The 125828-nt window shown below is 44.4% G+C and overlaps 2 protein-coding genes across 2 annotated transcripts; one reads left to right on the top strand and one right to left on the bottom strand.

The window, feature by feature from the left end:
* Positions 1 to 35296: 35296 nt before the first annotated feature.
* tceanc2 (transcription elongation factor A (SII) N-terminal and central domain containing 2) lies at positions 35297 to 43406 on the bottom strand. Its single transcript, XM_070886161.1, has 4 exons — positions 43235 to 43406; positions 41428 to 41569; positions 37003 to 37196; positions 35297 to 36053 (listed from the first exon to the last, which is right to left on the bottom strand). Exons 1-4 carry the CDS (start codon positions 43322 to 43324, stop codon positions 35865 to 35867), a joined length of 615 nt encoding a protein of 204 aa, XP_070742262.1. The 5' UTR covers positions 43325 to 43406; the 3' UTR covers positions 35297 to 35864.
* A 20569-nt stretch (positions 43407 to 63975) lies between these two features.
* Positions 63976 to 119806, top strand: tmem59 (transmembrane protein 59). The gene is made up of 8 exons (XM_070887227.1): positions 63976 to 64203; positions 90470 to 90575; positions 98549 to 98643; positions 100447 to 100596; positions 104587 to 104668; positions 108074 to 108197; positions 109956 to 110073; positions 118852 to 119806. Exons 1-8 carry the CDS (start codon positions 64015 to 64017, stop codon positions 119002 to 119004), a joined length of 1017 nt encoding a protein of 338 aa, XP_070743328.1. The 5' UTR covers positions 63976 to 64014; the 3' UTR covers positions 119005 to 119806.
* Positions 119807 to 125828: the final 6022 nt, after the last annotated feature.

Genomic DNA, 125828 nt, shown 5'->3' with positions numbered 1-125828 from the left:
AAATGTGCCCTTGGATTGGAAAGATGTTTATAGGAGCAGGAGTAGGCCATTCGGCTCCTCGAGCTGAATTCAGTAAGATCATGGCTGATCTTCTACCTCAACTCCAATTTCCTGCACTATCTCCCCCCCCGCGCCCCCCCCCCCCCCCACATCCCTTGATTCCCTTAATATCCAAAAATCTCTATTGATCTCTGTCTTGAATATACTCAACAACTGAGTCTTCACAGCCCTCCGGGGTAGAGAATTCCAAAGATTCACCACCCTCTGAATGAAGAAGTTTCTCCTCATCTCTGTCCTAAATGGCCGACCCCTTATTCTGAGACTGTGACCCCATGGTTCCAGGCTCCCCAGCCAGGGACAGCATCCTCCCTGCATGTACTCTGTCAAGCCCTGTAAGAACTTTATATGTTTCTATGAGATCACTTCTCATTCTTCTAAACTGTAGAGAATATAGGCTTGGCTATTCAATCTCCCCATAGGACAATTCCCCCCATCCCAAGAATCAGTCTGTGAACCTTTGTTGCACTCCCTCCATGGCAAGTATATCCTTCCTTAGGTAAGGAGACCAAAACTGTACACAATACTCCAGGTGCAGTATATAAATGAGTATTCTTATACTCAAATCCTCTTGTAATAAAGACCAACATACCATTTGCTTTCTTAATTGCTTGCTGTATCTGCATGTTAAATTTCATTGATTCATGTACAAGGACACGCAGGTCCCTCTGAACACCAACATTTCCCAATCTCTCACCATTTTACTAATACTAATTTCTTTCAGTTCCTCATTCTCACTAGATCCCTGGTTCTCCACTTTTTCCGGAAGGTTTATTGTGTCTTCTTCTGTGAAGAAAGACACAAAGGGGCCAAACTTCAGTTCCGCTGGAAAGCTGGAGCACCTACTTTTTAATAAAAGAGTTTTTACCGCCGTTTCAGAAGAGGTCCCCTCTTTCACGAAATTCACCTCTTTGTCTGTTTTTTTGAATTGGCCAGCAAGTCGGTCATAAAGGGGATGGAAGTGCGGCGGTAAATGCTGGTGAGGGGCGGAAGTGGAGGCAGGACAGATTGCTCACTCACAGTGGAGCGGTGGTGACATCATTGCGTGTCTGCGTCACCACGTACCTTGCCTCCGTTAAAGGGGAGAGAATCGGCCATCAGTCGCGATCGGACACTGGACCACCAGGGAGGGTTTCGGCTGGGCCAGCGGCCTGGCACCCAAGAGGCTGAACCCGGGGGCACAATAGTCCGGCCAAAATGGAAGTCGGCCGGCGAAAAAAATGAAATGCCGGCCACGGCATTGGGCCCTCGCCTTTAACGGCCGCCGCATAGCCAGGGCAGAGAGAGCATACAAGGTGCACTGACAGAAAAAGCTGTCGGAGGCACCGCTCGGTGACAATGAGATTTTGCGAGAGGTGGGGGGTCCCGACGGTGCGCACACTGGTGCACACAGGGCCGGTTAGGGACCACCAGAAAAACCTCTGAGCTGAATTTAGCTTGTAGCGGCCATTCAACCAGAAACCGGTGACCGCTTGACTCTGCCGCATGGCCGCCACAAACAGGCGGTAACAGGCCTTATTGGAGAGCTGAATTTCGGCCCCAAAGTATTTGTTTAATTTCTCTGCCGTTTCCTTATTCCCCATTATAATTTCTCCAGTCTCAGCTAATATTTTCCTTTATACACACCCATATAAACTTTTAGAGTCTGTTTTTATGCCTCTCACTAGTTTACTGTCATTCTATTTTCCCTTTCTTTATCAATTTCTTGGTCTTCCTTTGCTGAATTCTAAAATCCTCCCAATCCTCAGGCTTACTGCTCTTTTTGGCAACATTATAAGCCTCTTCCTTTGATCTAATATTATCTTTAACTTCTCTTGTTAGCCATGTTTGGACCACATTTCATGTGGAGTTTTTGTGCCTTAGAGGAATATATGTTTGTTGTAAATTACGTATTAATTCTTTAAATGCTAGTCATTGCGTGTCTACCGTCATACCTTTTAATGTAGTTTCCCAATCTACCTTAGCCAACTCACTCCTCACACCTATGTAGTTTGCTTTATTTAGATTTAAGACCCCAGTTTTGGATTTAACTAAATCATTTTCAAAAATGTTAGCATATTATGGTCATTCTTCCCCAAAGGCCTTTTTACTAAAAGGTTATTAATGAACCCTTTCTCATTGCACAATACTAGATCTAAAATAGTCTGTTCCCTAGTTGGTTCCTCAACATACTGATCTGGAAAAACATCTTGTATACATTCCATGAATTCGTCCTCCACACTATTACTGCAAATTTGGTTTGCCCAGTCCAAATGCAGATTAAAGTTCCCCATGATTACTGTATTGCCCTTGTTACATGCGCCTCTAATTTCCTGATTTATATTGTGCTCTACATTACCACTACTGTTTGGGGGCCTATCATCATCATAGGCAGTCCCTCGAAATCAAGGAACACTTCCTTCCACTCTAAAAGTGAGTTCTCAGATGACTGTACAGTCCAATTTGAAAATTACAGTCTCTGTCACAGGTGGTACAGTCGTTGAAGGAAAGGGTGGGTTGGGAATCTGGTTTGCCACATGCTCCTTCCACTGCCTGCGCTTGCTTTCTGCATGCTCTCAGCGACGAGACTCGAGTGCTCGAGGGGCCTATAAGAGAGAGAGAAGCGAGGCAGCGGGGAGAGAGAGAAGCGGGGCAGCCAGGAGCAGTTTGTTTCTCATTCAGTGCCAGTTTGAGTAAAGAGTCAAGCAGCACTGTAAAGTGCTCCGTGAGGAGACAGTCACGGGGTGGAGAATGAGAGAGCCTGGGGGTGGGCGGGGGGGGTGGGGGGAAAGAGAGAGAGAGAGAGAGAGAGCCTGGGGGAAGGGGGAGAAAGAGAGAGCCTAGGGGTGGGCGGCGGGGGGGGGGAAAGAGAGAGAGAGAGCCTGGGGGAAGGGGGAGAAAGAGAGAGCCTTTGGTGAGGGGGAGGTGGCGGGGAGAGAGAAAAAAAACATGGGGCGGGAGAGAAAAGAGAGACACAGGTGGGGGGGATCAGAGGGGAGAGAGGGAACTCAGGGAAGACGGATCACGTTCTTCCAACTCCCTGGTGCGTGCAAGCTCGGTGCGTGTGTTACAAGGGTTATCGTTGGGGTGGATGAAATCCAGAAGTCACGACACTATCACTATTCACTTCATATCCAATAAATCTGTTAACAATCCGCACACAACACCCCATCTATGGTGGGCGGTGGGGGGGGTAAGATCATGCACTTACGCTGGTGTAAGGGACGTCGGCTGGGGGAGGTATGCACTTACATTGGGATAAGAGTCTTTAGCTGGCGGAGGCAGCACTTGTGCTGTTATAAGGGTCTTCAGCTGGGGGAGGGATGCACATGTGCTGGGGTAAGGGACTTTAGTTGGAAATTGGTGGCTTTTGGGGAGATCTATCCTCTGTGGCTTCTGAAGTCAAAATGGATCGAATTACAAATTGGAAAGTCAGTCAAAACTTGAGCTGGGCGGTTCCAGTTACACATTCCAGAGGAACTTCAGGGTGTGGCTTAACCTCCAAGGGGACCAATCAGCAGTAGGTCATGTGATAATGGAGAGCCAATCAGAGAAATGGCTGCCATTCAGTTAGTACAAATAAACACATCCATAAAACACTGGTTCGGCCCCAACTAGAGTACAGTGTCCAATACTGGGCATCACACTTTAGGAAGGATGTGAAGGCCTTGGATTAGATGCAGAAAAGATTTACAAGGGTGGTTCCAGGGACGAGGGACTTTAGTTACGTTGATAGACTAAGAAGCTGGGGTTGTTCTCCTTGGAGCAGAAAAGATTGAGAGGAGATTTGATAGAGGTGTTCAAAATCATGAGGGGTCTGGACAGAATAGATAGAGAGAAACTGTTCCCATTGGCAGAAGATTTGAGAACCAGAGGACACAGATTTAAGGTGATTGGCAAAAGAACCAAAGACGACATAAGAAGAAACGTTTTTACGCAGCAAGTGGTTAAGATCTGGAATGCACTGCCTGAAAGGATGGCGGAGATAGACTCAATTGTATCTTTCAAAAGGGAGTTGGATAAGTATCCGAAGGAAAACAATTTGCAGGGCTATGGGGAACGGGCAGGGGAGTAGGATGAGCTGAGAGTTGGCATGGGCTCGACGGACCAAATGGCCTTCATTGCTGTAACCATTCTATGATTCTACTCTACATTGTACCGAATTGAATGAGTTGCCGATCATGGCATTATTGTTCAAAACACTCTAAAGGTTCATAACCAATATTGAGAAGCTGTAGCCAAAGCAAACAGGGTATTATGCTGCATAGAATGAACTATTAAATATAAAACAAACTATCTTGACTTTGTACAAGACCCCCCTGGTTAGATTGTATTGTGTTCCTAACACAGATGAGACTGCACACAAGGAGGTTAAAGTAACAGTGACCTCAGTCTTTACTAAGACACTCCAGAGTGAGGAACAGGCCTTAGGGGCCGGCTTATATACAGTGGTGCATGCTTTACAGATACACAACATAACTCCCCCCTACCAAAGTCAAAGTGAAAACTATTTACAAGGTGAGGCGGTCGGGAGCCTTTCTTTCCCTTGTGGACCGCCTCGGTACAAATGTCTGTTCTGGTGTGTTGGCTGTGCCCTCGCTGGGCTGGCATCTTGTTGGCCCTGCAGGGCTGCTGGGTGAGTCTGGCCTTGCTGGGCTGTTGGGCGTGATGGGTTCGATTTCCTGGTCCGGCGTGGTGTCGTTGATCCTTTGGGTGTGTGTTGTGGGCTCGAAAAAGGTGGTGTCTGCTGTGGGTTGTTCAGGGCAGTCTGTGAACCGCAGCCTTGTTTCATCCAGGTGCTTTCTGAAAATTTGTCCATTGTCTACTTTGACTTACTCCCTTCTTTAGCTATCACCGTGCCCGCGATCCACTTGGGACCATGTCCATAGTTTAGCACATGCACAGGGTCATTCAGATCAATTTCCCGTGACACGGTGGCACGACCATCGTTTACATTTTGTTGCTGCCGCCTGCTCTCTACCTGATCATGCAGGTTGGGGTGAACCAACGAGAGTCTGGTTTGAAGTGTTCTTTTCATGAGTAGCTCAGCCGGGGGCCCCCCTGTGAGCGAGTGGGGTCTCGTGCGGTAGCTGAGCAGTACTCGGGACAGGCGGGTTTGGAGTGAGCCTTCTGTGACTCGTTTGAGGCTCTGTTTGATTGTTTGTACTGCCCGCTCTGCCTGCCCATTGGAGGCTGGTTTAAACGGGGCCGAGGTGACATGTTTGATCCCATTGCGGGTCATGAATTCTTTAAATTCGGCACTGGTGAAACATGGCCCGTTGTCACTGACCAGTATGTCAGGCAGGCCGTGGGTGGCAAACATGGCCCTCAGGCTTTCAATGGTGGCGGTGATGGTGCTTCCCGACATTATTTCACATTCAATCCATTTTGAAAAAGCATCCACCACCACCAGGAACATTTTACCGAGAAACGGGCCCGCATAGCCGACATGGATCCTTGACCATGCTCTGGAGGGCCAGGACCACAAACTTAATGGTGCCTTTCTGGGCACGTTGCTCAACTGAGCACACACGCTGCATTGCCATACACATGACTCTAAGTCTGAGTCGATACCGGGCCACCACACGTGTGATCTGGCTATCGCTTTCATCATTACTATACCCGGGTGTGTGCTGTGGAGATCCGAGATGAACGTCTCCCGGCCCTTTTTGGGTAACACTACGCTGTTACCCCACAACAGGCAGTCTGCCTGAATGAACAGCTCATCCTTTCGCCACTGGAACAGCTTGACTGGCTCTTGCATTTCAATGGGAATGCTGGCCCAGCTCCCATGCAGTACAGTTTTTTACTAGGGACAGCAGAGGATCTTGGCTGGTCCAAGTCCTAATCTGGCGGGCCGTGACAGGTGATTTATCATTTTTAAACGCTTCCATGACCATCAACAAGTCTGCAGGCTGCGCCACCATCAACAAGTTTGCAGTACTTATTGGTCCCTTAGAAGATGAGAAGGGGGATTTAGTAATGGGAAATGTGGAAATGGCTGAGACCTTAAACAATTATTTTGCTTCCGTCTTCATAGTGGAAGACACAAAAACCATGCCAAAAATTGCTGGTCACAGGAATGTGGGAAGGGAGGACCTTGAGACAATCACTATCACTAGGGGGGGTAGTGCTGGACAGGCTAATGGGACTCAAGGTAGACAAGTCCCCTGGTCCTGATGAAATGCATCCCAGGGTATTAAAAGAGATGGCGGAAGTTATAGCAAATGCATTCGTTATAATCTACCAAAATTCTCTGGACTCTGGGGAGTTACCAGCGGATTGGAAAGTAGCTAATGTAGCGCCTCTGTTTAAAAAAGGGGGCAGACAAAAGGCAGGTAACTATAGGCCAGTTAGTTTAACATCTGTAGTGGGGAAAATGCTTGAAGCTATCATTAAGGAAGAAATAGCGGGACATCGAGATAGGAATAGTGCAATCAAGCAGGCGCAACATGGATTCATGAAGGGGAAATCATGTTTAACTAATTTACTAGAATTCTTTGAGGATATAACGAGCATGGTGATAGAGGTGTACCGATGGATGTGGTGTATTTAGATTTCCAAAAGGCATTCGATAAGGTGCCACACAAAAGGTTACTGCAGAAGATAAAGGTATGCGAAGTCAGGGGAAATGTATTAGCATGGATAGATAGATGGATAGAGGGGCTAGATGGCCTACTCCTGTTCCTAATTCTTATGTTCTTCTGTTCTTATGTTCTTATTAATGTTGTGGAGGTCCAGAACCAGGGGTCACAGTCTGGGAATGGGGGGGTGGGCCATTTGGGACCAAGATGAGGAGAAGCTTCTTCACCCAGAGAGTGGTGAACCTGTGGAATTCTCTGCCGCAGAAAGTTGTTGAGACCAATTCACTGGATGTGTTCATCTGGGGGTAGAGGGGGGGGGGGGGCCTGGGAGTTAGATGTGGTCCTTGCTACTGGGGGGATCGAGGGGTATGGCGAGAAAGCAGGAATGGGGTACTGAGGTTGCATGTTCAGCCATGAACTCATTGAATAGCGGTGCAGGCTCGAAGGGCCGAATGGCCTACTCCTGCACCTATTTTCTATGTTTCTATGTTTCTCGAGAATTGGCTGGCTAACAGAAAGCAGAGAGTCGGGATAAATGGGTCCTTTTCGGGTTGGAAATCGGTGGTTAGTGGTGTGCCACAGGGATCGGTGCTGGGAACACAACTGTTTACAATATACATAGATGACCTGGAGGAGAGGACAGAGTATAGTGTAACAAAATTTGCAGATGACACAAAGATTAGTGGGAAAGCGGGTTGTGTAGAGGACACAGAAAGGCTGCAAAGAGATTGAGATAGGTTAAGCGAATGGGCTAAGGTTTGGCAGATGGAATACAATGTCGGAAAGTGTGAGGTCATCCACCTTGGGGGGAAAAAAACAGTAAAAGGGAATATTATTTGAATGGGGAGAAATTACAACATGCTGCGGTGCAGAGGGACCTGGGGGTCCTTGTGCATGAATCCCAAAAAGTTAGTTTGCAGGTGCAGCAGGTAATCAGGAAGGCGAATGGAATGTTGGCCTTCATTGCCAGAGGGATGGAGTACAAAAGCAGGGAGGTCCTTCTGCAACTGTATAGGGTATTGGTGAGGCCGCACCTGGAGTACTGCGTGCAGTTTTGGTCACCTTACTTAAGGAAGGATATACTAGCTTTGGAGGGGGTACAGAGACGATTCACTTGGCTGATTCCGGAGATGAGGGCGTTACCTTATGATTATAGATTGAGTAGACTGGGTCTTTACTCGTTGGAGTTCAGAAGGATGAGGGGTGATCTTATAGAAACATTTAAAATAATGAAAGGGATAGACAAGATAGAGGCAGAGAGGTTGTTTCCATTGGTCGGGGAGACTAGAACTAGGGGGCACAGCCTCAAAATACTGGGGAGCCAATTTAAAACCGAGTTGAGAAGGAATTTCTTCTCCCAGAGGGTTGTGAATCTGTGGAATTCTCTGCCCAAGGAAGCAGTTGAGGCTAGCTCATTGAATGTATTCAAGTCACAGATAGATAGATTTTTAAGCAATAAGGGAATTGAGGGTTACGGGGAGCGGGCGGGTAAGTGGAGCTGAGTCCACGGCCAGATCAGCCATGATCTTGTTAAATGGCGGAGCAGGCTCGAGGGGCTAGATGGTCTACTCCTGTTCCTAATTCTTATGTTCTTATGTTCTTATGTAGGCTGCGCCATTTCCACCCCCGTGGTGGGCAATGGTAGCCGACTGAGAGCATCCGCACAGTTCTCGGTGCCTGGTCTGTGGCGGATGGTATAGTTATACGCTGATAGCGCGAGTGCTCACCTTTGTATGCGGGCTGAGGCATTAGTATTTATCCCCTTGTTTTCAGCGAACAGGGATATGAAGGGCTTGTGATCAGTTTCCAGCTCAAATTTGAGGCCAAACAGGTACTGATGCATTTTCTTTACCCCGAACACACACGCTAATGCCTCTTTCTCAATCATGCTGTAGGCCCTCTCGGCCTTGGACAAGCTCCTGGAGGCATAGGCGACAAGTTGCAACTTCCCCGCAACGTTAGCTTGTTGTAATACACACCCGACTCCGTACAACGACGCATCACATGCTAGCACAAGTCTTTTACACGCGTTATACAATACAAGCAGCTTGTTGGAGCAATTACTTGTTTTTTTCCCCATACCCAGTTCTCACCTTTACGCAATAACACATGTAGGGGCTCTAAGAGGGTGCTTAACCCCGGTAGAAAGTTACCAAAATAGTTGAGGAGTCCCAGGAATGACCGCAGCTCCGTGACGTTCTGTGGCCTGGGTGCGTTCCTGATCGCCTCTGTCTTGGTATCTGTGGACCTGCTGTCCGCCGCGATCTTTCTCCCCAAAAACTCCACTTCTGTTGCCATGAAGACGCATTTCGACCTCTTCAGCCGCAGCCCTACGCGATCAGGTTGATGGTGGGCCTCCTCCAGGTTTTGTAGGTGCTCGACGGTGTCCCGACCCGCGACTAATATGTCGTCCTGAAAAACCACTGTGCGTTGTACCGACTTGAGTAGGCTCTCCATGTTTCTCTGGAAGATTGCTGCAGTCGACCGAATTCCAAACGGGTATCTGTTGTAGATGAACAGTCCCTTGTGCGTGTTGATGCAGGTGAGGCTCCTCCAGCTCCTGCGTCATGTAGGTCGAAGTCAGGTCGAGCTTGGTGAACATCTTGCCTCCTGCCAGCGTCGCAAATAGGTCGTCTGCCTTAGGTAGCGGGTATTGGTCCTGTAGCGAGAAACGATTAATAGTTACTTTATAATCGCCGCAAATCCTGACCATGCCATCACTTTTGAGTACTGGAACAATCGGGCTGGCCCACTCATTGAATTCCACTGGGGAGATGATGCCCTCGCGTTGCAGCCTGTCCAGCTCGATTTCCACTCTCTCCCTCAAAGTGTGAGGTACCGCTCGCGCCTTGTGATGAATGGGTCGTGCCTCTGGGACCAAATGGATCCGCACCTTTGCTCCGGAAAAGTTTCCAATGCCTGGCTCAAAAAGGGAAGGAAGTTGTTTAAGAACCTCGGTACATGAGGCCTCATCAACATGTGATAGCGCTCGGATGTCATCCCAGTTCCAGCGGATTTTGCCCAGCCAGCTCCTTCCAAGCAGTGTGGGACCATCGCCCGGGACAATCCAGAGTGGCAGTTCATGCACCGTGCCCTCGTAGGTGACCTTGACCATGGCGCTGCCCAGGACAGTGATAAGCTCGTTGGTGTACATTCTCAGTTTCGTGTGGATGGGGTTCAGGGCTGGTCTGAGTGCCTTGTTGCACCACAGTCTCTCAAACATCTTTTTACTCATGGTGGATTGGCTAGCGCCAGTGTCCAGTTCCATGGCTATGGGTAAGCCATTCAATTTTACATTTAGCATTTTGTCAAAAATGTATGCACCCCGTGTACTTCAGCATCTGCCTCCTCTCTCTGAGGCTCGAAATTGCTTTGATCCACTATGGACCAATCTTCCTCTGCCAACAAGGTGTGAATTGCCTTGCATTCATCCTTTGTTGCGGACTCTGAGTCATCTGGGTCACCTGAGGCCTGTTGGCAGTCGCAGACTCGTGGTTTCTGCCCTGTACATTTCTACTCGCAAACACAGTTCCAGTTAATTTATGAACATTGCTAGCACTTGTGTGCTGAGAGATTTGTTTGGTGTTATCACTGGTGGACATAAACGCCTGTGCTATCGCAATGGCCTTACTGAGGGTCGGTGTCTCTACAGTCAAAGGTTTTCGTAGGATGGTCTTGTGGCCAATGCCCAGTACAAAAAAGTCTCTGAGCATTTTCTCCAGGTAGCCATCAAACTCACATTGTCCTGCAAGTCGCCTTAGCTCGGCGACGTAGCTCACCACTTCCTGACCTTCAGATCGCTGGCACGTGTAGAACCGATACCTCGCCATCAGCACGCTCTCCCTCGGATTAAGATGCTCCTGAACCAGTGTACACAGCTCCTCATATGACTTATCTGTGGGTTTCACCGGAGCCAGAAGATTCTTCGTGAGGCTGTAGGTCGGTGCCCCACAGACTGTGAGGAGGACCGCTCTCCTTTTTGCAGCGCTTCCTTCTCCGTCCAGCTCGTTGGTTACAAAGTACTGGTCTAGCCGTTCGACATAGGCTTCCCAGTCCTCACCCTCCGTGAACTTCTCCAGGATGCCCACAGTTTGCTGCATCTTTGCGTTGGATTCGTATCCTCGTAGCCAGTTATTGTGTTCCTAACACAGATGAGACTGCACACAGGGAGGTTAAAGTAAGAGTGACCTCAGTCTTTATTAAGACACTCCAGAGTCAGGAACAGGCCTTAGGGGCCGGCTTATATACAGTGCTCCCAAGGGATGCTGGGATCCCTTGGGACTTCAGGGGATGCACTTCCTGGTGGCGGAACATGGGAGTGCATGCTTTACAGATACACAACAGATTGCATTTGTAATGCTGCATCCAATTTTGGTCCCCTCTTTGGTGGGCGATATAGAAGCTTTGGAAAAAGTCCAAAGGAGGGTGAAGAGGATTATCACTAGTTTAAAAGATCATAGTTATTCAGAAAAGCTTAAAAGACAGGGGGGCTGAAATTCAGGATCCGTATAAGGCCCATTACCGCCGTTTTGCAGTGATCATGCAGCGGAATCGAGTGGCTGCTGCGTTGCAGCCTATTAGCCACCCTGACCCAAATTTAGCTTGTGGATTTTTCAACCTGTCCCCACTTCCACCCCGCTGCTGCTGACTGCGGTAAGCGCTATTTCGCATCTCCATTTCAATCCACCCAAATTTACTGTAAAACATCCACGCGCCACTGCACGGTGCCCCCGACAGCTTTTTCTGTCAGTGTACCTTGTTTGCTCTCTCTGCCCTGGCGGTGCGGCGGCCATTAAAGGCGAGGGCCGAATGTCACGGCCGCCATCTTTTTTTTTTGCCGGCTGATTTCTATGTCGGCCGGACTTTTGTTCCCCCAAGTTAGGCCGGGCCACCAACAGGTGGGGTGCCCGATTGAAACCCTCCCTGGTGGCCCAGTGGCCAAAGTTTACAAATCCCCGATTCGCTCACCATTAATGGAGGGGAGAGAGCATGGTGATGCACACGTGCAGTGACGTCACCACCGCAGCAGCGGAGACTCGATCCCACCCCAACTTCTGCCCCTCAGCATAACTTACCGCCGCACTTCCAACCCCATTATGACAGACTTCCGGTCCAATGTTAAAAACATTTCTAAGTCCTGAAAATCGATCAGAAGGCCGCCTCATTGCTCCCGGTGGAAAAACCAGGTAAAAAATCATAGTTGCACCAGCTATCTGGCATGCCTGAATTTTGGCCCCTGGGTCTATTCCCTTTAGAAATGCATAGACTTCTGGATGATTTGAAAGTGGTAAACAAAATTATTAAAGAGCTTGATCGTATTCCTCTTGAGGGACTATTTCAACTAGATAGGTTGGGGAAGACCAGAGGTCATGCGCATAAGTTATGTACGGGTAGGGCTAGTTTAGATGTTAGATGGTTCTTTCCCCAGAGAATAATAGACCTATGGAACAAGTTATCAGCTCGCATGATGAGTGCAGATTCTCCTGCGTGCCTTCAAGAAAGCGTTTCTACAGTTCCTGATTGGGAAGAAGGTCTCATCATAAAAGGTAGGTAAAATGCCAAGCAGTATAAGCATGGTCTATATGGTCTCCTGAACTTGTTTCGATCGCCTAAGGGAGTTGGAGTGGAACTTCCCACATTTTCTTTTTCTCTGATTGGCACTGGCTTTTTTTTTTAACCTCTCCCAGAAGATTACATGATTGGTGAGCAGGTGGGTATGTGTGCTGGTGAGTATCATAATCATAGAATCATAGAAATTTACAGCACGGAAGAAGGCCATTTCAGCCCATCGTGTCCGCGCCGGCCGACCAGGAGCAATGCAGCCAAACCAGCTCTTGGTCCGTAGCCCTGTAGGTTACAGCGCTTTAAGTGCACATCCAAGTATTTTTAAATGTTGTGAGGCTTTCTGCCTCTACCACCCTTTCAGGCAGTGAGTTCCACACCCCACCGCCCTCTGGGTAAATAAATTTCCCCTCTTACCTCCCCCCAATTACTTTAAATCTATGCCCCCTGGTTGTTGACTCCTCTGCCAAGGGAAACAAGTCCTTCCTATCCACTCTATCCAGACCCCTCATAATTTTATACACCTCAATCAGGTCTCCCCTCAGTCTCCTCTGCTCCAAATAAAACAGACCCAGCATCTCCAATCTTTCCTCATAGCCAAAATTCTCCAGTCCAGGCAACATTCTTGTCAATCACTTCTGCACCCTTTCCAGTGCAAACACATCTTTCTTGTTAAATCATGATGCACCAGGCATTGTGGTTGTGTGGGATGGGTTCCATGGACCAGCTGGTCTTTTCCAGCATGTCGATTTTCGTACATTTGTTTGTTCGCTTTTGTCTGCAGTGTCCAGCCTCAGTGAAGTGCCAGGTGACAGTGTGACTGTTACTGTTACTGCAGCTGTGCAAAGTAGATGTGGGCTGCAGGAAATCAATAACAATGTGGAATGAAGGAGTCCGCGATCAGCGGTACATAGAATTACATAGGATATACGGCACGGAAACAGGCCATTTACATTTGTTTTACGGTTTTTATGTAAAACTATTTTGTTTAATATTTCATTGAATATCACGCAGAGATTACATATACAAGATCTACAGGTTCCCCAGGGACTCAGTTGGTAAGTGTTCTGCCCTGTGTGGTACTGAGCTATACAGATCAGGTTTGATCCCTGCTGAGCTGTGTGATCTCAGTCAGGGCGATGCCGTCAGAAGATGGTGGTATAACTCATACAGAGACCAGGTCTTGGTTATAGAGTAAAATGTGTTCAATAATAGAGACACGAATAGCAGCAGTGGCAACAAAAATAAATGCCTCAGTGCTTTAACTGAACTCAGTATATTTATTTGGCATCATCATGTTGTCTTCTGACACATCAAAACAAGTCTAACTCTGTCTGTTAGACTTCAACTCCATTACATGCCTTTTTACCATGTCTACTATCTATGACATTATACTTCAGTCATTATAAATCAGCATATCCTTCAACTTACCAGAAGCAATGTGATAGGACATCCAAAACAATGCGAATTAACTTAAAATTCATTCTATAATGAAGCATTTTAATTTGACTCTCCATTTATTTCCTTTTTTTCCTGAAGCCACTGACTTATGTTGGGGTACGCCTGCACAGACACTGGCAGCCTTCTGGTACATTGCCCATGTAGCTATTCTTCCTGTGTGTACCTGGACTGTGGTTGTTATCCAGTGCCCCCTGCTGGAGAATGTATGTGTGTGGATAGGCTGGCAACAAATATCTATTTCCAAGGAAATACCAAGAGGACTCCCAATCCACCCCCTCCCCCCCCCCACCCCCCCCCCCCCGCCCCCCTCCCCTCTCCACTCTCTCCCCCAAAAATTGAAAATGACATGCCTGACATGTAGATACAGTTCACAGGCATCAGCAGTTCTCCAATACCTCACTTAAGTGGCCATTCTTCATGTATAAATCAAAGTATTAGCAAGCTATTTGACCGTGTGGAGCATTACACTCCAAAATTAAACCTGCCGTGACCTGATGTTCACACACGTGCACTTTCCAGCAAGAGTCACTGGATAGTGATCAGGAACAAGAATCTCGGCCAATTTTGGTTTAAATAGCCGATGGATGTTGACCAATTCAGCATGGAACAGAAACCCCCTTGGTCTATATAGCTCAGTTTCACACCAAGCAGTCCATGTAGCCATTAACTGAGGAAAAGGAGATGTTTTAAAATTACCATCTGGAAAAATGCTCTGTATTACAAGTACTTCTCTGGGTAGCTACCGTTTCCTCAAATTGGTGATCCTTGTTTTTTTTCAGTCTTACTAGTGCGATCTTTTGAGCTCCCAAACATTATTGCAAGATCTATGGTAGTACACTCCAGTTATTATAAAACAGAATAATGTAATTGCTTTTCTCTCCAAGACAGGAGAACAGATCAGTGTCGGATGAGGGCATGGTTTTCTAGCAGGGATCACTGTGGAAGTCCTAATTTTCCCGTTCTCTGGGCCAGGCCACAGGGATCCAGTTGTAGAACAAGTAACAACCACTGCCCTGGCTGAGGGGAGTACTTCAAATTCAGGTCTCCGTGGAGAAGGTAAGTACATTACAGTGAAAACAGTCCACTCTGCAAGATACTTTTTTAATCAATTATTTGTGCAATGCATAGCTGAATCTATGTTCCACTACTCAATGGCACAGCTTACTGGAGAGCCAGTGCACTGCACCAGCATCACTTGCTCTATCAGACATCGCATTATTGTCATCAGTACTGCACTGTCCTACCAATGCCTGAAGCTCAGTTAATATTGATTAGTTAAAAATTATGATAAGCCAAAAGTAAAGATTCTTGGCACTGCAAATCAGACCCAGCATCTCCAATCTCTCCTCATAGCCAAAATTCTCCAGTCCAGGCAACATTCCTGTAAATCTCCTCTGCACCCTTTCCAGTGCAATCATGTCTTTCCTGTAATATGGTGACCAGAACTGCACACAGTACAACTGCGGCCTAACCAGTCTTTTATACAATTCAAGCATAATGTCCTTGCTCTCGTATTCCATGCCTCGACTAATAAAAGCAAGTATTCCATATGCCTTCTTAACCACCTTATCTACCTGGCCTGCTACCTTCAGGGATTTGTGGACCTGCACTCCAAGGTCCCTTTGTTCCTCTACGTTTTTCAGTGTCGTACCATTTAATATGTACTTCCTTGCCTTGTTAGACCTCCCCAAATGCCAGATCCCATGGTACTATTTCGAGGAAGAGCAGGGGAGTTATCCCTGGTGTTCTGGACAATTTTTATTCCTCATCAACATCACTAAAAAACAGATTATCTGGCCATCATCACATTGTTGTTTGTGGGAGCTTGCTGTGCACAAATTAGCTACTGCGTTTCCTACATTACAAAAGTGACTACGCTTCAAAAGTACTTCATTGGCTATAAATTGCTTTGGGATGTCCTGAGATCATGAAAGGTGATATAAATGCAAGTATTTATTTTTATTATTTACCATTCCATCAACCAATATTAAATGTCCCTGTATGTTTTACCAATCCCTCCACTAATCTAGAGAAACACACATTTATGAGTCCAACATTGCGATGAGTCTTGCGGCAATTGCTTGCAATATTTATATTATAACAATAACCATTTTGGAGACATTTTGCATTTAGCTTTAAGAAATGTATTTATTCTAATAAACATTGAATGTTGACATACATTCAGCTGAGTTCAGGCAGTCAGTCTTCATGGATTTAAAGTTGGTAGCAAAAGATTGTTGCTGGGACAATGTTGGATTTATAGCAAGAAACAAAAAAAAAGACTTGCATTTATATCATGCCATTCATGATCTTAGGCTGTCCCAAAGTGCTTTATATCCTATTGGGAGACAACATTTCCAATGAGCAAGATTGAAAGTTATACTAAAAAAATGCAAAGAATGCCATTCATATTCAAGGAGTGGATTTTCTGTTTATAGAACACTGCAGAAACCTATGTTGTATTATTTTAGTCAGTGTTTCACTTTGACCTAGCGAATTACAGGAAAGTGAGTTATCAGAAGAAAATTGTTGCAGCAGCTGAACCATGTGGCAATCTGCTGGGATTGGGCTGTCAGTGTAGGTGAAACATTTGGATATTTCTGCTAAATACCACTAATGTACCTACAGGCAAAATAAAGCATGCTAGCCCTTTTGTTCACAGTGAAAGTTTGTGTTTCAGTTGTGGTCAAATTGTACACAAAACTGTTGAGATCTATTAAAACCTGGGTTCAGCCCCGTATATTCTATTCTATTCTATTGTGGTTCTGTTCACACTTTGAAGTTTACCTACACAACAATCATGGTCTTTCCAAGTAATTTATTGTATGTGATGTCCTTTGGAACATTTCTGAGAGATGTGATAAGGTAGGCTGATCAGACTCCCAGATTAGGTACTGTGTCCCTGGACAAATGTGGCTCAGTAGCACCCTTGCCCCTGAGTCAGAAGGAAGTGGGTTTAAGTCCCACTCCAGAGACTTGAACACAAAAATCTAGGCTGACACGCCAGTGCAGTTCTGAGGGAGTGCTGCACTGTCGGAGGTGCTGTCGTTTGGATGAGATGTTAAACCGAGTCTGCGTCAGCTCTCTCAGGTGGATGGAAAAGATCCCACAGCACTATTTTGAAGAAGAGTAGGGGAGTTATCCCATACCCTGGCCAATATTTATCCCACAATCAACATCACTAAAACAGATTATCTGGTCATTATCACATTGCTGTTTGTGGACGTTTGCTGTGCGTAAATAGGCTGCTACATTTCGTACATTACAACAGTGACTACACTTCAAGTGCTTTGGGATGTCCGATGGTCGTGAAAGGTGCTATATAAATGCAAGTATTTCTTTTTTTCTTCTTTCAATGTCCCCGGTTTAGAAAACTTGTCCTGTAGAGAGTCATTTTTTAAAACGCAAATGTACAGAAACCCCAGTGGGAGTTTCTCAGCTCATTCCCGCCCGGTTTGAGCTCAGAAATGGATTCCAGGAGCTGGTTGAATAGAGACGACGATGGCGGTCCTGCCTTCCCACAATGCAGCATGGCAGAAAAAAGGCTCTATCGATACCTCGGGTGGGGAGGGGGGTATTGAGCCACCTGACCCTGTGTTTCAGCCAATAGTGATTGACCAGAGGGTGGAACCTTTAAAATGCGCAGGAGAAGCCAAAGACTCAATGAGAGTTGGTGGGTGAGTGGATTTACTTTACCTTAGATTAGTATGATTCATCGTGTTTTTTTAACTGAATAACGCAAGCTCTAAATTCTCCCACTTGAAAGAGGTTTCTGAAACTTCTGAGACATAGGATATTTCATACCTTATATGGAAAATCTCAGTCTGTTTGGAACAGATTTTAAATTGAGAAATTAAAAGTTAGGGTATTCGGGAACGAGTACAGATGGTACAGCACTATTGCCAGAACACATGCAAGATTCGAGATGTGGTGTAAAGTGAAATTGCTGTTGTGTCTACATATATTCCACTAGCAGAAGCAACAAAGTTATCATGCCGGTTTTCTTAACCATGCCCTGGCTACTTTGCTGTGTGTCCCCGGATTCAGTTTAGAAAATATGGTCACCCTATGATAAGATGGCGTACAAATGCAAATTCCATTCTTTGATTTTTGGACCTTGGCTCCTGACCAGCCAAGTTACATTCTATCCTGCATCATATAAATTTATTCTTAGTAGATTAAATGAAAGTGATCTGACAAAGCAAGAAGGTTGACATTAACGTCTAGTGAAAACCTGCATTTATAAAATAAATTACGAATTAATAATGGTAATAATGAATTTGGGGCAGGAATTCAGAGATGGGTTTGGGATTTTAAAGAAATACATTTTCCACACAGAAACTGTACATGAGGAAGAGCTCACAGCCAAAGAACTTTATGTGTGGAGAATATTTATTTCATTGCATGTTATTCAAGATATAACCATTTGACTGCGTTTGATACCTCATTCATTTAGAATGTATTTACAGAGACTTTTAAAACCAATTTTCACCAATGAGTTCTGGGATTTTTCTGATCTAAAGGAATTCTCTCTGGGCTTAGTAGATCCTGAGATATGGCAGTTGAGTCTGTGATGTCATCATGCGCGCTGTATGATGATATACATATGCAACGTGCGCACATGACATCACTCATGTGCTTTATAGGACCTTCAGTGCCAAAGGCTGGAAGGGAGGTAACTTGAGGTAAGTTCTTTAAGCACTTATGTAGAAGAGTTTGAAAGAGAGTTTAAGTGTCGTCACATGCCTATCACACCTGACCTGTGGTCTCAAAAGGAAAATGAAGATGTTAACCAAGGAGGCATTGTGACAAAATTTAATAGGTTTGCACACTTAATGGGCATTCTGATAATTGGCCACCCAAGCATCAACCTGAAGTACACCACAGACCAGCATCCAAGACTGAATTAAGCAAAGTAAGAGTATTTATGGTTTATAATGGATGTGGAACAAGAAAAAAATGGAAATGGATATCAAGATGTATGGCCATTAAAAGCTATTATAATGTGAAATAATGAAGCAGAATTTACAAACTGAAATCTATGTGAAGAGTGTTGATAACGACCAAATACTATGTTACTAGCAAAATAATTGTAATTTACCATTCATAGTTCATAGTTCAAATGATTGCATTCAACGATTACAATTTACCATTGTACATATTTCAAAATTAAATTTCAGTATCAACTATTTTATATTGGCCAAACTTTGAAAATGATTGTGCTACACGATGATACAGTGGTGATTTGCTACTTTAAACATACATTTTAGCAGTAAGCTATGCAGCTCACAGTCTATTCACAAGTATTATAAATGTATTTTACTGCTAAAATAACTTGAAATATTTTGTGATCATGGAAATAGATATTACGTTGGAGCACATATACCTCTATTATACTGCCTTTCAGTGATGTTCAAAATAAAAACTCATTTTTACAGGTTTTCTCTGACTTTATCCTGGTTTTAGAGCTCTAACATTTCTCTCCATATTCTCCATTTTTGATAACAAAAATAAAAACAACACAGCCAAAAAAACGAGGTTTTTAAAATGGCAATAGAAAATGTTTTTAAAGGTCCTTACATATTTAATGCTCCTTTGTTAAATTCTTTTCTACCTCACCAACAATTAAAATGAACAAAATAGACATTTATCTTTTAACTTACCCTTATTCTCTGCATACTTCTGTCACCACGACAGCCAAACACTGTACATGCATGATATGTTGTTTTATACTGATGCAACAATTGCCAGATCGGTCAAAGATGCTCAAAGTAAAGCAAGCTTGCGTGACAGATTGGTAGGTAATGCATCATCCGTTGCTGAGCCACGACCAAGTAGGACCCAAGTCTGAAATAAATTTACTGATCTCAGCTCGGGCTACATTTAGGGGCACAACAAAACTGGCCACACCTGTTTCATGGAGGGAAGTGGGAGGGAGAGGACAGAGGGAATATAATCATCCAAAGCTCTTGGGCTGGATTTTCGGCTTTGCTGTTTTCGGGGTGAAAACGGAGGTAGGGCGGGAAAATTACCGCCCAGGTAACGTTTGCGCTGTGTGGAGAAATCTTTACCCTCTGAGCCCTGTGCCAAAGGGAGGCGTTGTATGATTTTCGTGGCGCAAAAATGGGAACCTCGCCAACTAAAGTGCGGGGCCGGGAGTGTTCTGAGAGATGCCTTGGGAGGGGAAAAAACTCCCCCCCCAAATTTCACAGAAACATTGCCCACAACTCAAATCGTTACAAAAAAATAAAAGAATAAACACTGGAGCTGACCTTTTTTGCAGTTTATCTACCTCACCGCTGCCGCCAGGGCTGGACCGCTGTGTTTTCCCTGGTGGTCACTGCGGGGCACGTTTCGGGGTGTATGGGTCGGGTGCGAGTCAAAATGACTGCTGGTGCCGCAAGGAGAGCCGTTGCACACCCAGTGCAGCTCTTCCCGCCGGTGCTTCTCAGCTCTGCCGCGAAACCCAACCGGAGGATCGGACCGGACGCAAAAGACCTTATCGTCCCATTTTTTGCCACGGAGGGTCAAAACCCGGCAAAAGCCAGAGCGCAAACGACCCAAAAATCCAGCCCTATGTTCCTGATTTCTATCCAGTGATTCTTGCTGGAAAATGTATGTATGTGGACAGACACAGACTGAGAATGCCCATAGCCTACCAATACTTACTGGTCTTAGATATGAAGAACAGCCACTTGAATGAAACACCAGAAGTGTAAATAAAAGCATATCAAACTAAAGAGGACAAAAATATTAGCAGTAGTAGTGTATCTGTTTGGAGAAGGTCAGGGAGGAGGAAATTTTGTCTCATAAGAAATAGGAGCAGGAGGGGGCCATTTGGCCCCTTGAGCTTGCTCCGCCATTCAGTAAGATCATGGCTGATCTGATCATGGACTCAATTCCACTTCCCTACCCGTTCCCTATAACCTTTTACTCCCTTATCATTCAAAAATCTGTCTATCTCCACCTTAAAATCATTCAATGACCCAGCCTCCACCGCTCTCTAGGGTAGATATTCCAAAGATTCACGACCCTCTGAGAGAAGAAATTCCTCCCCATTTCCATTTCCCTTATTCTGAAACTATAGTCCCTAGTTCTAGATTCCCCACGAGGGGAGACATCCTCTCTGCATCTACCCTGTCAAGCCCCTTTAGAATCTAATAAGTTTCAATAAGATCACCTCTCAGTCTTCTAAACTCCAATGAGTATAGGCCCAACCTGCTTAACCTTTCTTCACAAGACAACCCCTTCATCTCAGGAATCAACCTTGTGAAGCTTCTCTCAACTGCCTCCAATGCAAATATATCCTTCCTTAAATAAGGAGACCAAAACTGTACGTAGTACTCCAGGTGTGGTATTAGTTGTAGCAGGACTTTCCTATTTTTATACTCCATCCCTCTTGCAACAAAGGCCAAGATTCCATTTGCCTTCCTAATTACTTGCTGTACCTGCATGCTAACCTTTTGTGTTTCATGTAAAGGACCCCTCTGTACCTCAGCATTTTGTAATCTCTCCCCATTTAAATAATAATTTGCTTTTTTACTTTTCCTACCCAAGTGTATAACCTCACATTTTTCCACATTATACTCCATCTGCCAAATTTTTATCCATTCACTTAGCCTACCTATATCCCTTTGCAGATTATTTACGTCCTTCTCACAACTTGCTTTCCCACCTATCATTGTATCATCAGCAAATTTAGCTACATTACACTTAGTTCCCCCTCATCTAAGTCATTAATATAGATTGTGAATAGTTAAGGTCCCAGCACTGATCCCTATGGCACCCCACTAGTTAATTTGCCAACCTGAAAATGACTCATTTATCCCGACTCTGTTTTCTGTTAGCCAATCCTCTATCCATGCTAATATATTACCCCCAACCCCGTAAGCTATTATCTTGTGCAGTAACCTTTTATGTGGCACCTTATCGAATGTCTTCTGGAAATCCAAATACACGACATCTACTGGTTCCTCTTTATCCACCTTGCTCGTTACATCCTAAAATAACTTCAGCAAATTTGTCAAACATGATTTCCCTTTCATAAAACCATACTGACTCTGCTTCACTGTATTATGATTTCTGCTACTACTTCCTTAATAATTGACGTCAACATTTTCTCAATGATGTTAGGCTAACTGGCCTATAGTTTCCTGCTTTCTGTGTCCCTCTTTTCTTAAATAGGGGCATTACATTTGCGGTTTTCCAATCCATACATTATGGAACCACATCAACCTCAACAAAATCATGTGGAATCACACCTGACATACTGTCCGGATTTTTTTGCAGGTAGGCGAGTTGGGGGCAGGAGGCTTCCGAGGCAGATGGGAAACCCGGGAGGCCAGGTTTCCCACAGGCCCTGTCGGGTTTAACGGCGGGGCCTGATTTGCATGCGAGGCCTTGGATTCCCATCCGCAGCCAGCCAGATTGAGAGGTTGGCTTGCTGCGACGGGTAGGCTTGCAGCTGCAGAGAGGGAGCGAGGGGTCAGTCCAGGGGAGGGATCGTGGGGCCGGCCAGAAATCGGGGATCGACCGAGGGGTGCGGGGTCAACCGGAGTATCGGTCTTGTGGGGAGGTCTCCGATTGTGAAGGGTGGGTTAGGTAGGGGCCTTGGACCCAGGAGATAGGCATAAAGTCACTTGCTTCCTGGATGCAGCAGTCCCCACCTCAGTTTAACTGCCGGGTTTCACGAGGAAATTAATGCAATAGTAAGGAAGGACATTAGCTTGGATGATGTGGAATCGATATGGGTGGAGTTATGGAATACCAGGGGGCAGAAAACGCTAGTGGGAGTTGTGTACAGACCACTAAACAGTAGTAGTAAGGTTGGGGACAGCATCAAACAAGAAATTAGGGATGCATGCAATAAAGGTACAGCAGTTATCATGGGTGACTTTAATCTACATATTGATTGGGCTAACCAAACTGGTAGCAATGCAGTGGAGGAGGATTTCCTGGAGTGTATTAGGGATGGTTTTCCAGACCAATATGTCGAGGAACCAACTAAGGAGCTGGCCATCCTAGACTGGGTGATGTGTAATGAGAAAGGACTAATTAACAATCTTGTTGTGCGAGGCCCCTTGGGGAAGAGTGGCCATAACATGGTAGAATTCTTTATTAGGATGGAGAGTGACACAGTTAATTCAGGAACTAGGGCCCTGAACTTAAGGAAAGGTAACTTCAATGGTTTGACTTGGCTAGAATGGACTGGCAAATGATACTTAAAGGGTTGACAGTGGATAGGCAATGACAAACAGTTAAAGATCATATGGATGAACTTCAACAATTGTACATCCCTGTCTGGAGTAAAAATAAAACGGGGAAGGTGGCTCAACCGTGGCTAACAAGGGAAATTAAGGATAGTGCTAAATCCAAGGAAGAGGCATATAAATTGGCCAGAAAAAGCAGCAAACCTGAGGACTGGGAGAAATTTAGAATTCAGCAGAGGAGGACAAAGGGTTTAATTAAGAGGGGGAAAATAGAGTACCAGAAGAAGCTTGCCGGGAACATAAAAACTGACTGCAAAAGCTTCTATAGATATGTGAAGAGAAAAAGATTAGTGAAGACAAACGTAGGTCCCTTGCAGTCAGACTCAGGTAAATCTATAATGGGGAACAAAGAAATGGCAGACCAACTGAACAAATACTTTGGTTCTGTCTTCACGAAGGAAGACACAAATAACCTTCCGGAAGTACTAGGGGACCGAGGGTCTAGTGAGAAGGAGGAACTGAAGTAAATCCTGATTAGGCGGGAAATTGTGTTAGGGAAATTGATGGGATTGAAGGCCGATAAATCCCCGGGGCCTGATAGTCTGCATCCCAGAGTACTTAAAGAAGTGGCCCAAGAAATAGTGGATGCATTGGTGATCATTTTCCAACAGTCTATCGACTCTGGATCAGTTCCTATGGTAGCTAATGTAACACTACTCTTTAAAAAGGGAGGGAGAAAGAAAGTGGGTAATTATAGACCAGTTAGCCTGACATCAATAGTGGGGAAAATGTTGGAATCAATTATTAAGGATGAAATAGCAGCGCATTTGGAAAGCAGTGACACGATCGGTCTAAGTCAGCATGGATTTATGAAAAGGAAATCATGCTTGACAAATCTTCTAGAATTTTTTGAGGATGTAACTAGTAGAGTGGACAAGGGAGAACCAGTGGATTTGGACTTTCAAAAGGCTTTTGATAAGGTCCCACACAAGAGATTGGTGTGAAAATAAAAGCACATGGTTTTGGGGGTAATATACTGACGTGGATAGAGAACTGGTTGGCAGACAGAAAGCAGAGAGTCGGGATAAACGGGTCCTTTTCAGAATGGCAGGCAGTGACTAGTGGAGTGCCACAGGGCTCAGTGCTGGGACCCCAGCTCTTTACAATATACATCAATGATTTGGATGAAGGAATTGAGTGTAATATCTCCAAGTTTGCAGATGACACTAAACTGGGTGGCGGTGTGAACTGTGAGAGGGATGCTAAGAGGCTGAAGGGTGACTTGGACAGGTTAGGTGAGTGGGCAAATGCAGGGCAGATGCAGTATAATGTGGATAAATTTGAGGTTATCCACTTTGGGGGCAAAAAGGCGAAGACAGAATATTATCTGAATGGTGGCAGATTAGGAAAAGGAGAGGTACAACGAGACCTGGGTGGCATGGTTCATCAGTCATTGAAAGTTGGCATACAGGTACAGCATGCAGTAAAGAAGGCAAATAGTAGGTTGGCCTTCATAACTAGGGGATTTGAGTATAGGAGCAGGGAGGTCTTACTGCAGTTGTACAGGGCCTTGGTGAGGCCTCACTTGGAATATTGTGTTCAGTTTAGGTCTCCTAATCTGAGGAAGGACATTCTTGCTATTGAGGGAGTGCAGCGAAGGTTCACCAGACTGATTCCCAGGATGGCTGGACTGATATATGAGGAGAGAATGGATCAACTTGGCATTTATACATTGGAGTTTAGAAGGATGAGAGGGGATCTCATAGAAACATACAAGATTCTGACGGGACAGGACAGGTTAAATGCGGTGATAAGATTGTTCCCGATGTTGGGGAAGTCCAGAACCAGGGGACATAGTCTTAGGATAAGGGGTAGGCCATTTAGGACTGAGATGAGGAGAAACTTCTTCACTCAGAGAGTTGTTAACCTGTGGAATTCCCTGCCGCAGAGAGTTGTTGATGCCAGTTCATTGGATATATTCAAGAGGGAGTTAGATATGGCCCTTACGGTTAAGGGGATCAAGGGGTATGGAGAGAAAGCAGGAAAGGGGTACTGAGGGAATGATCAGCCATGAACTTATTGAACGGTGGTGCAGCTCGAAGGGCCAAATGGCCTACTCCTGCACTATTTTCTATGTTTCTATGAATTGTGTGAAATCTGTCCATGTGCAGTTAAATTAAAAATGGAGGTCAAAAAAGAGGCTTCCAGCCTCATTATAACATTTATATTGATGGTGTTGTGTATAGAAGAACTCCACGAGGCTGAGTACTGTGAGCTAAACTTATTGTGACCTTAGTCTTCTTTATTACAACTCCAGAGTGCCTAAACAACATGGCAGCCAACCTTTTATACTTGTCCTGCATGTGTGTGCAGGTGACCATTAGGACTCCAACAGTCGCGCCCTCTGGTGGCAAGTATTACATAGTTACATACATAACATCCCGCCCCCCGCAAAGTCTTCGGTACAAGTTATTTATAAGTTGAGGCGATCCAGAGCCCTTCGCTCCTTGGTTGATCGTCTAAGTTCAAACCCTGGCGTGTGTGAGTTGGCCGGACTATTGCTGCACTGCACCACGGCTGGTCTGACCAGACTGTCAGGAATGGTGGGTTCATCCTCGTGATTGACAGCGAGGTTGATTGCTGGTTGGGTGTGTGTTGGTGAATTGTTGATGGTGATGTCCTCTTCAAGTCGTTTCTGGTTGTCAGTAAATCGCAAATTGGTCTGATCTAAATGCTTTCTGCATGTTTGGCCATTTAACTGTTTGATTATAAACACCCTATTCCCTTCCTTGGCCAAAACAGTGCCAGCAACCCACTTGGGACCGACCGTAATTCAGGACAAACAGAGGGTCGTTAACATCAATGTCATGTGAAACAGCCACGCGATCATGGTACATGTTCTGCCGGTGTTGCCGGGTTTCCAGTTGAGCACACAAGGTGTAATTCACTGAAGATAGTGCTTTGATGTCGTTCCAATTCCATCTAATCTTTTCTAGCCAGCTTCTGCCGAACAGCGTTGGGCCAATGCCAGGAACAATCCACAATGATAGGTCATGCACAGCTCCATCATACGATACCTTCACTGCCACGCTTCCAATGACTGGTATGAGCTCTTTGGTGTAGGTACGCAGTGTTGCATTAATCAGGCTCAGTTTGGCCTTTGTGCTTTATTGCCCCAGTTTCTCAAAAGCCTTTTGGCTCATTATTGACTGACTCACACCCGTGTCCAACTCCATGGATACTGGAACTCCATTCAATTTGACTTTCAGCATTATAGGAGGGCTTTTGGTGGTGAAGGTATGTACCCCATACACTTCTTCCTTGGGTTGAGTTGCCTGTGCTGTGTGATCTGCACCGGATCGATCATCCTCTGCTACGTGGTATGTCGCAGCACGTTTGCACATTCGCTGGAGGTGCCCCATCGTTGTGCAGCCTTTGCACACGTAGTGCTTGAATCGACATTGATGGGCTCGATGATTACCCCCGCAGCGCCAACACAGTGCTAATGGATTCACATTCACCCCCGATGGCGGGCTCTGAGTCATCACAGGTCTTGCAGCCGCAGATGTATAGGCCCTACCATATGCAGTTCAGCCTGCTAGCCACGTCATTTTATGCACAGTACTTGTCGGTGAGCTTCGATGTTGAGAAGATATCTGTTTGGTTTTATCGTCCGTGGCCATGCATGCCTGGGCGATCGCGATGGCCCCGCTCAGGTCTACGGTTTCGGCAGCCAGCAGCTTTCGAAGAATGACCTCGTGGCTGATGCCCAGCATGAAAAAGTCCTGCAGCATTTGCCCCAACACAGCTCCAAAATCGCAAGGTCCCGCGAGGCATCTCAGGTCAGCGACATAATCCGCCACATCCTGGCCCCCGGAGCGATGGTGCGTGTAAAAACAATATCTGGCCATGAGGATACTCTCCTTCGGCTTGAGGTGGTCCCGAAACCAGCATGCACAACTCTATATATTCCTTCTCCGTTGGTTTTGTCAGTGCGAACAGAGTCTGGCTGTATATTTTAGACCCACAGACGGTGAGGAGAACCGCCCTGCGCTTGGCCGTGTTGGTGTCTCCTTCCAGCTCGTTGGCCACGAAGTACTGGTCGAGACGCTCGACGAAGGCTTCCCAATCATCATCCTTTACAAATCTCTCTAATATTCCAACAGCACTCATGATTGTGAGAAGGTTCGTATTCTGTTACTCGTCACCAATTGTTGTGTATAGAAGAACACTACGAGGCTGTGTACTGTGAGCTAAACTTAGTGTGACCTTAGTCTTCTTTATTACAACTCCAGAGTGCCTAAACAACATGGCAGCAACCTTTTATACTGGCCCTGCACGTGTGTGCAGGTGACCATTAGGACTCCAACAGTCGAACCCTCTGGTGGCAAGTATTACATAGTTACATACATAACAGATGGTCCGCCCACCCCCCCCCCCCCACCCATCCCGTCTCCGTTAAAACCAGAAGTGGGTGGGTTGGAGGTGGGATCAGGTTGGGAATCTCATTTTTAACAATTTAACTGTCCACGCTCCAAACCCACCTTTTTTTTAGGGAAAAATTCCAGCCACTGTTAGAATATTTTAAAGTAGTTTAAATGGTCAAATATCCCAGCGAGCTTTGCATTAACATTTTAGCCAGAGAGCAATATGAAGGAAGTGGGTGGAGATTGAATCTTGTTCTTGTTGCTTGCGAACAATGGAAGTTTAGAGATCGAGAATGCTGATGTTTGCTTAGCTGTAACTCCTAAGTTGATGGGCAATGGCAGACATTTAGAGACCGCATGGATGAACTACAACAATTGTACATTCCTGTCTGGCATAGAAATAAAAAAGGGAAGGTGGCTCAACCGTGGCTATCAAGGGAAATCAGGGATAGTATTAAAGCCAAGGAAGTGGCATACAAATTGGCCAGAAATAGCAGCGAACCTGGGGACTGGGAGAAATTTAGAACTCAGCAGAGGAGGACAAAGGGTTTGATTAGGGCAGGGAAAATGGAGTATGAGAAGAAGCTTGCAGGGAACATTAAGACGGATTGCAAAAGTTTCTATAGATATGTAAAGAGAAAAAGGTTAGTAAAGACAAATGTAGGTCCCCTGCAGTCAGAATCAGGAGAAGTCATAACGGGGAACAAAGAAATGGCGGACCAATTGAACAAGTACTTTGGTTCGGTATTCACGAAGGAGGACACGAACAACCTTCCGGTTATAAAAGGGGTCGGGGGGTCTAGTAAGGAGGAGGAACTGAGGGAAATCCTTATTAGCCGGGAAATTGTGTTGGGGAAATTGATGGGATTGAAGGCCGATAAATCCCCAGGGCCTGATGGACTGCATCCCAGAGTACTTAAGGAGGTGGCCTTGGAAATAGTGGATGCGTTGACAGTCATTTTCCAACATTCCATTGACTCTGGATCAGTTCCTATGGAGTGGAGGGTAGCCAATGTAACCCCACTTTTTAAAAAAGGAGGGAGAGAGAAAACAGGGAATTATAGACCGGTCAGCCTGACATCGGTAGTGGGTAAAATGATGGAATCAATTATTAAGGATGTCATAGCAGTGCATTTGGAAAGAGGTGACATGATAGGTCCAAGTCAGCATGGATTTGTGAAAGGGAAATCATGCTTGACAAATCTTCTGGAATTTTTTGAGGATGTTTCCAGTAGAGTGGATAAGGGAGAACCAGTTGATGTGGTATATTTGGACTTTCAGAAGGCGTTCGACAAGGTCCCACACAAGAGATTGATGTGCAAAGTTAGAGCACATGGGATTGGGGGTAGTGTACTGACATGGATTGAGAACTGGTTGTCAGACAGGAAGCAAAGAGTAGGAGTAAATGGGTACTTTTCAGAATGGCAGGCAGTGACTAGTGGGGTACCGCAAGGTTCTGTGCTGGGGCCCCAGCTGTTTACACTGTACATTAATGATTTAGATGAGGGGATTAAATGTAGTATCTCCAAATTTGCGGATGACACTAAGTTGGGTGGCAGTGTGAGCTGCGAGGAGGATGCTGTGAGGCTGCAGAGCGACTTGGATAGGTTAGGTGAGTGGGCAAATGCATGGCAGATGAAGTATAATGTGGATAAATGTGAGGTTATCCACTTTGGTGGTAAAAACAGAGAGACAGACTATTATCTGAATGGTGACAGATTAGGAAAAGGGGAGGTGCAAAGAGACCTGGGTGTCATGGTACATCAGTCATTGAAGGTTGGCATGCAGGTGCAGCAGGCGGTTAAGAAAGCAAATGGCATGTTGGCCTTCATAGCAAGGGGATTTGAGTACAGGGGCAGGGAGGTGTTGCTACAGTTGTACAGGGCATTGGTGAGGCCACACCTGGAGTATTGTGTACAGTTTTGGTCTCCTAACCTGAGGAAGGACATTCTTGCTATTGAGGGAGTGCAGCGAAGGTTCACCAGACTGATTCCCGGGATGGCGGGACTGACCTATCAAGAAAGACTGGATCAACTGGGCTTGTATTCACTGGAGTTCAGAAGAATGAGAGGGGACCTCATAGAAACATATAAAATTCTGACGGGGTTAGACAGGTTAGATGCAGGAAGAATGTTCCCAATGTTGGGGAAGTCCAGAACCAGGGGTCACAGTCTAAGGATAAGGGGTAAGCCATTTAGGACCGAGATGCGGAGGAACTTCTTCACCCAGAGAGTGGTGAACCTGTGGAATTCTCTACCAGAGAAAGTTGTTGAGGCCAATTCACTAAATATATTCAAAAAGGAGTTAGATGAGGTCCTTACTGCTAGGGGGATCAAGGGGTATGGCGAGAAAGCAGGAATGGGGTACTGAAGTTGAATGTTCAGCCATGAACTCATTGAATGGCGGTGCAGGCTAGAAGGGCCGAATGGCCTACTCCTGCACCAATTTCTATGTTTCTATGTTTCTAAGTCAAGAGGTGACCCTTCTCTCAATAAGAAAGTAGGTTGCTTAGAGATCCACATACCCAACATGGGAAACTGCTCTTGCTTGTAGGACTTGATGGCCATAAAATAACTCTTGCTTTGATAACATAGTCGTGCATGCATTCCTGATTAAGAGTTGGGGCTATGACATCAGCAGTCAGCTGAAACAGAGCTAGAATAATGGGATAATTTATGATTAGAAGATAAGGACAGGGATGTGTACATGCGGCCTAAGGCAGCTCAGGCTTCCCTCCTTTGAAAGTTAGAATTCTCAGGACAGTCGGAAGTCCACAGCCACGCAAGCAGCCTAGAAAGCCATAACCGATCACTTCAGGCCTAGGAACCAGATTGTATTACTTGCTTGTCATTTAATAGAATACTGTAGAACAGTTGTATAAGAATATTAGTTATTAGTCAATATATATTAAAGCTTCTTGTTTCAAACCACTCGAGCCAGAATCATGCAAAACTTATTGTTGCAAGACTAAGAATCCTTTGGTGCGACAGGAACCATGGGAGAATTTAATGGTCTTAAACATACTATGGGAATAGTGTAGTTAGTTTGCAGTCTATATAAGTTTTACAACATCTAAGAATATATTAAAAATCCTGTGTATGGTGTGCTCTTCCTATCCATGTTACCCTTACTTCCTGTTGTCATGATTTCTGTGTCATATCTTTTATTGATAATGGAAGAAATATGACCCTGAAATCCTTTGGTTCGGAAGGGATGTTAAGTCCCATTTCTATTGGGGGGGGGGGGGGTGGCGGCGGGGAGATTGCAGAATATGGCCTCCGCTGGGTTCCATCCCATTTATCCATAGCCTTTACATTGAATAATATACAAGGAATAATTCAGCAGGTGATGAACAACAAATGGATCCTGCAAAAAAAGAACATGCAAAATGATGCAAACGCATGGATGTACTGGGAAGCTGAAGTGGTGCAAGAGTAACATTTAGCATCACCTGGTGTACAGGTTAATTCCACAGAATAGACTTTAATTTTAATAAGTCGGGAAGGTAAAAATGAGTTCCAGTTACACAGCTATCAAAATGTGCAATAAATTGGACTCTCACTGGAGACAAGGGGGTCATTTGAAACGTTAGTGTCTGAACGGTAACCTGGCATGGCACATCACCCGCCCATTGTAGAACCCGCCCAATGAAAGTCAGGTGGATTCTTGAACGGGTGGTGATCTGCTCTATCAATGACAGCAACCTTTGGAATCCTTCACTTTTGTACAATAATGTTTGCTGATTGAATAACACAAGATTTTTAGTGCCCCACAATATATACAGCATTCAGGCCTTCATCCAAACTGAATTAACATATGGCAATAGCGCAGCACGCTTGTTAGTGTTCCCAAAATGAAGCTGGAAAAAAAACAATCATGTTACTGCACTCAACATGTGGCACACAGGAGAGGGCAGGAGTTGTCACCTTACTTTTTTTTTTAAAAACAGCATCAGGTCATTCATCAGATATCACTCATTTTCTGGTAAACCAGTGTGCTTCAGTGTTTCCTTTATGTACTCCTCTTTCCTCATCCAATCCATCCTGGAACAGAATTTATCCCTGGTATGGTAGGCAATAACAGGCACTGTAAAGCATCACTAGTTAATTTGTAATGAATAAAAAAAGGTTGAAAATTTTAAATAAGTTCAAAGTCAAAAAGAAACATTTTTTAAAACGTAGTCTTCTTACATTTTTAGCATCCAAAATGTAAAGTAAGTTCCATCGAAGTAGGAAAACCATTGCCTTCAAGTTCCTATGAGGAAAGATTGGATAGGCAGGGTTTATTTTCTTTGGAACAGAGGAGGCTGAGGGGAAACATAAGAGAAGTAGCGGCAGGGATTGTGGCTGCATTGGTTGTAATTTTCCAAAATTCCCTAGATTTTGGGGAGGTCCCAGCAGATTGGAAAACTGCAAATGTAACACCCCTATTTAAAGAAGAGCAGACAAAAAGCAGGAAACTATAAACCAGTTGGCCTAACATTTGTGGTTGGGAAAATGTTGGAGTCCATTATTAAAGAAGCAGTAGCAGGATATTTGGAAAAGCAAAATTCAGTCAGGCAGAGTCAGCATGGATTTATAAAGGGGAAGTCATGTTTGACAAATTTGCTGGAATTCTTTGAGAATGTAGTGAACAGGGGGGATAAAGGGGAACCAGTGGATGTGGTGTATTTGGACTTCCAGAAGGCATTTGACAAGGTGCCACATAAAGGCTCCAAGTTTCCACACGATAAAAAACAGGCGCCCCTCCGAGCAGGGCGCCCGTTTTTCGCGCCGAAAAAAAACCGCGCGATTCTGGAGCACCCTGCAGCTCCATGTCTGCTTGGCGCGGCGCCCAGGGGGCGGAGCCTACCACTCGCGCCGATTTTGTAAGTGGGAGGGGGTGGGTACCATTTAAATTAGTTTTTTTCCTGCCGGCAACCCTGCGCGTGCGCGTTGGAGCGTTCGCGCACGCGCAGTGTGAAGGAAACATTGGCACTCGGCCATTTTTGTAGTTCTTTGTAGCTGTTTAATTTTTGAACATTTTTTAATAAAAGCACATTGCCATCAGCACATCAGCACTGAGGCTTCTTGCAGCAGTGAGAAGGCTGCAGAAAGCCTCAGAAAGTTGAGGTAGTCATTTCCCGACAGCCTCCCCCCCTGCCATCGGGAAATGGCTGCTGAACTTGTGAGGCTTCCTGCAGCCTTCTCACTGTCTCCTCCCCCCCCCGACCGTCGTCGGGAACGGCTTCCTCCTCCCCCCCGCGGGAACGAACGGCTGCCTCCTTCCACCCCCCCCCCCGCGGGAACAAACGGCTGCCTCCTTCCACCCCCCCCCCCGCGGGAACAAACGGCTGCCTCCCTCCCCCCCCCCCCCGCGGGAACGAACGGCTGCCTCAACTTGTGAGGCTTCCTGCAGCATGCTCCCTGGCTGAAGCACTTTCACACGGGTAGGAAGATGGTTTATTTAATCTTTTCTTCGCTTTTAAATTTTTATTCAGGTTGGATTTATTTATATAATATTTGTAGAAGTATAAATAAGGATTTATTATAGAATTTAATGGCTTCCCTCCCCCCCCCCCCCCACCTCGTTCTGGACGCCTAATTTGTAACCTGCGCCTGATTTTTTAATGTGTAGACAAGGTTTTTTCAGTTCTACAAAAATCTTCACTTGCTCCATTCTAAGTTAGTTTGGAGTACGTTTTCACTGTGGAAACTTTGAAATCAGGCGTCAGTGGCCGGACACGCCCCCTTTTGAAGAAAAAATTCTGTTCCAAAGTGAAACTGTTCTAACTGACTAGAACTGCAGAAAAAAAAATGTGGAGAATTGCGATTTCTAAGATAGTCTGTTCTCCACCAGTTGCTCCTAAAAATCAGGCGCAAATCATGTGGAAACTTGGGCCCCATAGGTTACTGCACAAGATAAAAGTTCACAGGGTTGGGGGTAATATATTAGCATGGATAGATGATTGGCTAACAGAAAGCATCGAGTCGGGATAAATGGTTCATTCTGGTTAGCAACCAGTATTTAGTGGGGTGCCACAGGGATCAGTGCTGGGACCCCAACTATTTACAATCTATATTAATGACTTGGAAGAAAGGACTGAGTGTAACGTAGCCAAGTTTGCTGATGATACAAAGATGGGAGGAAAAGCAATGTGTGAGGACACAAAAAATCTACAAAAGGACATAAACAGGCTAAGTGAGTGGCCAAAAATTTGGCAGATGGAGTATAATCTTGAAAAGTGTGAGGTCATGCACTTTGACAGAAAAAATCAAAGAGCAAGTTATTATTTAAATGGAGAAAGATTGCAAAGTGCTGCAGTGCAGCAGGACCTGAGGGGTACTTGTGCATGAAACACAGAAGGATAGTATGCAGGTACAGCAAGTGATCAGGAAGGCTAATGGAATCTTAGCCTTTATTGCAAAGGGTATGGAATATAAAAGCAGGGAAATCTTGCTACAGCTATATAGAGTATTGGTGAGGCCACACCTGGAATACTACGTGCAGTTTTGGTTTCCATATTGACGAAAGGATATACTTGCTTTGGAGGCAGTTCAGAGAAGGTTCACTAGGTTAATCCTGAAGATGAGGGGGTTGACATGAGAAAAGGTCGAGTAGGTTGGGCTTCTACTCATTGGAATTCAGAAGAATGAGAGGTGATCTTATCGAAATGTATTAAGATTATGATGGGGCTTGACAAGGTGGATGAAGAGAGGATGTCTCCACTGATGGGGGAGACTAGAACTAGAGGGCATGATCTTAGAATAAGGGGCCGCCCATTAAAACAGAGATGAGGAGAAATTTCTTCCCTCAGAGGGTTGTAAATCTGTGGAATTCACTGCCTCAGAGAGCTGTGGAAGCTGGGACATTGAATTAAATTTAAGACAGAAATAGACAGTTTCTTAAACAGGATAAGGGGTTATAGGTAGCGGGCAGGGAAGTGGAGCTGAGTCCATGATCAGATCAGCCATGATCTTATTGAATGGCGGAGCAGGCTCGAGGGGCCGTATGGCCTACTCCTGGATCTATTTCCCTTAGCAGAGGGGTCAACAACCAGGGGGCATAGATTTAAAGCAATTGGTAGGAGGTTTAGAGGGAATTTGAGGAGAAAACTAGAGGGTGTTGGGGGTCTGGAATTCACCGCCTGAAAGGGTGGTAGAGGCAGAAACCCTCACATTTAAAAAGTACTTGGATGTGCTGTAACCTACAGGGCTACGGATCAAGAGCTGGGAAGTGGGATTAGGCTGGATAGCTCTTTGTCGGTCAGCGCGGAAACGATGGGCCAAAATAGCCTCCTACCTTGCTGAAAATTTCTATGATTCCCCACTAGCCTGACTTGGATATATAATTGTCACTGCTACTTTGTCACTGGGTCAAAACCCTGGAATTCCTTACCCAACATCATTGTGGGAACACAAGGACTGCAGCGATTCAGGAAGGTCCATCATCACCTTCTCAGGGCAACTAGGGATGGCAATAAATATGGCCTTGCAAGCATTGCCCAAAAATCAACGAGTTCAAGAGCCAATTACTGTACATATGTTTTGGAGGAGAGAATGGATTTAGGGATACAGTAAGATAGGTAGATGGGATTATTCTGTGAAAAGATGAGCTTGATGGAACAAATTACCTTTTCTTGCTCTCCCTTTCCCTAAAAGTATTTGGGTGTGATGCCACAGGTAGTTGTCAGCCTCCTGTATACCCACGCAGTGGTCATTCGTAATGTGTGGAGGACGTTGCAGCTCAGTCCAATCCTGTGCTCATCCAGTGTTGCACATATGCACACTTTCCAGTCGAGGCGGGCGCGGGAGGTCAGTATATGGCAATCAAGCTGGATTCTTGGCTAAAGCTTTCCTTCCTTAACCTAGGGGTCCCGTGGCTAATTGTACAGCTTTTACCAGAGGCCCAGCAAACTCAGGACAGACTGGTGATCAAAACTGAAACCTGATTAGTCTGTATGCCTTGATTACACCTCTGTACCATCAGGGGGAGCCTGATTCTTATGTTCTCAAAGATGTGACAGAACAAATTACAGTCAAATGCACCAAACTGCTTTATAAGCAATTTAAAAAATACATTCATTTGTATCAAACCAATCAATCAGTTTCTTCTCCCCAACTAATTACCACTGACCCAAAAAGATTCCCTCAGGAGATCCCAGAAGAATAAGTTTTACATTTGTTGCCAACCTTACGTCATAATCCAATTATGGACAATGCTGCTTGATTATATATGTTTCCCATTTCTTAAAAACATTTTTGGAATTCTTGGATACACTGCTATTCTCATTTCCCTCCCATCATCAGTTGCATGGATTCATTTGCATTTTATAGATAGAACATATACATTTTACTTTGCTGCATAGACTATATATCAATACCATGCTGTTTTTATAGTCGTCACAAAGCAGACCAAAAGAATTCCCCGGTAGCTCTGTACAAACACCAGGAATTTATTAATAAAGTTCACACATTTGATTCATTGACATTCCTCCAAAAATAAAGAAAAATTAGTTTACAGTTTAAAAAAAAAAGACTACTGCAGTTCTAGAAGATCACATTCTATATGTAAATACAGAATTTTTAAAAACCCACTATGAGTCATCATTTCTTGTGGTTTTCAACAAGCTGCTTCACTGGGAGTCTGTAGGTTTTAACTTGCTCTTGGACTTCAGGCTTATGTTTTAAAGTAAAGACCAGCGCTCTCACTGTCCTTCGGTAGGAGATGTTGATCAGACGAGAACACTGATGAAAAACCTCTCGCTCTATATTTTCAATTAGAGGGTGATCATGCTGTAAAAAAGATTAAATAATTAAACATTGTATTTATTTATAGTAGGTAGTTGTAAAAATATGCCAGACCTGTACAAACTAATATTCTGACATTAAATGCTGAATGCAGCATATCCACACAAAGTATCCTGCAATAGTGGTTACAAACTTGGAAGGTTATGCAGCACAGTAGATGATGAGAAGTAATGCAACAAAACAAGTCTATTCATACAAGTCAAAAGTGACTGCCTTTTAAAAAAAAATAAAAGCAGCGATGTGGAAGACATGCTCATTCTGATTAGGGTTTTCCTCCCTCCCTCATGGGGTGCTTCAGTGACCTCAATTATGAGGATGCCTATTGCAAATAGAAAGGACGTGACTTCGGAATGGCCCAAGTCATGCTCCAGAATCATCCAGCCCAGGCTACAAGCTGGGAAATGACCATGAAATCTACTGGATTATTGTAAAAACCAAACTGGTTCACTACTGTCCTTCAGTGAAGGGAACCGGCTGTCCTTACTCAATCTGGCCTACATGCAACTCCAGTATGACACTATATGACTGACTCTTAATGTCTTCAGGGCAACTAGGGACGCTCAATAAATACTGGCTTGCTCAGAGCCCAAGAATAAAATAAATCCCAGCTTGTCGTTTCCCTAAAGTCTCGTGCTGCCGTTGGGCTATTGTGAAGTAGCCCTAAGCTTAGCGCAACTGAACAACTCCACACCCCACAATTGATAAGTGGGTTAGCATGGAGTGAGACCCTACTATACATTTTTCATTTTGGCAATAATTTGTTTTTTATAAAGTCAAAAGTTTTCATTTTCTTCTACAAATATAAAAACAATGGGACCACATTGGGGAAAATGTATTTCTTCCCCTTTAAGCCTCCAATTTAAAATTTACATATAAAAATCCTGTTCTAATCTCTTTCTAGAACTCAGTGCAGAGGGCTTTTTATTTAAATTACCTCTAGTTCCAAGGCTTCAGTTAACAGTTTTCGAGCATTCCTCCTAAGGCTCTCCGTTTTAGAATCACATCGCACCTCTATGGATTGTTTATTTCTATTTTCTTTTATGAAGGTTTTCCATGTTGTGAAAATGACTTGAGCAAGCTCGGCCACTTCGGGGTCTGAGTTTTTACGCATCTTGTTCACAGTGTGCCCTAAGAAATGAGAGGAGGTAGATTCAAATCAACACAAGTTAAAACAGGATGCTATTGATAAGAAGCATGGCTGATGTTACATCAGTAATTAAAAATGAGCTATTTATTGCTCACTCCAGACAATCTCAACCACAGGACCTTCCATAGAATTAGAATCACATTTTGTCATCAATATGTAAACCTTCAGGACAGAAGCATATTTTTGCTTTGGCAATAGGCTCTGAGGCCAAAAGAAATCTACAGAAGCAGCAACCAGGGCTTTATTTTCAAAATCTCAGAGCTCTAACTTTGCTACAATCTAATTGAAAGGACAGAATGTAGAAATTTTATAACTGGAAATAGGACGGATTTCCATTACAGGAACTTCTATTCAGCAGAGAGACCCCAATATCAAATGCAGCATCTCAGTACTACCCAGATTCAAATAATCCAACTCAGCACAGACCAAAGATCAAACCTGGGATCTTGCTGACCTGTATGTTTCAGCCCCCATAATATGCAATGCAGTCACTCTTTCATTGAGCCATTGAGGAACCCAACAATCTTATTCTGCATTGGTCACAACATATCCATCACCTTTTCATAGTCACGCAAGATGCTGTGGCTTGAAGATTTTGAGAGTTCATACTGTGCTTCAAACCTGGACACACAAGTACCTCGATCTGTTCATTTATTTTCATCCTTTTGCTCGTTTTTTTAAAAAAAGACTTTAGTTGTACTGTCTTGGGGCCCTTATGCTTCCTCCTGAATCTTATCACTTTCGCTCAGTGGAAGTTCATCTTCTCCAACCGACGCGGACTCAATGGCTGCACCCTCTACTGAGAACAGGATCTAATTATGCAAATTACAAACATCATTTTCAGTCCAACCATGCAATGTCATAGCATGTTACTAGACCAGTCAGCTGATTAGTTCCACTTTATAGGACTACTTATTGATGGAACTGTGATGGTGTGTGAAATTTTAGAAATGGGAGGGTTACAAGTAAAGGTGTGTTAACCACAAAATTCTGCTTCAATGCCTCTCCACCGTTGTCCAGCTGGATGGGACTGCACGTGCCTGGTTTCATTCCTATCTTTTCAGCTGTAACTATAGAATCACCTGCAATGGCTTCTCTTCCTGATCCCACACTGTGACCTCTGGTGTCCCCCAAAGATCTAGCCTTGGGCTCCTCTTATTTCTCATCTACAAGCTGCCGCTCGGTGACATCAACCGACAACATAACATGAGTTTTCACAAGTACTTGGATGATATCCAGCTCTATCTCTCCACTACCTCTCGAACCCTCCACCTTCTCCATAATATCAGACTGCTTGTCTGACATCCAGCACTGAATGAGTAGAAATTTCCTCCAATTAATTATCGGGAAGACCGAAGCCAATGTCTTTGGTTCATGCCACAAACTTCATTCCCTTTCCACAAATTCGATCTCGCTATCTGGCAACTATCTGAGGCTGACCAAGTCTGTTCGCAACCTTGGTGCCATATTTGTCACAAATTGAGCTTCCTACCTCGTATCCATTCTATCGTTAAGATTGCCCATTTTCATCTTCATATCATAGGTCCCCTGCAGTCAGAATCAGGGGAAGTCATAACGGGGAACAAAGAAATGGCGGATCAATTGAACAAGTACTTTGGTTCGGTATTCACTAAGGAGGATACAAACAACCTTCCGGATATAAAAGGGGTCAGAGGGTCTAGTAAGGAAGAGGAACTGAGGGAAATCTTTATTAGTCGGGAAATTGTGTTGGGGAAATTGATGGGATTGAAGGCAGATAAATCCCCAGGGCCTGATGGCCTGCATCCTAGAGTACTTAAGGAGGTGGCCTTGGAAATAGCGGATGCATTGACAATCATTTTCCAACATTCCATTGACTCTGGATCAGTTCCTATGGAGTGGAGGGTAGCCAATGTAACCCCACTTTTTAAAAAAGGAGGGAGAGAGAAAACAGGGAATTATAGACCGGTCAGCCTGACCTCAGTAGTGGGTAAAATGATGGAATCAATTATTAAGGATGTCATAGCAGTGCATCTGGAAAATGGTGACATGATAGGTCCAAGTCAGCATGGATTTGTGAAAGGGAAATCATGCTTGACAAATCTTCTGGAATTTTTTGAGGATGTTTCCAGTAAAGTGGACAAAGGAGAACCAGTTGATGTGGTATATTTGGACTTTCAGAAGGCTTTCGACAAGGTCCCACACAAGAGATTAATGTGCAAAGTTAAAGCACATGGGATTGGGGGTAGTGTGCTGACGTGGATTGAGAACTGGTTGTCAGACAGGAAGCAAAGAGTAGGAGTAAACGGGTACTTTTCAGAATGGCAGGCAGTGACTAGTGGAGTGCCGCAAGGTTCTGTGCTGGGGCCCCAGCTGTTTACATTGTACATTAATGATTTAGACGAGGGGATTAAATGCAGTATCTCCAAATTTGCAGATGATACTAAGTTGGGTGGCAGTGTGAGCTGCGAGGAGGATGCTATTAGGCTGCAGAGTGACTTGGATAGGTTAGGTGAGTGGGCAAATGCATGGCAGATGAAGTATAATGTGGATAAATGTGAGGTTATCCACTTTGGTGGTAAAAACAGAGAGACAGACTATTATCTGAATGGTGACAGATTAGGAAAAGGGAAGGTGCAACGAGACCTGGGTGTCATGGTACATCAGTCATTGAAGGTTGGCATGCAGGTACAGCAGGCGGTTAAGAAAGCAAATGGCATGTTGGCCTTCATAGCGAGGGGATTTGAATACAGGGGCAGGGAGGTGTTGCTACAGTTGTACAGGGCCTTGGTGAGGCCACACCTGGAGTATTGTGTACAGTTTTGGTCTCCTAACTTGAGGAAGGACATTCTTGCTATTGAGGGAGTGCAGCGAAGGTTCACCAGACTGATTCCCGGGATGGCGGGACTGACCTATCAAGAAAGATTGGATCAATTGGGCTTGTATTCACTGGAGTTCAGAAGAATGAGAGGGGACCTCATAGAAACGTTTAAAATTCTGACGGGTTTAGACAGGTTAGATGCAGAAAGAATGTTCCCAATGTTGGGGAAGTCCAGAACCAGGGGTCACAGTCTGAGGATAAGGGGTAAGCCATTTAGGACCGAGATGAGGAGAAACTTCTTCACCCAGAGAGTGGTGAACCTGTGGAATTCTCTACCACAGAAAGTAGTTGAGGCCAATTCACTAAATATATTCAAAAGGGAGTTAGATGAAGTCCTTACTACTCGGGGGATCAAGGGTTATGGCGAGAAAGCAGGAAGGGGGTACTGAAGTTTCATGTTCAGCCATGAACTCATTGAATGGCGGTGCAGGCTAGAAGGGCTGAATGGCCTGCTCCTGCACCTATTTTCTATGTTTCTATGTTTCTATGTTTCACCCGGCTCTGCCCTTACCTCAACTAATCCGCTGCTGAAACCCACATCCATGCCTTTATCACCTCTAGACTTGACTATTTAAATGCACTCCTGGCTGGCCTCCCTAGTTGTGCTCTCCATAAATATGAGATCATCTGAAACTCTGCCACCTATGTCCTAACTCGCATCAAGTCCTGCTCACCCATCTCCCCTGTGCTCGCTGACCTACATTGGCTCCCAGTTAAGCAACGCCTCGTTTTTAAAATTCTCATCCTTATTTTCAAATCCCTCCATGGCCTCGCCCCTCCTTATATCTGTAATCTCCTCCAACCCTATAATCCCCCTAGACCTCTGCGCTCCGCCTATTCTGAACTTTTGAACATCCCCAATCTTAAATGCTCCACCATTGGCAGTTGTGCCTTCAGCTGCCTAGATCTTAAGCTCTGGAGTTCCCTTCCTAAATCTCTCTGCCTCTCTACTTCTCTTTCCTTTAAGACGCTTCTTAAAACCTACATCTTCGACCAAACTTTTGGTCATCTGCCCTAACACCACCTTATGTGGCTCAGTATCAAATGTTGTTGTTTTTATAACACTCCTGCGAAGCGCCTTGGGATGCTTTATTACATTAAAGGCACTATATAAATATAAGCAGTGATAGAAAATCCACTAATCTAGTTTTGATCCCCCTACTGGTACTGTGGAATGATCCACATTTCAAAATATTGGATTCTAAAGTCATGAGCAGCCCAAGCACAATTTTAATAAGGCAAATTAAAAGTTACAAAAACATAATTTAATCCAATGTCAACATTTTAAAGATTTTAGCAAAAGAAAAATTACAATCTTGAAAACAAAAAAACTGTACAATTATAATCTTTACCTATTTTAGTTGAGCGTAATACTTCTTGAGATGGTATTTTCTTCTTTAGTTCTAGTAATGCTTCCATTAAATTTTCCTTTGTTTGACTAGGCAGTTCCAATATAGATTTAAATCTCTTAATATCTTCAATCACCACAACTCTCTGTTTTGATAAAAACACATCATTTTGCACTTAAATACTACTTCACTGTAAATGTAAAAGCCACACCATGAATCAGTGATGTTTAAGATTTTGGAGAGGAATCAATAGGGAGTATTTTACATCTTATGAGCATGGGCATTCTTGATTAAAATTACAGAAATGTGAGCACTTTAACAAAAATGCAGATCATCCAAAATTGTGTAAGTATCTAGTACCAACAGAGTAATATGTATGTCTCCCGTGTTTTCAAACTATTGTCATGTAATTAGTTGTATATGTATACAACATTTTATATCTGGCAGTAGAGGGAATGAATTGGAAATGATGTTTTACTTCCATAAAGATAATAGTAATCTTATTGGTTTTCATAAGACCATATTTTGGTCTAGTCTTTGCCCCAAACTTCATTCACATTTTAATTCTACTCTTGGAAGCTTTTATTTGTCATGTAATTAGTTTTTATTTTCTCTATTTTAATTATCATCTTTTCAGGCATTTTCAAACAAATCATAATTGTTTTACCTTTCAGGCAACTCAAGGTGACAACAGAAATGTTGAGAAACAACCAACTGGCACTCCATAACAAAGACTTTATTCATTTTCCATTTCCAATTCAACATCTGTTCCCAAGAAAGATCTTGTTTCGAGGGACCTTTTCATGCAATGTCTTTTGCCTGCAGAAAGGTCTTCTGAAACACTGAATGTTCCTGCTGCCAATACCTGTGCTTAGAGCCTCCTTCATACCAATAGTGCAGATCCTCATCTGTGCCATCCCAAACTATTTCCCATTCTCTAAGTCACTTACCCATCATTCTGTGTACTGTCATCATCATCATCATAGGCAGTCCCTCAGAATTGAGGAAGACTTCCTTGCACTCTTAAAATGAGTCCTTAGGTGGCTGAACAATCCAATATGAGAACCACAGTCCCCGTCACATGAGGGAAAGGGTGGGTGGGACTGGCTTGCCGCACGCTCTTTCCGCTGCCTGCGCTTGATTTCTGCATGCTCTCAGCGATGAGACTCGAGGTGCTCAGCGCCCGCCCGGATGCACTTCCTCCACTTATGGCGGTCTTTGGCCAGAGACTCCTGTCAGTGTCAGTGGGGATGTTGCACTTTATCAGAGAGGATTTGAGGGTGTCCTTGGAGCGTTTCCGGTGCCCATCTTTGGCTCGTTTGCCGTGAAGGAGTTCCGAGTAGAGCACTTGCTTTGAGAGTCTAATGTCTGGCATGCGAACTATGTGGCCTGCCCAGCGGAGCTGATCAAGTGTGGTCAGTGCTTCAATGCTGGGGATGTTGGCCTGGTCGAGGACGCTAATGTTGGTGCGTGTGTCCTCCCAGGGGATTTGTAGGATCTTGCAATGTATAAAATGTCTGCAACTACAACTCATAACTCTAGTCTCTCCTGGATCTTCAAAACGATTAAGGCTTACAAATATACCCACACAGAGGAATCTTTTGGCTGACCACGAATAGTTTATCTTCTTCCTTCAGCAAAGGATTACTGGGAAATGTGAACAGGACAAGCTCACACAGAGACTTCAGTGAAAGTCTGCAAGGATATCGAGGAACCTGCAAACGGCCTGTGATTCACGGCTTTACAAACACCAGATTTTAAGCTTAGACCTTCTATAACCCACCGCGCAATTCAGAAGCCTGGACTTTACCTTTAAAGACTCGAGAGTGACCTGGCGGTAAATCTTGGCCGGCCGCTGCGCTGGGCCGGCGGCGCTGCCCCTCAGCACGAACCGCTCCATGAGCGACAGGGGATCTGCGGGCCAACGAGCGGGAGTGGGGGAGGGGGCTGGGCTCCACGCCTCGGAACTCGCGCCTGCGCATTCCACTCACTCTCATTGTGACCAATAATCGGAAAGTGTCTGCATCAACAACTTTGCGGCCTTCTGCGCGTGCGCACTACACACGGCCGCATCTGTCACTCAGAACTTTGCGTCTGACGGAGTGATAGCGACATTGTGTGTACCGTCTGGTTTACAATCCACCGATGATGTCATCCTGCTCATGAGCCGGGCCCCTCGATGATGTCATTCTCAGCACATGCCAAAAACCTACGGCTCTGCCAGTGATGTCACTTGCAATGACGTCATTCTCACCTGCTCCCGTTGAATGAAATGCGCCTCACTAAACAAACCTTGCAGCTCAAATCATGTAAAATTATCAATGCTGTGGATTTGTCAAGTTCAGCCTCAGAGAAATGACTACAGCACCCCAACGATTTGCATCACCCGTTCATGGGATCACATTTTTGAATGGATCCATAAGTCAACTCGAACTGAGCATTGGTAAACAGATCAGTGGCGTACAGATCAGTGGTGTGCAGGTGTTGCCTAATGGCACCAATACTGATTCCTACTATCTGCTGATTCAAAAATAAAATACTGCAGATGCTGGAAATCTGATATGAAATGCTGGAAACAGGCAGCAAATCAGGAAGCATGTATGGAAAGAGAAACAAGAGTAAAAGTTTCACATTCTGATGAAAGGTCATCGACCTGAAATGTTAACTCTGCTTCTCTCTCCACAGATGCTGCCTGACTTGCTGAGCATTTTATGTGATATTACTCAACTGATTGGGAGGAGGTCGACAGGGCAGGCCGTACGTGGCCATGTTACACTTACCTTGCTTTTTAAGGTGACTCCACATTAACAGGTACATGCCATGGTCATTAGGAAGCAATTGGGAAAGCAAATGGCATTTTGACCATTATTGCAAGGGGGTTGGAGTACAAGAGTAGGGAAGTCTTGCTACAATTGTATAGGGCTTTGATGAGACCACACCTGGAGTACTGTGCACAGTTTTGGTCTTATCGGAGGAAGGATATACTTACCTAGGGAGGCAGTGCAATGAAGGTTTATTAGATTGATTTCTGAGATGAGAGGGTTGTCCTTTGAGGAGAGATTGAGCCTATACTCTCTGGAGTTTAGAAGAATGAGAGGTGATCTCATTGAAACACATAAGATTATAGAAACATAGAAAATAGGTGCAGGAGTAGCCATTCGGCCCTTCGAGCCTGCACCACCATTCAATAAGATCATGGCTGATCATTGACCTCAGTACCCCTTTCCTGCTTTCTCTCCATACTCCTTGATCCCTTTAGCCATAAGGGCCATATCTAAGTCCCTCTTGAATATATCTTAACGAACTGGCATTCAACAACTCTCTGCGGTAGAGAATTCCACAGGTTCACAACTATCTGAGTGAAGAAGTTTCTCCTCATCTCGGTCCGAAATAGCTTACCCCTTATCCTTAGACTGCGACCCCTGGTTCTGGATTTCCCCAACATCGGGAACATTCTTCCTGCATCTAACCTGTCCAGTCCCGTCAGAATTTTATATGTTTCTATGAGATCCCCTCTCATTTTTCTAAACTCCAGTGAATACAGGCCCAGTCGATCCAGTTTCTCCTCATATGTCAGTCCTGCCATCCGGGAATCAATCTGGTGAACCTTCGCTGCACTCCCTCAATAGCAAGAACGTCCTTCCTCAGATTAGGAGACCAAAACTGAACACAATATTCCAGGTGAGACCACTGTACAACTGCAGCAAGACCTCCCTGCTCCTATACTCAAATCCCCTAGCTATGAAGGACAACATGCCATTTGCCTTCTTCACCGCCTGCTGTAGCTGCATGCCAACTTTCAATGACTGATGTACCATGACACCCAGGTCTCGTTGCACCTCCCCTTTTCCTAATCTGCCGCCATTCAGATAATATTCTGCTTTCACGTTTTTGCCACCAAAGTGGATAATCTCACATTTATCCACATTATACTGCATCTGCCATGCATTTGTCCACTCACCTAACCTGTCCAAGTCACCCTGCAGCCTCTTAGCATCCTCCTCGCAGCTCACACCGCCAAACTTGGAGATATTACACTCAATTCCTTCATCTAAATCATTGATGTATATTGTAAATAGCTAGGGTCCCAGCACTGAGCCCTGCGGCACCCCACTAGTCACTGCCTGCCATTCTGAATAGGACTCGTTTATCACGATTCTCTGCTTCCTGTCTGCCAACCAGTTCTCTATCCACGTCAAAAGATTACCCCCAATACCATATGCTTTAATTTTGCACACTAATCTCTTGTGTGGGACCTTGTCAAAAGCTTTTTAAAAGTCCAAATACACCACATCCACTGGTGCTCCCTTGTCCATTCTACTAGTTACATCCTCAAAAAATTCTAGAAGATTTGTTAAGCATGATTTCCCTTTCATAAATCCATGCTGACTTGGACCGATCCTGTCACTGCATTCCAAATGCGCTGCTATTTTATCTTTAATAATTGATTCCAACATTTTCCCCCACTACCAATGTCAGGCTAACCGATCTATAATTCCCCCTTTTCTCTTTCTCTTCTTTTTTAAAAAGTGGTGTTACATTAGCTACACTCCAGTCCATTATGAGGGAGACTGAAGGATTGTTTCACTTGGCTGGAGAGTCTAGAACTCGGGGGCATATTCTCTGGATAAGGGTCAGCCATTTAAGACTGAGATGAGGAGGAATTTCTTCACTCAGAGGGTTGCGAATAGTTGGAATCCTCCACCTCAAAGGGTTGTGGATGCTGAGTCATTGAGTATATTTAAGGTTGAGATAGAGTTTTAGACTCTAGGGGAATCAAGGGATATGGTGATCGGGCAGAAAATTAAGTTGAGGTCAAAGATAAACCATGATTTTATTGGATAGAGCAGGCGCGAGGGGCCATATGGCCTATTCCTGCTCCTAATTATTATGTTCTTATGTCATGATTGCACTGGAACAGCTTGGCTCAGGGAGCGGCAAGCTCTGATGCATGAACATAGGTCTTGAATCTTCTCATGAACATAAGCATGGGTTTTCTGCACCTAACTTGGGATATTTGCTATGTCCAGTGCACTGGGTCACATCCCTGTTGCATGTGGGGTGAACCAGTGGAAATAATCTTTTACTATTTTTAAAAAGAGGGAGGGATAAACCCACCAACTACAGTCCAGTCAGCTTAATGTCAGTGGTGTGGAAACTTTTATAGCTAATAATCCAGGACAAAATTAATTGGCATTTGGAAAAATATTAGCTAATAACTGAAAGTCAGCATTGATTTGTGAAAGGCAAAATATGTTTGACTGCAACAACAACTTCTATTTATAGTGCCTTTAATGTAGTAAAACGTCCCAACTTGCTTCATAGGACTATTATAAGACAGAAAATTTGACACCAAGCCACATAAGGAGAAATTAGCACAGGTGACCAAAAGCTTTGTCAAAGAGGTAGGTTTTACGGAGAGTTTTAAAGAAGGAAAGAGAGGCGGAGAGATTTAGGCAGGGAGTTCCAGAGCTTAGGGCCTAGGCAACAGAAGACACAGCCACTAATGGTTGAGCGATTATGATCAGGGATGCTCAAGAGGACAGAATTAGAGGAGCACAGATATTTCGGGGGACTGAATAAGATTAAAGATATAGGGAGGGACAAGGCCATGGAGGATTTGAAAACAAGGATGAGAATTTGAAATCGAGGCGTTGCTTAACTGGGAGCCAATTTAGGTCAGCAAGCACAGGGGTGATGGGTGAATGGGACTTGGTGTGAGTTAGGACACGGGCAGCTAAGTTTTGGATGACCTCAAGTTTATGTAGGGTAGAATGTGGGAGACCAACCAGGATGTCATTTGTGACTTTGATGAAAGTTGTTTCGGTACTGTGCACTAACTTCATCGAGTTCTTTGATGAAGTAATGGAGAGGGTGGATCAGGATAGAGCAGTTGATGTTGTTTCAAAAGCTGTTTAATAAAATACCACATAATAGACTTGTTAGCAAAATTAAAGCCCATGGGATTGAAGAGCTGCATGGTTACAAAATTAGCTAAGGAACAGAAAGCAGAGTAGTGGTGACCAGTTTTTCGTCCCCCAGTGTTGGAACCGCTGCTATTTTTGATATTAATGACCTGGACTTGGGTATAAAAGGCAGAATTTCAAAGTTTGTCGACGACATGAAACTCGGAAATGTAGTAAATGGTAAGAAGGATAGTAACAGACTTCAGGAGGACACAGATGGACTGGTGAAATGGACAGACTCATAACAGATTAAATTTAACATAGAGAAGTGTGAAGTGATTAGTTTTGGTCAGAAGAATGAGGAGAGGAAATATAAACAAATGGTCCAATTTTAAAGTGGTGCAGGACAGAGAGACCTGGGGGTATACATACACATGTCTTTAAAGTTGGCAGAACAAGTAGAGAAGGCTGTTAAAAAGGCTTGCAGAATCTTTGGCTTTATAAATTGAGGCATACAGTACAAAAACAAGGATGTTATGCTAAACCTTTATAAAACAATGGCTCCAGCTGGAGTATTGTGGCCAATTCTGGGCATCACACTTTACAAGGATGCCTTGCAGAGGATGCAGAAGAAATTTACTAGAATGGTATCAGGGATGAAAGACTAGGGAAACTGGGGTTGTTCTCCTTAGAGCAGAGAAGATTAAGGGAAGAATTGATTGAGGTGTTCAAAATCATGAATGGTTTTGATAGAGTAAATAAGAAGAAACTGTTTCCTGTGGCAAAGGAGTCAGTAACCAGAGGACACAGATTTAAGGCAATTGGCAAAAGAACCAGAGGTGACATGAGGAAAGAAAAGCTATGTAGTGAGTTGTTATGATCTGGAATGCACTGCCTGAAAGGGTGGTGGAAGCAAATTCAATAATGTTTCAGCCAGTGGTTCAGTTGGTAGTACCCTCGCCTGAAGGTTGTGGGTTCAAGTCCCAGTCCAGAAACTTGAGCACAAAAATCTAGGTTGACACTCCAGTACAGTACTGAGGGAGTGCTGCACTGTCAGAAATTTCATCTTTCAGATGGGATGTTAAACTGAGTTCCCATCTGCCCTCTCGGCTGGACTGAAAAGATCCCACTGCACTATTTCAAAGAAGAGCAAGTGAGTTATCCCTGGTGGTCTGGACAATGTTTATCCCTCCACCAACATCACTAAAACAGATTATCTATTCATTACCATTGCTGTTAGTGGGAGCTTGCTGTGCCCAAATTGGCTGCCGCATTTCCTACTTTACAACAATGACTACACTCCAAAAAGTGCTTCTTTGGCTGTAAAGCGCTTTGGGACGTTTGGTGGTGCTGAAACGCGCTATATAAATGTGTCTTTTTAATACGCATGCGCAGAAGCGAGAGTTAGGACAAATAGTCACCGATCACTCCCCCCCAGGGCAATTTACACTAACCCTTTTCTGCGCATGCATACTCCTCTTCTTCCACCCTTCCCCACCCGAAACCGGAACCAGCCCCGAACACCACGTTGCAGCCTTGAGAAAGAAGCGGGTCGGCGGGGACTGAGAGAAGCGAGTCGGCGGGGACTGAGAGAAGTGGCCAGCAGCAGTTCGTTTCTCATTCAGCGCCAGTTAAGCGGCACCATAAAGTGCTTCGTGAGGAGAGAGAGAGTTTGGGGGCAGTGGGGGGAAGAGAGAGAGAGCCTGGGGGAAGAGACAGAGCAAGACACAGGTGGGGGGGAAATTGGAGGGGAGAGAGGGAACTCAGGGAAGACGGATCACATTCTTCCAACCCCCTGGTGCGTGCAAGCTCGGTGCGTGTGTTACAAGGAACATCGTTGGGGTGGATGAAATGCATAAGTCATGACCCTGTCACTATTCACTTCATACCCAATAAATCTGTTAACAATCCGCACACAATGCCCCATCTATGGCTGGGGGGGTGGGGGGTAAGGTGCTTGGGTAAGGGACTTTGGCTGGGGGAGTAATGCACTTGCGCTGGTGTAAGGGATTTTGTCTGGAACTTGGTGGCTTTTGGAGAGGCCTATCCTCTGTGGCTTCTGAAGCCAAAATAGATCAAATTAGAAACTGGAAAGTCAGTCAGAACTTGGGCTGGGCGGTTCCAGTTACACATTCCAGAGGAACTTCAGGGTGTGGCTTATCTTCCAAGGGGACTAATCAGCAATAGGTCATGTGATAATGGTGAGCCAATCAGAGAAATGGCTGCCTTTCAGTTAGTACAAATAAATGCATTCTTTTAATAACTTAAAAAAGGGAATTGGATAAATACTTGAAGATGAAACATTTGTTGGGCTATGAGGAAAGAGCAGGGGAGTGGGTCTAATTGTATAACTCTCGCAAAGAGCTGACACAGGCACAATGGGCCGAATGGTCCCCTTCTGTGCTGTATTGTTGTACAAATGGCAATTTCGCTAGTCGTGTGACTAGTAGTTGCCTGCAACGGTTCCTGAGTTAAATATCAAATTACACATTGGACAATGACAATACTGTTAATGTTTGTTTAATACAGAAGAAGTACAAGACTCACCCCTTATATTCTATAGTTCCCCAATACAGAAGAAGTACAGGACTCACTACTTATATTCTATTTAACTCTGCTTAACTCTGCAGAAAGGCGTTCCAAAGGGTGTTCGTTTCCGCTCAAAATACTATCATAGTTACCCAATACGTCTCCGGGTGATCAATCCGGTCCTCACACTGTTCCTTCAAAAGTCTCTCCCCTGGTCCTTGCTTCTGTCGAGTGTTGGTCCTAGGTTCTCGCTCTGGACTGTCCGAGCTTGTCTATCTTTATACCCTTTTTTCTCTCAGTTAACCATGTGTGTTGCTATTAATTGCCTGCTTGTTTTTATAACATTCTGCTGTTATCGCAACCTGTCTCTTACCTCCAAGAGTTATTACCAAGTCGGAGTTTTCCTTACCGTGTGTGAACCTTATCTTGATTAATTAAGTCGTTTCTTACCACCCCCTGCTGGTACCACAGCTGATCCTGTTATGGTAACTCCCTCCTGTCCGTTGACCTTCAGTTTGTTATTTCTACACCTGCCATTTTGTTTGGTCATTAGCAATTGCCGGAATTTTGTTGGCATTCAGTATTTACACACTATCTCTTACCCAGGGCGATTCCTTTGAATTTGGCTTTATTATCCTGCTGCTTTCCCTGCAGTTTTACAACTTTACCTCATTCCTTATCTCATTCACCCTAAGGTTAATGCCTGCTTGTTTTTTGAGCAAGAGAGTTTATTAGTTTTTTAGACCCCAGGTCTGAACTAACTTCTTAATCCTTTCTGATATTTCCACATTACTCCCTTTGATCAATTACATATATATATATATATTTATATATAATTTGATCACAGTAGGGTTTTGGCTTCATGACGAGGTCCCTTTAGTCTATTTTGTAATGCTGTTCCTACTTGTACACATCCCAGCTGTAGCTCCACTCTACGTACCAACTTTATCACATTAGCTACCATTATTATCAATGCTAGGAAAATTATTGCCATCAAGATGACCGTAAGATTAGAGAAAAGTCTGTTCCAGGGGTGGATATTCATATTCTCTCCCCAGTTCCAAATCTCGTCCCACCAAATGTCGATCTTAATTCGGGTAATTTTGGCTTTAATGTCTCTGGTATTTATTTCTACTTTTTCGTAAATTCTGTAGACCAAATCTAATTTATGTCTGATTTCCGTTAAGTGTTCCTTTTGTAACTGGATGTTGATGTTGATGTAAGTTTCCAACTGAGTTTTCAAGGTTTCCTGTACTGTGATATTAACTTGTCCTCTTCTTTCGATATTAATAACTTCTTCGTTCCCGATTCTCATAGGTATCAACGGGTGAGTGCAGAAGCTTGGTTTGGGTATTGGGCAAATTAGTGTTCCGTAATGGTATGTCTTTTCGGTGGTGGTGAAACAGTAAATCCCATTTCCCAAATCAGTACTCCTGACGAATGTTTGGGCCTTTAAATTCTGCATGGTCAGAGTACAGTTCTTAGCAGTGCTGTTCTTGAAACCGCACTGGGCCTCGTTGGTAGGATAGATCTTGTATGGGCAGAGCACAGTCTGGGTAGTTCGGCTGCATTGGTCATTCCCGTAGGTAGATTTACCGCATATGGTTTAATATTGGTCAGGCCTATCCATACTCCGTCTTGTATGGTTCTGACATTCCTTACGTCAGAGTCATGCCGGTCTGGTTATTGAATACTGGTATCCCCAATATTATTCCAATCGCTGGCGTTCCTGTTGGCCCGGCGCATTCCTCGTTGAACCACACCTTGCAGTGTTCTCGCAGTTGGCATCCATCTAGAGGATGGTGTTCCTTGTTCGAGGTCAGAGTCTGAATTTGGGTACTATTAATCCAGGTGAGGACTTTACCCTCATTGGCATCCTGCAGGTTTTCCCGTAATTTTTCTATCATCCAGTTTCCATAAATACTACACAAAACTTGCACCTGAGTTTGGTTCTCTGCTTTCTTGGTAGTATTAACTGGTTGATAGTTTGAGTGTGACTTTCCAATACGGTGACCATTCTTTTCTCCAGCTTACTGCCATCTTTTCCTGCCTCTGCTACCTGTCTCTGATTATCATTTAAACTATTTAAACCTGCTTTATTTGTCGGTCAATCCTTCTATCTTAGTGTTCAAATTAGTAATATCTAAGGTATTGACTGTGGCCATCCCTGCCCCGTACGCTGTACCTATATCATTTATAATGCTTCTTTTCCGCCTACTCTTACTTTCTGTCTTATTTAGTACTATTACTTGTCTCGACAGTAGTGAAGTCAATTCCTGATACAATTTCCTTAAATTATCCGGGCACCAGTTGGGTAACTGAATATTACTTATGTTAAGTACAACAGGTATCAACTCATACTGTACATTGTCATACACAACCTTTCGTGTCGGTCTTATAACAACGCCTCCCCTTGGACCTGGCTTGTGTTGGGGCAGTCCAAAACCGGAAGCTGGGTCATAGTGATTGGGGTGATCTGAACAATGAGTAGGATAGTTGGCTCGGGGTAGTAGGTGTCTGTAATACTTGAACCACTATCTTCCCTTGGTGTTTACACAAGCAGGTTGGATTTAAGCTCTTCCATGGGTTACTGATTATGTTTCTTACAGTTGGACTGCTGATAAGCTCTCAATGAACCTTCTTAAAATATCATTCCAGAGAGCAGTCTAGACTGCAAGAACACAACAGACTCCCCCCAAAGACATCCTTTTAAACACAGTTTAAATGGAACCACGTAGACTGGACCTTTTAAAAAAAAAAAAGATTGAATTATCCCCTTAAATTTATGATAAATTTCCCTTTCCGAGTGCTTGAGCAGCAACTCATATCAATTTGCCTAGTCAATTTTAATTTCACCATAAGCTATGTCCGGCCTTTGTGATTTAACAAAACAAAAGGTATCTGCACTGCATTTGGATGGAAGTTCTTTATCTTCCCTGTCGAGTATCGTGGAAAATAACACGTGACTCCAAACCATTAATTCCAAGCATTTTTGTTTTTTAAAAGCAAAGTCTTGAGTTCAATTTTGTCACCATGCTGCGACATTTGGGATCCATCATTGCAGATAAAAAGTTCAAACTCTTGACCATTACTGGAGCTTTTCTCCTTTGTTCCAGCAAAAGTTAAAGTTCGGTAACACCTTGCAGTCACTTCCATGTTAAACAACCCCTCTTGGTAATCTTGCACCATCAGTACTCCTGCTTAGAAGAAAAAAAACAGAAACTCCATTGTGGCTTTTTCGTGCCAGCCCAATGGGTTAATTCATCAATCCTGATCTCCTTTCTGATACCGAGAGAAACATCCACTCTAATTCAAAACTTAAAATTTTACAATGCTCAAAATATTTATTTCACTCTTGACAAGGTGTTGCTTTCTGAAGTCTGGCGCAGAGAGTTATCTTCCTTTTTTCGCATTTTAAAAGTTCGACAAACACTTAACAATGGTACCAGCAATCTGTAAAGCAACACCACGCATACCAATAGCATTCATTGCAATCCTTCTGTACTCCACGCATAATATCTTTCTCTCGCTTTTCTCCACTGGTCACAGATTCTGGAATTGGTCAGAAAATTTTTATTTTAAAAATACCAAATATATGTGATTGCCTCATGTCCGGAACACAATTTAAACCAACCAAAATTCCATCATGGCCATAATGAAAGTTTGGTTTTCACAGGTTAATTAACCTCTAACTCCAAATTAATTCAAACCAATTTCAAACTAACCAGTACCAGGTGAAAAACTACAGACAAACAGACAAATAAACGCCTACATGGTTTTTAACTTTGCCATTCACACTGAAGCATCACACACAATACATTTCATAACTTTTCAAACATCCATAGTAGTAAATTCTATGTTCTATTTTCTTAGATTCATAGAAATGCTTTTCTTTTTTTTTTCGTCTATTAAACAAACGGTTAACTACCAAAAACACAATGCTTCTCTGAACCACAAATATACATTGCCATGCTTTGTACTTCCTTTTGGATCCCACAGGGTCCTTTTGCTCACCTTGTTTCATTGTTTCCTGAAAATTCTTGCTGTTAGCTTTCAGGTTTTTAAAAACTGCTTTTGCAGCTACTGAGGATCTGCTTCAAGTTCACATCCCCCAACTCCGGGTTATGCTCATTTTGTTGGTGCACTTGAGGGCCGTCTTCCCAAAAAGCATGCCTAACAACCTCTTGCACGATTAATTGGCTTTTTAATTCTAGTTTTCTTGCACTGAGTATGGTCTGCTCTGTTTTTCCTATCGGTCATGTGAGCTGCTTGACGGAATCTAAGACCGGCTGCTAATTCGCGACCTTTGTTTTCTAAATCATATACTTGGTTTTGAGCCTGTGTGCACTTTTGCCTCATTTTCTCTTCATTTCGCTTGTTATTTTCTGCCACAGTCATGCTAGAGGTCAGATGCAACGTATGGAGTTTTTTAATCGTTTTGGAGAGTCTCAATTTGATTGGCTTGCTCTAACAAATTAAGCCTCAATCCTGTAACTTCGTCTGTCAATTTTCCTATGTCTGTCTGAAGTCCTGATTTTTCGTGCTCCCGTTGGTTTTGTGAAGTTTTGTTAAGGTCTCTCTGCTTAAGTAATTCTGCATATCATGCTGCCATTAAGACACATTTAGACACCCTCTTCTTTTCTTTTTTAGTTTTGTCAAAGAATGAGTCTCTTCTGTGAAATCCAGGTGAGCTCATTGTTTCAAGCCATCCCGTGACTTTTTGGATCAGGGTCTGGTTAAACTGCTCTTCCCACGACTGGGGGGTTCTACCTTTTCCTGCCATTTCTCCTATGTCTTTCTTATTTTAATTTATTTTTACTCAGAATCGTCCCATCTGGGTTGCCAATGTTGCACAAATGGCAATTTCGCTAGTCGTGTGACTAGTATTTGTCTGCGACGGTTCCTGAGTTAAATATCAAATTACACACTGGATAATGACTGTACCATTTATGTTCGTTTAATACAGAAAAAGTACAAGACTCACTACTTATACTCTATAATTCCCCGATACAGAAGAAGTACAAGAATCACCACTTATACTCTATAGTTCTCCAATACAGAAGAAGTACAGGACTCACTACTTATATTCTATTTAATTCTGTTTAACTCTGCAGAAAAGGCATTCCAAAAGGTGTTCCTTTCCACTCAAAATACTATCATAGTTACCCAATACGTCTCCGGGTGATCAATCCGGTCCTCACACTGTTCCTTCAAGAGTCTCTCCCCTGGTCCCTGCTTCTGTCGAGTGTTGGTCCTAGGTTCTCGCTCCGGACTGTCCGAGCTTGTCCATCTTTATACCCTTTTTTCTCTCAGTTAACCATGCGTGTTGCTATTAATTGCCTGCTTGTTTTTACAAGAAGTACAGAGACATTCTGCTGTTATCGCAACCTGTCTCTTACCTCCAAGAGTTATTACCAAGTCGGAGTTTTCCTTACAGTGTGTGAACCTTATCTAAATCATTTAAGTCTTTTATTACTACCCCCTGCTGATACCACAGTAACTCCCTCCTGTCCGTTGGCCTTCAGTTTGTTATTCCTACACCTGACCTTTTGTTTGGTTATTAGCAATTGCCGGAACCTTGTTAATTGGCATTCAGTATTTACACACTATTTCTTACCCAGGGCGACTCCTTTGAATTTGGCTTTATTATCCTGCTGCTTTCCCTGCAGTTTTACAACTTTACCTCATTCCTTATCTCATTCATAAGAACATAAGAATTAGGAACAGGAGTAGGCCATCTAGCCCCTCGAGCCTGCTCCACCATTCAACAAGATCATGGCTGATCTGGCCGTGGACTCAGCTCCACTTACCCGCCCGCTCCCCGTCACCCTTAATTCCCTTATTGGTTAAAAATCTATCTATCTGTGACTTGAATACATTCAATGAGCTAGCCTCAACTGCTTCCTTGGGCAGAGAATTCCACAGATTCACAACCCTCTGGGAGAAGAAATTCCTTCTCAACTCGGTTTTGTGGAAATGTATTTTTATCTAAGCTGATACCACACGGTATTTTTGTGCCCTTTTTAATATATAACAAAATGGTCCTTCCAGAAATTTCTGCATAAAGCAGTCGGCTTGCATAAACAGCTAAACCTGGCTTGAAAGGGCTGATAGCCATCAGACAGCTAGGAGGCAAGTCCTGCTGAGACAAGTACCCCCCACCCCCCCCATGGTGCTCTCCTATTGTATATACAACACCAGTTCCACGCCACCCCACCCTTTTCGAAGTACTCAAACCACCAGCCATTATCTCTTGTAGAGACCTCATCCATTTGATGCAAAAAGATAACTGACCAGGAAACTGGACAATCCTGACACAATGCAAGGCAGGTAATAGCTCATTACCACAGTCTCATCGAGTAATGGCCGGCTGGCCAACTAATAACCCTGACAAAAGGAAATATCTGGAAACCACGTTAGGACAAGGATGTAGTAATTAACTCGTTACCTGTATTCACTGACTGCGAGACAGAGCTAATACACAGGGAGAGGCCATAACTTGGGTTTTACTGTATAAATATCTCGTGAAACTGTACCATTTTGGAGATGTTCACTTAACCATTGACTGAGTGTGACCTTTCCCTTGCTAGCAAGTAAATTAAAGAAACTTCTGCTGGAGCTGAAGGTGTCTGAGTCATTTATCGGAGGTCGAGATTTCGACAGTTTTAAATTGGCTCCCCCATATTTTGAGGCTGTACCCCCTAGTTCTAGTCTCCCCGACCAGTGGAAACAACCTCTCTGCCTCTATCTTGTCGATCCCTTTCATTATTTTAAATGTTTCTATAAGATCACCCCTCATCCTTCTGAACTCCAACGAGTAAAGACCCAGTCTACTCAATCTATCATCTTAAGGTAACCCCCTCATCTCCGGAATAAGCCTAGTGAATTGTCTCTGTACCCGCTCCAAAGCTAGTATATCCTTCTTTAAGTAAGGTGACCAAAACTGCATGCAGTACTCCAGGTGCGGCCTCACCAATACCCTATACAGTTGCAGACGGACCTCCCTGCTTTTGTACTCCATCCCTCTCGCAATGAAGGCCAACATTCCATTCGCCTTCCTGATTACCTGCTGCACCTGCAAACTAACTTTTTGGGATTCATGCACAAGGATCCCCCAGGTCCCTCTGCACCGCAGCATGTTGTAATTTCTCCCCATTCAAATAATATTCCCTTTTACTGTTTTTTTTCCCAAGGTGGATGACCTCACACTTTCCGACACTGTATTCCATCTGCCAAACCTTACCCCTTTCGCTTAACCTATCTAAATCTCTTTGCAGCCTCTCTGTGTCCTCTACACAACCTGCTTTCCCACTAATCTTTGTGTCATCTGCAAATTTTGTTGCACTACACTCTGTCCCCTTCTCCAGGTCATCTATGTATATTGTAAACAGTTGTGGTCCCAGCACCGATCCCTGTGGCACACCACTAACCACCGATTTCCAACCCGAAAAGGACCCATTTATCCCGACTCTCTGCTTTCTGTTAGCCAGCCAATTCTCTATCCATGCTAATACATTTCCTCTGACTCCGCATACCTTTATCTTCTGCAGTAACCTTTTGTGTGGCACCTTATCGAATGCCTTTTGAAAATCCAAGTATACTACATCCACTGGTTCCCCTTTATCTACCCTGCTAGTTACATCCTCAAAAAACTCTTAATAAATTTGTCCTGAGGTTCACGCCTGCTTGTTATTTGTGCAAGAGAGTTTATTAGTTTTTTAGACCCCAGGTCTGAACTAACTTCTTAATCCTTTCTGATATTTCCATAGTATCATTCTATGATTCTATGTGGTCTAACCAACAACCTATATAATTACACCGCGGACACCCTTGAATTCATTGTGTTTTGTGGCACTACAACCATGCTAAATGGGATAGATTTAGAATAGATCTAGCAGTTCAAATCTGGGCATCCAGGAGGAGCTGTGTGCCATCAGCAGCAGTGGAGTTGTATTCCACCACAATCTGTAACTTCATGGCTCAGCATATCCCTCACTCCACCATTACGATCAAACCAGGGGACCAATCCTGGTTTAATGAGGATTATACAAGAGCATGCCAGGAGCAGCATCATGCACCTTGAAAATTAGGTGCCAACCTGGTGATGCTACAACACAGGACTACATGTACGCTAAGTCATACAATTATATAATCTTACAGCACAGAAGGATGCCATTCGGCCCATCACATTTGTACAATTTAGTCCCACGCCCCAGATTCTTCCCCATAGCCCTGCAAATGAGTCCCCTTCAAGTATATGTCCAATTGCCTCCCGAAAGTTCCTATGGAACCTACTATGGAAGGTAGCAAATGTAACACCGCTATTCAAGAGAGGAAGAAAGAAAACAGGGAACTACAGGCCAGTTAGCCTGACATCAGTCGTCGGGAAAATGCTGGAATCCATTGTTAAGGAAGTGGTATCAGGGTACTTAGATAATCATAACATGATTAGGCAGAGTCAACATGGTTTTATGAAAGGGAAACTGTGTTTGACTAATTTATTAGAGTTTTTTGAGGATGTAACTAGCAGGGTAGATAAAGGGGAACCAGTGGATGTCGTATACTTGGATTTCCAAAAGGCATTCAATAAGGTGCCACATAAAAGGTTATTACACAAGATAAGGGCTCATTGTATTGGAGGTAATGTATTAGCATGGATAGAGGATTGGTTAATGGACAAAAAACTGAGAGTAGGGATAAACGGGTCTTTTTCAGGTTTGCAGGCTGTAACTAGTTGGGTGCCGCAAGGATCAGTGCTGGGGCCTCAGCTATTTATAATTTATATTAATGACCGAGATGAACGGATCAAGTGTAATGTATCCAAGTTTGCTGATGATACACAGCTGGATAGGACAGTAAGCAGTGAGGGCACAAAGCCTCTGCAAAGGGATATAGAAACATAGAAACATAGAAACTAGGTGCAGGAGCAGGCCATTCAGCCCTTCTAGCCTGCACCGCCATTCAATGAGTTCATGGCTGAACATGAAACTTCAGTACCCCCTTCCTGCTTTCTCGCCATACCCCTTGATCCCCCGAGTAGTAAGGACTTCATCTAACTCCCTTTTGAATATATTTAGTGAATTGGCCTCAACTACTTTCTGTGGTAGAGAATTCCACAGGTTCACCACTTTCTGGGTGAAGAAGTTTCTCCTCATCTCGGTCCTAAATGGCTTAGCCCTTATCCTTAGACTGTGACCCCTGGTTCTGGACTTCCCCAACATTGGGAACATTCTTCCTGCATCTAACCTGTCTAAACCCGTCAGAATTTTAAACGTTTCTATGAGGTCCCCTCTCATTCTTCTGAACTCCAGTGAATACAAGCCCAGTTGATCCAGTCTTTCTTGATAGGTCAGTCCCACCATCCCGGGAATCAGTCTGGTGAATCTTCGCTGCACTCCCTCAATAGCAAGAATGTCCTTCCTCAAGTTAGGAGACCAAAACTGTACACAATACTCCAGGTGTGGCCTCACCAAGGCCCTGTACAACTGTAGCAACACCTCCCTGCCCCTGTACTCAAATCCCCTCGCTATGAAGGCCAACATACCATTTGCTTTCTTAACCGCCTGCTGTACCTGCATGCCAACCTTCAATGACTGATGTACCATGACACCCAGGTCTCGTTGCACCTTCCCTTTTCCTAATTTGTCACCATTCAGATAATAGTCTGTCTCTCTGTTTTTACCACCAAAGTGGATAAACTCACATTTATCCACATTATACGTCATCTGCCATGCATTTGCCCACTCACCTAACCTAGATAAAGTGAGTGGGAAGAAGGTGGCAGATGGAGTATTATGTGGGGAAATATGAGGTTAGTCACTTTGGTAGGAAGAATAGCAAAACAGAATATTTTTTAAATGGTGAGAAACTTTTGGTGTTCAGAGAGATTTGGGTGTCCTTGAGTAAGAAACACAGAAAGCTTGCATGCAGGTACAGCAAGCAATAAGGAAGGCAAATGGCATGGTGTCCTTTATTGCAAGGGCGTTGGAGTAAAAGAGTAAGGAACTCTTGCTACAATTTTACAGGGCCTTGGTGAGACCACACCTGGAGTACTGTGCAGTTTTGGTCTCCTGATCCAAGGAAAGATATACTAGCCTTGGAGGCAGTACAATGGAGGTTCCCAAGATTGATTCCTGGGATGAGAGGGCTGTCTTATGATGAGAGATTGTGTAGATTGGGCCTATACTCTCTGGAGTTTAGAAGAATGAGAGGTGATCTCATTGAAACATATAAGATTCTGAAGGGGGTTAACAGGGTAGATTGCTGAGAGATTGTTTCCCCTGGCTGGAGTGTCTAGAACTAGGGGGCACAGTCTCAGGATAAGGGGTAGGCCATTTAAGACGGAGATGAGGAGGAATTTCTTCACTCGGAAGGTTTTGAATCTTTGGAATTCTCTGCCCCAGCGGGCTGTGGATGCGGAGTCTGAATATATTCAAGGTTGAGAAAAGATAGATTTTTGGGGTCGAAGGGAATCAAGGGATATGGAGATCGGGCGGGAAAGTGGAGTTAAGGTTGATGATCAGCCATGATCTTATTGAATGGCGGGGCAGGCTTGAGGGGCCATAGGCCCTACTCCTATTTCTTAGTTCTTACTTCCACCACCCTTTCAGGTAGTGCGTTCCAGATCTTAACAACCCTCTGTGAAGAAATTTCTCCTTATTTCCCCTCTAGTTCTTTTGCCAATTATTTTAAATCTATGACCTCTGGCTACTGACTCACTTCCTGGAGAAAATAGTTTCTCCTACGTACTTCATCAACCCCTCATAGTTTTGAATAGCTTTATTACGTTTCCCCTTAACCTTTTCTGCTCTAAGGAGAACAATCCCAGCTTCTCCAATCTCTCCACATAACTGAATTCCACCATCCTGGTAAACCTCCTCTGTACCCTCTGCGGGTCTTGACATCCTTCCTAGAGTATGGTGCCCAAAATTGTACACGATACTCCAGCTGAGGCCTAACCAGAAATGCCCCTATTTATAAATCCCAAGTATCCCATATGTTTCTTAACCACCTTAGCAACTTGCCCTGCCGCCTTCAAAGGTTTGTGAATATGCACCCCAGATCCCTCTGTTCTTGCACTCCCTCAAAATAGCACGCTTTTAGATTATATTGCCACTACATGTTGATTATCCCAAAGTGCATCACTTCACACTTAACCCCATTAAATTACATCTGCCGTGTGTCTGCCCATTTCACCAGTCTAAAGTCTGTTACTATCCTGCTCATTAGTTACTATGTTGTAAATTTTTGTATCATCCACAAACTTCAAAATTGTACAAGTTCAGGTCATTTATATAAAAGATTGTGGTCAAAGCTTAAGCTATCTCCATCCTAGCTTCCCTCTACAACCTAGAATGCATCCCATCTGGACCAGATGACTTGTGACTAAATGGAGGTAGCAGCATGCTATGGACAGAGCTAAGCAATCCCACAACCAACAGATCAGATCAAAGCTCTGCAGTCCTGCCACATCCAATCATGAATGGTGGTGAACCATTAGAATCATAGAATGGTTACAGCACAGGTGGCCATTCGGCCCATCAAGCCCGTGCTGGCTCTGCAAGAGCACTCCCCTGCTCTTTCCCCATAGTACAGCAAAGAATTTTCCTTCAGGTAATTATCCAATTTCCTTTTGAAAGCCACAATTGAATCTGCCTCCACCACCCTTTCAGGAAGTGCATTCCAGATCGTAACCACGCGCTGCATAAAAAAGTTTTCCCTCATGTTGCCTTTGGTTCTTCTATCAATCACCTTAAATCTCTGTCCTTTGGTTCTCGACCCTTCCGTCAATGGGAACAGTTTCTCTCTATCTACTCTGTCTAGACCCCTCATGATTTTGAATGAATTAAACATCTAATGGGAGGAGGAGGCTCCATGAACATCCCCATCCTCAGCAATGGTGGAGCCCAGTATGTGAGCACAGAATACAAGGCTGAAGCATTCACAACCATCTTCAGTCAGAAGTGCTGAGTGGATGATCCATCTCGGCCTCATTGTGAGGTCCACACCATCGTAGACGTGAGTCTTCAGCCAATTCGATTCACTCCACGTGATAGCAGGAAACGGCTGAGTGCACTGAATACAGCAAAGGCTATGGGCCCCGACAACTATCATCTGTAGTGCTGAAGACCTATGCTCCAGAACTAGCCGTCACGCTGATATCGCTTCACGGCTAGCACCTCTAGCAAAGCTGTTCCAGTACAGCTACTGTCATCTACCCAACAAAGTGGAAAATTACCCAGAAATTTCCTGTCCGCAAAAAGCAGGACAAATCCAATCCAACCAATTACTGTTCCATCAGCCTACTCTTAATCATCAGCAAAGTGATGGAAGGTTTCAACGACAGTGCTATTAAGTGACAATTACTCACCAATAACCTGCTCACCGATACTCAGTTTGGGTTCGGCTCCAGACCTCATTACAGCCTTGGTCCAAACATGGACAAAAGAACTGAATTTCAGAGGTGAGGTGAGAGTGACTGCCCTTGACATCATGGCACCATTTTGACTGAGTGTGTGGACAAAGAGCACTAGTAAAACTAGAGTCAATGGGAGTCAGGATGGAAAACTCTAGCACAAAGAAAGATGGTTGTGGTTATTGGAGGCCAATCCTCTCAGCCCCAGGACATCGCTGTAGGAGTTCCTTAGGGTAATGTTCTAGGCCCAACCATCTTCAGCTGCTTTATCAATTACCTTTCCTCCATCATAAGGTCAGAATTGGGAATGTTCACTGATGATTGCAGTCTTCAATTCTGTTCACAATTCCTTAGATAATGAAGCAGTCCTTGCCTGCATGCAGCAAGATCTGAATGACATTCAGCCTTGGGTTGATAAGTGGCAAGTAATATTTGTTCAACACAAGTGCCAAGCAATGACCACCTCCAACAAGAGAGTCCAAGCACCTCCCTTGATATTCAATGACATTACCATCATCAAATCCCCACCGTCAAAATCCTGAGGGTCACCATTGACCAGAAACTTAACTGGACCAGGCACATAAATACTATGGCTACAAAAGCAGGTCAGAGGCTGGTATTCTGAGTCGAGTGACTCACCTCCAGACCAATGTTCCCCCCAAGGTGCGCGACTCCAAACGCAAGGTGATGCGCAAGTCACCCATCAGCTGCTACTGCTGGAACAGATACTGTGCGGCAAATTTAAAAGCCCACACAGGGGGAAAAAAAAGTGGAACATTGATTCTGACTCCCCAAAGCCTTTCCACCATCTACAAGGCACAAGTCAGGAGTGTGATGTAATACTCTCCATTTGCCTGAATGGGTGCAGCTCCAACAGCACTCAAGAACGTCAACACCATCCTGTCCGCCTGATTGGCACCTCATCCACCACCTTAAATATTCACTCCCTCCACCATTTGTGCACAATGGCTGCAGTGTGTACCATCTAAAAGATGCACTGCAGCAACTCGTCAAGGCTTCTTTGCCAGTATCTCCCAAACACATGGCCTCTACCACCTAGAAGGACAAGGGCAGCAGAGACATAGGAACACCACAAACTCCAACTTCCCCTCCCAAGTCACACCACCTGACTTACATAAGAACATAAGAAGTAGGAGCAGGAGTAGGCCAGCTGGTCCCTCAAGCCTGATCCACCATTTAATAAGATCATGTCTGATCTGATCATGGATTCAGCTCCACTTCCCTGCCCACTCCCCGTAACCCTTTATTCCCTTATCGCTCAAAAATCTGTCCACATCTCTGTCTTAAATATATTCAATGACCCAGCCTCCACAGCTCTCTAGGGCAGAGAATTCCATAGATTTATAATGGAGATATCATCGCTAGGTCAAAATCCTGGAACTTCCCTCTTGCGTTGCAAAGGCAATCCCGAATGAAATGCTCCGTGCCCCTTTACCGCTGCATGCTGGAAGCTGCAGTATCCAGAGCAACGACTACAATTCCCAGCCTCCCTTGCGCTAGACTAGTCAGCAGCTTCCGATAATATTGCTGATTTTTAAATATGTTTATATAAATAACACAAGCTCGACAGATTGTAACTCGATGCGATCATAGTTACGGCGGAAGTTGCATAAAAAAAACTGACAATAAAGATTTATGTCACTGTGGGTGTGGGTTGGAGCGCAGGCGCAGTCAGGTGACGCGAGGCAGTGACTGCGGATCACAACAAACAGACGGAAGATGGCGGCGGAAGGTGGAGGTTGTGTTTGTCGCGGCTCTGCCCTTCGTCTTGGTCTGGCCGTCGGACTTGCCTTATGTTCATTCTTCACCGTGTCACTGGCTTCCGATGCATTCGAGGCGGTTTTGGGCGACACGGCGTCGTGTCAAAGAACCTGCGAGATGACTTACACCCTGCACACTTACCCGAAGGTAGGGTAGGGGCCGGCCGGCGGAGCGGGCGGCTGGGCTGGGGCAGCTGAGCCAAAGTCTGAGGCCTGTTTTTAAAAAAAAATCTGTCACCGTGTTGCTATTTCTAATTATTATTCTGCTTGGGGTTCACTTTAATAACGCAGCTTCTGTCATCCAAATAATAAAAAAACGCGTTCTGTTAAAATTGGCGTTGATGGATTCCACGAAGTCTCAAAAAAGGCCGCAGTACAATGCTGGTTACACAGAAATAATTAACCTAAGAATGATTGAGGTAATAACGAGCTGAGGTAGTTATTGTACGGTAAATAATTAAAGCGATACGGGAATGATTTTTAAGTGCAATCTGAGCCTTGTTTACAAAAATCGTTCTCGTAGTTTAAATTATTTTCTACCCTGTTGACAATTGTTTCGCTGTAGGTTTATTGAGGAATAAATGTGCTTACGATTTGCTATATATAGCGGATGTATTATATATAAGTTTTGAGATAAATCAACCAGTCTTTCCCCTATCTAATATATCGTCATTAGCAGATGTTTACTTGTGAAATTGGTTTAATTCGTTAATGACTGAAACATGACTGCAGATTTATCCCATGCACACATTCACTGCATGTCACTTACGTTTTAATCTGAAATAAATGTTAGTATTTTTTGCCCCCTTGAAATTACAAAACTATTAAAAGATACGTGCAAAAAATTGGGCTCCTCATCTCTCGGAGTCAACATTTTAATGTCATTTTTCCATTGAGAGGTATCAGTGGAGGTCTGGATTAAATTTCACAAGTTAGAAATTGTGTATCTTTGCACTGTCTTTTTAATGAGCTGGACAAACAACTAAAAATATTGTGCAAATCATAATTTCATGTTTTCAGTAACCTGTTGAAATTCTGAGTAAATTAGTGCAATTATTTTCCAGTGCTCTGTGCTGATAGATTTTGTGGTTTTAGTTGGTTATGCTCCAGAAGTGCACGTTACACACTAAGCCAAACTATGCTCAAACTCTCAGGATTTAATCCTACAGAGTGAATGCACACCACACTGCCCAAAAGAAGCTCTACTTGTATGGATTTCTCAGTAGTTTGTTTTGGAGACTTTTAAATATAGTAATGAGTTTGTGTGTATCAAAATATGTTGAATTTTGAGACAAAGCATGTGTCGTAGCCATGCATAAATATTGATACCTTTGTGAAACTGGGCAAACAATTGGCACAGGCTGTGAAATACTATGTTTATATTCTGTATATTTTAAAGGTAAATATTGAAGTTTGTAGTTCAGGAAAATTGATGCTGGTTTGTGACATTGCCATCATTGTGATGTCATAGTATTTTTAATGTGAAATGTAGGTGAAGGGCCAAGACCCATAGTTGTGCCTTCTGAAAAATAAGTTATGAAATATCAGTTGCAAGCAAATGTGTGGTTTTTGAATCAAAAATAAAAAGTAAATCCAAGATGTTCTGTTTCAAAATAGTTTGCCTGATTTAAATTTGTAAGCACCAATTAAATATTAAATAAATTCTTTCTTCATTTTGTGCAATACGAAGAGTTGATGTGCATAATTAGTTACATTCTCGGTGTCACCTGAGAACATTTTGAGCTGTTTTGTAGTTGCCTGCATCATGTAAGATGCATACTACATTAGGACATTGATTTGGAGAGTAGATGAAGTGCTTGCATCAAACAAGAAAAGTTGTTACATGTGTCATACTCGAGCTACAGAATGTTGATTCTGCATCTAATGGGTTTAACAGTAGTTTTGGAACTCCATTTTGTGAGGCATTTGGTTTATCTTGGAAAGACTTGCCGATGGGATGTGGGTGTTGCTGGCAAGGCCAGCATTTATTGCCCATCCCTAATTTACCTTGAGAAGGTGGTGAGCCACCACCTTGAATAGCTGCAGTCCGCATGGTGAAGATAGTCCCATAGTACTGTTGGGGACAGAAGCTCCAGGGTTTTGACCCAGTAACGATGAAGGAACGGCGATATATTTCCATGTCAGGCTGGTGTGTGACTTGGAGGTGATGGTGTTCCCATGCGCCTGCTGCCCATGTCCTTTTGAGTGGTAGAGGTCGCGAGTTTGGGAGGTGCTGCTGAAGAAGCCTTGGTGAGTTGCTGCATCTTGTAGATAGTGCAACGCAGTCATGGTGTGCTGGTGGTGGAGGATGAGATGCCAATCAAGCAGGCTGCTTTGTTTTGGAAGGGCGTCGAGCTTCATGAGTGCTGCTCCAACAAGTGGAGAGTATTCCATCACACACCTGACTTGTGCCTTGTAGATGGTGGGAAGTTGGGAGGTGAGACACTCGCTGCAGAATACCCAGCCTCTGACCTCTTATTGCCACAGTATTTATGGGCTGGTCCAGTTAAGTTTCTGGTCAATGGTGACCCCCACGGTGGTGATGATGGAGGATTTGGCAATGGTAATGCTGTCAAATGTCATGGGGCGGTGGTTAGACTCTCACTTGATGGATATATTCATTGTGTGGGCCAATGTTACTTGCCACTTATCAGCCCAAGCCTGAATGTCGTCCAGGTCTTGCTGCATGCGGGCATGGACTGCTTCATTATCTCTGGAGTTGTGAATGGAACTGAACACTGTACAATCATCAGCGAACATCCCCACTTCTGACCATATGATGGAGGGAAGGTCATTGATGAAGCAGCTGAAAATGGTTGCGCCTAGGACTCTGCCCTGAGGAACTCCTGCAGCGATGTCCTGGGGTTGAGATGAATGACCTCCAACAACCACAACCATCTTCTTTTGTGCTAGGTATGACTCCAGCCAGCGGAGAGTTTTCCATCCTGATTCCCATTGACTTCAATTTTACTCGGGCACTTTGATGCTACACTCGGTCAAATGCTGCCTTGATGTCAAGGGCCGCCACTCCAACTACCCCTCTAGGAATTTAGCTCTTGTCCATGTTTGGACCAAGGCTGTAATGAGATGAAGAGCTGACTGGTCCTGGCGGAAGCCAAATTGAGCATTGGTGAGCATATGCCACTTGATAGCACTGTCAACGACACCTTCCATCACTTTGCCGATGATTGAGAGTAGACTGATGGGGTGGTAATTGGCTGGATTGGATTTGTCTGTGGACAGATATACCTGGACCACTTTCTATATTGTCTGGTAGTTCCCAGTGTGTAGCTGTACTGGGACAGCTTGGTTAGAGGCGCGGCTAGTTCTGGAGCACGTCTTCAGCACTACAGCCGGGATGTTGTTGGGGCCCACAGCCTTCACTGTATCCAGTGCACTCAGCTGCTGCTTCATATCACGAGGAGTGAATCGAATTGGCTGAAGACTGGCTTCTGTGATGGGGACCTCCGGAGGAGGCTGATATGGATCATCCACTCGGCACTTCTGACTGAAAATGGCTACAAACGCTTCAGCCTTGTCTTTTGCAGGTGATGCCAAACTTTGTTTTCAAAGCATAATTAACCAGCTAGTTCAAATACAGAGTGATGGCAGCCTCTCGACTTTCCACCTTGTTTCTGCACACTGTGTTGCTTCCACACTTGGGGTGGATTATAAAAATGTTTCCAGTAATGGGAACGGCTGCAGGAAGTTCTATTTCCTCATATTCCAGTACAAGTAATCATGCAATCATAATGAACTTGACTGTGGTTTTTGTGAGGCAAGGAGCTTGAGTAAGTTTAAATGAGACAATTTACATGCTTTGCTACAAAAATACAACACAGTGGAACAGTGTTTTTGTCTACTTTTAGCATAGAATTTTCGTGTGTTTATAGCACCTGAATCATTTCTTGAATTTGAAGCTCCAGGTAAACCAAGAGAGCTATCAGTAAGTATGTTGGCTTCAGTCCTTGACGACACTGGTTTGATCCTGATCTGTGCTTGTTGATTCTTTTCCCTCAATCTGTTTCAGCGAAAACACTGAGGCGAACACCACAGATGCTTATAACAAAGCAGTCTTTATTATAAAGATTTACCGGCCGGGACTTATCAGACAGAAGGAATGCTCTCTCGATAGAGCGCACCCACTTCCTAAGGACAAGGTGCCGTTACATTGTGAAGGCACAACAGTTATACATTTTCGGTACAAGATACAATTAGAGTGACATCCTAGTTCAGCCTATCCCTTTTGATCCTTCCTTCCCTTTGTCCACTCATGAGCTGACATCTATATGAGCTGTTTTTCCCAAAGAACTTTCTCACACTTTGCTCAAAGAACTTTCTCAGGCATTGCTTCTAAATGTTACAATTTTACTGGCGTGACTAGTAACTTAGACCTTGCAAGTCTGTTAATTGTGCTGATGTTGTAATATTTGCAGTCTGACATTCTTTTAGTTATTTTCCATTGCTTATACATTTTCACCTATCCAGTTCACTTCACTGTCTTTGTTGCTTATACATTTTCACATATCCACATGCTGAGTTAGCTAATTTGAGCCAGGGTGATAATTGGGAAGAGGCTACAATTGTTCTGTGCCCCTATGAACGAAAGGGAGTAGGGAAATCAGCCAGAGTGTCTGTTCTGTCTTGGATCTTGTGTGATTGGATCCTGGCTGTGAACTGTTTCCACTCTGTTGACCTGTGGTCAAATAACCTGATGACAGTTGCTGTTTATGCTTGTGTATGAAAAATGACAACTTGGGTGAGGTACAGGAGTGCTGCCAATGTGCATGCATTCATACACTAACACAAATGAGTGCCTTCAGGAAGGGGGTGGAATTTGGGAATTCTGTTAAAAGATGACTCAATCCTGAGGGGCACTTGTGGTACTGATTCTGGCAGGTGACATAGGTTTCCAGTGCCACCCCCACCGCTCCCAATTAAAATAGGCTCAATCCTCAGAAGCTGCTCAATTTATGTGCTGCTGATTGGAGGTGGGAAAACTAAGAAAAATTGTAATATGCAAAGTAGAAGAGCTGAACCGTTTTATAGGTTTTTAACAACTACCGAGAGACCATTTTTCTACAGGTGATATCCAACAGTAATTTGCTTTTAAAGGTGCATTGTACGGCCATAAACATTGATCATAAAAGGAACTTTCAGATACAACTTCACAGTATTAATAGTGCAGGAAACCTAATAGAAATAGTCATTTTCTACTTTTTGTGCTCAAGATCGGGGATGTTGCTGTTGGGGAATGATGCTCTTCTTTCAGGCAGCGAGTCTCAGCATCAATCAATTTCCAGCCAGATGTAGAATAAAGCTCCCCCTACTCTTCCACAACAGCTCAGCCCCAACCACAGAAAGCTGCTTCTACTGCACCAGTGTGACATTTCTTCAACTTTATACCAGCCTCTTGAGTATGATTGCCAATTAATGTGGAATTAGGGACAGTTTTGTGCTGTATATTCACATTGTAACTATCAGACATCTTAGACTTTCGTCCCATCAGTCTGGCTAGATTTCAACTTGGGTTCAAAACTGACAACATATTGGGGTCAAGTTTCGGCCTGAGTTGCTCCCTATTTTTTTTGGAGCAATTGGTTGAGAATGGAGCATCTTAGAAATTGCAATTCTCGGCATTTTAGTTTGCTCCAGTTCTAGTGAGTTAGAACAGTTTCATTTTAGAACAGATTTTTTTTCCAAAAGGGGGTGTGTCCAGCCACTTACGCCTGTTTTGCAAGTTTAGGCAGTTAAAAACTTACTCCAAACAAACTTAGAATGGAGTAAATGTAGATTTTTGTATGCTCAGAAAAACCTTGCCTACACTTACAAATCAGGCGTAGGGAACGAGAGATGGGGGGAACTAATTAAATTTTACAAGCATTCAACAGTCTCTCTTATACAAATAAAGAGCCATCCTGAAAAATAATAAATAAAGCAAATAAAAAATACATTGAATTTTCCTACCTGTCTGAAGCAGCAGCAGCAGCTTTTGAGCTGTGAAGCTTCAGGCCGTTCGGCCAGGGGACAGGGGCGGTGTAAAGTCCTGTCCCCTCAGTACAGATTCACACAAGGCATACAGTGAAGTCGAGGTCACTCTGGACCTGCACCTTTATTTCACAGCTCTGAAATGCTGCACTTGCCTGAGACCTGTCCTTGTATACCTGTCTCTTGCAAGTGCACCCCTGGTGGTAAGGTATGCTGGTGGTTACAGGTCATATCTTATTACAGTCATGTATAGCATGTTAGGATACAGTTATATATAATAATGTAAGATACATGACATCACCCTCCCCCAAGGTCTTATTGTCTTTATAGGTTCAGTCTCTCAGGTGGTCTACGCTCTCGCGTGGAGCGTCTGAGTTGTGGTTCAGTTGTTTGCCTTGGTGTCTGTTTTTCTTTGGGTGTGGTTGCTGGTATCTCGCCTGGGCTGTCTGTCGATTGGTGTGATTGTTGTTGACTCGCCTGGGCTGTCCGTTGGGATTGCCCTTTCCTCAGGTTGTTCCCTCTCTCTGTCCACCAGGTGTGGTGCGAGTTCCACATTGTAGTCTGCCTCTGGTTCCGCAGTGTTGTTGGTAAATCTGCTTTTGACTTGGTCTACATGTCTCCGGCAGATTTTGCCATTGTCCATTTGTACTACCAGTAGCCTGTTTCCTTCCTTGCCCATTACTGTCCCTGCAAGCCATTTGGGACCCCTGCCATAGTTTAGTACAAACATTTTGTCCCCTATCTCATTCCATCTCCCCCTCGAATTTCTGTCATGGTACTCAGTCAGCTTACGGCGCTTTGCCTCAACGATTTCGTACATGTCTGGGAGGATTAATGAGAGCCTTGTTTTTAAAGTCCTTTTCATCAACAGTTGCGCGGGGGGGGGAATCCCAGTCAGTGAGTGCGGACGAGATCTGTATGCCAGCAGCAGTTGCGACAGGCGACCCTGCAGCGTGGGACCTTGGATTTTAAGCATGCCTTGTTTAATGATTTGCACTGCTCTCTCCGACTAGCCGTTGGAGGCCAGCTTGAACGTTGCCGTCTTGACGTGATTTATGCCATGGTCAATTATAAAGTCTTGGAATTCTGCGCTGGTGAAGCACGGACCATTGTCACTGACCAATATGTCAGGGATTCCGTGCGTTGCAAACATGGTTGCGAGGCTCTACACAGTCGTGGAGGTTGTGCTCGAGTTTAAAATGGTGCATTCGATCCATTTTGAAAATGCATCTACAACTACGAGGAACATTTTGCCCATGAATGGGCCCGCGTAGTCTACGTGCACCCGCGACTACAGTTTGGTGGGCCAGGGGCTCAGTGGAGCCTCTCTGGGGGCATTGCTGAGTTGGGCACAAATGGTGCACCTTCGGACGCAGAGCTCCAAATCCGCGTCAATACTAGGCCACCAGACGTGGGATCTGGCTATGGCCATCATGAGAACGATCCCCGGGTGCTCGTGGTGGAGCTCCCGGACAAATGCCTCTCTGCCTCGCAGAGGCATGACTACTCGGCTGCCCCACATCAGGCAATCTGCTTGTAGTGTTAGCTCATGCATGCGCCTGTGAAAGGGTTTTAATTCCTCGGGGCAGGCATCATGAGCCTCTGCCCAGTCATCGGTTAGGACACATCTTTTTACTAAGGATAACGTGGGGTCGCTGGCCGTCCAGGCTCTGATTTGGCGAGCCGTCATGGGCGAACCTGTGGACTCAAAGGCATTGATTGCCATGACTATCTCGCAGTCATGTTCGTCAGACCCTTCCGTGGTCACCAGGGGTAGCCTGCTGAGCGCGTCGGCACAGTTATCTGTGCCTTCTGGTATAGTCGTAGGACGCCAGCATGAGTGCCCACCGTTGAATTCGCGCCGAGGCGTTGGCGTTTATTGCCTTGCTCTCGGATAGGAGGGATGTGAGGGGCTTGTGGTCGGTTTCTAACGCGAACTTGGCCCGGAAAAGGTATTGGTGCATCATTTTGACACCGTACACGCACGCAAGCGCCTCCTTCTCTACCATTCAGTACCAGCGCTCTGCCTGCGAAAGTGACCTAGAGGCATAAGCTATATGGGTTGTAATTTGCCCGCACTATTGACATGTTGCAAAACGCACCCGACCCCAAAAGCTGACGCATCGCATGTGAGAACTAGCTTTTTACCTGGATCAAAGAAAGTCAAAACACTGTTGGAACACAGAAGGTTGCCTGCCTTATTGAAGGCGTGTTCCTGGGCGTCCCCCCAAAACCAATCGCACCCCTTCCTGAGTAGCACATGGAGAGGCTCCAGCAGCGTGCTTAAGTTCTGCATAAAGTTCCCAAAGTAATTGAGTAGCCCGAGAAAGGCACGCAGTTCTGAGACATTCCAGGGCCTGGGTGCCAGGCGAATTGCTTCTGTTTTGGACTCTGGGCAGATTCCATCAGCGGCAATCCTTCTGCCCAAAAATTCAACCTCAGGTGCGAGAAACAGGCACTTGGATTTCTTGACTCGTAGGCCTACCCGATCCAACCACTTTAGTACTTCCTCCAAATTATGGAGATGGGAGTCGGTGTCCCTACCCGTGATAAGTATGTCGTCTTGAAATACAACCGTCCCTGGGATGGACTTGAGCAGACTCTCCATGTTGCGCTGGAATATGGCAGCTGCCGACCTGATGCCGAATGGGCGTCGATTGTACATGAAAAGGCCTCGATGTGTGTTGATGGTGGTGAGTAGCTTAGACTCTTCAGTCAATTCTTGCGTCATATACACAGATGTGAGGTCTAATTTTGAGAAGTTTTACCTCCAGCCAATGTAGCAAATAAGTCCTCCGCTCTGGGCAGTGGGTACTGGTCCTGTAGGGAGACCCTGTTTATGATAGATTTGTAGTCCCCACAGATTCGTACGGATCCATCGGGCTTCATGACTGGGACGATGGAACTTGCCCAGTCGCTAAATTCCACAGGTGATATAATGCCTTCCCACAGAAGCCTGTCTCATTCGTGTTCAATCTTTTCCCTCATCACATAGGGTACAGCTCTGGCCTTGTGATGGACCGGTCTAGCATCCTGTGTGATGTAGATTTTGACTTTGGCCCCTTTGAAAGTGCCCACACCTGGCTGAAAGAGATGTTCAAATTGCTTTATAACTGTTCCTCTAATGACATGGCATGGACATCATCCCATTTCCAGTTTAGTTTTGCCAGCCAGCTTCTCCCCAGCAGTGCTGGGTGGTCTCCCGGGACAATCCACAGTGGAAGTCTGTTCACTGTCCCTTTCTGTGTGACAGAGAGCATGGCGCTGCCGAGGACTGGTACGATTTCTTTGGTATAGGTCCTTAGTTTGGTGTCGACCCTTGAGAGTTTTGATCTGTCTCTTTTATGCGGCCACAGTTGTTCAAATTGTTGAGCGCCCATGAGAGGTTGACTCGCTCCCGTATCCAGTTCCATGTTAACAGATATCCCGTTGAGTAGGACCCTCATCATTATAGGAGGCGTCCTGTTGTAGGAGCAGCGGCCATTGATCGTGTTGACCCGCTGTACATCGGTGTCCCGGGTACTGTCCCCACCATCTTCTGGTCCGCTTTCCGACCCATCTGATTCATATACCAGCCGAGCTGCCGTTTCTTTGCACATGCGGGCCAAATGCCCTGTATATTCACAATTTCTGCAAACAGCCTGCTGAAATCGACTTCCCCTTGACGAGTGCCCACCCCCACACCTCCAGCACAGACCTGTTCCATTGTTCAAAGTGTTTCCAAAGAATGAGCTGCGTCTGGCTGATCTCTCTTGAGCTTCTCTCAGTTTGTAGTTGATTGCTCGCATTGTGGGTTGATGAGGTGTGAACGGCCGTTCCTGTGGCCCTTGATGACTTCTGCCTGCTGTTGAGAGCCTGTTCTCCCGGTTTTGTCTGTGTGTGGGGGTAGCAGCTTGTTTAGTGCTGTGAACTTCTTGTTCGGATATTTCGTTAGTTGTCGTACCTGCATTGTAAATCAACCTCGTTTCTTCTTCCCCTACCAAGAATGTCTGTGCAACCAGTGCTGCTGCCTCTAAGGTCAGGTTCTTGGTCTCTATGAACTTTCGGAATATGCCTGCGTGTGGCCTATTCCTTCAATGAAAAGGTCTCTCAGCATTTCTCTCCTCAGTTCATCGGAGAACTCACATAAACTTGCCAACCTCCGAAGTTCCGCCACGAAGTCGGGTGTGCTCTGGCCCACACAGCGTCTGTAGTTGTAGAACCTGTGTTTGGCCATGTGTAGGCTGCTCGCTGGCTTCAAATGGTCTCTTCCCAGTGTGCTCAATTCTTCGAACGACTTGCTTACTGGTTTCTCGGGTGCCAACAGATCCTTCATTAAAGCGTATGTTTTCGAGCCACAGCTGGTCAAGAGATGGGCTCTTCTCTTGTCTGCCTTATCGTCGCCTAACCAGTCTTTGGTTACAAAGCTTTGCTGGAGCCTTTCTATAAAGTCCTCCCAATTGTCTCCCGCATTGTACTTTTCATCTGATCCGTTCGCCATTCTGTGGATTCTGTAATCCCGTAACTTGTCGCCACTGTAAAGTCCTGTCCCCTCAGTACAGATTCACACGAGGCATATAGTGACGTCAAGGTCACTCTGGACCTGCACCTTTATTTCACAGCTCTGGAATGCCGCACTTGCCTGAGACCTGTCCTTATATATCTGTCTCTTGCAAGTGCACCCCTGTGGTAAGGTATGCTGGTGGTTACAGGTCATATCTTATTACAGACATGTATAGCATGTTGGGATACAGTTATATATAATAATGTAAGATAGATGACAGGCGGTGTCAGTCCAATGACGGCAGCAGCAGCCTTCGGGCTGCGAAGCTTCAGGCTGTTCATCCAGGAGATGGGCGGGACACGGTTGGGGCCACAGAGGCAACGCCTCCCGAGCTGCGCTGTGACTTTGACCGTTCTTCCAGGAGAAATGGGTGGGACACTGTTGGGGCCACAGAGGCAACGCCTCCCGAGCTGCGCTGTGACTTTGGCTGTTCTTCCAGGAGAAAGGGGGCAGTCTCCACAGCTGTGAAGTTATTTTGATAGGCTGCAGGCCGTTCGGCCAGGAGACAGGGGAAGGCATACAAAGCACCGGAAGGGTGAGCCAGCCAGCAAGTTTAAAAGTTAAATTTGTAATTCAAGTATGGGTGGTGCATTATCAACACCACGGATTATGCAATGGTTCGCTAACAGTTCACTGCATAGGAGAGAATTGATTAGAGCTCACCGCACCAGGAACGTCATAGCCCGTAGGCTGATGGGCAGGAGACCTTACCCACGTCAGCAATATCGAGCCAGGCATTAGTACCTGGACACGAGTGAGGCTGATTGTGTCAAAAGGCTGCATTTCCGCAGAGACGTTGTCGTGATCTGTGATATACAGAGAGCAGATTTGCAGCCCAGAAGCAGAGCGCCGACTGCCTTGTCTGTTGAAGTGAAGGTAATAGCTGCACTTATCTTCTATGCCTCGATCATTTCAGGCTACAACTGAATGTGTGTGCCATCTCTCAACTTGCAATCCATGCCTGCATTTACCAGGTCACGGCTGCACTGTATGCGCGGAGGAATGACCATCAAGTTCCCAATGACCGCACAAGCAATGCATGACACGGCTGTGGGCTTCTTCAGGATTGCTGGCTTCCCAAAGGTACAGGGCTGTATTGATTGTACCCACATCACCTTGCGAGCACTTGTGGAGGATTCCGAGCTGTACAGGAATAGAAAAGGTTTCCACTCCATTAATGTGCAGCTCGTGTATGTGATGACAAGCAGCGCATCATATCAGTCAATGCGGGATACCCTGGCAGCACTCATGATGCATTCATCCTACACGACAGCGTTATATCTGACATGTTTGAGCAGCAGCCAGAAGGGCAGAGCTGGCTACTGGGAGACAAAGGGTACGGCCTGGCCACCTTGCTCATGACGTCTCTACACGACGCGGACGGAAGCTGACCATAATACAACATGCCGCACATTGTGATGCGCAGCATCATAGAGAGGACCAATTGGCATCATGAAACAGCGTTTCCGATGCCTGGACCATTCCAGAGGCCACTTGCAATACTCTCCTCAGATTGTCGGTCACTTCACTGTTGCATGCTGCATAACTTAGCCATCATGAGGCAGCAGGAGCTGGTAGTGGAACCAGAAGACCCGCATGAGGGGCCAGTGCCTGATAGTCATCATCATCCTCATCCTGCTCTTCCAAATTACTATCAGGAAAGCATGCAAGTGCCTGATGCCGGAGCACGAGGTCGGAGGAGGGCTGTCCATTGTGCTCCTTTAACGATTGCTCGAGCCTTGCGCCAGCAGCTCATCCGTGAATGCTTCAATTACTGATGCCGGAGGGCTCAGCGACAACTGTTGCGCATGGACATGTTTATTTTTTGGAGTTCCTATGTTGTTGTGTTAATGGAACATGATTCAGTTTGAATGAAAAAATATTTTATTGAAAAGTTAGCGTTAGTGTAATATATTTGTTGTATCAAACTTTACTTTTTAATATGACTAAGATCACAAACTTTAAGATCACAAACTTGTAAAGCTACAAAACAATTTCACTGTGGAAAAACGTTACTACAGTTACATCAAGAACAAAAGCAGCAAAGAAAGGCTGCAACCATCTCTCATCCACATCTCGGTGAATGTTCACTTCTTCATGGGGGTGTCATTTGATTGGCGGGGCTGTGTGCCCTTATTGCAGCAGCTAACTCCATGAGGGCCTGTGCCGTCGCTTGCACTCCCTTGGACATTCCCTCCCTCATTTCCCATGTCATTACTGCTATTTCTCCCGTCAGTATCATCACCTCTTCACCCACTGCACTGACACTGCCCACGAGTGATTGGGTAAGCTCATTGGTCTCCATACTCAATGCCACAACCTGAGCTGCATCTGTTGCACGCTGCATCTCAGGAAAGCATGTCTCCAATCTCCTCCTCCTCTGCCTGGGTCTGCCTTGCGGCACCGCTACACTGGGAGCCGCGGGCTGGGACGGTGGGATGCTCGGTGTTCCAGACGGCAGCACTAGAATGGGAGGTGTGGGCTGGGATGGTGTGCGGTCCTGCGTCTTGCATCCAGCACCACTCGAGTGCGAGCCGTGGGCTGGGGCAGTGAGTGTAAACTGCTCCATGATATCACCAGCACCACTGGGACCCGCAATGTCGGAATCAAAACCATGAGAGTGGGAGGCGTAGGCTGGGATGCTGGGGCACTGGCTGTAATCTGCTGGATTACACCAGCAGCATCACTGGGACCCGCAACATCGGAATCAAAACCGTGGAAGGTGGAACCAGAACCTATGCAAGGGGTTGAAACTCTGATGCCCGTTAATGTGGGCTCATAAATATTAATTTGGAAGGTCTCCCCTGAAGACATTTCAGTCATCGCTGCCAGCATCAAGTCTGGATCATCCGCATCTGGCTCTACTGGTTCTTGTTCTGGATCTTCAGGGTTGGCATCATCATCATCTGCAAAATATATCAGAACAGTCAAATGTTTAGCAGCAGAGGAGAGGGCAGGATGGGTGGCATAAGTACTCTCTCACATTGCAGGCCAGGCAGCAGGTTGATTTGAAGGGCCACGATGCATTTTCAGGACTTGCCCTCTTCCTCGCATGCAGGCCCAGCTTTATTGATTGCTTTTCTCCATGTACGACTCATCATAGCAGCTACCCTCTGTTCCAAGGGTGTCAGTGGATGCAGATTTGGCGGGCCTCCTCCTGTTCGAGTTCTTTCCCTTTTTGTTGCCCAATTTCTTCAAAAATTAAAATAAAACTTTTTACAGAGTGCGTCTTTCTGCAGGGTCGGACATACAGATAGTCACATTTACAATTACGATTACATTAAAAAATGAAAATATTACACACTAATTACTTGACCAAGGTCGTGCCTTTTCTTTTTACACTGGCTTCCAGATCTCATGGTATGCACCACTGCGCAGTAATCTTTTGCAACTTGGTTCCAGCGTTTCTTCATTTCTTTGGGTGGCACTTTTATGCTACCTCTGTTGCTGGTATCCAGCTCCTGCCATCTCTGCTCAATGACATTGACTAATATCTCCCCTTCCTCATGCAAGAAATTCTTTGTTCTTGGTGGACGTTGTTCCATTGCTGTATTGAATTGACGCTCTGATTTTTCAAAACACACAGTCCTTATTTTACATGCACCTATGCAGCACTTGTTCTGGAAGTTTAGCAGCAAAAAGCAGCACTCATGATTTCAGCAGGTGATTTCTTCAATAGTATTGCTAAAAGCACTCCTTCAGGCACAGAAGATCACCAAGATTCACTCCAAAGCCTTTCCACAGCTCCATAAAACAAATCAGCACTTTTCCTCATGTACCTTTATATATGGCCGAGTGCCAATGTTTGTATCGCACTGCGCATGCGCGCACGCTCCAACGCACACGTGCTGGGCTTCCGGCACAACAACATCTGCTCTGAGCTAGCCCTCCCCCCCCCCCCCCCCCCACCCCGCGCACTCTAAATCGGCGCAACGCTTTGGCCCCGCCCCCCACTGATCTCTGCGCGCCGAGCTGCTGGGAGGCCGAGAATTCCTCCGTGAAATTTTGACGCGCTTTTGAGCGTGGAAAACGGGCATGGATGTCGGGGCTGTGCCATTCTAGGCACACCCAGAAACTTGAGGCCACTTCCCCCACTCAGCTTATTTTAACAATTGCTATATTATTTATCCTTAAAATTGGGGCCCATGGAACTAATTTCAGAGAGGAAAAAACATTCTCTTTTTAATGAAATTATACGAATTGTGCATTTAATTAAACTCCTAACCAGTTATGTAGCCGTAAAGTCCTCTTCTTCCTTTTTTAGTTGATCTCAGTTCACCAATTGTGTCTCTGGCTATAAATAGTTTCTTCCTGCCTTTCCAGCTCGTAGGAATAAAGAATAATTACTGATGAACGGTGTGCACTTAGTTGCATTGTTTCCAGGCAAGGGTAGGTCTGTTTTCCAAGCTCATCACAGTTCAGTCCATCAGGTGGGGCTGTGTGTCTGTGAACCTCAAAAGTAGTAATCTCGGGATTGCTACCAGTGCCACGTGCTAGTCAGAGTAGGAATCGCAGGATAACACAGATGAATACGTGGCTTGAGCAGTGGTGCAGCAGGGAGGGATTCAAATTCGTGGGGCATTGGAACAGGTTCTGGGGGAGGTGGGACCAGTACAAACTGGACGGTCTGCACTTGGGCAGGACTGGAACCAATGTCCTAGGTGGAGTGTTTGCTAGTGCTGTTGGGGAGGAGTTAAACTAATATGGCAGGGGGATGGGAACCAATACAGGGAGACAGAGGGAAACAAAAAGGAGACAAAAACAAAAGACAGAAAAGAGATGAGTAAAAGTGGAGAGCAGAGAAACCAAAGGCAAGAAACAAAAAGGGCCACTGAATATAAAAGGGCTGCAGGAGGGGTCAAAACTAAAAATCATGGTTTAAAAACTAGGATGAAAACACTCTACCTAAATGTACGCAGCATTCGAAATAAAGTAAATGAGTTGACGGCACAAATCATTACAAATGGGTATGATTTGGTGGCCATTACAGAAACATGGTTGCCGGGTGGCCAAGACTGGGAATTAAACATACAGGGGTATCTGACGATTCAGAAAGATAGGCAAGATGGGAAAGGAGGTGGGGTAGCTCTGTTAATAAAAGATGATATCAGGGCAGTTGTGAGGGATGATATTGGCTCTAATGAACAAAATATTGAGTCATTGTGGGTGGAGATTAGAGATAGTAAGGGGAAAAAGTCACTGGTCGGCGTAGTTTATAGGCCCCCAAATAATAACTTCACGGTGGGGCGGGCAATAATCAAGGAAATAATGGAGGCATGTGAAAAAGGAACGGCAGTAGTCATGGGGGATTTTAACCTACATATCGATTGGTCAACTCAAATCGCACGGGGTAGCCTGGAGGAGGAATTCATAGAATGCATACGGGATTGTTTCTTAGAACAGTATGTAACAGAACCTACAAGGGAGCAAGCCATCTTAGATCTGGTCCTGTGTAATGAGACAGGAAAAATAAATGATCTCCTCGTAAAAGATCCTCTCGGAATGAGTGATCACAATATGGTTGAATTTGTAATACAGATTGAGGATGAGGAAGTTGTCAGAAACGAGCGTACTATGCTTAAACAAAGGGGACTACAGTGGGGATGAGGGCAGAGTTGGCTAAAGTAGACTGGAAACCAGGACTAAACGGTGGCACAATTGAGGAACAGTGGATGACTTTTAAGGAGCTCTTTCATAGTGCGCAACAAAAATATATTCCAGTGAAAAAGAAGGGTGGCAAGAGAAGGGATAACCAGCCGTGGATAACCAAGGAAATAAAGGAAAGTATCAAATCAAAGACCAATGCATATAAGGTGGCCAAGGTTAGTGGGAAACTAGAGGATTGGGAAAATTTTAAACAACAGCAAAGAATGACTAAAAAAGCAATAAAGAAACGGAAGATAGATTACGAAGGTAAACTTGCGCAAAACATAAAAACAGATAGTAAAAGCTTTTACCGGTATATAAAACGAAAGAGTGACTAAAGTAAATGTTGGTCCCTTAGAAGATGAAAAGGGGGATTTAATAATGAGAAATGTGGAAATGGCTGAGACCTTAAACAATTATTTTGCTTCCGTCTTCATAGTGGAAGACACAAAAACCATGCCAAAATTTGCAGGCCACAGGAATGTGGGAAGGGAGGACCTTGAGACAATGAGTATCACTAGGGGGGTAGTGCTGGACAGGCTAATGGGACTGAAGGTAGACCAGTCCCCTGGTCCTGATGAAATGCATCCCAGGATATTAAAAGAGATGGCGGAAGTTATCGCAGATGCATTCATTATAATGTACCAAAATTCTCTGGACTCTGGGGAGGTACCAACGGATTGCAAAGCAGCTAATGTAACGCCTCTGTTTTTAAAAAAAACAGGGCAGGCAAAAGGCAGGTAACTATAGGCCGGTTAGTTTAACATCTGTAGTGGGGAAAATGCTTGAAGCTATCATTAAGGAAGAAATAGCGGGACATCTAGATAGGAATAGTGCAATCAAGCAGACGCAGATTGGATTCATGAAAGGGAAATCATGTTTAACTAACTTACTGGAATTCTTTGAGTTTATAACGAGCATGGTGGATAGAGGTGTACCGATGGATGTGGTGTATTTAGATTTCCAAAAGGCATTCGATAAGGTGCCACACAAAAGGTTACTGCAGAAGATAAAGGTATGTGGAGTCAGGAAATGTGTTAGCATGGATAGAGAATTGGCTGGCGAACAGAAAGCAGAGAGTTGGGATAAATGGGTCCTTTTCGGGTTGGAAATCAGTGGTTAGTGGTGTGCCACAGGGATCAGTGCTGGGACCACAACTGTTTACAATATACATAGATGACCTAGAAGAGGGGACAGTGTAGTGCAACAAAATTTGCAGATGACACTAAGATTAATGGGAAAGCGGGTTGTGTAGAGGACTCAGACTGCAAGGAGATTTGGATAGGTTAAGCAAATGGGCTAAGGTTTGGCAGCTGGAATACAATGTCGGAAAGTGTGAGGTCATCCACCTTGGGGGGGAAAAAAACAGTAAAAGGGAATATTATTTGAATGGGGAGAAATTACAACATGCTGTGGTGCAGAGGGACCTATGAATCCCAAAAGGTTAGTTTGCAGGTGCAGCAGGTAATCAGGAAGGCGAATGGAATGTTGGCCTTCATTGCGAGAGGGATGGAGTACAAAAGCAGGGAGGTCTTGCTGCAACTGTATAAGGTATTGGTAAGGCCGCACCTGGAGTACTGCGTGCAGTTTTGGTCACCTTACTTAAGGAAGGATATACTAGCTTTGGAAGGGGTACAGAGACAATTCACTAGGCTGATTCCAGAAATGAGGGGGTTACCTTATGATTATAGATTGAGTAGACTGGGTCTTTACTCGTTGGCGTTCAGAAGGATGAGGGGTGATCTTATAGAAACATTTAAAATCATGAAAGGGATAGACAAGATGGAGGCAGAGAGGTTGTTTCCACTGGTCGGGGAGACTAGAACTAGGGGGCACAGCCTCAAAATACGGTGGAGCCAATTTAAAACCGAGTTGAGAAAGAATTTCTTCTCCCAGAGGGTTGTGAATCTGTGGAATTCTCTGCCCAAGGAAGCAGTTGAGGCTAGCTCATTGAATGTTTTCAAGTCAAAGATAGATAGATTTTTACCCAATAAGGGAATTAAGGGTTACGGGGAGAGGGCGGGTAAGTGGAGCTGAGTCCACGACCAGATCAGCCATGATCTTATTGAATGGCGGAGCAGGCTCCAGGGGCTAGATGGCCTACTCCTGTTCCTAATTCTTATGTTCTTATGAACCATATCAAGCCATCTGTGAAATTCCTTTGGTAAAATTCTTATGCCAGAAGACTTGATTTATAGTCAACAGTGGCACCAAAATGCTGCATCTTGGGTTCATGCAATACTGGACTGTGATCAGGCATGCTTGAAGTAGTACTTTGCTGTGCATTTTCATGATTGAATTACAGTGAACTATGACTTCTTGTCTGGCTCTAATGTGACTGACTAGGTTTTGCTTGCTTCTAGCCTGTATTTTCTATATATAAAATTCCACTGGGAATTAAAATTTGCACGATGAGTTTGTGTTTAAGTACTTTGTTCTAAATCCTTACCATTTTCTTATTTCATTGCCTCATGCTTGCATTCTTCATGGACACTTGACTTCCCTTTGTTCGTAAGTTTTCTCTCCCTCTCCCCTTTCCCGTGCAGATGCTGACTTGTCCTGGATTGTGATTCACAGCCATTTGCAGGCTTTGACTCCTCCAAGCGTCCATCACTTGCATGATCTTTAATAGCGAGCAGGCAGTTTATTTGACCCAATCATTTTCTCACCTGACTTCCACAAGCAAGTTTCCATCCGAAGTCGCTGGATTGCAATTGAGTATGAACGTTGGATAATTTTCCGTTTCCTTAATGCAGACCACTGTTGTCCTGTCTGAGACTATTTAACTCTACAAACCAGGGATTGAACCTGGAATATCCTCATCTGTATTGTCCAATACACCAACAGACCATGCATTTTCCACCAAGCCATTGGGTCCGTTAGTCAGTAAGACTTCATTTATTTCATGCTACTTTTCTTTCAAGCACCTATTGTCTTGCTCAATATGTTAGCAGTTTACCCACCAACTCATTTGCAAACTAGTTCTTAACCTTTTCCCAAGCCACTGATCAGCATAACAAATATTCTTCCACAGCTGTTCTGCTGATGTATTTGACTAGATGGACTTGTATCAGAACCCATTTTGTGGGGTTCTACTATACTTTGAGATTGTGACGTGATCATGGGTATAGTTATCAATCTATACTAACAGTCCCATTGCCTTCAATATAATTACTCAAAGTTTCTAAAATGTCTGCAAGAGTCCAAGTAAATCATTCAAATAGGATTGGCTCTTGGATCGTACCATGCAGGTGTAGATACTGGATTCTTTTCCCTTCAATCTGTTTCAGCTAATTCACTGGCACACGAACACTTTTAGTCTTAGCAACATAAGACCTTTATTCTGTAGATTCTCCGGCCGGGACCTGTTAAGATAAAGGGAACACTCTCGATTCGAGCCTGTCCACCTTTCTCCTGACAAGTCTCGTAACAGTACAAAAGCTCAACACTTATACATTGTTACAGCAGAACACATTTGAGTGACACTGTTTATACAATCATTGGTCGATTTCCCCCATAGCATACCCAATTGCAGGCTAACAACTCTCCAAATAGGGCGGGCTCCAGGGATGTGTTTATTGTTTCGATTTTCATAGCATTTCCCTATTTCATAGCTGGATATAGCAGCCCCTCGTCTGACTCATGTCTGACTTTGCTTTTCGCGTAACTCGTGTTTGACCACATCTGAGTAACCCCTTTTTGTGCTGACGTAGTTATCACAGCTTGACATCTTTGGTCAGCCATTTACCCATGATTCTTTCTAAAAGCCATTCTACACAAACTATTCTTCATAAACTATTCTCCTATTGCCTCTTCTCCTTCGATACACGTTCGCTGTCTTGCTATATACATTCTCACAGGAGATAAGAGAGGAGCAGACCAAGACTTCACTCTGACAACCTTGCAAAGCTTAGCTGTCTGCTCAGAATCAATTAGCAGCTTTGTCACTGGAATACTTTAGAAATCTACAGTGCATAACACATTTTCCTGTAACGCTTTGTCCGTAGTAATCTGATGTCTTTTTATTAAGCATATTCAAATAAGTTATTACTGTTATCTTAAAATCACCTAGAATCTTTGTCAACTCTTGAAAACCATATAAATCTTTTAATAATTCAAAGAGTTTACTCTATGAGTAGCTGAAATATATAGACTATATACTCCTGTGAAGTGCCTTGGGATGTTTTACTACATTAAAGGTGCGTTGAGTGTCAGCTGTGGCTCAGTGGGTAGCACACTCTCCTCTGAGTCAGAAGGTTATGGGTTCAAGTCCCACTCCAGGGCCATGGGCGCATAAATCTAAGCTAACACTGCAGTACTGCACTGGAGTGAGTGTTGCACTATCGGAGGTGCCGTCTTTCAATTGCGATGTTAACCCGAGGCCCCATCTCTCGGGTGGATGTAAAAGATCCCAATGAGAATGTAGATAGAAGGTTTGCGAATGTGTTAGTAAGGGATCATGGGAAAATGGCCAAGAGAAATTGTCCAGCTGCGATATTTGCCCTGTCGACACAAACAAAGGATTACTCAGAGTTGTGGTCAAACACGAGTTACGTGAAAAGCGAAGTCGGGTATAAGTCAGACGCTATAACAAGCCATAAAATAGGGAAATACGAAGCACCAAAACTGTAAACACGCTAGGCCTAGTGCCCGCCCTGTCTGGGGGACCTGTCGGCCTGCCATTGGATGTATTCTGGGGGAAGCAGAAAGTGATTGGATGAACTACGTGCTAATCAAATGTGTTCTGTTTTGAAAATGTATAACTGCTGTGGTTTCGCGCTGTAACGAGACTTGTCAGGAGAGAGGTGGACAGGCTCAAATCGAGAGTGTTCCCTTTATCTTAACAGGTCCTGGCCGGAGAATCTCGAATAAAGGTCTTATGTTGCTAAGACTAAAAGTGTTCGTGTGTCAGTGAATTCGCTGAAATAGATTGAAGGGAAAAGAATCCAGAATCAACACCATGGCACTATTTCGAAGAGCAGGGGAGTTATCCCAGGTGTCCTGGCCAATATTCATCCCTCAAATCATAGAAACATAGAAAATAGGTGCAGGAGTAGGCCATTCGGCCCTTCTAGCCTGCACCGCCATTCAATGAGTTCATGGCTGAACATGTAACTTCAGTACCCCATTCCTGCTTTCTCGCCGTACCCCTTGATCCCCCTAATAGTAAGGACTTCATCTAACTCCTTTTTGAATATATTTAGTGAATTGGCCTCAACAACTTTCTGTGGTAGAGAATTCCACAGGTTCACCACTCTCGGTGAAGAAATTCCTCCTCATCTCGGTCCTAAATGGCTTATCCCTTATCCTTAGACTGTGTCCCCTGGTTCTGGATTCCCCAACATTGGGAACATTCTTCCTGCATCTAACCTGTCTAACCCCGTCAGAATTTTAAACGTTTCGATGAGGTCCCCTCTCATTCTTCTGAACTCCAGTGAATACAAGCCCAGTTGATCCAGTCTTTCTTGATAGGTCAGTCCCGCTATCCTGGGAATCAGTCTGGTGAACCTTCGCTGCACTCCCTCAATAGCAAGAATGTCCTTCCTCAGGTTAGGAGACCAAAACTGTACACAATACTCCAGGTGTGGCCTCACCAAGGCCCTGTACAACTGTAGCAACACCTCCCTGCCCCTGTACTCAAATCCCCTCGCTATGAAGGCCAACATGCCATTTGCTTTCTTAACCGCCTGCTGCACCTGCATGCCAACCTTCAATGACTGATGTACCATGACACCCAGGTCTCTTTGCACCTCCCCTTTTCCTAATCTGTCACCATTCAGATAATAGTCTGTCTCTCTGTTTTTACCACCAAAGTGGATAACCTCACATTTATCCACATTATACTTCATCTGCCATGCATTTGCACACTCACCTAACCTATCCAAGTCGCTCTGCAGCCTCATAGCATCCTCCTCGCAGCTTACACTGCCACCCAACTTAGTGTCATCCGCAAATTTGGAGATACTACATTTAATCCCTCGTCTAAATCATTAATGTACAGTGTAAACAGCTGGGGCCCCAGCACAGAACCTTGCGGTACCCCACTAGTCACTGTCTGCCATTCTGAAAAGTCCCCATTTACTCCTACTCTTTGCTTCCTGTCTGACAACCAGTTCTCAATCCATGTCAGCACACTACCCCCAATCCCATGTGCTTTAACTTTGCACATTAATCTCTTGTGTGGGACCTTGTCGAAAGCCTTCTGAAAGTCCAAATATACCACATCAACTGGTTCTCCCTTGTCCACTCTACTGGAAACATCCTCAAAAAATTCTAGAAGATTTGTCAAGCATGATTTCCCTTTCACAAATCCATGCTGACTTGGACCTATCATGTCACCTCTTTCCAAATCAACATAACATTTAAAAAAAAAACAGATTATCTGATCATTATCACATTGCTGTTTGTGAAAACTTGCTGTGAGCAAATTGGTTGCTGTGTTTCCCACATTATAACAGTGACTACACTCCAAAAGTACTTCATTGCCTGTAAAGAGCTTGAGACGTCCGGTAGTCATGAAAGGTGCTATATAAATGCAAGTCATTTTGTTGAAAGTTCCAGGTTCAGGTTGCTGTTTGTGCTGAGTAGGAACCTAGCATTGCTATCCTTCACTAAGCACAAATTTAATAGTTTTTTAAAATGATACTCCCACCAAGAACCTGCACAACTAGAAACATAGAAATTTACAGCGCAGAAGGAGGCCATCTCGGCCCATCGTGTCCACGCTGGCTGACAAAGAGCCGCACGGCCCTTGGTCAGCAGCCATAAAGGTTATATATAAATATAAGCTGTGGGAAGATTTCTGGTTAAGATGAGAATTTTCAAAAGTTTGAATTTGAAATGTTTGCATTTTTATTTGTTTTCTAATTCATACGTTTCTTTACTGCTTGGCTCAGTAGAACATTCATCTAGGTTAGCAGGTTGTGGGTTCAAGCCTTGCTCTAGAGGTGCCGTCTTTTGAGAGACTTTAAACTGAGTTAAACAAGTGTAATCTTCATCAGAACAAACTCTGTTCCCGAGACACTGACTCCATCCCTTTCCCCAACTCCTGTCTGAGGCTGAACAAGACTGTTTGCAACCTTGGTGTCATATTTGACCCTGAAATGAGCTGTTGACCACATATCCGCAGCATAACTAAGACCGCCTATTTCCACCTCCGTAACATCGCCCGTCTCCACCCTTGCCTCAGCTCATCCGTTGCTGATGCCATCATCCATGCTTTTGTTACCTCTAGACTTGATTATTCCAACGCACCCCTGGCTGGCCCACATTCTATCCTACGTAAACTAGAGGCAATCCAAAACTCGGCTGGCCATGTCGTAACTCGCATCAAGTCCCATTCACCCATCACCCCTGTGCTCGCTGACCTACATTGGCTTCCAGTTAAGCAACACCTCTTTCAAAATTCTCATCCTTATTTTCAAATCCCTCCATGGCCTTGCCCCTCCCTATCTCTGCAATCTCTTCTAGCCCCACAACCCCCAGAGATGTCTGCGCTCCTCTAATTCTGCCCTTCTGAACATTTCTGATTAGATTCGCTCAACCATTGGTGGCTGTGCCTTACATAAGAACATAAGAAATAGAAGCAGGAGTAGGCCATTAGGCCTCTCGAGCCTGCTCCGCCATTTAATACGATTATGGCTGATCCAATCCTGGACTCTGGTCCATTTCCCTGCCCGAGCCCCATAACCCTTTATTCCCTTATCGGTTAAGAAACTGTCCATCTCTGTCTTAAATTTATTCAATGACTCAGCTTCCACAACTCTCTGAGGCAGCAAATTCCACAGATTTACAACCCTCAGAAGAAATTTCTCCTCCTCTCTGTTTTAAATGGGTGGCCACTTATTCTAAGATTCTGCCCCATAGTTCTAGTCTCCCCTATCAATGGAAACATCCTCTCTGTATCCACCTTGTCAAGCCCCCTCATAATCTTATACGTTTCGATAGGATCACTTCTCATTCTTCTGAATTCCAATGAATAGAGGCCCAACCTACTCAATTTTTCCTCATAAGTCAACCCCCTCATCTCCAGAATCAACGTAGTGTACCTTCTCTGAACTGCCTCCAAAGCAAGTGTATCCTTTCTTAAATATGGAAACCAAAACTGTATGCAGTATTCCAGGTGTGGCCTCACCAATACCCTGTATAACTGTAGCAAAATTGCCCTGCTTTTATACTCCAATGCCTTTGCAATAAAGGCCGATTCCATTGGCCTTCCTGATCACTTGCTGTACCTGCATACTATCCTTTTGTGTTTCATGTACCAAGACCCCCAGGTCCCGCTGTACTGCGGTACTTTGCAACTTTTCTCCATTTAAATAATAACTTGCTCTTTGGCAGAAAAAAAAAATGCATAACCTCACACTTTCCAACATTATACTTTGTATCGTCAGCAAACTTGGCTACGTTACACTCTGTCCCTTCATCCAAGTCGTTAATATAGATTGTAAATAATTGGGGTCCCAGCACTGATCCCTGCGGCACCCACTAGTTACTGATTGCTAACTTGAGAATGAACCATTTATGCTGACTCTGTTTTCTGTTAGTTAGCCAATCCTCTCTTCGTGCTAATATATTCTCCCCAACCCCGTGAACTTCTATCTTATGCAGTGACCTTTTATGTGGCACCTTGTCAAATGCCTTCTGGAAGTTCAAATACACCTCATCCATTGGTTCCCCTTTATCCACCCTGTTCGTTACATCCAGCAAATTTGTCAAACATGACTTCCCCCTTCATAAATCCATGCCGACTCTGCCTGACTGAATTATGCTTTTCCAAATGTATTACTACTGCTTCTTTAATAATGGACTCCAACATTTTTCCAACCACAGATGTTAGGCTAACTGGTCTATAGTTTCCTGCTTTTTGTCTGCCTCCTTTTTTATAAAGAGGGGTGTTACATTTGCAGTTTTCTAATCTGCTGGGACCTCCCCAGAATCCAGGGAATTTTAGTAAATTACAACCAATGCATCCCCAATCCCTGCTGATACTTAAGACCCTAGGATGCAAGCCATCAGGTCAAGGGGTTTATCTGCCTTTAGTCCCATTATCTTACTGAGTACCACCTCCTTAGTGATTGTGATTGTGTTAAGTTCCTCCCCCCACCCCCTACCCCCCAATAGCCCCTTTACTGTCCACTGTTGGACTATTTTTACTGTAAAGATTGATACAAAATATTTGTTCAGAGTTTCTGCCATTTCCATGTTCCTCATTACTAATTCCTGGGTCTTGCTTTACTTTAGCCACTCTTTTCCTTTTTATATATCTATAGAAACTCTTACTATCTGTTTTTATATTTTGTGCTAGTTTACTTTCATAGTCTTATCTTCTCTTTCTTAATCATTTTTTTAGTCGTTCTTTGCTGGCTTTTAAAAGCTTCCCAAAATTCTGTCCTCCCACTAGTTTTGGCCACTTTGTATGCCCTTGTTTTTAATTGGATACCGTTCTTTCTTTCTTTAGTTAGCCACAGGTGGCTATCTTTTACACCCTTTCCTCACTGGAATTTATTCTTGAGAGTTGTGAAATATCTCCTTAAATGTACGCCACTGTTCATCAATCGTCCTACACTTTAATCTGTTTTCCCAGTCTGCTTTAGCCGACACTGCCCTCATATCTTCATAGTCTCCTTTATTTAAGCTTAGTATGCTGGTTTGAGATCCAACTTTCTTGCCCTCCATCTGAATTTGAAATTCAACCATGCTATGATCACTCATTCCAAGGGGATCCTTCTGTTGCCTAGGCTCCAAGCTCTGGAACTCCCTGCCTAAACGCCTCCGCCTTTCCACCTCTCTTTTCTCATATCTTTCACCAAGCTTTTGGATACCTGCGCTAATTTCTACTTATGCGGCTTGTCAAATTTTTATCGCATGATACTCCTGTGAAGTGCCTTGGGACATTTCACTATGTTAAAGATGCTATATAAATACAAGTTGTTGTTGTTGAACATGAAGCATTAATTTACATTAGTCTTTTCAGATGCTGACTGACCTGTGCAATTTCAGCACTTGTCATTCTTCCCCCTTTAGCCTCATATCAACAAGGGGAGTTAAGTTTTAGTATTTGTAGAAGTGTGGATCTTCATTTTTCATTTTTTTTCCCCCCCAATTTTAAACTTTGGACAATGCATCTTAGAATTGAATACCAATTGATGCTGGTAGCACTGACCTTTGCACTTGAATGTATCATTTTTAAAAGGATGTTTTTCATTTTTGTCTGTCTTTTCCCCCATAATGGCAGGAGGAGGAACTCTACGCTTGTCAGAGAGGCTGCAGGCTGTTCTCCATTTGTCAGTTTGTGGATGATGGTGCTGACTTAAACCGGACCAAGAATGAATGTGAATCTGGTAAGACTTTGAACTGTGTGGTTTGCCACAGTGTGCTGTGGTGATGTACAGAAAATTTGGCTAAACTAGAACCTGATAATCGTGTGGATTATGTTAGATTTTTTTTTAAAAACTGGAAAGCAATGACAGGAGTGGTCCAAGTCAGCATGGATTTATGAAAGGGAAACCATGCTTGACAAATCTTCTAGAATTTTTTTGAGGATGTAACGAGTAGAGTGGATAAGGGAGAACCAGTGGATGTGGTGCATTTGGACTTTCAAAAGGCTTTTGACAAGGTTCCACACACGAGATTGGTGTGCAAAATTAAAGCACATGGTATTGAGGGTAATGTACTGACGTGGATAGAGAACTGATTGGCAGACAGAAAGCAGAGAATCGGAATAAACTGGTCCTTTTTCAGAATGGCAGGCAGTGACTAGTAGGGTGCTGCAGGGCTCAGTGCTGGGACCCCAACTATTTACAATATACATCAATGATTTAGATGAAGGAATTGAGTGTAATATCTCCAAGTTTGCAGATGACACTAAGCTGGGTGGCTGTGTGAGCTGTGAGGAGGATGCTAAGAGGCTGCAGGATGACTTGGACAGGTTAGGTAAGTGGGCAAATGCATGGCAGATGCAGTATAATGTGGATAAATGTGAGGTTATCCACTTTGGTGGCAAAAACATGAAGGCAAAATATTATCTGAATGGCGGCAGATTACGAAAAGGGGAGGTGCAACGTGACCTGGGTGTCATGGTACGTCGGTCATTGAAGGTTGGCATGCAACTACAGCAGGCGGTGAAGAAGACAAATGTTGGCCTTCATAGCTAGGGGATTTGAGTATTGGAGCAGGGAGGTCTTACTGCAGTTGTACAGGGCCTTGGTAAGGCCTCACCTGGAATATTGTGTTCAGTTTTGGTCATCTAATCTGAGGAAGGACATTCTTGCTATTGAGGGAGTGCAGCGAAGGTTCACCAGACTGATTCCCAGGATGGCGGGACTGACATATGAGGAAAGACTGGATTAACTGGGCCTTTATACATTGGAATTTAGAAGGATGAAAGGGGATCTCATAGAAACATATAAAGTTCTGACGGGACTGGACAGGTTAGATGCAGGAAGAATGTTCCCGATGTTGGGGAAGTCCAGAACCAGGGGACACAGTCTAAGGATAAGGGGTAAGCCATTTAGGACCGAGATGAGGAGAAACTTCTTCACTGAGTTGTTAACCTGTGGAATTCTCTACTGCAGAGAGTTGTTAATGCCAGTTCGTTGGATATATTCAAGAGGGAGTTAGATATGGCCCTTATGGCTAAAGGGATCAAGGGGTATGGAGAGAAAGCAGGAAAGGAGTACTGAGGTGAATGATCAGCCATGATCTTGAATGGTGGTGCAGGCTCGAAGGGCCGAATGGCCTACTCCTGCACCTATTTTCTATGTTTCTACGCTGCTAGCTCTGCATCGCTGTTTACAGGTAGCACAATCACATGTGCACAGCGCTCTGATTGGTGGCATCCATTTGTAAATTATTTTTTTAACAACAAAGAACTGTTTCTAGTCAACTTTTTGCTACCATTAAGGTCAAAAGTGAAATTTAGAAAGTTATGCAAAGCCAGAGAGGTGTAATGCAGACTCTGTGGCGTGACTCTTAATCTGTACTCCACATATTGGGCCCAAGTTTCCACATGATTTGCGCCTGATTTTTAGGAGCAACTGGTGGAGAACGGACTATCTTAGAAATCGCAATTCTCTACATTTTTTTTTCTGCCGTTCTAGTGAGGTAGAACAGTTCTACTTTGGAACAGAATTTTTTCTTCAAAAGGGGGCGTGTCCGGCCACTGACGCCTGATTTCAAAGTTTCCACAGTGAAAACGTACTCCAAACTAAAGTAGAATGGAGCAAGTGAAGATTTTTGTAGAACTGAAAAAACCTGTTCTACACATTAAAAAATCAGGCGCAGGTTACAAATTAGGCGTCCAGAACGAGGTGGGGGGGGAGGGGGGTTGGGGAAGGGAACTCATTAAATTCTACAATCAATCCTTATTTATACTTCTACAAATATTATACAAATAAATCCAACCTGAATAAACATTTATAAGCAAAGAAAAGATTAAATAAACCATCTTCCTACCTGTGTGAAAGTGCTTCAGCCATCGTTTGTTGCCGCGGGGGGTGGGGAAGGAAACCGCCGTTTGTTGCCGCGGAGGGGAGGGAGGGGAAGGAGACAGCGGTTTGTTGCCACGGGGGGAGGGGAAGGAAACCGCCGTTTGTTGCCGCGGAGGGGAGGGAGGGGAAGGAGACAGCGATTTGTTCCCGTGGAGGGGAGGGAGGGGAAGGAGACAGCGGTTTGTTGCTGTGGAGGGGAAGGAGACAGCCGTTTGTTGCCACCGTGGAGGGGAGGGAGGGGGAGGAAACCGCCGTTTGTTGCCGTGGAGGGGAGGGAGGGGAAGGGGAAGGAGACAGCGGTTTGTTGCCGTGGAGGGGAAGGAGACAGCCGTTTGTTGCCACCGTGGAGGGGAGGGAGGGGGAGGAAACCGCCGTTTGTTGCCGTGGAGGGGAGGGAGGGGAAGGGGAAGGAGACAGCGGTTTGTTGCCGCCGTGGAGGGGAGGGAGGGGGAGGTGACAGCGGTTTGTTGCCGTGGAGGGGAAGGAGACAGCCGTTTGTTGCCACCGTGGAGGGGAGGGAGGGGGAGGAAACCGCCGTTTGTTGCCGTGGAGGGGAGGGAGGGGAAGGGGAAGGAGACAGCGGTTTGTTGCCGCCGTGGAGGGGAGGGAGGGGGAGGAAACCGCTGTTTGTTGCCATGGAGGGTGGGGAGGGGAAGGAGACAGTGAGAAGGCTGCAAGAAGCCTCTGTGCTGATGGCAATGTGCTTTTATTAAAAAATGTTCAAAAATTAAACGGCTACAAAGAACTACAAAAATGGCCGAGTGCCAATGTTTCCTTCACACTGCGCGTGCGCGAACGCTCCAACGCGCACGCGCAGCGTTGCCGTCAGGAAAAAAAATAGTACCCGCCCCCTCCCACTTACAAAATCGGCGCGAGTGTAGGCGCCGCGCCAAACAGACAAGGAGCTGCAAAGCGCTCGAGAATAGCGCGTTTTTTTTTAGCCGCGAAAAACGGGCGCCCAGCTCGGAGGGGCGCCCGTTTTTTATCCTGTGGAAACTTGGGCCCAAAATTGTATCCATGTAATGTGGTTTAGCCTCATATTGATGTCATATAACTGACCTATAAACCAGTCTTTCAGTATGTTGTCCAGTTAGCTTACAGGTGAGTCACTGATGACGTTTTATAAGGAAATAGAATGAAATGGTCACTGGTAAGAGCTGTGTTCTTTGAGCATCAGTTGTGGTGACTAGCCATCTTGCACATGCAGAACAAAAACAGTGATGATGTTGCCAAGGGTCCTATGTCACAGGTAGTCATATAACATTTGTATGTAGTATTCTTGGTGCATAATAGCTTCACTGTAGCTAAAGCTCTTTTTGGTTAACCAATAGCATTTCAGCAATAACATTAAAAATGGGTTGTGTTTGGGATGTAGTTGCTGGTTTGAATTAAATCTCTGCCTCAAGTCACACTGTCTATGCCAACTGAACCATAGAGGAAGCATACCTCCTGTCTTTTTAAAAATGTTTTTTGTGGGCCACTCACCATTCCCATGTGAGACATAGGCACACAATCTACCTACCTCTGGATATTTGGCAGTGTTGTTGCACAGCAGAAGGGATTGTGAGAACAGACGAGTCTTTATTGCTCTCCTTCAAATACACAAACCATTGGAAATTCTGTATGACTCCGTTATTGACCATTTCAGTGTCACGGGAGAGTTTATTCAAGGTATTGTTTGACTCTGGGGCTGATGGTTAGTGTAGTACGGAAAATGCTAGAATCTATTATTATGGATGTGATAACAGAATTTATGAAACAAAATTAGGGCTCGTGGGATTGGGGGTAATATTCCAGCATGGATTGAGGATTGGTTAACAGACACGAAACACAGAGTAGGAATAAACATATCATTTTCAGATTGGCAGGCAGTAAGTAACTAGTGGGGTGCTGCAATGATCGGTGCTTGGGCCTCAGCTATTCACAATCTATAATCAATGATTTGGATGAGGGGACCAAATGTAATATATCCAAGTTTGCTGATGATACAAAGCTAGATAAGTTATCAGGAGGGTGCAGAGGCTTCAAGGGGATATAGACAAGCTAAGTGAATGGGCAAGAATGTGGCAAATGGAATATAGGTCCCAAGTTTCGGCCCGCGCCGAAAACGGCGCACCTCCGAGCTGGACGCCTGTTCTTCGCGCCTAAAAGTGCGCTAGAAAAAAACTTCGATATTCTCCGGCTCCTCGGAGCTCGATCTCAGCTTGGCGCGGGGGGCGGAGCCAAACACTCGCGCGATTCTGTAAGTAGTGGGGGGCGGGTCCAATTTAAATGAATCAACGTGGTGCCGGCAACCCTGCGCGTGCGCGTTGGAGCGTGCGCGCACGCGCAGTGTCAAACAAACATTGGCACTGGCCATTTTTAAAAGGACTCGGCTGCCGTCGAGCCACTGACGCCGCCCCTTAAGCGTGGCCAAATGGCCTCAGCCCCCTTGAAAAGCTGCGTGCGTCCGGTGTTGATCCTTCGGCTGCCGGCCAGCCACTGACGCCACTCCTATCCCATGGCCAAATGGCCTCAGCCCCCTTGAAAAGCTGCGTGCGTCTGGTGTTGATCCTTCGGCTGCCGGCCAGCCACTGACGCCGCTCCTATCCCATGGCCAAATGGCCTCAGCCCCCTTGAAAAGCTGCATGCGTCCGGTGTTGATCCTTCGGCTGCCGGCCAGCCACTGACGCCACTCCTATCCCATGGCCAAATGGCCTCAGCCCCCTTGAAAAGCTGCGTCCGGTGTTGATCCTTCGGCTGCCGGCCAGCCACTGACGCCGCTCCTATCCCATGGCCGAATGGCCTCAACCCCCCCTTGAAAAGCTGCGTGCCTCCGGTGTTGATCCTTCGGCTGCCGGCCAGCCACTAAGAGAATGACGGCCTGCCAGCAGCTCAGCTCGAAGACTGTTTGCTGTCGCTGTTGGGGCTGCCGTCGAGACACTGACGCCACACCCCTGCCTGTCTCCAACATGAAAGGCAAGCCCGAAGCACAGCAGCTCGAAGGCTGCTGATGTTTCACACAGGTCGGAACATGGTTTATTTAATCTTTTCTTTGCTTATAAATTTTTATTCAGGTTGGCTTTATTTGTATAATATTTGTATAAGTATAACTAAGGATTGATTGTAGAATTTAATGACTTCCCTCCCACCTCATTCCCTACGCCTAATTTGTAACCTACGCCTGATTTTCTAAAGTGTAGACGAGGTTTTTTCGAGCGTACAAAAATCTTCACTTACTCCATTCTAAGTTAGTTTGGAGTAAGTTTTCACTGCCGAAACTTTGAAAACAGGCGTAAGTGGCCGGACACACCCCTTTTGAAAAAAAAATTCTGTTCCAAAGTGAAACTGTTCTAACTGACTAGAACTGGAGCAAACTAAATGCCGAGAATTTGAATTTCTAAGATACTCCGTTCTACACCAGTTGCTCCAAAAAAATCAGGAGCAACTTGGGCCCATTAATGTGGAGAAATGTGAAGTTATCCACTTTGGTAGGAAAAATAGAAAAGCAGATTATTTTTTTAAATGTTGAGAAATTGGGAAATGTTGGTGTTCAGAGGGGCCTGGGTGTACATGTACACAAATCACTGAAAGTTAACATGCAGGTACTGCAAGCAATTAAGAGAGCAAATGGTATGTTGGCCTTTATTACAAGAGGATTTAAGTACAAGAGTAAAAACATCTTTCTGCAATTAGGGCCCTGGTGAGACCACACCTGGAGTATTGTGTACAGTTTTGGTCTCCTTACCTAAGGAAGAATATACTTCCCATAGAGGAAGTGCAGCGAAGGTTCACCAGACTAATTCCTGGGATGGGGGAATTGTCTCATGAGGAGCGATTGAGTAGACTAGGCCTATATTCTTGAGTTCAGAAGAATGAGAGGTGATCTCATTGAAACATACAACATTCCTACAGGGCTTGATGGGGTAGATGCAAGGAGGATGTTTCCCCTGGCTGGGGAGTCTAGAACCAGGGTGGTCACAGATTCAGAATAAGGGGTCGGTCATTCAGGACTGAGATGAGGAGAAATTTTTTCACCTTGGAGGGTGGTGAATCTTTGGAATTCTCTATCCCAGAGGGCTATGGATGCTCGGTTGTTTATATTCAAGACTGAGATCGATTAGATTTTTGGATATTAAGGGAATCGAGGGGTATGGGGATAGTGCAGGCAAATGGAGTTGAAGTAGATCATCAGCCATGATATTGAATGGCGGAACAGGCTCGAGGGGCCAAGAGCCCCTTCCATGTTTGTGTTTTTGTATGCTGTAGATCTGTCATGTGACCATGTAATTCTTACATTCTGGTCTTTTGACTGACAAAAAATCTGGTCAACGATGAACCTTTTATTAAAACAAAATGTGCTGCTTGCAAAATATGGTGGGTGTCAGGAGAAAGAAGAAGGCAGGCATAAAAAAGATTTTCAAGTGATTTTTAAAGTTTAAAATTTATAAAGCAGAAGAAAATTTAAAAACCATGAATGGAAAGGAACATTTTGTTTTTACTCAAGTGCTTATTGAAAAATGTAATATTGCTGTAATAAAACCACTCCTTTATATTTGAGTGGCTTTACCAATGTAATAGTATTTGCTTCAATAGTGTGGATCAGAGTACTGAGTCTAAATTCATCAGTTCTCTGGTGGTAATATGGCATGTGTTTATTTTAAACATAAACATTTTCTCTGGAAGCCAAAAGGAGGCTATAGATTGCATGGATTTAGTTTAGGGTTGCCCTTGGAATTCATGATTTAATTTGTATCCTGCTCACTCAGTACCTCCTCCTCCTCCACTACAGATCTGATGTAGTTGGACCAAATTATCATAGTTTATGAAGGTGTTGTTACATTTGTTTAATATATTGCTACAAATAGGCTATAGTTTAAAAACATGTGCCTGTTGATTTCTGGATTCTTTTACCTCAATCTGGTTCAGCAAAATTACTGAAACGAATACCGTTTGTGCTTTAAACAAAGCAAGCTTTTATTTAAAAAGCAAATCCCGATCGGGGACTTTATCAGACAGAAGGAATGCAAGTCTGTTCGAACGCACCCACTTCCTACGGACAAAGTGACGTTACATTGTAAAGGGACGATGGTTATACATTTTCGGCAAAAGATAACAAGATAGGGCTAGAGTGACATCCTAGTTCAGCCTATCTCTTTTGATCCCTCTTTCCCTTTGTCCACTCATAAGCCGACCTAAGTATGGTCTGATTTTAAACAAAGACCTTCTGTTAATGTTTCAGGTTAATGACATGATTTAATAAGACCTTGAGGTTTTTCTGCAAGCTGTGGGTTTTGTTTCAATACGTGTTAGTGTTGTAACATTTCGCAGTTTCGAGTCTGAGATGTCATGGCTATTCCTCCATGAATTCTTTGTTAGCTTATACTGTCCCTATACAATTCCCATGTTCTCAACTTCAATGTCTCTATACATTTTTAAACATTCACATTCCCACCAGTACCCTATCGTAGTATTACACAACTCTCTATTCTCTCCAGATGCCACTTGTGGTTAGAAGTGCAAAAATCTAATTGTACGGTTGGGTGTTTTTCTCAGTTCAAGTAGACATGGTATGGAATTTCACACATCCATTATGATTTATTTATTGAACTCATACATTATGATGCTGAAACAAAAAACAATACCTGATCATGATAAAAATTAATCAAATGAGGGGTAGCTTTATTACAATGTTAAGCACAAATTGGATGAGGTTCCTGGACTTCAGGAATTCCATGAGGCCTGTTGACTACGTGTGGACACCTTTTATGCAAGACTGATGCATATACGGTCTGGATCTAACATTCAAAATGCTTTCTTTTTTACAATTTGCATTCCCTTTTTAGCGTGTGCTGAAGCATATAAACAGCAAGATGAGCAATACGCGTGCAACTTGGGGTGTGAAAACCAGCTTCCGTTTGCTGAACAGAGACAGAAACAGGTAAGAAAAAAAACAGGTAAAAAGGAGAGAATGTACAAATTAAATGGGCACCAGACATGATTGGAAAGAATGAAGGCGAATAGAAATGGAGGGATGGAAGAGAATTAGTTAGAAAAAAAAACAACACTGAAGAAAAATTCTTTAAAATTTTGTGAATAAAAGATTTGAAGTGTGTGTGCGTGTTCAGATAGTAAGAGAAAGTTGTCTGATAGTGTCCTCCTATGGCTGGCATTATCGCTGCTGACTCTTTTCCCCCCCCCACCCCACCCCATCGAAGTCCAACCCCTAGACCTCACACCTTTTCGTCTTCCCCAAATGTTATTTTAAATATATGTAGAAGTAAAAAAATGTTGTGAAGTTCTCCCACACACACACCTGTGCTGGAAATGTTCATTCTTCCGATATGTAGAAGCAGACACTGATTGTCAATGTTCCTATTGAGCTGCGCAGCAGTCTAGAGGTCCTGCGCAGGCCGTTATGTGGCTTTTAAATGGAAAAACATCGCATGCAGGGAAATTTGAATGGGCTGTGCAGCCCATTAAAGGGGCCATGCACCCAAAAATAAATTCGAGCGAACATTGCTGATTTCCAGGCCTGGTATCTCAAGTAAATTGTCAAGTCATAATGCAATCCAAATTTGTGTCTTGATGCCCCTCTTCCCTGATGTCTCTCTATCTCTTGACTAAGTCTGAGCCCCAGCTCTTAGAAAGTGTCGATTGCATGGTATTTGTTCCTGATCTGTTGGAGTTCATTGTTTCGATCCTCATGTATCCTCTATAATCCACAGCATGTTTGCCTGGGAGCAGTAGGTCCTTACATTGTGCATGCTCACAGGTGTTAAAAATGTGTTTTTTAAAATAAAAAAATAAAAACATTGATATATTTGGTATCTGCAGGCTGGAGGACAAAGGGGTACTCTTGGAATTCAGAATATGGGATGTGCAAGCACTGAGGCAGAACCACTAAATTGCAGACATTTTCAATTGGTGCTTCCCAATAATTTGGTCAATTTCAGCCATTCCTCTGCCAACAGAACCTATAGATTTTTTTGTGTGCAGATGTTCCCTTGATTTTGGGCTAATTTTTGCAGGATCCCTGTAGGTTTATGGTTTTTTTTTTGAACGCAGCAGGGGAGGGCAGATTGTTTCTATTTATCTTTTGTTGGGGAGGAGGAGTGCAGCTGTTGGCTTCCTTCATTATCCTGAAGGAATTAATTTTCTCCTCCTCTCCTGAAGGAAGTGCCTTATTGCTGGGGCATAGTTCTACAGCCTTCCTCGAGTACATTGCCTGATTGACCATTCTTCATTCTTCATTTGTGATTGTGGACAGTGATTTTTGGCTGATACCTTGATTAAGGGGTGTTACAGCCAGTCTGCCTCCTGACTGACTCTTCAGACTACAGTCTCCTCATGGGAAAGTTACAGTTAATAAAGAGAGACTAACAGCTTTTTTTAAAAAAAGTAATCGGTGAGGGAGAGAAAAGTTAATGTTCATAGGTGTGGAGGAGAGGGAAGTAATAGAAATGAAGAAGGAAAGCAACAATGAATACAGTGAATGTTTTGAAGACAGTATCCACAGCTTGTCAGCTATGGGCGACAGAGAATTTATTGGTGGGACCTAGCATGAAAAACTTAAGAACTACTGGTCTAATCTAGAACGCATGCTGTATCAGCCATGTCATGTAATTTCAATTACGTAGGGATCACCACTAAATATAAACTTTGTTCCCTTTTCTGTTTTAACTATGACTGTAGTATATGATTTTGTTATATTTTGCATGACAATTTATCCTCCTTCCCGCAGCTCATGTCCATGGTGCCAAAAATCCATTTTGTTTACCCAATCAGCATAATGTCTGCTTTCTGCAATGATTTAATGAATTCGGCTCAGAGCTTCTTCACCTCGTGGACCTTCTACCTGCAAACTGATGATGGCAAAGTAGTTGTATTCCAGGTAACAGCATTGCATATTCAGCACTCGCTAGTGAATTAAATGAGGTGCACAAATAAAAGCAGTGCTGAAAGTGTATGGCAGATCCACCAGCATCTGAAATAAGATCGGCTAACATCTATCGATTAGATTCTTTAGCTGTCCTGACGAAGGGTCTACGTGGAATATATTATCCTCTTCCCAGATGTTGATGGATCTGCTGTGTATTTCCACCTTTTTGTAGTTTGTGTTTTTTTCATCTACAAAATTATTGGTTTATCTATTGAAAGGAGATTTACATTCACTATCATTGGGGGAGGGAAGTCATTATGTCACCATGGAAATAAATTAGATTGAAGGTAAAGAAGGAAAATATTAGAGTAATTGGAAGAACAATGGGAATTATGTCAATAACAGAACTGAAAATGAACAAGATGATTGAACCTTTAGACTGCCAGAGCATTAGTATTGACCAATAAATTCTGATACCTTTTTTTAAAAAAAAAAATGTCTTCACACCCACAGCTCACTGAGGAGTATCCAGAAACCCTCAACTACTTTACGCTTGGAATACCCTTAAGTAATCACTGGGAGTAAGCGCACATGAGCTATAAATGAACTAAAATGTTCATTAACTCAAACTTTATCTTGGCAACTGCCATTTTAAACTACAGTAAACATAATACACTTCAATGATAACTTTGACAATTTATAATATTTGCCTTTGATAAAATGGCTGCTTTTGAGTTGTAATATCGGAAATTTGATTATTTTCACACCATCACCTGCATCACTCAGTTTTCTCCTCCAAAGTTTTCCTGTGATATGGTTACATGATGCCAGCAACCCTTTGATACCTCGCTCAAATGGCTGCTGTTAATGTGAGGCCAGTACTGTACACTACAGTGAGTTTAAAGGGCACCACAGCTAAGCCTGATTATGTCCTCACTTGACATCTATACATGCTTTTTCTAGCAGCTATCAGGAGTGAGGACTACCGTCCACTCCTTTTTCTGTACAATTCCTTCATAGCTCATTTCTCTGCTGGCTGAGATCAGATAACTTGGCATGGACTGGGGTTTGAAGTCAGGAACTTCTTGGCTCTCTGGCTTAGTGTCACACTGTTGAATCTTGATGTTTAATGGGTGTTGCCTTATATACTGTACTGTCTGCAAAAGTGGTTTCTGTATCAGTGCTTTGATTGGCTGTCAATGAGCAATGAGGCGAACCCTGGTGTACTTGAATGTTTTGGGGGGCTAATTTATGCACATACATTTGTCAGCCTAAATATTCTACTCCTGCTGGAATGACTTTATAAATTTAAACTCTGAAATCATGGTCACAAGATCCTTAATCAATATCTCCATGTCTTGTGTTCTAACTTTTGAAAAGTAATTGTTTCAAGTTTGTGATCCACGAACCAGGTACAATGTTGAAGGTAAATGTTTTTAACCACACCAGTCAACTAGTGATCTCATCCCTCACCTTTTCATGAATTATGTATACGTGTACGCCAGCTTGTTTGTCCGTTAAAGACTTCTCTTATTCTCGTATGCCATAATCGTGACCATCTTCAAAAAAGGGGACAAGTCCGACTGCGGCAACTACAGAGGAATCTCCCTGCTGTTGGCCACTGGGAAAGTCATTGCAAGAATCCTCCTCAACTGTCTTCTCCCTGTGGCTGAAGAGCTCCTCCCAGAGTCACAATGTGGATTCCGCCCACGAGGGATACAACGGACATGATCTTCACCGCGCGACAGGAGAAATGCAGGGAACAGCACCAACCCTTGTACATGGCCGCCTTTGACCTCACAAAGGCCTTTGACACTGTCAACCATAAGGGACTCTGGAGCATCCTCCTCCGTTTCGGCTGCCCCAAAAGTTTGTCACCATCCCCTCCACCAGTTCCACGACAGCATGCAAGCCGTGATCCTGACCAACGGATCCACCACAGACCCAGTCCACGTCCGGACCGGGGTCAAGCAGGGCTGCATCATCACACCAACGCTCTTCTCGATCTTCCTCGCTACAATGCTCCATCTCCCTCAACAAGCTCCCTGCTGGAGTGGAACTAAACTATAGAACCAATGGGAACCTTTTCAACCTATGTCGTCTCCAGGCTAGAACCAAGATTGTCCCATCCTCTGCCATTGAACTACAGTACACGGACGACGTTTGCATCTGCGCACACTCCGATGCATACTCCAAACCATCGTCAACACCTTCACAGAGGCGTACGAAAGCATAGGCCTTGTGCTAAACATCAGTAAGACAAAGGTCCTCCACCAACCTGACCCTGCCACACAGTACTGCCTGCCCAGCCATCAAAATCCACAACTCAGCCTTGGACAACGTGGACCATTTTCCATACCTTGGGAGCTGACTATCAGCAAGGGCCGACGTTGATGACTAGGTCCAACACCGCCTCCAGTGAGCCAGTGCTGTCTTTGGTTGCCTGAGGAAGAGAGTGTTTAAAGACCAGGACCTTAAATCTGGCACCAAGGTTATGGTGTATAGGGCAGAAGTGATTCCTGCCCTCGTATATGGCTCGGAGACATGGACTCGGAGACAGCAGACACCTCAAAGCACTGGAGAAGTACCACCAGCTCTGCCTCCGCAAGATCCTGCAAGTCCACTGAGAGGATCGACGCACCAATGTCAGTCTTCTCGATCAGGCTAACATCCCCAGCATCGAAGCACTGATCACACTCGACCAGCTCCGTTGCGCGGGCCACATCGTCCGCATGCCCGACACGAGACTCCCTAAGCAAGTGCTCTACTCGGAATTCCTACACGGCAAGTGAGCCCCAAGTGGGCAGAAGAAACTCGAGGACACCCTCAAAGCCTCCTGGATAAAGTGTAACATCCCAACTGACACCTGGGAATCCCTGGCCCAAGACCGCCCAAAGTGGAGAAAGAGCATCCAGGAGGGCGCTGAGCAACTCGAGTCTCGTCGCCGAGAGTATGCAGAAACCAAGTGCAGGTAGCGGAAGGAGCGTATGGAAAACCAGGCTTTCCCACCCACTCCTTCCTTCAACCACTGTCTGCCCCACCTGTGACAGAGACTGTAATTCCTGCATTGGACTGTTCTCAGCCACTTGAGAACTCCGAGTGGTAGCAAGTCGATTTCGAGGGACTGCCTATGATGATCTCGTATCCTTCCATAGCTTTTGCTACATTGGGTAATCCTTCAAAAAAATTTAACCTTTGCCACTGGATGAGGGTAATGTTTCAATATACACTTGCAATGCCGTAAACTGGTTTGGGGAATCACTGAAGTGTGCATTTGATGATCAGAGCAAGTATTTGACATTTTTACATCAGTGCCCGTTATGCAAATTGAGTCAGTCGGGGCAAAACGTCCCTTTAGCGATTGACCTAAAGGCATGTATGATGTCAGGTAATTCGATTGATTGAAAATGGGTTTTGTAGAAAAAACTTCAGTCATTGAAAACCCGATTCTTTGAAAGTTGCTTCCACTTTCTAAATTATTGTTGGTGGGAGCCAGGAAAGAAAACATAGATGGTATATAAAATTATTGAAATTTGTTTACTCTAACAAAATATGAAACATTATAAAGATTATATTACACTGGAAAAAATTAGTTTAAAATAGGACAAAAAAAGTGGAGTGAAGATAAGGGAGAAAGAGCAGAGTTGGTTTTTAAAATCATGTTTTAGGTAACTTATAGTTTAAGTTTACTATTGTAGAACTTGAACTTGATTAGTTTTATTACTGTCACATTAGTTTTTGAATCAGCATCACCATGCAGGAGTAGAATCTGGATGACATGGTCATTTTGCTGGACCTGCCAGAAGTCTCTGGGTTAAAAGGTTTTTGTAATGAGATCTATAATCTTTGGCAGTTAATACTTTGAATTTCCTCTGCCCAGGACTGGCTTTGACTTCATGGATGACTTTCACATTATTCTAGAAGATGTACAATATTTGTGTTTTTAACCTGTAAGTTGAAATTTTTAAACTATAATGTTTTTTCTTTCCTCTTTCCTTCAAGTCTGAACCTGATGTACAGTTTATGGTTCCACAATTTGAGCTGCAAACAGATGATGTAAAAGAAACTTCTCAGGCACTGTCAGGTAAACTTCATTCCCAATCTCTGGACTAATACCTGTTGTATAACAAAAGGTGTATTTTTCAGGTATGTGGCAAAAAGCGCCTTTATTTACCTTGGCAGTAAACAGTTGTGGCTGTCCAACCCAGTGGTAAGGCATACATTTAAATGCTAAATGTTTTGCTGGCGGTATTCAAACCTGAATTGCAGCATTCATATATTTAAAAACCTGAAATGCAACATATCGCTGCCACACATTCAGCAGAGGAGAATGCAGTCCAGCAGTAAGGCACAGACCCATCTTTTATTTAAAAAAAAAAGTCATGATTAATTACCCTGGTAACTCTGGCTACATACACTACCGACTTGAATTTTACAGACCAAGACAGTCCCAGTGTGGACCCAGGTTTGTGCTGACATAACTAATTTTAGCTAGGATTGTTAATGGTTCTCTTTCCGCCCCCCCCCCAATTTCAAGAGTGCTGTCATCACCCCCGCCTCAAAAAAAAAACACCCTTGCAAACTAAAGTCTCATTTAATGTGTTGTCACCTCTCCGATCCATGCTCATCTCTCTCTCCTGCAACTCCCTGTTTAAATCTCTCCAAATAGGTGACTACTCCTTCCATAGCACGGAAATGGCTCAAACATACCACCCTCCAGCGCCTCTCCTCGTAATTCAGCTTGCTGGGACTGCTCTCGTTTGGTTTCACACTTACCGATCCAATTGTATGTAGCCAGAGCATTTTTGCCAATTACCTCTCGACAGCCAGCTCACCATCACCCCTCGAGGATCGGTTCTTGGCCTCTTGTCTTCCTCATCTACATACCGCCCCCTGGCAATATCGTCTGCAGGCTTCGGGTCAGTTTCCACATGTCTTTGGGTGAACTCCGCACTACTTCTCCTCCAGCTCTCTCAATTCCTTCACACCCTCTGTGTTGTCAGTTGTCAGACTGCACTCCCCTGCTATTTCAGGGCTTCCTTTTGATGTATATATTCAATTCCCTTTTGAAAGTTCATATTTTTTTAAAAATTTACTTATATCTCCCTGGTTCTTTTACCAACTACCTTAAGTCTGTGTCCTCTGATTACTGACCCTCCTGCCAGTGGAAACAGTTTCTCTATATCTACTCTATCAAAATCCCATATCATTTTGAACACTTCTGTTAAGTCTTTCCTTAACCTTCTTTGCTGTAAGGAGAACAATCCCAGCTTCTTTAATCTCTCCACATAACCGAAGTCCCTCATCCTTGGTGCTATTCACGTAAATCTCCTCCGCACTCCCTCCAAGGCCTTGACATTCAGTTTTGGATGAGCTGTAATTTCTCCCAGCTAAACATTGGATTTACCAAATCCATCATCTTTTGACCCAGTCATAAACTCTACCTTTTGCCGCAGACTCCATCCCCCTCCCCACACTATTCAAATGTTCTTTTAGCCAGACTCCCAGCCTCCATAAATATCAGCTCATTCAAAACTTGGCTGCACGTATACTAATCGGCACCAATTTCAGCTTTCCTTGTGCAGTAATCCCTGCTGTGTACATGTATGAGACAAAATGAGTACAGGGGTATGGTTAGATTTTGATTATTCCCGCCCCATGGTTTACATACCATCCAGGATCATGTGAAGAAAGAATGATTGGACGAATGCTAGAGCGATGCTGGCACCCAAGGAGCTTTAAACCATCAGAAGTTGCATTTTTAGTGGGGTAGGAGAGAAATGTACCATTATGCTGCTCATGTTTATCATATAGTTACTGCTCTATTATAGTGGAGGCTATGTAGTTCCTCCTGAAAATGAGATGCTAAGGGTACCACCAGTCTAAAAAGACAAGTTGGTTTGCAAACTTGTTTTGCAGCTAGACAAATAAATCAGCAATAAAAAGCTATTTAAAAAAAAAAAGTTTTGAGTATGGGGTGGGACGCCATTTTAACTTTATAAAGTTATTCCAACGCATGGCTTTTGAAGCCTTAACAACTTCATATAGGACACGGTAGAGTTTCAGAATAGATTAGAGGTGTTTACATGAACGACTAAGCTGGTTTTGTAGATTGTAATCCAAAAACTGTAGTCGCTATAATTGTTATGGGACCCACGCATTGCTGTACAGTTTTATTTGCAAGGGACTTTTCTGAAGCACGTTGCTTTTCATTAATGGGATAAATAAAATTAAAATTCATAATTTTGTATAGATAATTTGGTAGTTTTTGCAATCTTATATTTACATATATCCCATGTCCTAATTAATTTTTGTCCCGTCAATGGCCAGAATTCTTCCACATGTTGCAAGTCTGCACTTGTGCAGCAAGAACCATGGGAAACCACTGTGTCTGCATTTAGTTTGATCACTGTTTTGCTTGGCTACTTGCATGAATTTCTGGTCTCCACCCTGTAGAATTAAATGTAACCTACTGTTCCATAAGTTTTGTTTATTTTTGTTGGTATAGGAGGAGGAAATAAGCTGTATCCTATCTGGCACAAAGTCCTGCTCACCCATTATGCCTGTCCTTGTTGACCTATGTTGGCTCCCAGTGCTCCAACACCTCAAATTTAAAATTCTCATCCCTGTGTTTAAATCCTTCATTGCCCTGCCCCTCCATACTTTAACTTCCTCCAGCCTTACAACCCCTTCCCCGAACACACACTTCGTCTGAATCTGAGACTCATTGCTCCACCATTGGTGGCCATTCTTTCAGTCATCTAGGGCCCACACTCTGGCATTCCCATTCTAAACCTTTCCACCTCTAAGACCCTCCATTTAAAAAAAAAACACTTCTTTGACTAAGATTTTGATCACCCCTCCTAATAACTTGTCATATAGCTTAGTATCTTATTTTATTCTGATTATACCTCCGTGAAGCTTCTTGGAATGTTTTTCTCTGGTTAAAAATACTATATAAATGCAAGTTGTTTAATTGTGATGCACCAGAACTGCCTTGGACTTGAAATACTGCTTCCATAACCACAAGTTCTTCCAGCACTTCTCTTGCACTTCTGCACAGTGTGAATTCTGACAGATGATTCTTTTATTCATCTCTAGCCACTATAATGTCTGCAAAGCAATCTTGTTTCTCTCTACTGAGTCATTATTGTGGTCATTGTTGCTCTGAGTTTTCCTGTCTTGTTCCTCCTAACATACCATTCTCTGCATCCTCGCTATGTTGAAATTGGGATTTATCGCACTCATTTCTTTCATTCGCAGATCAAAACTATGGATCTCCTTGCCTTGTTCAATCTCATCCACTTCTAACCACCAATCGGGCTGTTAAAACCTACTACTTGGTTTACCTTATCTCCTTTCCTACTCTCTTCAGCCTTGGTACCCTGAGCTATGGGTATTGGTCCTTCATCCAGGTTTCCAACAAAAATGTTAATAGTGCTGAGAGTTTGTCAGGATTGTATCTGAAAACTCTCATTTTTATCAATAGATCATATAGCCAAGGCTATTTATGATGACACTCGAAAAGCTTTCAGAAGGGAACATGGAAATGGCTTGTATTTGAAAGAGAGTCATGAACAGGAAAACCAAAGTGTCTTGGAGTGTTTGTCAAGGTAGGTGTTTTGATGAATTGTGGCTCAGAAAAATCAAGGCAGAAGATTGTTGCTTGTAGAGGGTTATATAATGTGCACAGGACTTCAGCCTCTGGCTTTAATCAAAATTATTCTGACAATTACATACTGGCAGGATAAGCATGGATGCCCTAAATCAGTCAAATTACAATTGATGAGGCACCAGTCTAATCTAACTTTGACCATTAGTTTCTTCTAAGGAAAATTACAGTTGCCATATTTGAAAGCAGAAAATGACGCAAATCCAGTCAGTAATCATTGGCAGCTTGTACAAGTGTGTGGAGATCCTATCGATATACAAGTGCTTTCCAGAATGGTGTCATTGAATAACACACGGGAGCAGGAACTTTGGATGACTCTTCCCTTCCTGTGCAGCCTTCCTGGCTGAGATCAGCTTACTCTGGGCAAGCCAGGGATTGAACCTGGGACGTTCTGTGTAGTGCTACTTCATCAGGGAGCTGTATCATTTTACATACTGTAAATAAAAATTGAGTGTCACACTTCAGACAGCAAGAAGTATTTTAACAGACAGCAAGAAGTATTTTAAACAAATGACAAAGGGCATACTGTCTTTCAGACCTAGACCCAAAATTACAAGCACGTTCCAATCTACAAACCTTGCCAAATAGGAATAAGCTCTGATTGGCCTGACTGTATTAACTTACAGCAACTCCTACAAAGTAATGCATTGAATGTTATGTGGTATCATGCTCATGCCATTATACAGCAGCATATTACCTGACATACCATGAGCAGCGCTTTGGGAAACCTGCTAGTTTTTTTTTGAATTGGTCACTATCATTGTGTTCCTGCAGCTAGTTACTGGAAATATACTTTTCACACTATAATGCAAATTAATCACATAGTCAACAATTCAAATAAATTACTTAAGGCCCTGTGATTCTTAAAATGAGCAAACCAGGTTTAACTATCCGTTTCTCTTTAGATAGCTTGATTTTTTAACTAGGGGCAGCACAGGCCTACCCACACTGTGATATGTGTGCACTAGGTCCGTGCAGCAGAGCAGGTCTCCCGTCGTCCTGGTTAACCTTTGCCACTGGATAAAGGCCTAGTTCTGTCAAGCCTGTGTGGTGGCTGATGTGCAACGGTCACCACAAGTTTTTTTTAAAAATCCACGCACAGGCATCTTCCACCCCCTCAATTGGAGTTCAGGACTGGAACATCGGATCCTTCATTGAAACATCTGTGAACTCATGTGGAAGCCAGTCATCCTCGTTCGAGGGACTGCCTATGATGATGTAAGCACAGAAATAATTACAAAATTCTTATAGCAAGGCTTTCTTAATCTATTGACTATATTGTAAAGCATCACAAGTTGAATTAATTTTACTTAAAATAAAATTTGTAACATTAATTCCCATTAAGTGGAAAAAATGATGCCCTGTGCCATGCAGAAAGTATGAGGGCACTCCAAGTTGGCAATATAGGTGTTGCCAAATCCCCTACTGTACCATTGCGCAGAGTCAGAGACTGGGTATTTCTCCACAGGAAAGGAAGCCAGATGAGTGACCTGCTTTGGCCACTCTCGCAGCCTCTTCGGTACAACCTTGTGCAGCAGAAGTCTGGAAACTATGCCTTAGGCAAGGAATGACTAAAGGAAGAACAAAAGAAATACATTCACAGAAGCTTTTTCGATCCCATATTTTTCAGAAACCTACACCAGCCCTAATGGGTAATAAAATACAGGATTACGAAACTTTACTAAATTGTTTTTTTCAGGAATGCGGGGATACCTCGCTGGATATTAACCACCACCTTGGTGCTCTCCGTGCTGGTGCTGTTGTGGATCTGTTGTGCTACTGCTGCCACTGCTGTGGAGCAGCACAATCCATCTGAGGTAAGACTGATGTAATCATCCTAATACTACATCATGCCTCCAGATTGAAGTTAGTTACTCGGGCTGAAGGAAGTTGAACATTATGAAGTGTATGTACGTGAAAACGGAGATGGGACTAGGAAGCGGTCAGTGTTCTGCACCGTGTTTGATCATCCTTTTCACATGGTGCTGTTACACATGGCACCTTGTATCTCCTGTAAGCGGTCCTCAATGCTGAATTGTCAATCATGTTAGACAAGAAAATTACAGTAAGAACATTTTTGATGGGGAATTTTACCATTACTCATGTAGGAGTGTAAAGGAGACAGAACAGAGTGATGTGCAGTTGTGTGTGTAGAAGAGCGCCATCATTTTTTTAAGTGGATTTATTTCTGTAATTGCAAAACCCATCATCTGCCTGGTGTTTTGAACTCCTAACAGCCCATTACAATCATATGAGGAAATACAGTTTGAAAAAAAAAATTACATGGTTTTTAATCTCCTTTGGTGCTGTGAAATAATTTATCTGTGGGAATACTCCAGAGTAGGAGGGCAGAGCTGTGTTATTAGTGAGTTCTAATTGCATAACATGCTGATGTGCAATTTTATTTTTCTCGTTAGCTTTTCTTGGGTGGGTCCCCTACTATTGTCCTTTTATCTTTGTTCCCCTGGAGTAATCAGAGTGCCATTGACCTGATCCTGGTTGCACTCCCCTGAACTTCCATCCATGTCCAACTCCAGTACCAGAAATCTGTTGCAATGGTTCTGTTTCTGCCTATTTTTCATACTCTAGGGCTGCCGTCTATATATTGCTGTTCCCTCTACCTGGCTAGTGAAAGCCTCATGGAAGGTGTCTGGGAGATACATTTTCTCGTCTGCAATGAGCAGCATTTCTAGATGGTTCTCAAGCCCCTTAATTAGTTTTTCGACAGATTTAGCACCACAAAAACATACTCTCTCTGGATACTTTGTGACATCCTGCATGTCACAAACCATAAGCTTAGGATCCACACAGCTGGCTTTATTGTTGACGTATGGAGAGAGTATTAAATTTTAAATGTTTTTAATAAACCAATTTATAAGCCAACTCCTCAACTGTAACTCTGTCGTAAACCCTTGAATAAGAATAGTACTTTGCCAAAATAACACTCTGCTGTAAGGCTCCATAATTGTAGAATCCCTGAACTTGGTGTAATTGGGGGGGGGGGGGGGGAGAAGGGGGCATGAAATGAGCGAATGGAGGGAGTGTGATTCCAAAGGGGAAGAAAAACTCCACAATATTCAGATTGGCGTGTATATTTTAAAATGTCCTTGTACTCACTTATTCAAGATGCACTTCTCTTTTCCTACCCACTTTCTGCTGGTTGCACTTCTGATCTGCTTCTGATTTTTATTCCTAATGTTTGAGCCATCACTTGCCATTGAATGCACTGGCTGAGCAGTATTCCTATAACTGATAGTTTAAGGAAACTGATTCAAATGCAGCATTGATGAGAAACTCTGAAAAATCTCTGGGATTAAAAATCCCAGTTTTGTATCCCCTTAAAGGAAAGTACGTCACCTCTGCTTTGTAGCCGTTGGACTGAGACTAAGAAATCAGTACAGTACTACATGGTCATTTCTGCTTTCCGACCAGGTGCTCATCTGTTTTAATTTTGACATTTGCATATCTTTCTATTGAAGCTATGTCTTTCTGTTGAGGTTTTTGGTATGAGTATTGCCGTATTTTGTAATTTACATTAACTCACTCATTACATTTCAATCGGATAATAACTGTTGACAAACGGTGAAAGTACAAGTACAGTTTTTATAAATGTTATATGTACCTGGCAGTTCTTTTGATCAGAAAATGAATTTAAACTTAATTATCCACCAGCTGAAGTCTTTAGCATTCATGAGGGATGAGTGAGTGCTGGGTACTGAGTCCAGCACTGACCTGCATGTAACTAACATTTTATTACGTCGTCCTATTCGTAGAATCATAGAAATTCACAGAGCGGAAGGACGCCATTTCGGCCCATCGTGTCCACGCCGGCCGACAAAGAGCTATCCAGCCTAATCCCACTTTCCAACTCTTGGTCTGTAGCCCTGCAGGTTATGGCACTTCAGGTGCACATCCAAGTACTTTTTAAATGTGGTGAGGGTTTCTGCCTCTACCACCCTTTTAAGCAGTGAGTTCTAGACCCCCACCACCTTCTGGGTGAAGAAATGTAACCTCCTACCAATTACTTTAAATCTATGCCCTCTGGTTGTTGACCCCTTTGCTAAGGAAATAGGTCCTTCCTATTCACTATCTCGGCCCCTCAAAATTTTATGCACTTCAATAAGGTCTCCCCTCAGCCTCTTCAGTTCCAAAGAAAACAAACCCAGCCTATCCAATCTTTCCTTATAGCTAAAATTCACCAGGAAACATCCTCGTAAATCTCTGTACCCACTCTAGTACAATCACATATTTCCGGTAATGTGACCAGAACTGCACACAGTACTCTAGCTGTGGCCTAACTAGTGTTTTATACAGTTCAAGCATAACCTCCCTGCTCTTGTATTCTATGCCTCGGCGAATAAAGGCAAGTATTCCTTATGCCTTCTTAACCATCTTGGTACTACCTGATCTACCTTCAGGGATCTGTGGACATGCACTGCAAGGTCCCTTTGTTCATTTACACTTCTCCGTGTCCCACCACATAATGTATATTCCCATGTCTTGTTAACCCTCCCCAAATGCATTACCTCACACTTCTCCGGATTTGAATTCCATTTGCCACTGTTCTGCCCACCTGACCAATTCATTGATATCTTCCTGCAGTTTACAGCTTTCTTCATTATCAACCACACATCCGATTCTTAATCATACTCCTTACATTCAAGTCTAAATCATTGATACAAAAAGTAAGGGACCTAGTACTGAGCCCTGTAGAACCCCACTGGAAGCAACTGTCCAGTCACAAAAACACCCATCAACCATTACCCTTTGCTTCCTACCTCTGAGCCAATTTGGATCCAACTTTCCACTTTACCCTGGATCCCATGGGTTTTTACTTTTGTGACCAGTCTGCCATGTGGGACCTTATCAAAAGCCTTGCTAAAATCCATATATACTACATCAAACGTACTACCCTCATTGACCTTCCTTGTTACCTCCTCAAAAAATTCAATCAAGTTAGTCAGACACGACCTTCCCATAACAAATCCATGCTGACTGTCCTTGATTGATCTGTGTCTTTCTAAATGAAGATTTATCCAGTCCCTCAGAATTTTTTCCAATAATTTTCCCATCGTTGAGGTTAGGCTGGCTGGCCTGTAATTACTTGGTCTATCCTTGTCTCCTTTTTTAACAAAGGTACCACGTTAACAGTCCTCCAGCACCACACCTGTATCCAGAGAGGATTGGAAAATAGTCAGAGCCTCTGCTATTTCTTTTGCTTTTAACAGCCTGGGATACATTTCATCTGGACCTGGGCATTTATCCATTTTCAATGCTGCTAAACTTCTTAATAATTCCTCTCTCTATCTGTTTATTTCATTTAATATTTCACACTCCTCCTCCCTGATTGCAATATCTGCATCGCCCCTCTTTTGTGAAAACAGATGCAAAGTATTCAAGAACCATACCCATGTCTTCCGCCTCCATACACAGATTACCTTTAGGGTCTCTAATAGGCCATACTCTTTAGTTCTCCTCTTGCTCCTTAATGTATTTATAAAACATCTTTGGGTTTTCCTTGATTTTACTTGCCAACATTATTTCATGCTCATTCTTGGCTTTCCTAATTTCCTTTTTCATTGTACCCTTGCATTTTCTATACTCCTAGAGTTTCTGCAGTATGAAGCCCTTGGTATCTGTCATAAGCCTCCCTTTTTTTTTTATCCTACCCTGTATGTTACTTGATATCCAGGGGTCTCTACATTTCTTTAAGGGAACATATTTGCTCTGAACCCTCCGGACGACCTCCTTGAATGCCTCCCACTACTGACACTGATTTACCTTCAAGTAGCTGTTTCCAGTCCACTATGGCTAAATCACCTCAGCTTAAGAAAATTGGCTTTTCCCCAATTGAGAACTTTTATTCCTGATCTATCTTTGTCCCTTTCCATAACTACCCTAAATCTAACTGAATTATGATCATTAGCACCAAAATGCTCTCTCACTGATGCCCCTTCCACCTGCCCAGCTTCATTCCCTAAAACAAAGTCCAAAACTGCCCCCTCCCTTGGGCTTGCTACATACTGGCTAAAAAAGTTCTCATGAATGTAATTTAGGAATTCCGCACCCTCTCTACCTTTCTCACTAATTTTATCCCAGTTAATATTGGGGTGGTTGAAATCCCTGACTCTTACAGCAGTATAGTTTTTACACCTCAGAAATTTGCCTATATATTTGCTCTTCTATCTCCCTCTGACTGATCATTATCATAGGCAGACCCTTGGAATCAAGGAAGACTTGCTTCCACTAATAGTGAGTTCTTTGGTGGCTGTACAGTCCAACACGAGAGCCACAGACCCTGTCACAGGTGGGACAGACATTTGTAGGGGGGTTGGGACTGATTTGCCACACACTCCCTCTGCTGCCTGCGCCTGATCTCTTCACGCTTGCAGCGTTGAAATTTGAAGAGCTGGACGCCCTCCAGATGCACTTTCTCCACCTAGGGCGGTCTTCGGCCAGGGTCTCCCAGGTGTCAGTGGTGATGTCGCACTTCAATAGGGAGGGTTTGAGGGTGTCCTTGTAACGTTTCTGCTGCCCACCTTTGGCTCGTTTGCCATGAAGGAGCTCCACGTAGAGCAATTGCTTAGGGAGTTTCGTGTCTGGCATGCGAACTAAGTGGCCTGCCCAGCGAAGCTGATCGAGTGTGGTTAGTGCTTCAATGCTGGGGATGTTAGCCTGGGTGGAGACATTGTTGGTGATGCATTTCCAGCGACTTGATGTGTCTTCTGTACATCGTCCATGCCTCTGATCCATACAGGAGAGAAGATATTATTACAGCCCTGTAGACCATGAGCTGCTTGGTAGGTTTGAGGGCCTGGTCTTCAAACACTTTTCCTCAGGCGGCCGAAGGCTGCACTGGCGCACTGGAGGCAATGTTGAATCTCCGCATCAATGTCTGCCTTTGTTGACAAGAGGCTCCCAAGGTATGGGAAGTGGTCCACGTTGTCTAGGGCTGCGCCGTGAATCTTGGTGACTTGGGGGTAGTGCTGTGCGGCGAGGACAGCCTGGTGGAGGACCTTTGTCATACAGATGTTAAGCGTAAGGCCCATGCGTTCATATGCCTCGGTGAATACATCAACTATATCCTGGAGTTCAGTCTCAATGTGCGCAGACGCAGGCGTGGTCCGCGTACTGCAGTTCAACGACAGAGGTTTGGGTGATCTTGGACCTGGCCTGGAGGCGGCGTAGGTTAAACAGCTTCCCACTGGTTCTGTAGTTTAGTTCCACTCCAGCGGGAAGCTTGTTGACAGTGAGGTGGAACGTGGCAGCGAGGAAGATTAAGAGGGTTGGAGTGATGACTCAGCCCTGTTTGACCCCGGTCCGGATGTGGAATGGTTCTGTAATGGATCCGCTGGTAAGGATCACAGCCTGCATGTCGTTGTGGAGCAGGCGAAGGATGTTGACAAACTTTCAGAGGCATCCAAAACTGAGGAGGACACTCCATAAACCCTCACGGTCGACAATGTCAAAGGCCTTTGTGAGATCGAAAAAAGGCCATGTATAAGGACTGGCGTTGCTCCCTGCATTTTTCCTGCAGTTGTTGTGCTGCAAAGATCATGTCCGTTCCCCGTAGGGGACGAAATCCGCATTGCGACTCCAGAAGGAGCTCCTCGGCCACGGAGAAGACGATTGAGGAGAACTCTAGCGACAACCTTCCCAGTGGTTGATAGGGAGATTCCCCTGTAGTTGCCGCAGTCGGATTTGTTCCCCATTTTAAAAATGGACACGATCACTGCATCTGAGATCTCCCGGCATGCTCTCCTCCCTCCAAGTGAGAGAGATGAGGTCATGTATCCACGCAAACAGCGCCTGTCCACCATATCTTAACGTCTCAGCAGGAATTCCATCCGCACCCATAGCCTTGTTGTTCTTGAGCTGTTTTATGGCTTTGCCTGTCTCGTGCACCGTTGGGGTTTCACTGAGGTGGTGACGGGTTGCATGCTGCGGGATGGAGTTGAGAACACTCGAGTCAAAGGCAGAGTCTCGATTGAGGAGATCTTCAAAGTGCTCCTTCCATCGGGCCCTGACAGCCGCGGTGTCCTTGATGGGCATTTCTCCGTTCTTGGACAGGAGTGGGGTGGGGCCTTGGGAGTTTGGACCGTAGGTGGCCTTGACTGCAATGAAGAATCCTTGCGTGTCGGCTAGTTGTTGTATCACCTGCGCTTTCTCCATCCACCACCTGTTCTTTTAGGTCCCGGGTTTTTTGTTGGACCTCAGCCTTGAGTCGTCTAACGTTGCTTTGCAGCTCCCGAATTGGGTTATTGCTTGAGGCTCAGAAATGCTCTGCGCTTACGATCCATTAGTTCTTGGATCTCCTGATCGTTTTCATCGTCAAACCAGTCCTGGTGTTTTCTGGTTGAGTAACCAAGTGTCTCTTCACAGGCACTGGTTATGGAGGCCTGGAAGGCAGACCAAGCGCTGTGGGCATTGAGCATCTAGAGGTCATCAAGGCATGCTAGAATGGCTGTGAGGCGTTGGCTGTATAGGGCTCTCTTAGCTGGGTCTCTAAGTGCCTGTTGTGCTGCAAAAAAGTTAACTACTTCTGCTGTCCTCTCTGCTTTGGGGCTATGTTAATATTGATGATGGATCGGAGTAGGCAATGGTCCGTCCAGCAGTCGTCGGCTCCTGTCATGGCGCGGGTGATGCGCACATCCTTGCGATTCCTGGCTCGAGCGATGACCTAGTCCAGCAGGTGTCAGTGTTTGGAGCGAGGGTGTTGTCACGATGCCCTGTATTTGTCCCTCAGGCGGAACATGGTGTTGATGAGTTCATGTTCTAGACATTTTGCCCGGAGTAGGGTGACGTTGGAGTTGGATTTCCCTACCCCCTCTGCCAATCCTGCCTCCCCAGAGGGCTGTCTCTTTGCTAACCCTGGCATTAAAGTCACCTAGAAGGATCAATTTGTCGCCTGTGGGGATGCAGGACAGGAATGTCTCTGTTGGAATAAAAACTCTCTAGCCTCGTGTGTTGGGGCGTACACACTGATGACTGTGGCACATTGGTTCCAGGATAGGGTAAGGTGAAGGGTCATGAGGTGTTCGTTAACCTCGCAGGGGAGTCTTTGCGGCGACCGACCAGTTCATTTTTGACGGCAAAGCCGACTCCATGAAGGCGGCGTTCTTCCTCTGGTTTTCCTTTCCAGAAAAAGGTATAACCTCCACCATGTTCCTTGAGCTGGCCTTCTCCTGCCCGCTGGGCCCCCCTTAGGGCGGCGATGTCGATGTCAAAGCGTCTTAAGTTCTCGGGCAACTATGGCGGTGCGGCATTCCGGCCTGTCACTGCTGGAGTTGTCCGTTAGGGTTCTGACGTTCCAGGTCCTGAACTTTATATTAGATGAGTGGAAGATGCCTGTGCGTGAGTTCTTTTAATGTGGGGTGGTCGTTACACACCGACTACCACACGGGCTTAGCTGAGCAAGGTCTTGGTCCAGTGGCAAGAGAATCCAAGACGACTAGGGACCAGACACTGCTGTATGAGCCTAGTTGCCTATGGCGAGATGTTGGCCGCAAGACTGTTAGTACGCTCCCAACTGTGTAATTGCCCCTTTTTTTGTCTTCAATTCAACCCATCCCTCCTCACAGCTGTAATTGTTTGTTTAATCAATACTGCGAATCCCCCTCCTTTCTCCCCCCCCCCCCCCCCCCCCCCCCCACCACCCCCGGGCCCCGCGCGAGGATATTGGTGTCGGCTCTGTTGAAGTGCAACCCTCCGGCTTGTACAGGTCCCACCTCCCCCAGATGCAGTCCCAATGCCTCAGGAATCTAAAGCCCTCCCTCCTGCACTGTCCCTCCAGCCACACATTTATCTGTCCTATTCTCCTATTTCTGTACTCGCTAGCACATAGCACCGGGAGGTCCTGCTTTTTAATCTCTCTCCGGCTCCCTAAAATCTACCTTCAAGACCTCTACCCTCTTTCTACCTATGTCTTAGGACTGGTATGGACCACGACCTCTGGCAGTTCACCACCTTTCTTTCTCCCCCCAACCCCCAGAATGCTCTGCAGCCGCTCTGTGACATCCTTGACACTGGCATCAGGGAGGCAACATACCATCCTGGAGTCACTTCTGCGGCTGCAGAAATGCCTGTCTGCTCCCCTAACAATTGAATCCCCTATCACTCTTCTTCCTCCTCTTCCCCCACCTCCTCTCCCTGTGCAGCTGAGCCACCTGTGGTGCTGTGGACTTGGCTCTAGCTGCACTTCGCAGAGGAACAATTGCCCTCAACAGAACACTGCTTGGATTGCGAGATGCACTCGGGACTCCTGCATTACCTGCCTGGTCCTCCTCTCTGTCTGGCGATCACCCTCTCTGCACACTCTTAATCTGTAGGGTGGCCACCTCTAGAAATGTGCTATCCACAAAGTTCTCGACCTCGTGGATGCACCGCAGTGACTCCAGCTGCTGTTCAAGCTCCGAAACCTGGAGTGCTGATGGTGAGTGAGGACATATCAGCTGCACCAGCCTGCTGCCACGCTGAGACCATAAATGAATAAAATACTGCTTTTATAAAAAAAAATGTAAAAGAAAATCTTCATGTGACATTGACAAATGAAGAAATCTATAAGTTTTGTGACTAGATATGCCTTGCTATTACAGAAACTGAGCATATATGGTGACATGGAGTTTATGAATGAATTGAAGCTAACTCAGTATCCAGCATCCTCTCTGATTATCATCAAATCCAAGGATGAAAAGGACATGGCAGGACCATTACCGATTAAAGTGAACCTGGACCAGTCGACGATTTAGACAATCGGGATTAAATTTGGACTCTCCTTATGTTCTGAAATTTGAAATGGTAATTTTTGCCAAATGTCTGGTTGAGGTGAAATTTCATAATTAAGATAAATATTGTTTTTGTTACATTCCTGGATACAGAGTAATTGGAACTATTTTTAATTGACCTATAGATAATGGCCTGTTTTATTAAAGGTATCTGAGCTATAGCACAGCTATATGTTACACACCACTCTTGTCTGCATGTTTGAAAACCTGTTAGCAGCTGACCTTTTCGATCGCACTGGTTGTTCCTTTGTACAGATTAAATGTCATTGCCTGTAACATTTAATATATGATGCGTTTTCTATTTCTACTATCAGAATGGACATTTAACTGAAGTTTTAATCAATTTATGACCTGATGTATTGACATTTTCCCCTCTTGTTCGCATCCCCTTTCTGTACCTACATCATGGTGTATCATGCTCTTGGATACATGAAACAATTGCTCACATACATTATGTAAATATTGAGCCACAGTAACCTCCGCGAATACAGTTTAAAGTATCCATTTGTCAGTAGTTCATTGGTAATAAACCTTGTGGTTTTTATTTTACATCTGGGCTGAGTTTTTAGTGCATTTCCTTTTTTCCTCCCAAGTTAAAATATTTTTGCTGAGTTGCTGTAAAATTTTTACTTTATTATATTCAAACTCCAGCTTTTGTGTTTGTAGTTTTTGATCCAAATGTAATATTTCCTGACATGGGTTTTGTGGACAAGATTTTTTTTCTTTTGCTCAAGGAATCATAAAATAAATACTGGTTTGATCACCTCATCAGTTGTTGCACTGTGCTTATTCTACTTTTTAAGTACATTTAAAATGTTTGGATCTATTCCCCAACAACAAGTGGAATTTGCTGATTCCGGCAGAGCTTGCTGATCTCTGTATTGTCTGCACTAAGGCAGTGTGATCTGAAGAATGTTGGAGAGTGGAACCATCAGCAAATAGAACTGGATAAGTATGGAATTTGTTGATATGGGAGTGTAGAAAACCAAACTAAACTAGAAGGCATAGTCTCAGGATAAGGGGTTGGGAGAGGGTTGTGAATCTTTGGAATTCTCTACCCCAAAGGGCTGTGGATGATAAGTCGTTGAGTATATTCAAGGCTGAGAGAGATTTTTGGACTCTAGGGGAATTGAGGGATGGGGATTGGGCGGGAAAGTGGAGTTGAGGCCGAAGATCTACCATGACCGTGGCGGAGCAGACTTGAAGGGCCGTATGGCCTATTCCTGCTTCTAATTATTATGTTCTTGTGACGGCTTTGGAGATGTCCAAGGCAATGACAAATAAATTGCCAGCATTGAAGAACATAGTTCCAGAGATAACATGGGCAAGATGACTAATGGGGGAAAAAAATGGCAAAAACTATTGTGCACACCATGAACTAGACCAGAAGTTTCAAAAGGATAGATACATTGAGAGTTTAAAAATAGTTTTGATGACTTTTTAAAGGGAAAGAATATACTGAAACTATGGGACAGTTTTCTCTAACACAGGTCTCACCAACATCTGGTCACTCTGTAAACAGAATTTAATATTGGAGCCTCTGAGACTGGGCCAGTGTACATCAGAACTCTCCAAGCAGACGGGGTAGGTCTAAAATTCAATAAATGTGGCAGAAATGGATCATTTGGCTCTTTATCAGCATAGGAGGCTGAACAGATGTTGCCAGATCCACTGTTTCCGATAAATGGAAAGAACTGGCATGTGGTCTCACTGAGTTCTCTAATGGGATGACATTTGAAATTGCCTTCAGGGGTCCAAAAATCTTCAAAAATGCATTATAAGTGTTTTAAAGAGGAACGCATTTATTTTATGAATAATATTCATAAATGTACTCATTAACCCTTTCTAGATTCTGAGACTAAATTTAAGCCACAATGTCCTGCTAATCCTCATTTCCAATCATCATTTGTTGACCATTTCCACCTCTAATTCCTCTGAATGGCAAAGTGTTTCAAAATTTCTCTCTCCCTCTCTTCCCCCTGTCCCCCTCCCGCCCAGTTTCCATGTTTGTGATGGTCAGGCTGTTTGAATCCTGATGCTGTTCTGATTCTTCACCAATTCTTGAATGTCCTTGTTATAAGTTTGGGTCTAGCCTTAAACAATCTCTTGGTTACAGCAGTGCTAGTCATGTTGTTCGAGCGATTTACGTTTGGGATGTCCTAGAACTGCCCACTATCTAACTATGATAGTGTAACTGGCTGTTCATGTCTTTTGTGTATGCATCTCTATTCTTTTTGATGGTAAACTAAGAAAACCCTTCATAAGATAAGGTCAGTTATGAATTGTTAAGCCCCTTTACTTCACAGCAAGTGGACATAGTTATGACCGGAACTACTTTGTTCAATCAGTACAACTTCTCTTGGCAAAATAATGAAAATGCTACGCTTCTGTTAACTTGCTTTACTTAAACAAAATAACTTACCTACTCTCTTGCATTCTAGCCCTCTAATGAAAACTTTGCAGCATTGTTTTTTTAAAACCTGACTCTCTTTTTCTGTCACCTTTTTTATCTACATGTGCTCAACCTGACAAGAGGGCCTATATCAGGCACTTTCTATGGGGCATCAGTGACCTCTGAACACAATGCGTTTGAAGTGTTTACTAATTACTGAGACTGGTTAACCAATTGCTTATTATCTACAGGCTTTGAGAACACAATTTCAATGCCTAGCCAATCAGAATTTTGTCTCTGCCCTTTTGCAAACTTGTGTGAGTACATTGCTTTGAACCCCAACATTTAAATGTAACGCTTTTTCAAATCCATTCTATGGAAAAAGGGTCAGAAATTCTGAAACGTGGCTGCCCTATTCAAGCCCGTCATACTCTTGCTTCTCAGCTTTTATCTCCGCCTGTTGGGTAAGTGAGCTTCTGAACCTCTTGGCACCTGCATGTCTTTTGTGGGGGGGGGGGGGGGGGGGGAAGAGAAGAGGGGTCAGATTATTCCAATTTGAAATTTTACCAAAACTTGAGGCATAACTCTACCTATTTTAAGAGTCCGCAGTGCACCAGTTGTATTTGCCACCGTGCCCTTGAAGTTAAAAACAGATTTGCATAGCTCATGATAACTGCATGGATCACATGATGGAGCTCGGATTGCTGGTTAACTTTACAAGTATCTCTAGTAAAATCAGGTGCAGTGTCATTGGCATTGCTGTAAGAGTTTTTAAAAAAAAAAAGTTCCTTTCACAACCTTGGAACATCCCAAAGGGCTTTACAGCCAATGAAGTCATTTTGAAGTGTAGTCACTGTTGTGATGTAGACAACATGATGGCTAATTTGCGTACAGCAAGCTCCCACAAACACCAATGTGATAATGACCAGATAATTTTTTGATGTTGGTTGAGGAGAATTCTCCTGCTCTTTTTCAAAATATAGAATCGTTTCCATCCACCTGTGAGGCCAGACAGGTTAATGGGTACTAATAGGTAACCTCAGTTTAATGTCTCATTGGATATCTCCGACATCACTCCCTCGGTACTGTGCTAAGTGTTAGGGTAGATTCTGTGGAGTGGGATTGAACACAGCCATCTGACTCATGGACAACGGAGCCACAGCTAACTAGAAACTGACTTTGGTAGTGTTTACATATATAACAGGACCAATGTGTAAGATTTGCCAGCGGGGGTACACCTGTAAGAGATGCGAGGGTCACCTGCACATCCTGGGCAAGTAGCTATAAAAGGCAGACTACCATGCTGCCTCCTCACTCTGGAGTTCTAATAGAGATAACAGTTTGAACTGAAGTTGTAGTGTCTTGTGGAGTTATTCTAAACGTACCAATTGGCGACGAGTAACAGATCGCAAACTTTCATGCAGTTATGGCTGCCATTAGTATTCTTGAGAGATTTGTTGAGGGTGATGATTGGGAAACCTTCGTTGAGCGTCTTGACCAGTATTTCGTGGCCAACGAGCTGGAAAAGGAAGAAATAGCAATCGAGCACAGGGTGATTCTCCTCACTGTTTGCAGGTCCACGATATATGACCACTTCAAAAATCTGTTAGCACCGACAAAACCAACGGAGAAGACATAAGAGCTGTACACGCTGGTTCGGAAACACCTCAAGCCGAAGGAGAGCATCTTGTTGGCCAGGTATCGCTTTTATACGCACCACCGCTTCGAGGGCCAGGACGTGGCGAGCTATGTCGCCGATCCAAGACACCTTCCGGGACTCTGCGTATTTGCTGGATTTTTGGGGGAAGTGTTGGTGTTGCGGGACTTTTTCGTGCTTGGAATCGGCCACGAGGTCATTCTTTGCAAACTGCTGTCTGGCGAATCCCTAGATCTGAGCAAGGCCATCACGATAGCCTATGCTTTTATGTCCACGAACAACAACACTAAACAGATATCATTGCAGCATCGGAACTCACCGGCAAGTAGTGTGCATAAAATAACACCTTCAGCAGGCACAACTGTACATGGCAGGGCTTACACGCTCGCAGAGGCCAGACCTAGGATGACTTGGAGCCCACTGTGGGGCATGAATGCGAATCCATTAGCACCATGTTGGCGCTGCGGGGGTAATCATTGAGCCCAACAATGTCGATTCAAGCACTACTTGTGCAAGGACTGTGAAACAATGGGGTACCTCCAGCAAATGTGCTGTGACTCACCACGTGGCAGAGTTGGCAGACGATGACCGATCCGGCGTGGACCACACTGAACCACGAGCAGGAGAGGCAACTCAATCTGAGGATGAAGAGGAAGTGTATGGGATACACAACTTCACCACCAAAAGCCTTCCGATAATAAAAGTTAAACTTAATGGCACTCCAGTCTCCATGGAATGGGACATGGGAGCAAGTCAATCAATTATGAGCCAGAAGGCATTTGAGAGGCTGTGGGGCGACAGAACACAACGACCCAAGCTGATCCCGATTCAGGTACAGCTGCGCACCTACACCAAGGAACTGATACCAGTTATTGGCAGTGTGGACATAAGAGTATCCCATGAGGGAGTGGTGCACGATTTACCACTGTGGATTGTTTCAGGTGATGGGCCAACGCTGCTTGGTAGAAAGTGGATGAGGAAGATTCGATGGAACTGGGACGACCTCTGTGTACCTTCTCCGGCGAATGACATCTCCCTTGCTCAAAGGTTGAGCAAGCCCCCACCTTCAGCTGAACCAGGCATCGAAGTGCGGATCCATTAGCAGATCCCCGAGGCACAGGCCGCTCATCACGACCACGAGGAGGTGAAGATCAACCGAGCAGCGGTACAGGCATGGTACCCACCACCCAAAGCCGACGACCTCTTCGCAACGATGGAAGAGGCTCCAGGTCGACCGAGCAGAGTGGGACTCTGGCCGAAACGATCTGAATGAGTCTTCCCGACACCAGAGGCAAAATCCCTGGGGAGGAAGATCACGGCAGTCGGCATCACGGACACAGACGAGAGTGCGTCCAGACCACGGGATGTCACTGCAACGAAACAGAGGCATGTGTTGCCCAGCAAGGAAGACGACTGGGCATGGGGCAAAGGTAAAGGGGCAGCCGTTGACAAGGCCAGGAATCCTCTACATTCCAATAAGTTGTTTGCACTGTGTAATCCATGTGAGCGCCCATTCGTGGCAAATGATGTATTATCATATTGGGTCGGGGATACCTTACAACAAGCCAAAGTAGCGGGCGAACCCCAACCGGTTGTATATGTATCCAATAAGTTACCCAAGGCTGTAGCCTGCATTCACGGGACAATAGAGACGTACCAAAGTGTGCCCCAATATTTGCTCGAGTCAATTGACAATTTCTCTTTTTGGAGAGCTGAGGCGCCATTATCAATGCTCTGTCTCGAATAGGTCTAACACCGTCTGTGCACTGTAAATTGATCCGCCATGGGCCAGGCACGGAGAACGGCGCTGATGCCCTCAGTTGGCTACCGTTGCCCATCACCGGGGTGGAAATGGCGCAGCCCGCAGACCTGCTCGTTGTTATGGAAGTGCTAGAAAGCGAGGGGTCAACCGTAACGGTTCCCCAGACTAGGACCTGGACCAACCAGGATCCCATGTTGCCGCCTGCTAACGGCGATCCGCTAGATGGGATGTTGCAGCTTATCCGTCGCAAAGACGAAATGCTCATCCCATCAGATTGGCCCCTATGGGGCAACCCTGCAACATTGCAAAGAAAGGCAGGGAGGCTACACACAGTTGGTGGTCCTGGGCCTCCATACCATGGCCCAGGGTCCACGGGGACCACGCGGCCTCCCACCACTACTGAAAGTCTCAAGGCCATATCTGCCATCCTTGGCTTGCCGGACCTTGGAGTCAGCAACAATAGTCCGGAGTGGGCAGCCCAAATCATAAAGCTGAGCACCACCCATGTTACGGTCGACTCCCCACAGACCTGGCTATCCCGGGTGCTATGTAGTCACCGGGCTGAATCACTCAGAACCGGGCCTTCCGTATGCTATCAGCAGAGAATGCACCATGATAGTACGGCTCCTCCATGCGACATTAGAATAAATGATGTAGACCATGATCATGGCCCGAGATGCGCTACTATCACTGTATTAGCTAAAGAGGGGAATGGAATGTTTTTGATGAAAATGGAGTGTTTGTTGTGAAACCATGTAATGGGCAAATGCAGAAAGCATTTGGAGCAGATCAAACTGCGAACTACAGATAACCAGGAACTACTGGAAAGGACCTGGCCCTAGTGACCCACGAACGCAATCGACCTCGCTGTCAACCACAAGGATGAGCCCACCATGCCCGACAGTCCGAGCAGACCAGCCGTGCAGCCATACAGCAATGATCCGACCAACTCACCCGTGCCAGGACTTCAACTCAGG

The sequence above is a fragment of the Pristiophorus japonicus genome, chromosome 8 (assembly GCF_044704955.1).
Source record: "Pristiophorus japonicus isolate sPriJap1 chromosome 8, sPriJap1.hap1, whole genome shotgun sequence".
NCBI classification, from domain to species: domain Eukaryota; kingdom Metazoa; phylum Chordata; class Chondrichthyes; family Pristiophoridae; genus Pristiophorus; species Pristiophorus japonicus.
Note: the sequence above shows the minus strand (reverse complement) of the source record. Positions and strands in the feature narration are given on the sequence as shown.

Bases quoted from the DNA above. Each gene is read 5' to 3' on its own strand.
- tmem59 (XM_070887227.1), top strand. From the start codon at position 64,015: ATGGCGGCGGAAGGTGGAGGTTGTGTTTGTCGCGGCTCTGCCCTTCGT. The intron at 108,198-109,955 runs GTAGGTGTTTTG...TGTTTTTTTCAG, and splicing joins GTCTTGGAGTGTTTGTCAAG to GAATGCGGGGATACCTCGCT. The intron at 110,074-118,851 runs GTAAGACTGATG...TTGCTATTACAG, and splicing joins AGCAGCACAATCCATCTGAG to AAACTGAGCATATATGGTGA.
- tceanc2 (XM_070886161.1), bottom strand. From the start codon at position 43,324: ATGGAGCGGTTCGTGCTGAGGGGCAGCGCCGCCGGCCCAGCGCAGCGG. The intron at 41,570-43,234 runs GTAAAGTCCAGG...TTATCAAAACAG, and splicing joins TCACTCTCGAGTCTTTAAAG to AGAGTTGTGGTGATTGAAGA. The intron at 36,054-37,002 runs GTAATTTAAATA...TCTTTTTTACAG, and splicing joins CTGAAGCCTTGGAACTAGAG to CATGATCACCCTCTAATTGA.